The 125,788-nt window shown below is 42.8% G+C and overlaps 3 protein-coding genes and 1 long non-coding RNA gene across 7 annotated transcripts; 1 reads left to right on the top strand and 3 right to left on the bottom strand.

Annotated features, from left to right (window-relative positions):
- Nucleotides 1-13,396: 13,396 nt before the first annotated feature.
- GPNMB (glycoprotein nmb) lies at nucleotides 13,397-39,065 on the bottom strand. The gene is made up of 12 exons (XM_066629141.1): nucleotides 38,970-39,065; nucleotides 28,573-28,741; nucleotides 26,056-26,208; nucleotides 25,306-25,449; nucleotides 24,335-24,517; nucleotides 23,294-23,452; nucleotides 22,305-22,604; nucleotides 21,331-21,456; nucleotides 18,428-18,530; nucleotides 17,104-17,309; nucleotides 15,660-15,753; nucleotides 13,397-13,968 (listed from the first exon to the last, which is right to left on the bottom strand). Exons 1-12 carry the CDS (start codon nucleotides 39,063-39,065, stop codon nucleotides 13,815-13,817), a joined length of 1,887 nt encoding a protein of 628 aa, XP_066485238.1. The 3' UTR covers nucleotides 13,397-13,814.
- Nucleotides 39,066-45,549: 6,484 nt separating this feature from the next.
- On the bottom strand, nucleotides 45,550-59,325 carry NUP42 (nucleoporin 42). Its single transcript, XM_066628871.1, has 7 exons — nucleotides 59,175-59,325; nucleotides 57,630-57,855; nucleotides 55,388-55,482; nucleotides 53,665-53,741; nucleotides 53,367-53,453; nucleotides 50,207-50,291; nucleotides 45,550-49,968 (listed from the first exon to the last, which is right to left on the bottom strand). Exons 1-7 carry the CDS (start codon nucleotides 59,296-59,298, stop codon nucleotides 49,424-49,426), a joined length of 1,239 nt encoding a protein of 412 aa, XP_066484968.1. The 5' UTR covers nucleotides 59,299-59,325; the 3' UTR covers nucleotides 45,550-49,423.
- A 10,449-nt stretch (nucleotides 59,326-69,774) lies between these two features.
- Nucleotides 69,775-94,349, bottom strand: KLHL7 (kelch like family member 7). Of its 4 annotated transcripts, none has more exons than XM_066627336.1 (11): nucleotides 93,929-94,349; nucleotides 90,769-90,871; nucleotides 90,414-90,507; nucleotides 89,838-89,962; nucleotides 88,111-88,286; nucleotides 86,486-86,660; nucleotides 84,109-84,251; nucleotides 80,736-80,976; nucleotides 76,175-76,376; nucleotides 74,975-75,072; nucleotides 69,775-74,370 (listed from the first exon to the last, which is right to left on the bottom strand). In XM_066627336.1, exons 1-11 carry the CDS (start codon nucleotides 94,046-94,048, stop codon nucleotides 74,087-74,089), a joined length of 1,761 nt encoding a protein of 586 aa, XP_066483433.1. In that variant the 5' UTR covers nucleotides 94,049-94,349; the 3' UTR covers nucleotides 69,775-74,086. The 4 variants fall into 4 exon arrangements, with proteins under 4 accessions (XP_066483433.1, XP_066483434.1, XP_066483435.1 ...); XM_066627337.1 differs by having other exon boundaries at nucleotides 86,486-86,558; XM_066627338.1 differs by lacking the exon at nucleotides 93,929-94,349 and adding an exon at nucleotides 90,978-91,027.
- A 66-nt stretch (nucleotides 94,350-94,415) lies between these two features.
- On the top strand, nucleotides 94,416-121,120 carry LOC136651161 (uncharacterized). The gene is made up of 2 exons (XR_010794502.1): nucleotides 94,416-94,557; nucleotides 120,013-121,120. It is a non-coding gene; the product is annotated as an uncharacterized lncRNA (long non-coding RNA).
- The last annotated feature ends 4,668 nt before the right edge of the window (nucleotides 121,121-125,788 follow it).

Below are 125,788 nucleotides of genomic sequence, written 5' to 3'. Positions count from 1 at the left end.
AGAGGAGCTCTTTTCTTGGCCTTGCTCCTTGGGAGTGGTTTTCTATGTTTGGCCCTGATAGCCAAAGAGTGATCTTGGAAAAGATAAAGACATAGTGTAAGGATCTTAGGTTTTATGCTGGAGAGGGCAATATCCACTTGGTTCTTTGTTAAGAGGGGAAACCTGATAAAGAAGGGGAAAGCCTCTAAAGTATTATATGTGAGAATCAGTATGGGGACTTTGCCTCCACATGTCCCACAAAAAATTCTAGGAACAAGAACAAGGAAGTTATGGGAAGAGGCTGGGACTTGGGATTGCATTTCTGTTTCCTGTGTTTTATGCAACCCACATTCAGTTTGGGAGGGGCCTTTGGTTGGGGGCGAAGAAGCACATAACAAATTCTGAATTGAGTTGTATTCCTCTTTGCAGGTAAAGTTGAACTGCATAGTAAACTCAGAAGCTGAGCATTCCGTTCCGAAAAGAAAGGTAATTCATTCCTTTTTGTTTTCTTTCTCTGAATTTAAAACTTTATCATTCACACAGGGTGGGAGGAAAAGGTTAATGTGATGCCTAACCACCAGGGTCTCCAAACTTTTTGGCAGGAGGGCTGCATTGTATATCTGACATGGTGTTGAGGGCCAGAACATAAATAAATAATAAATACATGGATAACCGATGTGCTAAGGGTTTGACTACAATGAGTGGGTGGGGGTGGAAGGAGGAGGGAAATAGAGGGCAGAATTGACTTGTACAGGAAGAGGGAAATGAATTTTGGAAAAGGATTGTGGGGAGCAGAGGGTGAAATTGACTTGCATAGGAAGAGGGAGAATATTTTGAAAAAGAGTCAAACAACCTATGATACAAATCACAACCTTTTTGTCTCAGATTCTGCTCTATAATTTTAATGTATACATTAATTTTAATTTATATTTATATTCAGGTCTCCCAGCCACTAGAGGTGCTGAATAGAATGGAATGCAATGTAATGGAATAAGCACTTTTAGTAGCTGAATGAGGAATATTATTAACATACTGGGTGTTTGGTATACACCCAGTATATACCAAATTCACCCACTGGAAGTGCTGAATGTAATGGAACGATGTTATCAACACTGCTCTACCAGTCTGTTATGTCAAATCCAGCAGTGTGGCAAGAGGTTGTCTAGTTGATGTGGATGAGCGGTACAACCAAACTCAAAAATTAGGCTAAGAGTAACCACAAGACAGAGCTTTTTCAAAGAAGATAGTTTCTTAAAGAAATGTAGGTAACAAGTAAAGGACCAGTTTAATTTCAGGTCAGTTTCAGAGGAGAGAGATACTTGGAAATAGCTGTATTTGGGCAGCAGAAGTGAGTTGGAAAGGTGACTGAATCTTTTGGGGAAGAGAGAAAAAGAGAGAACTGCTATGAAGATCAAAAAGGGGAGGGGGAAGATAATCTATCCTAGTCTGCTGGTTATGGATTGAGTGCAACGTCCTTTTAAGCAAAAATGTCAGGGCTGCAAAACTTTCAAGTTCCAGAGGAGAAAAGAATAGCAAAAATGAAGGAGGTTTTCTTCTGGGAAAAGAAACCTCCAAGCAAGCAGGCACAGAACATTCCTTTGGGGGTCTAGGAGTGACAAAAAGTGGAGGAGAAACCTCAAACACACCTTGGGGGGGGGGGGGAAGAGAGAGAGCTGGCCCTGTTCAAAAATGGAAGTTTCTACTAGGAGAGAAACCTCAAGACTTCTTGCTAGAGAGAAAGCTAGCCCTCATCTGCTTGCAAGAGGAGGGGAAGTGTTAGACCTTTTTACCAAGGAATTTTTGGCTGCACAAAGGAATTTGGATCTTTTCTTTAGCTATTCAGCCTAAGCTTCCTGGCCCTGATCGGGATCTTCCAGGAGGACACAAAAAAGCTTGATGGCCCATCCAGGGGAGTTCCTGCTGAACATTATGTGTGGCAGGGTATGTGGCATCAGGCTCAAGTTAGGAGACTTTTTGGCCCAGAGTCTGAAAAAGAACTATCCAATTGTGCAATTGTAATTTAACATTCAGGCAGAATTTTATTCTTGCTACCTATCCTTTTGTCAGATCTCACACACCCAAGTTTAACTGATAATAGAGGAGCCTTTCCTTCCTGGGAGCCAGCATGACCTCTTCCCTTTTGCAAAGCAGGGCAGATGAAGTCAGTTTAAACTGCACCAGGCCCGTAGCCAGGATTCTAGAGGGGGGGGAACCATTTTTTCAGGGGGGCAATTATGTCAGGTATCTATATTGGTGTGCAAAATGAAGGATAAGTATGGAGAAACATCAAAGACCCATAACTAACCCAAATTTTATTAGGAGGAAATATTTTGGGTTGTGTTTTTTTTGTTTGAAAGATGCATTCATTATCTGCAAAGCAATCTAACAGTGATTTGCATAGAATAAATGCATCTCTGTATGCAATGTAAAATCTATTTGTCTACATAGAAATAACTTGCAACTTGTCCTTTCATTTTGGACACCAGTGCAATACACAGACTTGCAACACTGCAAAAGTAAAACATATCACTATGATACAGGTAGTATTTACTTGTATTGAATGCCTTTCATTTGCTGATGACAAAAGTAAATTTACTTTACCTAAAAGCAAGAGGAAAGATATTGAAGTAAAATATAGCAACGCCATGGAACATTAGTTTTTTACATTATTCATTACTTTTAAAAAGCAAGTTACAGAAGATTTGAAACTACCTAGTAGAGCTGAATTCTTTTATCTTTCTGAGAACTGAATCTTCTTAGAACCTTTTCCACACTTAAATTCTTGGTTCTCTTTAGCTCAAAAGCTAGGTATACTAAATTAGCCATTCTTGAGTGAGACATTGATAGTCTTTGAGGTCTGTTAATTCGTGTAAGCACTGAGGAGGTCGATTCACAAACTGCTGTGCTACATGCAAAAGTTCTTACTGCCACTAACATACTGTAACAATCTTCAAAGGCACTCCGGTGTTTGAATATTTCACTGAAGAAATTTCACTTTACATTTTTGTTCTTCTCAAGGAAATGTTTTACTACTTTCATTTCTTCTTTACTTGGAATGGTAATATTGAAATTTTTTAGATAATTAAGCCTACCATTTTCACCATCTAAATTTCAAAAAAGTCAGAAGCATGCTTACTGTGGGTGTCACTACATGATGCTCTGTTACCTGTTGTTTCAGACACCACATAATCATCAAGTAAGGAATTAAATTCCCTTTTCCTTGGCATTTTTACTTCTTCCTCTTTAGCCAGTTTTGATGTTTCCTGCAGAATTGATTTCAAAGTCTCGCTGTTTAAGTCTTCTAGTGAACTTTCTGTAGCTTAATTGAAGTTATAGGCCTGCTCCAAGGAAATGTCATGACTTTGGAGTTCCTTATCTACTGGAGAAAGAATTTCCAAAATATTTTAGATTACCACTAGATGAAATCTAAACTCTTGCTTCCACATTATAAAATGGAGACCAGTGCTAAGAACCACATCTTCCCCAGCAAATCTTTTTCCATTATTTATTGATATTAGTTCAAGAATTTCTGATATATGTTTAATTGTCCTACACATCTGAAGATGTCCTGACCATCTCTGTTCCAGCAGACGAGAAAGAACTTTGCCTTCATACTCAGCAGCTACTACCCCACGGGACAAAAAGTTGTATAATTCCCTCACCATTGGCACAACTTCAACTGCTTTAACTACAACTATATGCAGCCTATGGTTAAAACAATGGATGTATGGAATTTCTTTCTTCAGTTTTTTTTTTATTAATGCCGGGACACCACCTTTCTTGTCACTCATAACTGATGCTCCATCGTAACATCGGCTCAACAGATTGTTAGGATTTAAACTATACCTTCTGAACGTATCTAAAGTTGTGTTTGTAAAAGTCTCAGCATTCAAAGCAGTTGTTGTCTCTATGGATAGCATGGATTCGTAAATTTCACCATCTTTAACATATCTAGTAGCAATTGCTATATTTTCTCTTCGATTTTTGTCTTTTGTTCCATCCTCCAAGACAGAAAAAAATGGGACATCTGCATTCTTTATGTCATTGGAAACTTGAATGAGATCAGTCATTACTTTAACTATTTCATTTTGAATTTTTGGGGACTGGTAAGTGGCATTCTTTGGAATAATTTTATAAGATTCAGCTAGTTTTGGGTCCTTTTTGAGGGTATATTTGAAAAGGTTTTTAAATAAACTTTCCTCCACATGTTCTTCAGTGTTGTATATTCCCCTCATTAGAAGCGCATTAGCTACAAGAAACTGAATGATTTCAGTAATGCTTGAAATGTAATACCTATGTTTTTCAAGCACATTGTCATTAATTAGAATTGAAATAGATGTGTTTGAATCAGTTCTTTGGTTTCTTTCAGACCACATTAACATAGCCTACATGTGGGTCTCAGATGAAGCATGCTTGAAAAATCCTGATTTAGTTTTATCCAATGCAATCTTCCAATTGCTAAATCCCTTTTTTATGTAAGCTTGCTCTTTAGTAAATGGAATAAATTGTCGACACGGATAGCAAAATGCAGCATCTAGTTTTGAAGAATATTCCAACCACTTAAAATGTTGAAACCACTCTGATCTGAATGATCTGCCATCTTTGTTCTTTGGATATTTACCAAGTTTAATTTGTTTAATAGGCTCTCCTACTTGTGCTAAATCATCAGGAGTCTTCTCATTAATTGCCTTACTGGTGCTAGCAGAAGCAATGATATCTCTATCTCCACCTGTTGTTTCCAAAGTTTCTTGATTACACGAGCTTGAAGCTTGGTTTGTTCTGACAACAAAACGGTCCATGTTGAAAGATTTCAACACTAATTCTTTTGCACTCAGGTTCTTCAGAGTAAATGTCTATTTGGTGGTGTATGTATCCAATACCCATGAAAAAAAACTCTGAGATCTCTAGGAAATATTCAAAATCTTAGAGGCCAGACCCTTACTTTCTTCTCCCCCCCCCAAAGAGAAAGGCCCTACCAGACCCAAACAGCAAAAATGGTCCATCCAGAATCTCAGAGGCCAGAGCCATGCTTTTCTCTCCCCCCCCCCAAAGATAAAGGTCCTACCAGACCCAAACAGCAGAAATGGCCCATCCAAAATCTCCTGCCTGCTCACCACCAAATGATGCCAGAGTCACTCAGCAGCAGCCTCCAGGGTCCTGCAAAGTGCCTGCACAGCCACTCAGCTGCCAGGAAGGTGATTGAAAGCACTGAGCACATTCCCTCCAGGCTTTTTCATGCCCACCTCTCTGGTGTCCTGTGACTATCAGCAGGTCACTATGATTGGCCCCTAAGGTGAGTTACTAAGCATCAGCAGCCTGAGCTGATTGGAGGAGGCTGCCTGCAGGGAGGGGCTGAGCTCTCAAGGAACAGGAACTAAATTGGAGGACATTCAACCACATTTACATGACAAGTGTGGAAAAAATGCCGGGAGGGGGGGGAAACTGTTGGCTTGGGGGGGACCCCCCCTTGCCCCCCCAGCTACAGCCCTGAACTGCACACATTTGGGAAAGAGGGTGTAGGTAATGCCCCCCCCCCCCATGAGAGCGTTACCTGTAAAGGACTCCCATTATATCATAGCCTGGCCTTTCCAGATCCCATATTTGGTGTGCTTGGTTGCACATCCATCTGACCATTATAAGCTTAACAATCACAACTGTTACCTGAAAGGCCAAAATCACCACAACGGGGTGCAGAGCCACATTTAAGAGACTCTTAGCAGTTGGGCTCCAGCCAAGAAGTGTTTTCCATCAAGAATGATCACCAGCTGTTCTTACTGTGGCCAAAACTTTTATTAGAAACTGGTTTTTGTGCTTCATTACAAGGGTGGTGTTCTCACTTGAAGCTTTCAATTTTTGAAGAGCCTGTTAAAAATTGGGTGAAGATCAACTTGGGCTGGGCTTTGAGATTCTGCTTGATGGTTTCTGCCATCTGCCTAGCCTCCATGAGGATCTTGGGTTTCTTGTCAACTAGGGGGCACCTTATCTTGTAGGGTAAAATGCTCAGGAATTACTTGATAAGGTTGAGTAACTCCTCCCTTGTTTTCTATTCTTTTGGAAAACAGCATAGTCATTTCAGGTCATAGACTCCAGCTCGGCAGCCACACCTAAAGGCCCCAATAAGTTGGGGCTGGAGGAATTTCATGTAGTCCTCTTCAGCAATCTCATGGTCCTGACAGGGCTGCTCAAAGTTGGCCATGAAGGTTTCAGCGTCATCATCTGCGCAGTACATGGGAAATTGTCTTTGAGTCAGGAGCTATAACAGGCATGGATGCAGGAAAAGAGGGCCTGTGCTTAAGGCTCTCAATTTTGACCTCATGCTCCATGCACAGCTTGTCTTGTTCTATGGCCCTCTCAGGTGCCAGCTGATTTTTTTCAGTCACCTTTTCTCAGCAGCCATATGCCTCCTCCATCTCCAGCTTCTTCATCTTCAGCTGGAATTGCACCTGTCAGCTGTCATGAAGCTCTCCTCACCACTACCAGCTGACCAGGCTGGTAAGCTACCACCCTCACTAATGTTGGATGCTGTAGTAGTGCCTTTCCTAGTTTGAACTCTAGAGGGTGGTGGCACCTCTTGCATGATCTTGCCCTTACGCAAGAGCATGTAGAGCAGGGGTGCCCAAACCCTAGCCCTGGGGCCACTTGCGGCCCTCAAGGCTTCTCAATGCGGCACTCAGGGAGCCCCCAGCCTCCAATGAGCCTCTGGCCCTCCAGAGATTTGTTGGAGACCACACTGGCCCGATGCAACTGCTCTCAGCATGAGGGTGACTGTTTGACCACTCGCGTGAGCTGTGGGATGAGGGCTCCCTCCACTGCTTGCTGTTTCACGTCTGTGATGCAGTAGCAGCAGCAAAGGAAAGGCCAGCCGTGCTTTGTGCAAGGCCCTTTGTAGGCCTTGAGCTATTGCAAGGCCTTCATTCATTCATATAAGTTCATCTTTAATATATTCATTTATGTAAACTTATGTAAATTTATTCAAATTTTAAATGTAAATTCTTTTTTTTCCCCGGCCCCTGACACAGTGTCAGAGAGATGATGTGGCCCTCCTGCCAAAAACTTTGGACACCCCTGATGTAGAGTATAAAACCTATCTAACCTCACCAGGCAGTTGATCCCAAGAGATAGAAATAAACAAAAATGACTGCTTGTCTTCTCCCAACCTTTTACAAGCTCTTTGTGCCTTGTTATCCACTGGGATTCTGTTCCGGAACCCCCAGTGGATTAAAAAAATATCAATGGATAATAAATCAGTGGAAAGATAGCTGTAAAGACCCACTTCCAGGTTTCATGCTCCTCCATTTTCACTCCAGAATGCACTGGTGTGGATGCTATTCCCCTTCAGTCACTAGATGGTTGAATAATGGAATTTAATTATAATTATTTAACAGCACAATGGTGGGAAATTGGATTTTGGGGCTTTTTTCCTTGTTACAAGGCATCTAAAGGTGAACCTCAGTATCAGTGGTGAGTCAAAACAGTGGATACCAAACCAGTGGATACTGAAGTTTAACCCGTATAGCGATTCCTTCCAAAGCCAAAAATTGCCAAAATGTAAAAACGCCAAATCAAAAATACTCTGCCACATTCATCAGCAATTGTCAAGGTTCAGATCCCACCCCTGCCAACCATGTCATAAGGGGGGGGGACTTTTAACAACCATCCACTAAACCAGGGCAGTGATGCCTAGTACCAAACACTCATTCCCTTCCCATCCCCCACTCTTCCACTCAGTTGACCATGCAGCTTGGTGGGTCAAGACTTGGTAAATCTAGTCTGCTGCCACCAGCCTAAGAGGTCCAGTTCCCAGAGGGGTTCCCAGGGCAAAATCCATCCCCAAGAATGTTACTTAGGTTTGTAAAAATGCCCTCACTCTGACAGTAGTACCTGCAGAGAGGGAAGGCAAAATCCACTGATCCCAGAACATGGCAGAGGTTTTAAGCAAAAAGGTTTTATTAAGACATGAGGAAAAACAATGCAAACAGGCTTGGTTTCTCACAGGTTAATGTACCCTGAATGGTGCTGGCTCTGCAGGGAAGCTTCACATGTGCAGGACCTGCTGGACTAGGCTGAGAGCTTGGATCCCAACTCGGCTTAGCCTGAGCTGAGGGGATCAAGAGTTCCCAACATCTGGAGGGGGAGGACAGACAAACACAAACAGAACCCAACGCTCTATCTTGGCTGATACTTGGTCCCTGTCTATGTTCCTGGTGTTCTCCCCAGCAGACTTCCACTCTGATCCCCAGAGAGTGGGCTCTCCCTGTCTTGCCCTGTTAGAAGCACGCAGAAGAGAAAGATAAAATCTCAGGCCTGGTGATCTTTTCCTCTGGCCCTATTACCCCGGCTCTCATGGTGGCTAGTTCCTCTTGGAACCTGAAGCACCTCAGAATTGGAGGGAAAATCCTCCACAATAACCACAACTGTTTCATCACACCTTTAAGCCATTTCTGCCTAACACTGAATATACACAACAGGGATCAAATGTGTACACCTGTGGTGGCGGCAGAAATGGGTTAGAGCTACAATCCTTTATACACTTACCGGGGAGTAAGTCTCATTGAACTCATTTGGACTAATTTTGGAGCAGAGATGTATAGGATTATGCTGTAAATCTTACTGTTTTAATTGGGTGAAACCAATGTGGTGCAGTGGTTCAATCAGAGTGGTGTAGTGGTTCAAAAGTGTGACACTAAGACCTAGAATCAGATTCCAGACCAAATGAGAAGTGATCTATGAGCTCTGTAATGGGGTGGGGGGACAAAGCCCAACGGCTTTTTAAAAAGCCACCATGAGGAGATGATTTTAATCCAGGAGGGGTCTCTAACAGATGCTACAGACCCAATTCAAATTTCTCTAAAGCTGCTGCTAGCCAAGGAGAGGAAAAATTGCAAGCACAAAACTTGTCATGGAACTCATTGGATGACTACCGAGTGGGTCAGTTTTTTACTGTCTTTTAACCAACCCTGGAACTTAAGAAAGTTTAACTTTGACCTAGTAAGATTGTACTGTAGAATCACTAGCCACAGATGCTGGTGTTCTGGTGTGGTTTTGGCTCTTATTAAGATACTTCTAGAAGTCATATTTCTCTGGCAATGGTTGCTTTTGCAGGTAACTGCCAGATTGGTTTAACATGTGAGACCACTGCAAGGCAGATGCTAACTGTGCCAGTCCGTGTTGATCTCTGATCTCTGCTGATTCAAAAATACTAGCAGGAGCATTCTAGAAAGAACAGACATTATTGCACAGAACAAGCAACACAGTGGATGCTTTTGGCCTGGTTATGTAGTTCCCTCTGGTTTGCTTTGATATTTGGTGCTCTGGTCTTTGAGCATGCTGAGTTGCTTTCACTCATTAACAACTTACCTGTCCTATGACACACATTTTCTTAAGATTTTTTTAAAGTTATTCTTCAGATCCATGTGTGGGATTCATTGAAATTAATGTGCAGTCTCCAGAATGTAGATATCAAGGGTGGTTATTGCATAGGCATAAGAACATAAGAACAGCCCCACTGGATCAGGCCATAGGCCCATCTAGTCCAGCTTCCTGTATCTCACAGCGGCCCACCAAATGCCCCAGGGAGCACACCAGATAACAAGAGACCTCATTCTGTTGTCCTCCCTTGCATCTGGCATTCTGACATAACCAATTTCTAAAAGGCAGCATTTTGGGTTTGTTTTTTTCCTGTTTATCCATATGCTGGGACCATTAATTAATTAGTTTCACGGCATGCTGCAATGTCTTTTTCACTGCATCCCTTCCCCATCCCTGCCTCTCTTTCTCATGACATATAGCAAGGGATCAGACAGAATTTTTCTCATGGCAGGGACCCCTAAGAAGATTTGGCAAGACCTTGCATTGGTAAGAAATGTGAAGCATACATTCTTCTGGCACTCTTGGAAACTACAGTTTGTGAAAGGCAGGGTTATAGCATGGCAACATGTCTGCCTAGAACCCCAATACATTGTGCAGTAACTTCCAGATGCAGTAAAAACAGTACATAGTTTTTGCTTTTTCTCAGATTATTTCAGTGATTTTCAACCTTCTTCGTCTCATGGCACACTGACAAGGTACTAAAATTGTCAAGGCACACCATCAGTTTTTGGACAATTGGCAAGGCACACCTTGCTGTTGGTGGGGGGCTCATATCCCCAATGGTCCTTTTAATAAATGACCCTCCACCAAACTCCTGCAGCACACCAGGAGACCATTCGCAGCACACCAATGTGCCACGGCTCAGTGGTTGAAAATTATTGGCTGGATTATTTGGCTGCATCTTGACTTATCTCAACCATTGCTATAATGTCAGTATCTTTCATCCATGCCAATATAACCATTTATGTTACAATCCTATAACACTCATTGAACTCACTGGGACTTACTTCTGAGTAGACATGTATAGGATCTTGTCTGATCTCAGAAGCTAAGCAGGGTCAGGCCTGGTTAGTACTTGGATGGGAGACCGCCTGGGAATACCGGGTGCTGTAGGCTTATACCATAGTCTTTTGAGACTGAAGGTTGCCAACCATCAGAGCCCCTGCCCTGTCTGTATGGGCATATGAATGCATGCAAGCACAGTGATGGAGTCTAAATTGAGCAGGTTCAAGAATTCAAATACCTGGGATCGCTAGTACAGGATGAAAAGGAGGCATCCATCACCAAAGTCCATAGCAGGATTCACCAAACAGCATCAGCATTTGCCTCACTCAAATGGTGCCTTTGAGGCCAATATCTCCACCAAGTCCAAAACCTGCCTCTTTCGAACACTGATCCTGCCAGTTCTCCTACATGGATCAGAAACTGACTCTGCTCAGAGCAGACATGAACAAGCTTGAGGTCTTCCAAATGCAATGCTTGAGACAGATCCTGGCTGTCTCTCTTCGCGATTGCCATCGTAATGAGACACTTGGGATAAGGTGTGATAATCAACTATCAGCCAAAATACAAATCCAAAAACACAGACTGCAGTGGTTTGGCCATGTCTACAGAATGAACACCAGTCAGCTGCCACACAAGCTCCTCTGGATGGTTCAACCGGCAGCGCCAAAGAAAACATGGCTCAAACACATTGAGGAAGACCTAAGGAATCAGCGACTGACCATTGTCAAGGCTAGAGACATCGCCAACAATTGTAAAGAGTGGAAGCATGTCACAAATGGCACACAGATCCCAGCAGCACCTACAGCAGCATATTGGTTGAGAGGACAACCTGCTCCCCAAGGGCCGGTTAAGGAATAAAGAAGAAAGAAGTACACAGGAGTGTATGTATTTATATGGACCTGATGAGATGGACAGAAAAAGACAGGATGAACTAATTCACATTCCCAACCTTTTTAGATTAAAACTTCTTCAGTAATATTTGTAGACCCATCTTATTATATCAAATGTAGGATTTGGCATTTGCACTTCAGTGGGATTGCTTCTGTTTAAAATCAGTACTTTTGTCTCATAAAAAATTGTGGATTTTACACAGCTGTCTTTTCAGTACTGAAGGTTTAACAAACAACTTGCTGGAAAACATTTCATCCAACCTTCCAAGTCTGTGCTATAGCAACTTAGGAAACCCATTTCCCACTACTGAATATCAGTCTTTGCTATAGGTGTGCTATTTGTGATGTTAAAACAGGACATATGAAAGATGTAATCTTAAATCAATCAATCAATCTTGAATTGCTTGCAGGACTAGAACCTTAAAACACGGAATATCCTTGACTCCTTGACCTTTGTAATCATGCTCTCTGCTACAGAATTGTTGAATCTATAGGAGCACTGTCCTCCTTTGCATTGACACTATCCCTGCTCCTAACCCATGGATAGGAGCACTACTAGACAAGAGAACTGGATCCATTTCAAAACATAGCCAAACCTCCATAGGCACCACTGTCAGGATTAATTATGTGGGAATAGAATTGGTCCTGGTATGATAAGGCAGAGTGAGATGGTTGCCTCGGGGTTTGGGTGTAATTCCCACTTTTAACACTTCAGACATTTGCAAGAGAAGAGAGCGCAGAATGAATTGCTGTGGGGGAAAAGGAAATGGGCCAAAGATTTCCCTGGTCTTCCACCTCCTCTTTGCCCCCCATCACTGTTTGTAAACAAGAAGGGAAGGAAGGGGACAACAGAATTAAGAAAGTCCTTTGTTATCCTCTCCTCCTATGTCTATCATATTTCTACCCCAGCCAGGACTAGCTCCCAAAGCAGCTTTCAATTAAAATACACAAAAGGGTACAGTTATAGAAATTCATGTGCGACAGCGTCTTCTGATCCCTGGTAGCTGAAGACAATTCCCAAATCCCTCCTCTACTCACTTCTTTAACCCTGACATAGTCATTCAGGGGAGGGATTTGGAATCTCTTTGGCTCCAAAATGCCTATTGAAGTGGAAGAAGTTGAGTTCAGAAAAATAAAATATATGTCTTCAGTCATCCCTGTGTAAGCAAGCATAGAGAAAAGGAAGGAATTCGCAGGGAGCCAGCTCAGCAGTCGAACCAGGAATGACATAATTGCCCATTCAAAAAATGGTCAGGAAATAGAGTTAACAGTTAATCAAATCACCTTTACATATTTTTTGCTTAACAGAAAGGTGGGCTGATGTCTCATGGCTTTATTAAACCTGCTTTGATATAATTCTCTAAAGCTAAAAATGCAGGAAGCTACAGAAAGTTCCAGAGCAAATCATATAACCATATTTTGCTAACTTCCTTGCCAGTGTTTTCAACAACTATATTTGAACTGCCGGTATTTGTGCCATTGCTAAACTCAAATTATATTCAACCAGAAGGCTTGCTTATATCACCCCATGTACCGATTTTGAGGTTTACAGCTTGAAAGTTAACACCATATAGATAGTTATTGCAATAAGAAAGTAAATAGCTTAGGAAAAAATCATAGTTTTGTCCTTCAGATTTCAACTGAAATACTACTAACATACAACCATCCTTCTACAAGAGACCACTGGTATAAGAGCTTCTAACATTTTCAGTTCAGCACTTTGTGTTTGCACTGGAAGATAATAAAAAGTCCTCCAGAAATGCTAACTAGTTTAGAACTACTCCATGCTACCATCACACCTTTTTTTTTTTTTCCAAACAGAGGAGGACTATTATGGGCTGTAGATCCATGGTATGTGCACGAAAGGCATTGATGTGCTGTCTGGGCACATCTGATCTTTCTAAACAGTCCTACACAAAACATTCTGTAGGGTGCTGAGTCACAGATAGTTTACTGCACAACACCTACTTAGTACAGATAGGAAATTCTGTTCTCATGTATCCCTAGTGCAGAGTATACAGTAAGCAGGCAAAATAGACAGCAGCTCTTGATCTGCATGTTGTCTAACTAGCCAAGAGGCTATCCATATGAAGCCAACAGTGTAGGTAATATACAAAGTGGCTAAATGCTAGACATTTTTATAGGTCCTAATCTTAGACTAGCCAATTTGAAATTGAGTGATATGCACAGAGTATACCGAACTGGAGAAATTCTTTCTGGAGAAATTGCTTTCAATAGGACTTCCTCCCTAGGATTTCAGCCTATACCTTAACTTCTTTGAACAAAAATTATCTCCCAAACAGCACTTGCTGTGACTCATGAGTTAACTAATCTAGGGAACTGTAAATAATACCCAGTAAGTGATTTATTAGTTTATATATTATAAACATAAGTAAGCAAAATGTTCAATTTCTCCATGAAGTGTTATTTTATACTTCTATATGAACTAAACAGCTGCCACTCTTACTCCTCCTGTATTTATTGCTAGTTTACCATGTTATCCCAAGTATTTTAACCCTGAATGGCAGTTATCTCCACACATACATAGGTATTGAGAGGTTGTTTGAAGAGTTAGACAATTCCTGGCTTGTTTTTCAGCAAAGGATCTCTCTCATTGCTTGTTGGGAAGAGAACAGCCTTGAAATTGTTGAAGTACACACTTAGTCCCTCGCTGTTCACCACTTGTCCGGTATTTCTTTCAATAGGCTTGTATTCTTTGTATCTCCTGAAAACAATTTTCAATGTTAAATTACTGAAAGGACCTCCAGTCACAATGCATCATTCCACCATGAGTGAGAACAAACACACCCACCCCTGGCCACTTCATTCTCCCCTCCAAAATGACATTTTCTAGAAGTGAGCCTTCTGACCAATTCCATGAGAGCTGGAAGAGGTTATTAGCAGAGAGAATACAGCTCCAGGTTATGAACAAAAACATCTGATGTACCATAAAAACTATAGCCTATTTTATTTTCAGAAAGGCTTGCTGTATTTTCCCATTCCAAAGGATACAAAGATTGGCTGATATTGTTTAAAGGGAAAGTCGAAGAGGGAAGGTTAGTGCTGTGAATTTGACAGGCCTGCAAATGCAGGGTCAGAAAACCTTTTTTTTCATAATTTATGGTGGTTTTATATGAATTTGGAGTACCGATTCAAAAAATGGCATCGTTTTGCCCTATCATGTCTAGTTTGGGAGATACAGCATAGCCTCATTAGTAAATGGTTCAAGCATCTTCTGCGTAAGGAAGCCATGGCATAGGATTCCTCATGAGGAAGCTGCTTGAACGATTCACTAATGAGGCTATGCTGTATCTCTTAAAATAGATGTGATAGGACAAAACCAATGCAATTTTTAGAATCAGCACTCCAAATATACCCAGGAATAGGTCTAACTTAGTGTTTCTTAACCAGAGTACTGGTACCACTGGTGGTACTCGAGGTGATATCTGGTGGTATGTGTGGGACCCACACCCCCACCACCACCTGGCAGCAAGACCAGCAATACAACAAGCACCAGTAGGTGCTTTTCACACGCTCAAAAAGCCCTCCCATCCACCATGAACCTCTTACTGGAGTTTGTTGCATTTCGTTTGGCCTCCCAATCTGGAAGTAATAGTGATGGCATCACTGCCAGTTACTTCCCATAGGCTGACCATGCAAAGTAGTACAGTGGAGGACGAAAGTTGAGAAACTCTGGTGTAACTTAAGACAGCAAAATGTATGCTGGCCTGTATAATTAAATCCTGCTGGAGTAGGACCCAGGATCCTGACCCAGGAGATCCAGGTCAATAATCTCCACACAGCCATTAAACTTGCTGGCTGCCCTCGGTTATCTCTCAGCCTAATTAACCCTCACTGGGCAGTTGGGAAGATAAAATAGGGAGGATGCAACACCATGCATGCCACCTTGAGCTCCCTAGAGAAAGGGCAGAATAAAAAGGTAATATCATAAGGGTCTATTAAGAGGGTCTATCAGGACTCAGGGGATGCTATAGAAGCTCTGATTCTCAGAACTTTATACCCCAGCAGTCAGAAAGTGAAGAACCTCCCCGACTGCACCCTCTGAATTTTTACCTTCTGCCCACTACCCACAAGCTGTTTTTTCATCCTAGTTCAGCAATGGGCTCAGAGCAACTGAAATAAACATATTGGGCTTGCACAGGTACTTACTTGCCCTATGCCTGGATTGTTGGTCCTATCCCCAACATTTAAAATGAAACAAAAAAGATGTGTATACAACTGACAAGTCAGAGACATGTTTAAAGCTTTGCATAATCACTCGTGCAGAAGTCTTCTAAGACAACTAAGAATCAGAACTCTCATTTGTATTGTGACTATTTGCTGTGAACGTTTTGCAAATCATAACATCAACTGCTAGATTCCATTTTTTGTAATGAACTGTGACCAGCGACTTACTTATAGAGGAAGAGAGTCAGGATAGCAACAAACATCGCCAAGAAACCACACGCAATCAGAACTCCTTCTGCAGTTCTTGAAAATGACCCTGCAGCTGATAAACGTTAAAGACAGCAGCTTTAAGGAATGTCCAACCTATGTTTATTTTGGAGATCATACATATGTTTGACATTCTTGCTTCAGTTAACCCTTGCATATCAATATAGGAGATGGAAATGACAGTGGACACAATACCCTGTTGGCCTAGGACCACCAGGGAGCAATGCTGCCTGCCTTTTGAAGGACACTTCCTGAACATACAACTGTGTCTGTGCATGTAAGTGATTTACATAATCACTTGTAATTTTCAATGTAAATCACATTAACTTAATCACAACATATCTGTGTATGTAAGTGATTTACATAAGGAACTATCCTGAGTCAGATCTAAATCTAAACCTGTTAGCAACCCTCCAGGTTGGTGGGTCTCAGGCCTGCTTGAAGACAGTAGGGATCAAATCTTGAACATTTTGCATGCAAAGAATACACAACCTTCATTTATGGAAGTGCTCTAATTTGAGTAGGTTTCATAACAATGGTGAAAGTGGGCAGGAAACAAGGCAAGTAGAGGGTTGGCAAAATGGTTGGCTAACGTTCATCATTGAGCTTAAAGCTGTAAGGGCTTGGAGCTCCTGATGAAAAATGCAAATGCATGCAGTCTCTCAATCATGAAGGATACATTGCTGTTTTTTTCCTGTCTCCCTATTCATCTGCCTTGTCTATCATAGTAATGTCATTAGAATGTTAGTAGATAATCACTTCTTACATGGTTCTCTCCAGTATGGTTAGAGCTTAGGGACAGCAAACATGCTTTGCAGGTAGAAGGACTTGGTTCAATGCCTAGCATCCAAGTAGGGTTAGGAAAGACACCCCCTCAAACTGGAGATCCACTGCCAGTCAGTGTACAGAACGTTAAGCTAGACCAAAGTTTTGACTCTGGATAAAGAAATTACCCATCTAGCAAATGGGGTTTTCCAGTCTTATAGATCTAGCAGTACTGGCACCAGAAGAAAAATACAAAAGACAATAGGGAGGCAGCAAAGTGCCCTTTGCGGGGGGGGGGGGGGAATAAACTTTGTCCACACAATAGATTTCTGAAAGAAGAGTAATGGTGCATTTCACATTAATACTTCCATTCTAACACAACAAACCCATGGGTGTTCTTTGCGTGTACATCGAGTCTTTTATATGTTTTAACTGATGCTACTAAAGAAAAGCTCTCCAAGTATGTAACTAGTCTTTTTCCTTTTTCTTTTAAGTTACCTCAGAGACCAAGGAATGGGAGCACCAGGGTAAATTAGCTGTCTGTGGGACACTTGCCCACCCACTGCCAGTGAGACACAGCACTTCCTTGTGATCTAGTAATGTGAAACACTGACCACAAATGAATGCAGTGAGGACTCACCTCCATTGATGGACACCAGAGTACTTGTGAGAGCCAAGCTAGCTGCATCAGCCAGAGTGATATTTACACAGTAGGTTCCAGACTCATTGAAGCCTCTCCTTATGGTCAGCAAGCACTCGTCAGCAACATCAACTGGGTCACATGCCTCACTCTGCAAGACCTGGCATGTAGGGTCGGCAATTACTGTGCAAGCATCAGTAGGAAGACTGATAGGACAAGCACCACCAGGGAATGACAGGTGATTGGAACAAGGGTGAAAGGAGAGAAAGACAGAAACTGAATAGATTTAATGAAACAGCTACTTTGCCAAAAACAAGCAGGCCAAAATCTGGTCAGTGACTTCTACCATCAAGTTACATGAGGAAAGAAAGGCAGCATATAAACGTAATTAATAAGTACAATAAATCTCCAGAATTTCAGGCAAAGGTCATTCCTAGCCTACCCACCAGAGATCCTTTAACTGGAGATTGAACCTGGGACCTTTTGCCTGTACATCATGTACAGTACTAATGAACAGATACCTCTCCTGTAAGCAAGAGTGATTGTTCCCATTATAATGATTTGTCACAGAGGCATCCTTGGGGTGCACCCGGTGCAGAGCTTACCTGGATGAGTGCAGCATTCTGGAAATTTGGGGGGTGAAATAATCACACATTGGCCCCAACCTTCCATGCAATCTCATTGCTTTCAATGTGAAAAAGTCTGCCTCTGATCAGCAATCTTTGGCCTGCTCTGGGCCCAGTTGCTTTGTGTTCTCGGCACAAGTGGTGAAAACATGATCATGGGCAAGAATAAGAGGCAGCTGAGCTCAGTGCAGGCCAAAGATCACCAAATAGAGGCTTGGGAGGCATGATGTCACCCTTCCCGAGAGTGACAGCTGGTATGGTCCGCACCCACTGCACACCCCGAGTGTCGCCATGATTTCCAAACTGACTCTGACTCTCTCTGTGATGGATGGTCATGTGTGTATGAAGAAGAGGGTTTATACAGCCAACAATATCAGTACTGTAATGTTCAAGTGGACTAGTGTTATTTGTTTTCGATTCAGGGCCTGCATTTTACTTTTGGTTGGCTGAGATTAACACTGTACTTACTGCATAGCTAAGTAAGAACATATGAAGTTGCTTACACTGAGTCAGGTCATGGGTCCATTAGTTCAGTATTGTCTGTGCCTACCTGCAGCCCTACTTGGATTCAGTAGGGAATGAACCTGACATCTTCTGAATGCAAAATATGTGTCTTCCCCCAATCCCCATGACTATAATACTCCAGGGTCTGTAGTTTTAGGAGAGATCAAAATATGAAAATAAATGGAAATACTTGCCTTCCTTGACAGGTTACCACAAAATCAACCACAGAGTTTTCAGCTTCAGCAGCTGCCACCTGAACGCTTGTCATTTGGATAATACTGACCCCAAGAATTCCCTCTGTGCAAAAGACAATCAGCAAAATGTAAGCATTTCTGGGGCAAATGTCTTGACTGAAAATTTAAGCTGCAGTCCTATATACATTTACATCGGTGCAAGCCCCAGAGAATGTGGTGAGAATTACTTCTGACTAAACATACACAGGATTGTGCTGCTAGTGGTTTGTTAGGCTTGAATCTGTAAAGTGCAATTTCTTATACAGCAGAACTCATATATGGCTGACTGTTTCTCACAGCAATCTAGTAAATTGCATTCTTTTCCTGAAAGGGTACGCAAATGTACAGTAACCCCAAAGTCACAGGGTATGTTCTGAGGCACATGTTATACCCACCTTGCTGAAGCTAAGTAGCTTTCGGTCTGGTCAAAGTCTGGATGAATAACCACTTTGGAAATCCATATTATTTACAGACTAGATTATTGCTTCTGCTGAAATATAACAACTACTGAGTGCATTTTCTTAGGCTTACTGCATTCAATAGTTGTTTTTTTTAATTAGGCTGCAATCTTATACACTCTTCCAAGTAAGGCCCACTGAATCTTACTTCTGCTTTTAGATGTTTAAGGCTTCAGGCCTAAATAATTGGCTGACTTATTCTATAGGACTAGTGTGCCTAGAATGGTATTTAGAATGGTAGCTTAAGGTTGTAGCCTTAAGTATTCTCAAATTATGCAATATTCTATTGAAATAGATGGATCAAACAGGAGAATTTTCACAAAGAAGCACCAATATATGCTGGCAAATTTGCTTAGTAAAGTGTTTGGCAGCCATTGCTTTACAGCAATTCTGGTATGTGGCTTAGCTAGCAAAAAATAGATCAATGTGCCAACCTGGAAATACTTCCTTTTCTGAGGCTACAAAGTGGATGTGCTTCTAAAATGCCGTATGTCTCTCAGTGACAGACCTGCCCTCAAGGCGCCCCAGGGCAAAGGTCCACAATGCTGCCACCCACGCGATGCCACTCCCCCGCCGCCCCCACTACTACCGAGCATGATGGAGCCTTGCGCGACTCTAGGATCAACTGGGGAAGCGTTCTGAGGCTTCCCCATGGTCTTAAACTGTACTTCTGGAAAACCAGAAGTACAGTTTCAGATAGTGTCAGGAGTCTCAGTAAGGCTTCCTGCATGGTCCTAGAGTCACCCAGGCTCAGTGCCTGGGGCATTTCCCCTGTTTGTCCAGCACCAGGTCCGCTGCTGATGTCTCTTGCATTATAAGAAATAGCAGACAGACTCTGTGATAGTAACTTATTATGGTTAAACCTCATTGTGAAAAATAAGTTGATGTGACAAATGAATTTTCTTGAATCTGTGCTGAAATAGTATCCTTTCCTTACTGACAGTATCCTTTCATAGATGCATACCTGCATAGACACATAGATGCAGAGACACATACTTGCATATGCACAGATGCATAGAGGAACAAGCCTTACTGTGGGAGAATCAGCATGGCTTCTGTAAGGGTAAGTCTTGCCTCACAAATCTTTTAGAATTCTTTGAAAAGGTCAACAGGCATGTGGATGCAGGAGAACCCATGGACATTATATATCTGGACTTTCAGAAGGCGTTCGACACGGTCCCTAACCAAAGGCTGCTGAGAAAACTCCACAGTCAGGGAATTAGAGGGTAGGTCCTCTCCTGGATTGGGAACTGGTTGAAGACCAGGAAACAGAGAGTGGGTGTCAATGGACAATTTTCACAATGGAGAGAAGTGAAAAGCAGTGTGCCCCAAGGATCTGACCTGGGACCGGTGCTATTCAACTTGTTCATAAATGACCTGGAGACAGAGTTGAGCAGCAAGGTGGCTAACTTTGCAGACGACACCAAGCTTTTCCGAGTGGTGAAGACCAGAAGTGATTGTGAGGAGCTCCAGAAGGATCTCTCCAGACTGGCAGAATGGGCAGCAAAATGGCAGATGCGCTTCAATGTAAGTAAGTGTAAAGTCATGCACATTGGGGCAAAAAATCAAAACTTCACATATAGGCTAATGGGTTCTGAGCTGTCTGTGACAGATCAGGAGAGGGATCTTGGGGTGGTGGTGGACAGGTCGATGAAAGTGTCGACCCAATGTGCAGTGGCAGTGAAGAAGGCCAATGCTATGCTTGGGATCATTAGGTAATGAGAACAAAACGGCTAATATTATAATGCAATTGTACAAAACTATGGTAAGGCCACACCTGGAGTATTGTGTCCAGTTCTGGTCACCAAATCTCAAAAAGGACATAGTGGAAATGGAAAAGGTGCAAAAGAGAGTGACTAAAATGATTACTGGCTGGGGCACCTTTCTTATTAGGAAGGCTACAGAGTTTGGGCCTCCTCAGCCTAGAAAAGAGGCGCCTGAGGGGGGACATGATTGAGACATACAAAATCATGCAGAGTGGATAGAGAGACGCTCTTTACCCTCTCACGTAACACCAGAACCAGGGGACATCCACTAAAATTGAGTGTTGGGAGAGTTAGGACAGACAAAAGAAAATACTTATTTACTCAGTGCGTGGTTGGTCTGTGGAACTCCTTGACACAGCATGTGATGATGGCATCTGGCCTAGATGCCTTTAAAAGGGAATTGGACAAGTTTCTGGAGGAAAAATCCATTACAGGTTACAAGCCATAATGGATATGTTCAACCTCCTGATTTTAGAAATGGGCTACGTCAGAATGCCAGGTGCAAGGGAGGGCACCAGGATGCAGGTTTCTTGTTATCTTGTGTGCCCCCTGAGGCATTTGGTGGGCAACTGTGAGATACAGGAAGCTGGACTAGATAGGCCTATGGCCTGATCCAGCGGGGCTCTTCTTATGTTCTTACCTGCAATGAAAAGTGATGTGTTATAAGGTCCATATCGTGGAATATGGCATCCTACAGCAGGACCCTGTCCGGCTGAACTCTCAAAGGCAGAAGGAGTTGTCACATTGGCAGGCGGTTGGGTTGGTACTACAGAATCAAGGAAAAATGAAAGGAGTTGATGCAGTTACAGTTCTGTCAAAAATATGTTGAATGTAACAAGCAGAATCTACCAGAAACTTCTGGTCTTGCAAATGTCCCATAAATTCCCCAGGTCCCTCTACTTTTCTGGTTCAGTTCTTATCCCCATTTGATTGTTCCCCTCTCCCTGGAATTTGCTCTCCCTCCCCCCAGTATTGTCCTAAATTCTTATTTCTTCTCAAACTTTTCCACATTCGATTTTTCTGGGGCCCTGATTTAACATACCATTCCTTCTCCCTTTCAGTATTTATTTATTTTTACCGTTTTTATATCACCCTTCCTCCAAGAAGCTGATGACAGTGTATCTGGTTCCTTCCCACCTTGTGTCCTCACAATAACCCTGTGAGGTTGGTGAGGTTGTGAGATAGTTCACCCAGGAAGCTTTGTGAGTGAGAGGGAATGTCTAAGTCCGACAACAGAATCACTATAGCATCCTGTCCCTCCAGTGTCATTGTTCTTGAAGTTACAGGCAGGGATTTTCTTTATCTCATTTTGGTAAAGCAGCTATTATAAATCATGACACAGTGGAACAGGAAATGTCCCCCTTCAATATTTTTCCAACTATTTCTCCCACAGCACCGAATACCAAATGTCAACAAATATCTTCTTCTGATGGTATTGCAGGAAAGTTACTGGAGATCATACTATGTGAATCCGTTGCAGCAAGCAATTCTTTAAGTTTGCTGACCTGCTTATTTATTATTTTCACCAAATATTGTCTTGTTAACCGTTTACATAATTGACTCATTCATTTACTTTGGTGTTGCTCCACAGGCACTTACCAGGGATGCACTTACCAGGAAGTGGTGGAGTTGGCGTGACTGGCCCACAAGGTATAGGTATAATGGCTCGGACAAACATGTTCAAACTGAAATTTCCTGGAAGTGTGTATGTGTGCGTTGAAACAGAATTATTGGAAACAAATGAGCCGCTGCCATCTCCAAAATCCCAGTGATAGGAAATCTCCGAGCGGTTCAAGTAATAACTGGGATCATGAATCTGCACTTTAAATGTAATTGGAATGTCCTTGATGAAGATATGGTCTGTGGTGTTGCGATCGTTCTTTTGGGATATATTCACATAGAAGGGGATTTTATCTGCATAGAAAAAAGGAAATCAGAAGAAACAATGGAGTTATGACTGAACTGAAGTCAAGTCATTTCATGTCTTTCCAACTGAAAAGCTGTACATGTAAAGAAGCCAGAGCCATATCAAGCTTTAACATGTGACATTACATTGGGACACTCACCAGGTGGATGATGGTGGGGAAGCGGTAGTTGACCATCATCTTCTCCTGATACTACTGTATTATGGAATTCCTAGATGTCATCGTGTCCATCCATTCCCCTTACACAGGGACCAGGACATTGCAAAATGACCAACAATGCCCACTAATACAGGATTTCTGACCACTGTGGGTTTGGGTAAACTGGAACTTTTCCAAGGAGCAGGGTGGCAATATACCATTGTGGCTTATCCCCAGGTCACCCAAAAGCTGCAGTACCACCACTGAGTGAATGCAAGGTGTGGGGCATTTCTAGGGGAGAATGCCAACTGAACCCAGCTGAACCTGCTTCTGAGTAGACATGCTTAGGATCGTTCTGTAAATTGCCCAACCAGCAGAAGGGAGCAGATCACAAGGCTCTTTCTTGGACCTGGATAGGGGGCTCCAAACACCTGGGAGAATTTCTAAAGGGCACTCAGTAGCTGTTGTACCTATGTTAAACCACTACATGTAAAAAAAATTCAGCTTTTGCCAAGTCCTGATTTAACTTGGCTTACTCACCTGTTACAACATAAGTAACATTTGCTGTGGTTACTGGCTGATATGATTGATAATTTCTTCTGTAAACAGAGACTTCCATAATTTGGTTGCCCAGAGTGATATTTGTTGTGTTGATGGACACCATGGCAGAAGAGCTCCCTGTAGTTTGATAATACTGGCCTGTGAAGAGGAAAAATATGGAAAGGAGAAGGAAAAAAAATACAACAAACCATAAAAAAATTAATTTATTACATTTTTTTCTTACCTTTTCTATAAAGAGCTTGGGGTGTGTAAATGAGTCTTCCCCCTTCCCCAAATCTAGGCTTCAAACAATCCTGCAAGATTAATAGACTTAGGGCGCAATCCTAACCCCTTATGTCAGTGATTTTGAGTACTGACATAAGGGCAACACAGCTCTGAGGTAAGGGAACAAACATTCCCTTACTTTGAGAAGGCCTCTGTGAATGACACCCAACTGCAGGATGCAGCACACGTCCCATTGGCACCTCTATGCCAGTGCTGGAAAGCACTGACATAAGGGGTTAGAATTGCACCCTTAGGCTGCAATCCTAACTACACTTTCCCGAGAGTAAGCCCCATAGAACAAAATAGGACTTACTTCTGAGTAGACCTGGTTAGGCTTGTGCCCTGAGAGGTAGAAAGTGGCTAAAGGTTACCAGGTGAACTTCAAGTGCTTGTTTCAGACAACATTCCTCATTCGCATGCACACATTAAGTGGACGTACGAGGAGAGAGAAGGACTGCATTTACTAGCCTTACTGGCCGTACTCCTGGTGTTCAGTGTTTGTCTGCAAAGGGCTGAATGCATGGAGAGTTCCTCTATGCAATTTGGGGCCTTGATCAGAGTTCCAAAACTAGCTGCATAGCAAAGGGGTTGCAGGGGATTTTTCAAAACTCAGAGAATCAGCAAAATGGCTTCTGGACAACAAACTAACAATTCTTTCATCAACTCCTGCTTTCTTTGGAAAGCACTTTACACTTTAAAAAGTGCTTAATGAATGAACAGCAAGAAGCTACAGTTGAGTAGCATTTTAGGACTAACCTAGAGTGTGAAATATATAGACAAAGTTTTTTCTCCTCCAGTCATGATGATGGGGAAATGGTCTCCCATCTGGGAACACATTGTGGCTGCAATTCTGTGTGCAATTTTGCCAGCCAAAGTCATCTATCCAATTAGTCCAGTTGTAAACATACTGATCAGGAAGATCCGAATAGTCTGAAGAACCTAAAAAGCAATCAAGAAACTAAACAAAACTAAGCAAAACAAAATTATCTGACAGATCAAGACAGATCAAGAAAGTCAAACATCTATCTGGACCAGAACTACCAACTGTATTTACATTAACTTTGGAATGCCAGAGAATCCCCATGGAGCTTTGCAAAGTAAATATAGTAGGATGGGCATAATAAAATTGAGAAAATCTCAGTTATTAGTGGAACATCCCACTAAGTAGTCATACCCCCCAAAAGCGATAACCCAGGTATTTCATATATCATGAAACTGAGATGGAAATACATGCATTCAGAACACGAACTGTGAATTCCCCCCCCCCGCCCCACAGATTATATCCATGTTCCATTAATGGATAATCAATTGGGAATGATTCCTACAGAAACCCACATACAAATGTTGAAATTTGTGCAAGATTGATGGGCTGTTGAGTCTTTTTGGGACTGGGAACTGTGTTATTTTTTATTTACTTTGCTATCTAAACTGCTTTCTGAACATTGTGTTGAAAAGTGGTATATAAATATTCTTAATAATCATTGCCATAATAATCTGTATTTATTCACCCTTGCCCATCTCACAATATTTTTTCATTTCCAATTGCATATCCCTTCGTCTTCCCTTAATTATTTTTTCTTCAATTGTGCAATCACTCAAACCAAGGGAAAAAACATCACTACTAAACATACAGCACAAATCATCAGAGAAAAACACTCTTGCTCTGATCAAAATGGAGAAACATGAAACAGGAAGTGTATTAACATAGTCCTGAAGCCGTTACTTACCATTTATGCACTTTCTGTCGTATACTATGTTGCTGTCATTATCTTCTCTTTGGCATCTGGGAAACTTCAGAGCCACGTTAAAGGTCACGTTGGATCCTACCAGAGCTGGACTGTCACTGGTTAGATAGGCCACTACCCTCCCCCCTGAAAAAATGCAGATGTATTTAATTTAGATGTCCTGCTAAATATTTCACATTTTCAGCAACTTTCCAAGATGTCCCACACACATTGCTTTCATTATCACATTATCTGTATGAGAAGTGGAACTTCAATTAAATCTCTTTCTCTCGAACAAATCCAAAAAGAACAGCCTTCCAAAACATTCATAGCTGGTGCGTATAATTACAGTTCCACTGAAATATGGCACAAGCACTACCCCTCTATGTCTCTGAGAAGGAGATTTGGGTTCGCATGAACTGTTTGATGGCCACCTCTGTGCTTCTGCTTGCACAGCATATTGGGCCCTAATTTTTAAGAGCCAGCTATTCCTTTTTTGAATATTCCTTTATTGAATCCTATCATTTAATTCCTACACCTCATTTTCCACTGCTAAAAACTGACGTTCAGAATATGTTGTATCATAAATAAAAGCTATTTTTATTTTACCAAAGGGGAATAATATTTTCTAACCTGGCTCCCACTGGTGAGATATCAACATTATAATATAATTACATGCAGTTGTCTTGGCCTGTAACACTGATGTACATGGTCAAAATACCCAATTCCTACTCTCACACTACACCTAACTACCTTTCCAGCAGTTCTGCCATCTGGGATCTCCTTCTTCCCAGAAAGGGTAAAGCTTGTCATTCCAATGATTGTGATCAGGAGACCAGTTAGTTAGCCTTCTGTGGAACTTGGAATGAGAAGATCCTCTTCCACGAGTCATCACATCTCGAAATTCTAGACAGAAAAATGAACAAAGTTTAATATAAAAATGCAAGGAATCCTATAGCAACCTGAAGACTAGTTAACTATTTCAGCATAAACTTTCAAATGTATGAAGTGACGTCCTTACAGCCCAACCCTATCCCCAGTGGCGCCGCAAATTCAGCGGCACCAAAATGGCTATCACCTATCCAGCAGCATCGCCAGGGCCGCTGGAGGTCTCCTTGGAGAAGGGGGAATTTCATCCTCTTCTCCTGAGGAAAGCCCCAGTCTCCGCAATGGGGCATCTCAAGTCTACGCCAGCTATTTTGCCATTATTTTGTTGTATTTGCCATATTTTGTGCAGACATGAGAACCTCTGTGTTGGTGTCGTACACTTGGTCTCACTCCCAGGGTTTTGGGTGCTCAGAGTTGTTGGTTCTGAACCCTAGAGCCCTCAAAGATCCCTGTTCGGTAGTACTGCCACCACCCTGTAAGAGCCAGTGCCTCAGTCCAGGGAAACCAAGACCATCTAGGCTTAACTATATCCCCTGTAGGCACTGAGCACTTTCTTTACTTAAAATCTCAGTCCTCAAGTTTCTAGTCCACAATGAGGATTTTTTGGTAGCTTGCTGAATGGCTAGGCAGGATTCTGAACCTTTGTCCCCAACAGACAATGAACCAACATGGTAAAAAGATTTTTACTTTATTAAACACATAGGGTTACAAAAAGTTATAAAAGGCAGCAAATGCTAGAGGCATAAAAACTTATAGGAAATATATCAGCATAAAACAACAAAGCTAACTGGCTAACTCTATTATTTCCTAACCCTCACCTGGGTCAGCTTCTTTTGTAGATCCTCAGGCCAGTTACCTATGGCCACATGGTCCTGGTGGGGCAGGATGTGCACCCACCACCTTTCTCACCAAGGGACAAAGACCAAAGACCCTGTCCTCTGGAAGTGGGGCTGGAAGCTCGCCCTCTCAGCTCTTCCCTCCCCCCTGGAGATCTGCAGCTGCATTCCATCCTTGATGGGCGTCTTTCTGGCTGCCTAGGTGCTACATAATCACCTTCCATTGAGTTGTAAATTCCTAGCAGCTAGGAAATGCAAGTCACTTCTGTGTTACTGTTTTAGCTTGGTTCAGGCCTTGCAATGCTACTAGGCCTAAACTGTACATATTCATGACAGTTGGGCTTCGAATGAAATAGGTACAGCCTGTGACTACCATTGTGCAAATGTTTAATACGTTACCACAATCCCTTGAACTATTGCATAATTGTAGAGTGAATGCAACACCCTTTCTTTGTTACTCCAAAGAAAGCACATGCTCAAGCTATGATCTTTTGATATCTTCCTTTAGCCTCTGGCATGTTCAATTGCTACAAAAAGACTTTTGTCAAAGTAGAGGCACATGAATGAATACCCTTGGGCTTTCTGTTGCTTGTCTTTGCATTTCCAACACTTTAAAATGCTTTCTTTGGATTGGAAATGAACAACAGTTGTGAATCAGTTACAGATAGATTTTTGCACAGTGATATTATTGAATAATCCTTAGAATGCATTATTGCAACAGATCATGTCAGTGGTGTCACTAGCAGGGTGTGGCCTGCACTGGGTGACACCCTTGGGGGGGTGAAACCACTAGTGGCTAAAATTTTGGAAACCTAGAAAATCTATACTTATGAACAATAACATCATATTATATATCATTGGGAAGGTAATGTCATACAGAATGTAATGAAACAACCCATGTTGAATTATCTGTATTCTCTTAAATGTTCTACCATTTGAATGTTCTAATTCTACCAGTTAACCAGACAAAGAAAATACAACTACCTTATGTAACTAAAAGTGGATTTCTTAAGTTGCTGCAACCCCACAACTGAAGTTTTGTCCAGCCTTGGGGTTGTGACCTCAATGGGGTAAGAACACTGCAATATGTAATGAACTCCTCCAGCATCAGCTTCTTTACATCACTGTCCCAACACTTAACCTTCGGCTCTTCATTTCCCCCCCCCCCCCAATGAGTCAATAGGGAAAGCTTGATTACTTTCCCCCATAATGGTTTAGAAAAACAAAACAAAACATTTTTTATGGCAAAATACATAAACTTTACATTTACTGTTGATTTCTTTTTGTATTCACCAGCAACAAGGAACACTTCTTACAATGTTAATCACATCAACTGACCCTCTGGATTTGTGCCAAGAAAAAATTCCTCTAAATACTTTGCTTTTCAAATTGAAATGCAAGTTACAGTACTTCATAATGTGGCCACATGTTATGCCAGTCTTTGCAACAATCTTGTCTGTTAGAGAAGGATGCCTACAAGATTCTTCCAGTTATGAAACAGCAGAATTACAACAAACCCACACTCAAAGTAAGCATAGATTGCTACCAGATGGACAGACTTTGAGCATGAAAACATCCAGGACAGCAATAAGTTTTTCAGGAGTTTGATCCACTATTTTGCACTCCTCTGATGCCAGTACAACATACGGAAGATCACGCTGCTTTACGCTAAAATAATTTTTACCTGAAACAGTCACCAGCTTCCTGGTACTGCACTAGCAAGGAATAATGTGGTTTAGAATCCAAATTTCACTCTGTAGGCATGCATTTAATTGGCAGGAGGAAAAAAATAACATTTTTAAAATGCATGTATCAGCTTCTTTGTAACCAGCCTAACTATTGGTACAACAATTGATCATAAATAATCTTGAATTCACACTCATCAGCTGCAATCCTCTGCATACCTAAAGATAGGGGGAGAGGGGGCTTATACCTCCAAAGGCAGAGAGTTCCACATGGGGGGGGGGGGAAGAGGGCAAGCACAGGGAAAGCCTTGTCCAGTACGCATACAATGGGTAGTCTGTTGTTCATTAAGAACAAGCACTTTAAACTGGACCCAAAAATGGATGAAGGCAAGCAGAATTTCTACAAGATAGGAGTTATATGTTTCCCCCCATGAAATCCCCATCAGCAATCCAACAGTAACATTCCATACTAACTGCAGTTTCCTGATACTTTTTGAGAGCAGCCCTGTGTAAACCACACTGCAATCATCTAAGCAAGACATTTTCCTTACATTCTTATACTCACAAGTCTGTTCTGAAAATACAGGCCTTCTCAGGGGGAACAAAATGGTAAAATTAATATATATATAGCTGATGTAGAGAAAACTGACTGGATTGCTTATGGAAGACTGGCGGGGGAGTGTCGTAGAGCACCGGCTGATCCTGTTTTTGGAGGACCCAGAAGCAAAAGTCCTGCAAGAACGCCTGCACACAGACACACACACATGACAAGCTGTCTCATGTTTTGGAATGTGCATGTATGCATCAGCTTACTGCCCTCCCCCTCATGCCTGGAATCCAGATAGTCATTGCAATACTATGTAAATTAACTTGGATATCAGACCTATTGAATACAGTGGGCCTTACCTCTGAATAAACATGATAGACTAGTACTCTAATGGCACAATCCTTTTGTACCTCTGTGCTGGTGGAGCAGACGGCCTCAGCTAAAGCATGCTGTGAAGCATAGGAGTTAGCAGCACCAGTGGGAAGGCCTGAACTATCACACCAGTGCAGGGCCCAGTGCGCATAGGAGCAAGTAAGTTCTGCTCTATGCTGGGCAGCAGAGGGCTGGGGTGGGTGGGGAAGTGGCATAATGGGTGAAGGGACAGCAGGAAGGGGGTGAGGGATGGGCAGATCGGGTCCCAGGAGGGGGGCAGAACTAGCATGTGGCATATCTCCCTTCCCTGGTGAGAGCCGCTGATACAGATGCACTCAGACTTGTGCCAGCAGTTTAGCAGGCAGAGGTCCAAGCAGAACCATTGCTGCGGCTGCGACTTTCTCCAGGGCAAGGGGACAAATGTCCCCTAACTCAATAGACTTCAAGGCAGCAAAATTCCCCCATGGGATACAGTGCATGCTGTGCTGGCCCAGTGCAGGAGAATTTCAATAGGATTGGGTTGCTCTACACTTTTTATCAAATTATGTGCTATTTTAGGCACAGGAGCAGCCCAGGCTGTTCTTTTCTGGTCAACTGGCAACCCGTTGAAAGTACTGCTGAAAGCAGAGAAGCAGGGGTTCATTAAAATGTGCACATACACACGCACATGCATGGAAACACTTAAACAAAGATTCAGTTCTGCTATTTAAGTCTGAGGTTTTAACCTTTTTCCTAGTATGATCTGCGCAACAACAGAAATTTTAGCAAGTGAAGCATTTGTCAGGACTGCATGATAGCAAAGGAAAGGTGCAGCTGCTGAATTTTTGGTTGGCAAAAGGCTGTTCGACTTGCAGGAGCCCTGCCAGGAAAAAAGGTGGCAACATCGCTTTATGAGATGAGAGTAATCTCTGCAAGCAGCAGGTAGGGGGCTGTCAACAGTTGTCTCTGTCAATCTCTTTCCATGCAGTATTAATCCTGGAGGAGATGGGACAATCATACTGATTGGAAGTCTAGCTGTTTCCTAGTTCTGCAGCCACGCACATATCTAGCAATGCGAAGTTTGAAGGTGCCCAAAGAAAGCAGTAAAATTTAAGTAAAACTATTTTCGTGTCATGTGCAGAGCCCACACACCTCTATTCCTTGTTAATCAACTCATCAGCAGTCACTGCCCTGCCCTTCCTGCTTCCATTCTATACTCCAAATCACTTAATGCAAAAGAGAAACCTCACCATCTATAAACACCTTCTGGGGGGGGCGGGGGGAGAGAGAATTCAACATTTACCCATAACAACAAGATAACTCAGAAGGGTTGCAGCAAAAACAATAAAGTCTCTTGCACTACCTTAAAGATTAACCAATCTTTTTCAGTGAGAACTTTTGTGAACTCCAGTTCATCAGATGCAAGTATAAGATATACAGTGCTTACCAACTGAGGATGACACTTCATGTATCTGATAATGTGGCCTGGAGACCATGAACAATTATGCCAAAATAAAGTGGTTAATCTTTAAGGTGGTACAAGACTCTTGGTTGTTTATACTCCCTAGTGAGTATGGTTAAAAGGGCATGCATGCACCCCTCTAATCTGAATGATGTGATCTCAAATATGCACCCCAAATCTTGTAAGAACAAAGCCCATTTCAACAATATTCACATCCTGGTTTCTGCAAGTTAGCATTGCCAGCTTTTTGTTTTTACTGTGCCTTTAGCAAAAGCTTGCTCTGCATATATTAACTTATCTCCATCCCATGAAATGTATCACCTATTGATTTTGGCGCAGTTTTAAAGGCATAAGTGCAGGACAGTTTTTCTGGTCAGTTGGCAACCCTGCTGCAAATTATTTTTTCAGTGACAGGATAAAAGAGATAGGGGTCAGACACTCACCTTTAGCAGCTGATTGAACTCTGTCAGCTATTAGCAGCCATCCAAGGAGTAAAAGGAGCCAGGTATGCTTCATGACAATGCCTGTCAACTGGACCTCAGGACTTTCACAGGTTAACTTGCTGGTCCTCCAGCCCTCTTCGGAATGGAACTAGGACTGGTGCTTCCCTGCTGCCCTCCTCTCCCCTGATTAAAAAGGCCTTGGGGCTCATCATGTGATGGCATTAAGGAGAGATGCATGATTTTGTGTCTCAGCTCTCCTTTTCTTTTCTTTTTCTTTCCAGCTCATGTGCTTATGACTCATTTCTCTCACTTTCAACATCCACTGGGATTTTTAATAGCTTTGCTTAGGAGCTTGGGCCTCTTGCCTCTCAGGCATTGCCAGAGTTATTTTTTTACCATTCACAAGAGGGTGCAAATATTTATTATACAGTGAGATGGGAATTCATACAGCCGTTTAATGGTATTCTACATTCTCAGGCACAGCCCCATTCTACAGACAGTGGGGTGGGAAGGCAGAAGTGTTTTCTGAAGGCCTGTGGAGTTGGCATTACCACCTAGCGGTAAAGGGTATGCACTCCTGGAGCAAATGCACCACATGGAACTGAAGCATACAAACAGAAAAACACCATGAAAGTATGGGCTATGTTTACCTCTGTGCCTCAGCTTTCGCAAACAAATTTATTTGCCTTCCAAGTGAAACTGTGGGCTCATTTTTTAAAATGACTGTATTTAAAATGTAAGGTCACAGTAGATCTCATAATATTGCTTTATGAGGCAGATCCAGCCTCTGTCCACCAGCCAGATCCCATATTTCATCATGACTTGGTCTGTTAAGTCTTGTTTCTAAACAAGGATCCTCTGACATGCCCAGCAGAAACACAACTGGTGCAGCTTCTTCCATCCTAGCAATGCCTCCACTACTTTCTTTGCAATTCTGCCACACTACAACTCCCCTTGAAAGCTAAGCAGGGTTCCTATTAGGTGGCAAATCAATACAGTGTCTTGCTGAAAATAGGCACTATATATGGTGTATTGTGGACAGTATCATGCATACTGCAAGTTGTGGACATCCAAGCTGCCGTCCTAAATGGACTTCCTGGGAGAAAGTCAATTCTGTTTCATAAGATGTACTTCTGAGTCTGCGTGACTTCCTCTTTGCCGACGATGCAGCTGTCACTACCCACTCTGCCAAAGATCTCCAGCAGCTCATGGATCGTTTTAGCAAGGCCTGCCAAGATTTTGGACTGACAATCAGCCTGAAGAAAACACAGGTCATGGTTCAGGATGTGCAGCTCACCTCCCTGCATTACAATCTCTGCACATGCACTGGAGGTTGTCCATGACTTTGTGTACCTTGGCTCAACGATCTCCAACACTCTTTCTCTTGATACCGAGCTAAACAAGCGCATCGGTAAAGCAGCTACCACGTTTTCCAGACTCACAAAGAGAGTCTTGTCCAACAAGAAGCTGATGGAACATACCTAGATCCAGATCTACAGAGCTTGCGTCCTGAGTACACTTCTGTACTGCAGCGAGTCATGGACTCTTCGCTCACAACAGGAGAGGAAACTGAACGCTTTCCACATGCGCTGCCTCCGATGCAACCTCAGCATCACCTGGCAGGACAAAATTCTAAACAACACAGTCCTGGAACGTGCTGGAATCCCTAGCATGTATGCACTGCTGAAACAGAGACGCCTGCGTTGGCTCGGTCATGTCGTGAGAATGGATGATGGCCGGATCCCAAAGGATCTCCTCTATGGAGAACTTGTGCAAAGAAAGCGCCCTACAGGTAGACCACAGCTGCGATACAAGGACATCTGCAAGAGGGATCTGAAGGCCTTAGGAGTGGACCTCAAAAGGTGGGAAACCCTGAGCGGCCCGCTTGGAGGCAGGCTGTGCAGCATGGCCTTTCCCAGTTTGAAGAGACACTTGGCCAACAGACTGAGGCAAAGAGGCAAAGAAGGAAGGCCCACAGCCAGGGAGACAGACCAGGGACAGACTGCACTTGCTCCCGGTGTGGAAGGGATTGTCATTCCTGAATTGGCCTTTTCAGCCACACTAGACGCTGTTCCAGAACGACCATTCAGAGCACGATACCATAGTCTTTCGAGACTGAAGGTTGCCAACAACTTCTGAGTAGACCTGCATAGGCATGCACTGTCAGGCTGCAACACCACACACACACACACACACACACACAAGGACTGGGACTAAGCCCCATTGTCAACAATGAGACTGATTCTGAGTACATATGCATAGGATTGCACAGTGAGTGTCATATGTATGGAAGCACAATAATTACTGGTAGGCCCACGTGAATTGCCACTACATGTTATTTCCCTCAACACACTTGTTGCAATTTTTATGTAGTACATTTTGAAGTGGCCGTTCTAGGATTACTGGTCATTTGTTGTTACTGCCAGTAAAAAAAGAAATATGATTGGCTATCTCCCCCATCTATTTTACAGGGAGTAAGAGTGTTTGGCTCTATGCTTCATTAGCTTCTGTGTGCAAAATATTGATATCTCAACAGTACATCAGTGAAGCTTCAAGCAGCTCAACAACAAAAGATGGGGGGGGGGGAGATTATGTGCATGCCAGATTGTTTTGGGTGCTTAAACATGGAGATTTCTATCCCTGCAATTTAAAGACCTGTCACACAATAACTACCAAAGCAGCCATGTTAATCTGTTGTAGCAAAACCATGTGTGTTGTCTTCATGCTAAGCTGTCAACAAGAAGTTATGGCAAATATCCAAAGATCTATGAAATTAGTTCTGTTTTGCCAAAGGGGAATTTGGGTTTTTGTCAAAGAGCAGTCCTCATGTCCAATAAAAGACTGCTTTAGAAACTTTCAGAAGCAGTTGGGGATATGACATTGAGCAAAGCTGTACTGAAGGAAAAAAAAATTGCTCTTGGGCTAGCACAAACCCTTGGGTGAGACTACGGGCCTAATCCTATCCAACTTTCCAGCATCACAATGCAGCCCTGAGGTAAGGGAACAAATGTTCCCATACCTTGAGGAGGCCTCTGTGACTGCCTCCCCACCACAAGACGAAGTGCACGCCCCATTGGCACAGCTGCAACAGCTTAGGAACAGGGATCCCTAGAAGCTGTCACAGATGGGACATGTGGGGAGCATTGCCTGCAGGCATGGAGCCCAGGCAGACTTCTCCTTTGGTGTCTGGAGAGAGGGACAGGTAGATGGTCACAGGTGACTGGACAGTACACTGCCCTCCAGAATCCTGCATGCAGCATTGCATTCAAATTTCAACAGTACTGAGGATTCAGGGGTCAGTCCAGACAGATGAGCTCTCACATGGGCCCTGGCTAGTGCCTGACCAGACCAACCCCTTTTTCTCTGATACTCTACATGATTGATTGCCATTGGAAATAAGTAGAGGTGTTTGAAACCTGTTATTTATTTTACTCAGAAGTAAGCCCACTGCGTCCAGTAATACTTGGGCTGTAATCCTATCCTACTCACCAGAAACAAACACCTCTAGTAAGCTTGCAAAAGTAAACTCATGATGATGACATTGCATAAACTTTTGTTTTTTTGTTGTTAAAAGAACCTGTGTCCTCTCTCATGTGATAATCAAGACCAGCTGCTCACTGTGACAGTTAAAGTCACTTTTGCCTTCTATTCTGAAAATTTCTTCTGATAATTAATTGGTGCAGGCATAGAATTGTTCCAAAATGGAATCTGTTATATTAATGTGTTAAAAAAAATATAATACTGTTATTTGGAAAGCTCTGCACTGGATTTTGTGGCATTTGGCACTTTCCAAAAATTGGTCTCTCAGTTATTGCTATTGAGAACTGTCACTGTACTTACCTTATACACGTCATCCCTTGTTATCCAATCAGGTTCCATTCCATAATCTGTGTGTACCTGAAAATTGGCTGTTGAAATATTTGTCTTTTAACCACTAATCAGTTTAGGATACAATCCTAACCAACTTTCCAGCACCAAGATAAGGGCAATGCCATTCCAAGGTAAGGAAACAAACATTCCCTTACCTTGAAGAGGCCTCCATGATTGCCACCCAACTGCAGGCTGCAGCACATGCCCCATTGGCGATGGTATGTCAGTGCTGGAAAGTTGGTTAGGATTTGGGCCTTAAGGACATTTATATTACCAATGCCCTAAATGGAACCTTTATTTAACTCTTCTACCAATTAAAATTAAAGACTGCAGTTCTAATTTGAAAGACAGAAGCCTGGTCATTCATATTTCATCTCAAAAGCAAGCAAGCAAGGTGGCAAAGTGGCGGACTGAAGCGTGAGATTTGATATGGTGCCATGGTGCTACAGTACTTTGTTTTCACAGCTATTATGTGCTGTGAAAAGTGAATGAGTGATGGTCCATTCGTCAGTAAGTACAAATGAAAGCTGTGAAAGCAAGTTAGCTGCACAAATTGTAGCCATGTAATTAGGCATCTAATATTCAAGACTGGAAAACGGCTGAGTAGCCAAAGTTCAACTTTGCATTCTTGGATTTGACAGATGGACAAAGAGGAGCACAGAAAGGATATTGTGAGTGAATTGTCAGATATCATACAGACGTATGTTGTTTTTTTTAAGCCTTGTTGTTTCACTAAACAAACTCTCCCACCACCTTTATTTGTCTCTACAATGGTCTGCCCATGAAGAATACTTGGTGGTTTCACATGGCACTGAAGATTGTGCCTTATTGCCATAAGCATGGAGGGCAATGGTAACATGTAGGGCCAGCCTAAGATCTCCTGACACCTGAGATAGCATGCCAAATGCTGCTCCCTCAATGAATTGCCAGCCTCCGCTCCTCCCCCTCTCCAAGCTCAGCACTTTCCTCTGCTCCACATTTCCTCTTCCTCTCTGTTCTCCTCCTTCCTCTTCCAATCCAAAGAGTGGGAGGAAGAGCAGTAGCAGTAGAGGCAAGTATGGAGGACAGAAATGTGTGCCCCCCCTACCAATCTGCCACTTGAGGAGACTGATAAGGTGACAGGAAAGGAAGCCTGAATGAACAGAATCAAAGTTCTGCTCAGAAGAGGACCATGGTTCAGTGGTTTTCTGCAGAAGTCTACCTTAGAAATTCCTTTGTTGATGAATGGTGATTTTCAAATCAACCTCAGAGTGTCCTGGAATGTTTCTGAATGTTGCCATTTCTTTGGTCAGATTTGTGTCCGTTTATCCTTTTGCATATAAATCAACCTGATTGTCCTATGTAAACAGCAGAGCGGCATTGTTGGCAAACTATGGCATATATCAAATTGGAGAAGAGCAGGTTAATGAGCTCTTAACGCTGTGACTGATGTTGTTAGATCCTGTAATAAAGTTGGCTGAGCAGATCTGGAGACAGAGTTGGCATCTGGGTTTGTTGCAGGGATGGGTGAGTCAGGTGTGGCTTGACTCGAGTCAAGACTCTGCCCTCTGCAACTTGACTTAAAGACTCGAGTCTCAAGTCATTCCCTTTAAAAACACAGCCATGGGAAAAAATGGGGCTGCTGCTAGGGTGTGTGTGTGAGTTCTCTATATACACACCCTGCTGTCCCCATTCCATCTGCAAACAAGGCAGGAGGGGATGGGACGGGACAGACTCTATGAGAGCGGGGACAGAAGTGGCAAGAGGGAGGAGGGTCATGCACAGCAGCTGGGAAGCTTACCAGTATAACCAGTTTGCAAGTCTACTCAGAAGTAATCCCATTTGCACCAGTTGTTCAATGAGGCTTCCTCCTCCCCCCAAGTAACAACAGAGACAAAAAGAGCCATGAGTTTGGAAAGTATGATTGCTACGAACCACCTCATCCCCCTCCCTGGGCTTCTCCAGCCAATTTGAAGTCAAGAACCTCTTTGGACTCCTCCTTCTGCCTTACCTCAGCCAAATAAAAAAATCAGATTTCTCATCTTCCATCCAGTGATCATAGAAGGAAAAGAGAGCCTGTTCCTACCTCCTCCCACTGCTTGATGCAAAAGCAAAACATCAAGCCTTTCCTGCCTCCTGGCTGGCACTTCCATGCTACTTGCCCAGTCTGAATAATGGCCCCATGAGGTCTTTCACGCTGTGAAAAAAGTAAGCAAGCACACCCAGACATAAGCAGGCTCTAGTGTGCAGGTGTGGGGAATCAGTGCCGAGTCAAGCAGCAACAGACTCAAGTCAATGCCAGAGTCATTGGTGCAGGTGCCTTGAGTCTGCATGAGTTAGCAAAAAACGCTGATTTTCATGACTCAGACTCAAGGTTCTATCCCTGGTTTGTTGCAATGGTACTCAGGAATCAGGCTGCAATCCCCTTCACCCTTCCTTGGGAGTAAATCTCACTGAACACAGAGTAGAATGTAGTTCTCTGAGTAAACATATATAGGACTGTGCTGTTATTCATGTAGTAGTTCCTTGCCTTTAACAGTTCTATACTGGTTTATTAACTTTAAAAAAACCCAGAATTAATTACTACAATGTGTATCTGGGTAATAACTGATTATTTCTATTTATTTATTTATCTGTTTAAATCCTACCTTTCCCTCACAATTGTAGGCCTCCAAAGTGGTTAACAAGATAAAAATAAATAAATACTGTAAAACCACATATGAAAAAAATTAAAAGGTCCTCAACGCCTATAATAATTAAAAGCAGAGGCAAACGCATCATAAAACATAACCAGCACATTAGGTTTAAAGATAGATCTTCAGACAATTTGCTTATATGCAAAGCATCTTGATTTTAAACACTTTGAGAGTTATAAGCTACCAGCCTGAAAAATATATTATTGTTCAGCCCTTCTTCTTTTCTTTTTTTTTAAGGAGACATGATTTGGCACTTCCTAAAGTGGAGAGGAAAGTGTTTGCACCATGTACTCTCATTATGTCTGCATGGAGAAAGTTGTAAGACTTGCTGTCTGCTAAATTAGGGGAAATATAGTGTCAGCAGTTACTGCGGTAGATCAAGTTCTGGCAAGCAACCTGGGAGAAATTTTAACTCGTATAGTAAGCTTCATGCATACCACAGCAGGTGTTTAAAGCTTGCGTATGCTATGACTTGAAAGATAATTAAAAAACGAATTCCATCTTGTTGGTCCAGATTATCAGCCACAGATAATCCAATTTTTGAGAACTGTAACAGCACAATCCTAACTAACTTTCCATGCTGTGATGCAGCAGAGCTGAAACAGTCTGTGCTGTATCCAGAATGGGGAGAGAGGCAGCTGGAGGTCTCCCCAAAGTAAGAGGACATTTATCCCCTTGCCCAGGAGACTGCTCCAGCAGCTGCTATGGGGCTACTGAGGTTTGCACCAGCAAAATCTCTGGTGCAAATCCGAGCAGCCCTGTGTGGGGAAGTCAGGCCTGGGAAGGGGGATAGGTCACGGTGGTAGCCCCTGCTGCCATTCCTGCCCCTCCCAGGCCAGACCCTTCCTGCCCTGTCAACCCCTCCTCTATTCCATCTGCCCCCTGCCCCCATTGCCTGATGAGAGTTTACCTGCTCCATTGGGTGCTTCACTAGAATCTGGGGCCGGTAGGCCAGCACAGGTCTTAGCACCGGTGCAAAGAGCACCTGCACTGTCGCAACATGCATTTGCGACAGTTTTGCACATTTGCCATCCAGTTTTCTGCTGAACTAAGTACTTACAATTTGGTTTTTACTGACTTTCTGCCTAATGAAACACCTAAATTAGGGCCCAATCTTAACCAATTTTCCAGTGATGATGCAGTTGTGCCAGTCAGGTGTGTGCCTGTATCATGTGGTGGAGAGGCAATCACTGGGGCCTTCTCAAGGTATAGGAACATGTGTTCCCTTTACCACAGAGCTGCATTTTTGCTACACCGGAGCTGGAAAGTTGGATAGGATTGGGCCCTGAATCTCTAGCTTTGTTAATCTTTTTAAAGATATGGTGTGTTTCTCTGTAACTTCTGTTCCCTTCCCTACAAAGGGCTGTGCAAATACTAAAGCAGAATTAACTACAAGACTTCATATTTTCAAAAAATGAGGGGGACAGATATTATTATCTATTCCTCATCCCAGAAGTGCTGGTGGCAGCCTGAATTACTGTTTGTCTTTTAGCTAGCAAGTCTGATCTACATGAATCTGAATAAATCCTCCAGATGCCATCTTAAAACTTTAGAAATGTGGATCTTTGGGGGCCATTTCACCAGGCTCACCTCCCCCTCCCCCACTGCTCTTTGCTTTCCTTAACATCCCACGTCACAGAAGGTTCAAATTTCTAATGAATGCAAAAGTTTGCTGCTCAAGATTTTGTGACATTTTGGTTTGTCCTAATAAATGTATTATTAAAATGTGGCATTCAAATTTTTTGTTACTAACCAACGATTTTTATCATCCTTGTATTACTTATTTTGATTCTTTCCAGAATCCATCCTGAACTCTGGTGCCCAGAATTGAACTCCAAATGTGCTGAGTTGAAGAGTACTTTTACTTTGCCAGTCCAAGAAAAAACAATTCTGTTTATATACCTTAATATATTCCATTTTGTTCAATATAATCCTTCAGTCTTTCTCAAAAGTGCTGGAACCACATTTATATATTCTTATATTTGTGAATTTGCTTTCTCTCAACACCACAGATTGGTTGGCTTGTTGAGTATCTCCAAAGTGTTGGGTGCTAAGAGTATATTCATTATGCTAAGCTAAACAAGAATGAAAAAGACTGGGGCACCAGGATCACTCTGCAATTTAATTAGCTTGAACACATGATAAAGCATATGCTGGAACCACATTTCATGTGATTTGAAAGACTAAGGCAAAGAGGTTATATGGAGTGTGTGGTTAACAGGCTGACAGGAATTGAGGGAACTGAGGGATAGAAGTGCATGATGCACTATTTGTCATGCTTTTCTTTTGAAAGAAGACCTTGAGGGATGCAAACTGTAGTCTTCTCCGTTGTCTGTTTAGCTCAGTAGTTCCCAAATTGTGGGTCTTGGACGCACCAGTGGGTCATGACCCAATTCTTGTTGGCGTCTGAACAAACAGGACAGATTATGCTATGTGCATCAAGGGTTAAACAAGCAGCTATGTGGGGAGAGCACTGCTGCCCAATCACCTTTACAGCTGCACCCCTAGGCATTTATAAATCAGGCAGCAGCTTTTAGTGTCCCTAAAAATTTGGGAACCACTCACTGGCATTCCTAACCACTGTGGTATCCGGGAGCACACCTCCCGGTGTGCCACCCCTACCTGGAGGTGCTACCCCTGCTGCCTCCCTCCCATGAGGCATTCTGAGGGCTGGAGAGGCTGTACATGGCCTCCCTGGCCCTCAGAAGGCCTTCTAAAGCCTTCTAGATGCTGAAAAACATAACTTCAGAAGTGATGATTTTTTGGCCTCTGGAAGGCCTTAGAAGGCCTTCTGAGGAGGCCGTGAATGGCTTCTCTGGCCCTCAGAAGGCCTCTGGTGGAGGCAGTGGGCACAGGGGTGGTGAATGGCATCTCCTGCCCATCTGCTGCCTGGGACCACATGGTCCCCTGATCCCCTGCCAGGCATACCAACTGGAACCACTGCATGTGACTACAAGTGGAAAAGCAAGAACTGGTTGGCAATACAATGAACACATCTAGAAGTGCCCCCCCTGTTCATTGTTTGAATGGGAAATTTAAACCAGAATCTCCCCCCTCTAAAAATACTCTTCCTTTGGCATGCCATTATACTGCTCCATATAAGGACAGTGTGTCATAAAAGGGATCACTTGGGCCCACAATTGAGCTCATCCATTTCATTTTTAGAATTAGGCTAGAAAGAGGTAATGATGAAAGGGAATACCAAAAGCTAGTACTGAGGTATTCAATCTGTGCATCCCTAGGGAGGCGGGCCAGGCATCTCAGGGAGAGAGGCTGGGCTGCTCTGCTCTGCTCAGCTGCACGTGCTGCCTGCAGACTTGCTGCTTTTCTGCAGCTGTGAACAAGGACTACTTTTCCCAGTGTGCCCCTCGCCCTAGGTATCCTGGGATTGGTCAAGGCTGCTTGGGAAGGAAGGAGCCAGCCTGCTCCTAGTGGGGGGTGTCCAAATGCTCCAACCTGCATCCCTCCGTCTTGCCTGGGGGGAACAAGGGTGGCATCTGCATGTTGGGTGTATGTGTGTGAGCAGCCCCATCTACTTTGGGGTGAGTTGTAATCTTGCTGGGTGTGGCTGCAATCCTTTCCACATTTCCTGGGAGTAAGCCCCATTGACTCAAATGGGGCTTACTTCTGAGTAGACCTACATAGGCTTGGGGTCTGTGTCAGCTTAACCCAGGATCTTCACCTTTCTCCTTTTCCTCCCCCTTCAAAAAAGAAAAAAAGCCACTCTTGATGGCTTTGTCTCCAAAAATTGATTAAAAATAAAAAAATCCCCATTCCTTTTCAGCCATTCCCCTTTTTCCTCCTGCCTCCTTTGGGGGGGGGGGGTACTCTGTTGGCTGCTATTGTAAGACAAAAGGCACAATCCTAGCTAGGTCTACTCAGAAGCAAGTCCTATTGTGTTCAATGGGACTTACTCCCAGGAAAGTGGGATTAGAATTCCAGCCAAACAGTCTCTAGGTCTCAGTTTGCATCAGTTTGCAATTAGCAGATACACACAAAACAAAGTCTTCCCCTCCCCCAGCAGATTCATTACTTCCCCGCTCCCTTTCCCAAACCCTCCAGGTGTGCTGTTAACAAACTCAGGCAACAATCCTAACCAGGTCTACTCAGAGGTAAGTCCTATTTTGTTCAATGGGGCTTACTCTCAGGTAAGTGTGGTTAGGATTGCAGCCTCAGAGCCTTGTTTCTATTGTATAATTATAACACCTTCATCCCCATTTTGGGGGTAACTGAGGTGAGGTGTTGTAATGGGGAGCTGTGGCCAATGGCTACAAGGATCAGGGGAGGCACAAGCTGGGAAAAGTTCGAGAACCACTGAGCTAGTATATTGGTGGATCCGTAAAAAGCTTTAGAATCACTGTAGAAATGAGTTAATATTCCTCTATTTTTACAACACTTTGAGTCAGCCTCAATGTAAGTACTTTCTTGCCTCCATATATACAGGGTAGACCATGTCTGCAGATCCTGTTTACAGTTAACCACAGGTTCAGGTGGGCCCCCCACACCCTCTGGAGTAAGAGGAACTGCACCTCCCTTGCCTCCGAAGAGTCTTCTGAGCCCCGCAGAGGCTGTGTGCATCCACCTGTGGCCTCTGTGGGCCTCAGAATGACAGTTTAGGCCAGGGGTAGGCAACCTTAAACACTCAAAGAGCCATTTGGACCTGTTTTCCAGAGAAAAGAAAACCTCGGGAGCCACAAAACCCTTTTGACATCTAAAATAAAGATAACACTGCATATATAGTTGTTTTTTCTGAGTAGATATGCATAGGATTCTGCTCTCCTATCCACACTTTCCTGGGAGTAAGACCCATTGAACACAATAGGTCTTACTTCTGAGAAGACCTGCATAGGATTGTGCCCGTAATGACACATTCCTGCCTTTTTTTAACCTGAGGAATTTCAGCTGTGGGAGCACTGCCTCTATGAGTCTGATAGTGTATTATACAATCATTGTGTAACAACACATTGTATTGCAATGAAAAGATCCCAGGCACAAAGCTGCATTCCCAAACCCCAAGGATGAAAACCAACCCCATGGTGCAGTCCTGTGCTTGTGGGAAATAAGGGCACAATCCCTATGCCCGTCTACTCAGAAGTAAGTCCCATCATAGTCAATGGAGCTTACTGCAGCATGAGAGCCCAAGCCTATGCATGTCTACTCATTATAGAGTCTCATTATAGGCAAAGAGGTTTACTTGAAGGAAAGTGTGGCTAGGAGTGCAGCCTTTGAGAACAATCCTATGCATGTCTACTCAGGAGTAAGTCATTATAGCCAAAGGGGCTTACTCCCAGGAAAGTGTGGATAGCATTGCAGCCTAAGGTAAGATGAGTGCGGGACCCAAGGCAACAGTGAGTGCCCCCTGAGGCCACCTTGCTGGCAGGGGAGCTGTTGACTGAAGTGGGAGGGCTAGAAAGGCGGCCCTTCCAAGGCACGGAAGAGGTCCTGCCAGAAGGGAGCCGAGTGGGGCGCAGGCAGAGAGGAGGACGGCGCGCCTCAGGATGGTGAGGGGAGAGGAGGCAGCAGTGGCGGGGGTGCCCCTCACCTGAGTCCACACAGCACAGCTCGCTCCCCTTCCCAGCCAGGCTGAGAAAAGGCACAGAAAGGGGAAGCACCTCCCTCTCGTTTCATAAGCCTTAGGATGGGGAGAGCTGGGGCAGAGAGAGGTGCTCTGTCACCCCCTTTGCCACTTTCACCCGGACTCCGGAGCCGCAACAGACGGCTGAAAGAGCCACATGCGGCTCCGGAGCCGCGGGTTGCCGACCCCTGGTTTAGGCCAAAAAATGTCATTTCCGTTTTTTCCATAAAACTGGAAATGCCTTTAAAAGACATTAGGAGGGCTAGGGATCACACTGTACATGGTTCCTCCCCTCTTGTTGTCCTCACAACAGCACTGTGAGATAGGTGAGGCTGAGAGATAGTGACTGGCCCAGGGTTGCCCAGGAAGCTTTGTGACTGAGTAGGGATTTGAACCAGAATCTTCCATGTCTAACTCCTGAACCACTATGTGTATGTATGGATTAATGTTGAGGCATAACTAGAAGCCCCAGTACCCGTGGCAGTGACATCACAATGTCACGACAGTGTGATGTAACTTCAAGGTTCTCCCTGGAGGAGGAGGTGTGATGGCATCATCCCCCTGTACCTTCTTCTTCTGGAGTCTCACCTTTGAAGGGGCACCCCCTTCAAGGGGAAGCCTTCACAGGGGAAGGAACTAGGGGCACATAGCCGTCACCACCACCTCCTCCAGGGGAACCCTTAAGAGGCACCTCTGAGGGGCTGGTGGCTTTGCCCCCCCTTGATGTAGCACCCAGGGCAGTTGCCCCTCAGGTTCCACCCTAGTTATGCCTATGTATTAATGTAAGTTATGTGCCCATCACCCTGGGCTGAGTACATTAGAGTGGTCATTCTGAAATTCAATGCATTCCAATAGGCCCTTCAGAAGGAATTGTTGTATTTCACCAGTCAGTGCATTTCACACTGTCATTCATTGCTGTATTCCTTATCAACTGAACATATCCTTAAATGGCCTGTACTTTTCAGCTGAATGCATGTGTACTTGAAAGCTTTGGAAATCCCTAGTGATTGATACTGTAATTAATTAACCTCTTCTTCATCCTTTCAAGCTGTACTTAGTGGCTGTTCCCTCATGAACTACAAAGAACAGAGCAATTTATAAACAACATCCATTAATTGAGATATCAATAGACGCTCCAATGCTGATATCCAAAATGTTGCAATGCATGCTTTACTGCAAACAGATGAATCTAATTACTGTACTCCATTCCCTTCAGCCATAAAGTAATTGTCAATAAAAGCAATTAGATTTGCCTTGCAGAGTGTATTCTGCCTAGTATTTTTCAGTGTGTATGTGCATAATATAGCACTCAATAACTTTTCCAACTATCTGTGGAACAATAAACCTATCAGCTAGGTTATTTTACTGTACAACAGACTGATTAAAGGTGCTGTCAAAGCAACATGCACAGCTAGGTATTACTTCTTGTGCTGGCATACCATACTTCTTGTGCTGATGATGGCCCTAAACCAGCAGCTGGATCAAATACTATCACTGGCTACTCATTAGCAATGGGGCAAGTCCTGGTACTTGAGACAGCAGGCTTAATGCTGCCCCCCTTAACCTAGTGATGTGCCAGCCTCTGGTCCTCCCACTCCCTAGTTTGGAAAAGGAACAGGGGGATGAAGTGGATGAGGAAGCACGAAGTAGTAGAGGAGATGGGCTAGAGTGACACTATCATCTGCCACACTCCTCTCATCCACACTTCCTCCTCTTCACCTCTTCCTTTTTCAGTTCAGGGAGTGAGAACAGGAAGAGCAACAGTGGAGATGAGTGGACAGAGGGTGATGGGTTTCCACCACCAATCTGTTGTCTGTTTGGCAATGCCATGTTGGCAAAGTCCCCCAGCATTTGATGGGGAAAACTCAAGACAACATAAGCTGCACAGAGAGGGGCACTAATAAATAACAACAACAACAACAACAACAACAACTTTATTTCTATCCCGCCCTTCTCCCCAAAGGGACCCAGGGCAGCTAACAACATATAAAACAGATTAAAACATAATTTCACAAACAGATAAAAACACATTAAAAAACACATTAGCAGAACTCATAAAAACAGTAGTCAGATAAAAGTCAGAATAAAAGAGCATAAAACAGCAGTACTTAGAGGAATCAAGCCTGTAAAAAGCAACTAAAAGATGTATAAAAGATGTTAAAAAGGCCATGAAGTCAGAAGGCTTGATTAAACAACAAGGTCTTCAGGCCTCGCCGAAGTCTCCAGAGAGGGAGCCATTCTCAAGTCAAGGGGAAGGGAGTTCCACAACGTTGGTGCCACTACTGAGAAGGCCCTATTTCTTGCCGCCACCCCACGTACCTCCTTAGGCGGTGGCACTTGTAAAAAGGCCTTTTCTAATGACCTGAGAGGATGAGCCGGATTGTACGGGAGTAGGCGATCTCTAAGATAGCCTGGCCCAGAGCAGTATAGGGCTTTAAAGGTCAAAACCAGCACCTTGAATTGGGCCCGGAAATGAATGGGCAGCCAATGTAGCCCCCGGAGAAGCAGGCTGACAGAGTCAAACCGCCTAGCTCCAGTGACCACACAGGCCGCCGCATTCTGCACTAATTGTAGTTTCCGAACCGTCTTCAGGGGCAGCCCCACATAAAGCGCTACAATAATCTAACCTCAATGTCACCGTAGCATGGATCACCGTGGCCAGGTCTGCACGATCCAAGTACGGACGCAGCTGGCGCACCAGCCGAAGTTGAGCGAAAGCCCCCCTAGCCACAGCCACCACCTGGGAATCCAGGAGCAGCTGCGAGTCCAGGTGGACCCCAAGCTGCGGACCTGCTCCTTCAGAGGGAGTGCAACCCCATTCAGAGCAAGCCGGCTCTGAATGGCTCCTTTATACAACCTTTGGAGTCTATAAAAATCATGGCAGCTGATGTTAACCCTGCACCAAATTCCCACAACAGCATGTTGCTTGCTGAGAATTTCTTTAGCAGGTATAGTAAAGTCTTGCCTGACAAGTAAAGGGTGTTTTGTTAGGCATGGCAATGTATGGTTTGGCTCTACTGTAGTTACTGCACTGCCATAGCATCAGGCTAGCCAGATACTTAACAAAGCCTAATTTACATTCACAAGACTTGCCTCACATGTCACAAGGTTTCATTTACCAGCTCTGATTTCTTTCCTTCATGAACTTTATTAAAAGCCAACACAGAATGAATGTAATCTCAGACTGCATTTTTTATCATGCTCCTTTATGAGGCAGCTAAGAAATGCTATGGAAAAGGATAGTCTTTTAAGTGGTGAACTAATTTATACAGGGGGGCCTCCACAGTCACAAATCCCTTATCCATGGATTAAGTTATCTGTGGATTAGGATCTGCTCAGCAGAAATGGTTGTGCAGGGAACAAATGGACAGAAAAAAGGTTCAGTGTGCTCCAAGTATGTGCCCATGCACCATATTAAATATCTCTCAACATGCCTTATAACGCACCAGTTGTACTGCCCATACACTCAGTTATAACGGTCAGTTTGGCCCCAATTTTTTGTTTTTGGTCATTAAAATTGAGTTTCGAGTCTCTTAATTTTCTGTTCCAAGTTATAAACTCTCTTATGACTATTTAATAATTGCTCACATTCTATAGCCAGCTATTTCAACCTTAATGGTTGGGTACATCCAGCGGGAATTGTATTCACTATTCGTCAAATGTACATTAGAAAGTTACAGCTGAATACTAAGTCTCCCTCAGACTATTGTCAGTTATTAGAAATTCATGATTTGATAGTGATTTATTTAATAAACTTCAAAGCACTCTAATTTACACTAGGGGACATCAATGACACATACAGCATCAAGAAGTTACTTATAGCAATCACATGAAATTAAACTACGACGCAAAGGCACTTGGATTCTTTTCAGTACTTAAGTCTTTTTCAAACAGTTGAATGTGTTGCATTTGCTGCTGCAGTCTTACAAACATAGGAGCTTGCTGTCCTTCATATCACCTGGGTAATTCTTTGTTCAGTTTCGATATATACAAAATTATATAGCAGACAGGACCACCATACCCCCAAGTGTGCTTTATATGAATGTTGGTTCAGCTAAGTACTGACTGGTACCAGCTGTCCAAGCTGGGGTATTTTCTGCATACAAACATTATTCTCTATCACTGAGCTAGAGCCCCATCCTCCATTCTTTCTTAGGGCGCAATCCTAACCCCTTATGTCAGTGCTTTCCAATACTTTCCAGCACTGACATAAGGGCAATGCAGCTCTGAGGTAAGGGAACAAACATTCCTTTACTTTGAGGAGGCCTTCATGAGTGACACCCAACTGCAGGATGCAGCATGTCCCATTGGCACTGCTATGTCAGTGCTGGAAAGTACTGACATAAGGGGTTAGGACTGCATCCTTAATTATAAGGACTCATTTATTTACATAATACTTTTCAGGCTTGTCCAGTGTATTTTTTGTCCCTAAGTTACACTGACTCTGCCCCAAGGCTATATTGGTGCAGTGCAGAAGTAACAGGAAATGGAAGCTTTCAACTGCATGGCAAGGAAGATTCGAGAACCCAAGAGTTGAGCCTCATTGTTCTCAAACCAAGAAACAGATTTCCTGTTACATCTGAACCAGACACCTACACTCACATGGAAATGTAAAGCAAAGACAGATGTAGCTGACAATTTCCATGAACTCAGCAGCTCTTGCACATGACTAGCATGTGCTAATTTCATTACATTTGAAATTGTAAAAATTCCTATTTAAATAGGGATTTCGATAAAGCCTGCCTATGTAAACCGCCTTGAATAAAGTCTTGAATAAAGACCAAGAAAGGCGGTATTTATATATGCTATTATTATTATTATTATTATTATTATTATTATTATTATTATTAGCAGTGTTGTAAGAACTACCAGTTGGGTCAGACAAATAGTCCATCTAACTAAGGCACCAGAATGCAGGTCTCTTGCTGTCTTGTGTGCTCCCTGAGGCATTTGGTGGGCCACTGTGAGATACAGGAAGCTGGCCTGATCTTCTTATGTTCTTATGGCTGGAGTAGAACAACTCCCCTTAAATGTAGCAAGTTGTACACATCATAGGAACAAACATAGTGCATTCCTTAGGGTGTCCTCACAAGAACAGCGGGGCTATTCTTATGTTCTTAGTATCTTGTCCTCTATCAATAGTTAAACAGAGACCTCAGACAGATTCATAATTAAGGTAAGATGACAGTATTTGTTTGTTGTTAATGGACAGCATTTTATAGTTAAAACATATTGTCTCAAATCACAGAGGTCACATTTTGCCTGTTAGCCACAGAAGGACTTGAGTTGAAAAAATGTTAAATTTTTACTGCAGCAGGCACAGGTCCTCTCTCCAATTATAACTTCTTGAAATCAACCTTCTGCATCTTCTGAGACCAGAACATTTGATGGCACATAAGATTATTGCATAGAACATGTTTTTTCAGGCCAGGTGAGCCATGACAGGATGAAAACCTAACAGGATGAAAATTCATGCAAAGGTGGGATTTGTGGGAATCTAGAACACATTTCAGATTTGCAGCAAGACGTTGTGATAATGAGGAATGGGCACCAAACTCTACCAAAGAACAACTTTTTTTGGCTACAAGTTTTGTTCATTTTGAAACTTTATTGTGCCATGTTCTGAAATTATACATGTCCATTCTGGAGCTAATCTATCAAATAGATCTACCATTACTGAAAATTTCTAGTGACCATAGAAAACAATTTTTTTGAAGGAATAAAGCAAACCATGAATAATATTAGCATCTCAGTGAGAAAAAAAATCAATTAAATATTTTCAGAATACATTACACACTTAAAAGTTCAAGGGGTGGTGGCTTTAACGGAATTTTTCCTAGTGTGAACTTCTTTGCTTCAAACTGTTTCAGCTCTTCTGCTGACAATTCAGTCTTTGGTGTAAATAACTTTTCTGAAGTGATGCTGGTTGGGGTTACGGAAGATGCCAGTGCTACATTACTGCCAGAGGTATTTGCTGTCTGTCCAAACAGTGTGCCCCCTGAATTCAAAGCAGGGGCTGCAACTGCTCCACCAAACACTGAGGCAGATGTGATGCCTGAAGAATTTGGAGGAAGAGATTTTCCAAACCCTGAAAATCCAGAAGTTCCAAATCCACCAGAAGTTGTCTGACTTTGAAATGAAAAGGAAACTGCCGATGAAGCTGGTTGGTTCCCAAAGCCAGTAGTAGAGGATGATGCTGTACCCAGTAGTGGAAGATTCTGAACATTTGCAAAGGTCCCAAATGCAGGTGTGGTTCCAGAGGAGACACTGGCAAGATCAGAAGGGGTTTTAAAAGAGAAGACTTGAGCACTGCTTGGTTTATTCATGGGAAAGGCTGCATTATAGAAAGACAACAATGAAAAACCTATTGGTATGGAGGCAATAATAAGAGCAACAAAATGTCAGTAGAACTACACAGGCAGAATTTACTGTTATAGCCCTTTTGATTTTTAAAAATGGTTATAAATTGTACATTTGAAATCTTGAATTGTGAACTGCCTTGAGCATTTGCTCTGGCAAAGGAAAGGTGGGATACAAATCAAATAAATCTAGAATTAAGCGCAACCCCTTACTTGATGTTCCAAAAGTAGAGGCCTGCTGTCCTCCAAATCCAAAGGTGGGTTGTGATGAAACAGCCACATTGTTAAGTTCAGATACCTTAGCACAAAAAGGAAGAATTATATAGCTTGCACATAGGAGACGACCTAGACCAGGGGTCGGCAACCTTAAACACTCAAAGAGCCATTTGGACCCGTTTCCCGGAGCAAAGAAAACCTTGGGAGCCACAAAACCGTTTTGACATCTAAAATTAAGATAACACTGCATATATAGTTTTTTTTTACCTTTATGCTATGTATAAAAAAACTTTTAAGTTTTAAAATATTAATGAAAAAATATTAAATACAGTGGTGCCTCGCAAGGCGAAATCAATTCGTTCCGCGAGTCGTTTCGTCTTGCGAAGTGCGATTTAAAACAAACAAAAACAAAAAAGGCAAAAAAAATTCGTCTTGCGAAGCACGGCCATAGAAAATTTCATCTTGCGAGTCACCAAAAAAATCACAAAACGCTTTTGTCTTGCGAGTTTTTCGTTGTGCGAGGCATTCGTCTTTCGAGGCATCACTACCTGACAAACTGTTATTGAAGATATTTCCATAATGCTGTTTGATTGGTATCCTCATCTGCACTTGCATGTCCAGTAGGCCCCCCCTCCCAGTATTCCCATCAATTATCCAGACACCATGGGTGCACGTGGGACGGGGTCAGGACTGCTTGTGGGAAGGGGGGTCAGGGCTGCTTGTGGGTCAGGGCTGCTTGTGGGAAGGGGTCAGCGCTGCTTGTGGGTCAGGGCTGCTTGTGGGAGGGGGGGTCAGGGCTGCTTGGGGGTCACGGCTGCTTGTGGGAAGGGGTCAGGGCTGCTTGTGGGAAGGGGGTTCAGGGTTGCGTGTGGGTCAGGGCTGCTTGTGGGAAGGGGGTTCAGGGCTGCATGTGGGTCAGGGCTGCTTGTGGGAAGGGGGTCAGGGCTGCTTGGGGGTCAGGGCTGCTTGTGGGAAGTGGTCAGGGCTGCTTGGGGGTCAGGGCTGCTTAGGGGTCAGGGCTGCTTGTGGGAAGGGGGTCAGGGCTGCTTGTAGGAAGTGATCAGGGCTGCTTGTGGAATGGGGGTCAGGCTGCTTGTGGAATGGGGGTCAGGGTGTAAAACACTGCCACACGGGCAGGCGGCTGGCGCTGCGGCTCAGGCGGGAGGGGACACGCAGCGGCGAGGGGGCTCGCCCTCTGGGGCGGGGGGGCTCTTTGGGCGGGAGCTGCTCCAGCGCCCTCCTCTTCATCCCGCCCGTGCCGTCCCTCTCTGTAGACAGGCGGGGGGAGGGAGACGTTGAAAGGGGAAAGGCGGGGGAGGGGCGCATGCGAGACGTCTGAAGGCGAAGGGGAGACTGAGCCCCGCGCCAAAGCAAACGGTGGGGGGGAGGCTCCTGAAGGAGCCATTTTATGAGGAGCTGTCAAGCGTAGCGCTGCCAACACACAGCACGCAGCAGCCAATGCTGCAGCTCCCATCCAAGGCACGCTGGGGAGAGCTGTGGGGGGGAGCGAAAGAGGGAGGTCAGCCGGGGTGTGTGGGAAGGCGGCCATGGCAGTTCACGCAGCGCCATCTTCCCTCGCGCTGCCTTGTCGGGAGGCGTCCCCCTCTCCCAACTGCGGTGTGGAGGGGGCTTCAAAGGCTTTACTGTGCAGCACACGCCACGGGTGGGACACGACTCTGAGGGGAAAAGAGGTTGAGCAGCGTGTCCCATCCCTCTCGGCTGGGGAGGGGAGGCGAGGTGCGGGGTGGGCAGGAGGTGTCTGAGGTGCACGCGCGTGTGCTCGGGCTGGTAAGCGGCAGCCGCGTTGCGGGCGCTGGGCCAACCTGTCCCAGGGGGAAAGGGGGTTGCTCCCCGCGGGTGCTGAGGCTGCCGGGGCAGGTTGGCCCTGCACGGAGCCGCAGCAGAGGGGTGAAAGAGCCGCTTGCGGCTTCGGAGCCGCAGGTTGTCGACCCCCGACCTAGACAGATTCTACAGCTTGTGATTCTGTTATTTTGCAACATTAATTCTTGGCACCAGCTGCAGCTCTTCTGGAAGAAGGCAGACCTGGCTGCAGAAATCAATGCCTTAGTGAAATTACTGTTACAGCTGCTCTTGAAGATGCTTAAACTGGTACACAATGTGGCAGTCAGGATGCCATATGTATGAGGACCCAATGATCAGAAAACATTACACCTGTGCTTTGTGATCTGCATTTGGCTTCTACAATGCATCCAAGTCAAATTTAAGGTTCTGGCTATTACCTATAAAGTTGTACAACTTGGCTCCAGGATACTTGAAGGGTTGTCTCCTTCTGCATGAACTTGCTCATACTCTGTATTCATCATCAGATGCTCTGTTCTGCATTACAACAGATTTGTTTGGAGGAGGAGGAGGGACTCCAGAGAGGGTCTTTTTATTGGCACCTACCCTTCCTTTGAAATTCCTTCCCCTAGGAGGCCTGACTAGCCCCACCAATGACTGCTTTTGAGCAAGCAGTGAACACATTTCTGTTTTAACTTCCCCTACCTCCCTGAACTTCTCTGACAATTTGTTTTATCCATTTTCTAGTTTTCTGCCTTGTGTTTCATTGATTATCTTTATGTTGATGAAGTTTTATGGAGTTGCAGGGTTTTGGTTTTGAATCTATCAGGCACCACTTGGCATGAGCCAATGAATGGAACTACATGGTGGCACAGAAATCTTTTAAATAAGCAAATCCGCACTCAGTCATGCAGTTCATTGGGCAACTCTGAGCCAGCCACCGTCCCACAGCCTAATATACCCGATAGGGCTGTTTCAGGGATAAAATGGAAGAGGGGGAGGCAACAATGAATGCCACCCTGAGCTATTTGAAGGAAAAGCAGGATAGAACAAACAACTGATTGAATACTACACACATAATGGCATCCAGATGTGTCTTCTACTAAAGGAAATGATCTTGTGCAAACAGAAAGATGTTGCACAGGATTGTTAAGACTTCTGATGTGCAAGAAAATTTGTTCCAGAGTAGTTCTTACACTTGCAGAGACAATGTGTAACATGCTGCACTAAGTCCTGCAAAAGCTGAGAAAATCCTCTTCTGCTATTGGCTGTTCAACAGTGCATTGCATCATTGGTTTTGAAGATTTTCAGATGTCACTTTATGATGAAGATTTTACAAAATGTAAATGTGTCTTACCAATGCAACTTTAGTAGATGCATTTATATTCTTCAACTCAAGCAACCTACTTCTCCACTGGGCTACTAACTGTTGGACTGAATTGATCTGAAAGACAGGATTAGAACTTCTTAACGCCCCGCCAGTCAAGCAAAGGAGGAACAGAATTTGTGAACAGCGATTTAAGTATGATGTATAAGACTATTCCAATATAAGACAAATGCTTTATCATTACTTTTCCACTATTCAAACACATCTTTCTGAAAAATCTTCTCAACAAAACAATACTCATTAACGCCAGCAACATGTAGAGACTTACGTAATTCTGTATATTATTATTTGCTCTGCAATTATAGTATTCAAGACGCAATTCTTCTGGCAAAAAGGATGGAAACCCTGCAAGAAGAGGAACAAAATCCTGAGAGAGAGAGAAAGTATATTGCTCACATCCCAGCTATGAAGTCACAGTAAATAAGTCCTGCAGAAAGCAGTGCAATTCTCAAGTTTGTTGCCAAGAGATAGAACATCAGTGGCCAACGGAACATCACAAATGCAACCTATGAAGTCAAATTGTAATGGCCCCACAGAGTTAACTCTTAAAATTTTTCATAGTTTATAGCATATGAGAAACGGGTTCTATACTAAGAAAGGAATTGCAAGGTCCATTGAAATTAATGGGACTTAAGTTAGGTGCCATTAACTTGTCTCACTTGCAGTAAAATCCTATGCATGACTACTCAAAAGTAAGCTCCACTGTAGGGCTTCCTCCCAGTAGGAGTAGGTAGGGTTTACTCCCAGGAAAATGTGTATGGGATTACAGCCTGATTTTTATAGTGCATATTATGGCTTAACTTTCTTAGGATGTAACCCATTATTTTTAAATAAGTCTACATTCAAGTCTCTTTCGCAACAATAAAAGCTTGCCCATTTAGAGACGTGTCCTTTTGTTGCCTTCCTCCTAACAACATCTGTTGTGTTGGGCATTATAGTGTCATTCCATAATTTTCGTATCCATCATGGCGTTAGCTTTTATCTTTCATAATACTCTTATGCCCCAATCCTATTTAAAACTTATGGCAGCATATCTAGCAACCCACTGCTGCAGGTCCCCTTGGGGGATAAACATCGAGCTGCCATCGCATGCTATAGAGCTACTGGCAGAAACGGCCAGAGGCTTGCACCAGAACTGCCCAGGCGATCTGCCATTGCAGGTAAGGTGGCAGAGGGGGTAGTTTGTGGTGTGGAGTGGGCCAAACTAGGGGGTTTGGGACAGAAAGGGATTCTTAGCAGCAGTCATTCATGCTAGATTTCCCCTCTCAGCCCAGACCTTATACTTTCCTCTTCTCGGACTTATGCCAGCAAAACAGCCCATTAACAACTAGGAAGCATACCGGGAGATAAGTAAAAAATATTTTTACTTCTCCCTGGTAATCTGGTCACACTCTCACCACCACCATAGCATGCAGCAAGTGCTCTGTTAGCTGCACTGCATGCTAGGAACTGGTGGGGGATAGGTCTGGGCTATTGTTCTCTCAAAACATGGCATGTAACTTGCTTTGGAAGCTGTGCTTTTAAAATTTTCCTTGTTGAGAGTCAGCTAGCTTGTGAATTCATCATTTCTCACTCAGGGCTAAACTAGATGTTATCATGACAAATCCATGAGCTCAACTGCACATTTGCAACAGTGAAAGCAGGGCATATAGCAGTTACGGCTGGGTTAAATCCCCACAAGTAAACTGAGTGAGCAAGAAGGGCTTATTAGGCTTATCAAAGCATATGTGTGTGAGTTACCTACCTGCTAAAGCTAGATCCAAGCCTCACAGGTACATTCACTATAAATATTTGCATGGAAGGATATATCTGAACCAATGGCAAGTTTTAAAAGCACTGCCCACACCAAAGTCTCATTAAAAAGGAGAACTTTATGTTCACTTGCATAAAGAATGTTCCATTTTTTGAGATCTAATAACATACATATGAGATATGCCTGAGCATTTGGTGGCAAAATAAAAACAAAATCCCAACCCTAGGGAAGGTTCTACCTGAAATATTAGGCTTTTCTTTACTTGGTGAATAGCAAGAAAACATCCATTGTCCAGAAGATTCCCAAGTTTCCATGTCTTTCATTATTATTTCACTGGATAAATGATAATAAAAATGTGATAAACCAAATCAATCCAAAGCTAGATTGAATTTAAAGCTAGATCCTAGATTTAAATTTTTTTTGTTGATGTTGAGCAAAGTAATACCAACATTATCAAAATAATCTATAAACATACTATTTTTTGTCCCCTTCTCTGCAGTGTTGTCATTAATGTTATTTTTATGCCACCTTTCAACTTAAAAGCCCTCAAGGCAACTTACAAAAATAAAGTGACACATATTCAAATTACAACCTGATTTCTCCTTCTGCTGCAGCAGGTGGAATGGCTGCAAATACAGGTGGAGCCTATTTATCCGAATTAGTTCCATTCCGTGACTCAGCGCTATTAACAAAAAATGTGTTGTGCTAAATTCCATAGAGTTATGCAAATACACTGCAGCCTCACACTTCCAGATGGATGGAAACGAAGGCAGCTGTTATCAATCGCCTTGCCTCTGCACTCAGCTCTCCCTGTTGCCAGCTGCCCGGTTTCTTTCATATGGGATGCTGATCTTTTAAGAGTCCAGCCTATGCATTTCTACTCAGAAGTAAGCCCCATTGTAATCAATGGGGCTTACTCCTAGGAAAGTGTGGAGAGGATTGTAGACTAAATCTCATGCTTTGCTTGGTGGGAAGGCTTGCTTGTGTGATTGCCTGCACCATGGGGGTGGGGGTTATTTGTGTTGGTGATTGCCTGCACCATCTCAAAGGGGGGGGATTTGGCAAATAGTCCCTGGGTTTTTTAAATCCCCTCTGTTGCTACCACACCTGCCCCTGACAGAGAGAGAGAGAGAGAACACATGCTCCACCTTGCTGCACGTGTTCTGGCTACAGAGATTTTTGGCCTCCCCTTCCCCTCTTCAGCCTCTTTGCTGGCTCAGGGGCTCCAGGAGTGTTACTGTGCCTTTGCAAGGGGAACCTCTTCCAGGGCTATTTCCCTGCGTGGGTGAGGCAGAGCCTTTTTGCAGTGTTTTGGGCAGCCTGGAAATGGAATGAGATGCCAGTGCAGGGCAAAGGTGCGTGTGACTTTGGTTCCCCCACCCCATTTACTTTGAGACAAATCCGCAGATAAAAAATGGATGAATTTGGATAAATAGGCTGCACCTGTAAACCCAGTTCTAAAAAGGGAGGAGCCAGGTGACAATTGGTTTCAGCAAGGTGATAGAGGGGGCTTCTCCCTTTGCTGCAAATGGACAAAACTCTCTGACCTATATGACAATTGGTCTCAGCCAGGATGGTGAAGGGGGCCTGGATTTCTATCTTCATCGTTGCTAACACTTCCCCCTTCTCCAGCCCAAATAACATGAGCTTCTCCTTTCATGAATCAAGAAAAAACTACATCTTGATTGTTTATCATTGTACACACAGTTTTAAAATGTTTGTAGATACTGAAAACAAACAAACCACACCTTATTTTTTTTAGAGAAGACTACTAAAGCTGTTCAGTAGCCAGAAAATATTCTAGTCAACACAAACATACATCCACAATCCATTATGCTGTTGGAAAAACCTGCTGTCAATCATTGTTCCGACTACCTTATGCCCATTCTTCAATCTCTATACTACTCCCTGTCTGCTTCTGGATTCCACCCAAACTTCTCATTTTGAGCTTCAAAACCCTCCATGGCTTTGGCGCTGTTTATTTCTTCACTCCCATATCCTGACACATCCCGACATGTGACTTTTGCTTATCTAGTTCAATCATTCTAAGACATTCAAAGGTGTCCTACTCCTCGGTCATCTCTGTGCTTTCTTCCTTGGCACCTCCCCCAATGCTTTTATGATGTCACCTTTCTTATTTCCTTTACATCCCTCTTCAAACCTCAGCTTTTCCATGGCTTTGGTCCAGCTCCCTAGTCCCCATAATTCACTGTAACTCAGCCTAAGGAAGTGTACATGATAAATAACTGCATTAAGCTCTTGGGAGATAAGAACCCCAGTCAGTATTGTAAGTCATTACACGTCAAAGGCCATTAGGGAGAAAAAATTAAAAACAGTGGGTCTTCACACAATTATGCCATTTAACTCCACTTTTGCAGAAGTTAAGCAGCCTTTGCTTAAGCTACAGACTTTAGGAAAGCAATTTTTAAAAAGTCATTCAGGGTTAAAGATTGTAAAAACTTGAGAAAAGTGCAACTTACAGAGTTTTTGCTTCATCGTCTTTAATGCCATCATTGCTGACATTTTCAGTGGAACTTAATGCAGAAAACCTATTTTGAGAAAAGCCTAGGTCACCTTGGGGCTCAAAGAATCCTTTTCCATTATCTCTACTGCTACGCCAGTTAGACGACTTTGAGAAACTAGAAGTCTGGACAACATTACTGTATCTCTGGTTATGGCCACTCCACGCTCCTCTTCTGTTGGAGCCTTCAATTGAAAGATAAAAGATTGTGTTAAAGTAGATGCTATATTTATCCTCTCAAAATAAACTTTTCACTTCTGAAAAACCAGGAATAATAAAGTACAAAAATACAGATAGCACAGAATTATAACAATAAATATGAACTTGACTGTTACTAATACAGGTTGAGTACCCCTTACCTGGAATTCAGAAATACAAAATATTCCAAAATACATAACTTTTTTATTGACAACACGACTTTTTTTTTTTACATTTTTGCCTAAAGAAATAAAATCATAAATTCTGTTTCATGCACCAACCTTGTTTTATGTAGAAAATTATTTTAAAAATTATTTAAAATTACCTTCAAGCTATGTGCATAAGGTGTATATGAAACACTTGGGCCACATTTTCATGTATGTGCACATATTCTAAAAAATGGAAATCTGATATTCAAAACACTTCTGGTCCCAAGCATTTAGGATAGGGGATGGCCAAACTGTATTCTCAGAGGGGCAGCTGAGCTATTTATCTGATAATCCTATGCACACTTAACTGGGAGTAAGCAGCAATGAACTCAATGAGACTTACTTCTGAGTAGAGTGGGGTATAGAAGTGAAAAGCACCACCACCGTGTGAGGCACCCAAGCACCCATAACCTGCACATGGGTAGCAGATGAGACAGGGCTTTCCTAATGAAGTCCTTCAAAAAGTGCCACCACCATGTGAGGCACTCAAACGCCCAGAACCCATGCATAGTGGGCGGGGTGGCAGGTGAGGCAGGGCCTCCCCACTGGAGTCCTTTGAAAAGCACCACCGCCATGTGAGGTGCCCAAGAACCCACAACCCAAGCGCATGTGCGCGTGGGTTGTGGGCGCCTTACACCTTAGCGGCGCTTTTCAAAGGACTCCAGTGGGGAGGCCCTGCCTCACCTGCCACCCCACCCACTGCATGTCCCTGGTACCCTCCCTCAGCTACAACGTCTGAGTTGTGACAGCTTCAGGGCTTGAGGCAACTGCTCCTTCCACGGCCCTTTGGGGACCCACCAGTGGGTCCTGACCCACAGCCTGGGAACCACTGGTGACTGCATAGGACTGTAGACCCTCAAGAGGAGCTGCGCTGAACGGCCCAGGAGGTCAAGGGAGCGCCCGGGCGAAGAAGCGTGGGGGCTACCGGCTCGTGCTGCACACAGCTTGCTGACCCCGCAGGTGCCACGTTATTTTTCATGCTTTTGTCTGTTCAACAGCCCCCCCAGCGGGCGAGTCCCAGAGCTCGCGACGGGGGGGGGTAAGGAGGGAGGCGACCGTTAAACCGCCACCGAACACAGACGCGCGCGCGCTGTTACCCGCGTTCCGGCCTCCTCCCCCACCGCTGCAGCGCGGGTGCTCGTTCCAGCAGTTGTCCCCGAAGCGGCAGTTGCCCTGTAAGAAGTACTGGCAGACCCCGCCGCCGCCGCGACCGTAGGACATGACGCACACCACGCCGGCTCCGCACCAACGTTCCTTCCACTAGGGCTTCCCCAAATGAAACCGCCCTCGGCCAATCAGGAGACACTACGTCACCGCCTCTTAAGGCGTCACGTTGACCCTTGGGGGCCGCCCAACTGCGGGCGGAAGGGGAGAAGAGAGCGAGTGAAAGAGTCACGGTTTAAAGCCATGATGGCTTTTTTCTTCACGCGACTTCCGGTTCCCCATCGCGGTTCTGCTCAGAGTCCAGCCCACTCCCAACAGAGCTGAGAAACATGGATCTGGACTCGGATGTGCCATTCATTCAAACACAGGCCCGGAAAGTCATTCATAGTGAAGCTTCCCCAAGAGGGTAGTTGTGGCTCTGGCTCCCACTAGGTTAACGTTACACAGAATGTAGTTAGTCTGTGGGACTCCTTGCCACAGGATGTGGTGATGGCATCTGGATGCCTGGACTGGACTCTGGAGGAAAAGTCCATCACAGGTTCCAAGTCGTGATGGGTATGTGCATGCAGTTAGTCTCTGGAACTCCTTGCCACAGGATGGGGTGATGGCATCTGGCCTGGATGCCTTTAAAAGAGAATTTGATAGATTTCTGGAGGAAAAGTCCATCACAGGTCATAAGCTGTGATGGGCACATGCAATCTCCTGGTTTTAGAAATAGGCTACCTCAGAATGCCAGATGGAAGGAAGTAGCAATAGGATTCAGGTCTCCTGTTGTCTTCTGTGCTCCCTGAAGCATCTGGTGGGCCACTGTGAGATACAGGAAGCTGGACTAGATGGCTCTTTGGTCTGATCCAGCAGGGCTTTTCTTATGGCTTCCCTGCATGTAACTAGTTGATGGAACTCCATGCCACAGGATGCTGTCTGGCCTGGATACCTTTAAAAGGGGATTGGACAGATTTCTGGAAGAAAAGTCTATCACAGGTTACATGCCATGATAGGTATGTGCAGGTACATGCAACCTCCTGGTTTTAGAAGTAGGCTACCTCAGTAAACCACTAAGCCAACAAGCCTGTTGACAGCAAGATTGGCAGTTTGAATCCGCATGACGGGGTGAGCTCCCTTTGCTTGTCCCAGCTCCTGCCAACCTAGCAGTTTGAAAGAATGTAAACATGTGAGTAGGTAAATAGGTACCACCTCAGTGGGAAGTGCACGTGTGTATCTAGTCATGCCAGCCACATGACCACAGAAACTGTCTACAGACAAATGCTGGCTCTTTGGCTTAGAAACAAAGATGAGCACCACCCCTAGAGTCAGACACAACTAGTCTTAATGCCAGAGGGAACCTTTACCTTTACACTTCAGAATGCTAGATGCAAGGGAACAGCACTAGGATGGAGGTGTTGTTGTCTTGTGTTCTCCCTGAAGCATCTGGTGGGCCACTATGCAATAGAGGAAGCTGGACTAGATGGGCCTTTGGCCTGAGCCAGCAGTGCTCTTTTTGTGTTTTTAAACTTCGCTAATAATCAGATCTTTATGAATCAAGAAAAATAGGGGGGGGGGGAACTATCTACATCTATGACAGAGGACAATTTACTAGAACTAGGGCAGGATTCCATCTTGGGCAAGTTTAGATGATAGATAGTAAGTGTGCACTGAAGTTGGGGGTACCTCTCCCTATGCTTCTTTATTTTGGCAGTTTCAGGCAGATTTCCCATATAAACAAACAGGAGCTAGAGTCCTTTTGCCCTAAAGCCCCTAGGGGAGAAGCTTCAGTTTTTCATATAGGGCTTTATTCAGACGCTCATTCCCAACAAAACCATGAACAGAGGATGATTGGTGAAGGTTGCATGTTTATTGCAGAGCACTACAACAAAATGGGACCTCCTTCCTGTGTTAAGCCATTTCTGTCCAGTGTTGCATATATGCAACAGGGATTAAATGTATACACCTGTGGGCTAGGCAGAAATGGGTTAAAAAGTTTACATTGATACCAATGTACTGCTACTATGCTTACCTATATAAGGACACTCATCAGAATCACTGACCAGTAGTGAAGAGCAGAGGGTGCCTATGTCTTACTTTGCTTTTTCTCTGCTTGAAACTCAGAATGGTAGAGAAAAGGGCCAGAGAAAACATCTCTTTATCCACCCTCTCTACACCGTGCACAACTGTATACGTTTTAATCATGTCCTTTAATCATTTTTCCCCCTAAAAGGCTCAAACATCATAGCCATTCCTTGTAAAGATGCTCTGCAACATTACTATCTGCTTTAGTTTCTACCATCCTGAATAATGTGGCGGTCTGCAAAATTGGCCACCCCACTGTTTACTCTTTTTGTTGGCATCCTTCAGTCTTGGGAGACCACAGTATCGCGCTCTGACTGGTGGTTCTGGAACAGTGTCCTCTCCAGTGCGCGAAGCCTGGGTAAAGTAGATATGGAGGATAGACTGTTTCCTATGCAGCAAATCCCCTCTCCATGTCGCTGAAATGGTCCAATGGAAAGGCAGAGACCAATATGGTTGGGTCCAGCTGTGTCGCAGGAGTTGTCAGAACATGACTGTGTTCAGCCATGAACTGCCTCAGGGACTCCAGCTCCAGATTTTGCCTTGAGGTTGACTCCTGAAAGCCTTTTCCAAAACTGGATGTAGCCACAAGGCAGTGGAGGTTTGGGATCAGAGTTTTCCTTCTCTCAGATGAGCTGCCTTCCCAGGCTAAGGAGTCCCATCTAGCCGGGGGCTGTTTAGTCGCCTCTTACACAAGTACAGCCAAACTGAGGCCTATTCTTATCCCCAGCCCCCAGGGGAACTGTTTACTCTTAACGTAGATCATTTGTGAACAATTTGGAAGGCACAGGTCCTAAGCCGCATCCTTGGGAGTAACCCACTTCTTACTTCCTTTTATTCCTATTATCTGCTTCCTACTCTTTAACCAATTAGCCCTCTAATTTCATAAATGCTAGGTTTACATAAGAGCAGTCATGAAGGAATTGACAAGTTTTCTGAAAGTCCGTAAATACACAACATCAAATTAATAGCCCCTCTGCCTGAACATTCCATGAGCTTAGTGAGGCAGGACTCCCTTGCTGATTCTGCTTCAAAGCAAGGCTCAGTTGTCAATGCTTCATAATGTTGTCTTTAATTATGCTTTCCATCAGTTTACCTGGAGCAGATGTTCAGGTGGCTGACTAACCAAACTGTAGTTCCTGGGAGCTCTTATTAAAGTTCAGTGTTGTGTTTGCTACTTTCTATGCATTTAGCATGGATGCTGATTTAAGGGACAATTTACATATTTGTTAGATCTGCAGTTTTCCATTTGAATTCCTTAGGAGTTCTTAGGTGGATGTCATCTGGACCCACTGATTTGTTAAGATTTAGTTTATGTATGTGCTTTAGAATCTCATCCCTTGTCACTCCAACTGGACTCGGTTCTCTAAACTTCCTCTTAGTTCAAGCACATGTGTTCAAGCCTTTTGTAATGAGAACAGATGTAATGAATTCATTCAGCTTCTCTACCATCTTCATATTCTCGGCTTCCTTTTTATTCCCATTATCTAAAGGGCCAACTGGCTCCCTGGCAGGTTCCTAAAACATTGGCTGAAGGGACATTAAATGCATGATATTTGGTGATATTTAGTGACCAGAAATATGCTGTAGAAATGCAACCTGTGTTTACATATCAATTATCCTACAGTAAAATTAGTTTCATTACAAGTTGTTTTGCTTAAAGCTGCAGTTTGCAAGAACCCACTGACAACTTTGAGAACTTGCTGTATTTAGTAACAGTTGTGGAAGTCACCCAGCATTCCTGTGCACACATGCGACCACACACACATAATGTGTTTCTACTGCCTCTTGGGCAGGTCTCTTGCTCTTCAGTCAAAGCATATCAAGCTTACTCAAATTCTAGCAGAAGATAGACAGGCAGTATATTTGTTTAGGTCTAAAAGAACCAATGAGTTGCCACCTTAACACGCTAGCCGAACACACCAGTTGTGATTCCAGAGCTGCAGTATACTAGTAGACATGTAAGGACATCCTTCTCACTTTACATACCACTAATTGGCACCCTTGAAAATATTAGGCTTCGGGGGGGAGGAGCTACAGCCCAGGCAACAAGACACAGCTTTTAGAGCTCCGTCGGTCCTTCTGATTTGTAAACTCCTCCAAGGATTTGGGGGGGCTTTTTCTGGCTAGGAGAGGCCAGGAAAGTGCTTGAGACTGGAGGCCAGCTAACTCTTGGGGAAAGCAACCCTAGGAGCGGGGCAAAGCCTGTCTTCATAGCAACAAATCGAAGGAACTCTGTCAGCCATTTCTGGCAGAGGCAGCCTGGTTTCTCCCCTCTTTTTCCCCCTATCGCTGGGACTGCAGCTCCGAAGGAAGAGAAAAAACGTTTGGGGCCGTTTCTCAACTCTTCAGTCAAGGAGTGAGTAATCTCCCAGTTTGATGTCTTTGAAGACCGGGTTATTTAGAAGATACAGTTGCTTAATAGACTGAGGGAATTTGTCCTTGGTGGAGAGAGGAGGAGCTGAAGAGATGGCGTTCCCTCAGAAACCCGCATCAAAGACGCTGTGATTTACAATTTGAAAGACTAAAGATAAGACTAATTAAGGAAACAACAACTTTGGGAAATTCAGAGCGACCTGCTGAGATGGCATTGCTGCCTTTTTAAGCTGCAATCAATAAGTAAGGAAAAATAATCTACAGACTGTAAGGGACATTTCAAACACTGGATAAGGATACCATGAAGTAGAGAGACATCTAGTGGAAAAAAATATAACTGATTTGTGTGTGTATGTGTGTCTCCTTTAAGAAGACTCTGGATGAAGGAATGCTAAAAAGACTGTCTGTGTTGGAGATTAATGAGTGTTAATGCTGAGAAATCAATATTGTAAGCTTTAATGAGATTTTGATTTATGGAATTGACATGGTAGTTATTGGTATAAGAGCAATTGAAATTATTTTGTAGGGATATATTATTTTGGATGCCCTGTCTATTTTTTATTTATCTCAATGTACAATGGAATATTCTAGGAAACAGTCTTTAAAAGCTCAGAAAGCCTCACCAAATACCAGTACTTCCATTCAGACAATGTTAACCCTTGAGAAGAGTACAGAAAGAAAGAAAGAGGACCAAGCAGGAATTATGGATGTTCTCAGAGAGATCCGCGAAGAGTCCAGACAGATGAAAACACAGATCTCTAATCTAGATAAAAATTTGACTGAGAAACTAGACCAGTTATCATTTAAACTGAAGGAGATGGATGAGATGGCGAAGGAAACACGTAAAAAGGTCAATAGAAACCAGATAGAGATCAATAAGATGAAAGAACAAGCAAAAAAAGACCAGGTAAAGATTGAACAGCTCACTCAATGCGTGGAGGTTGCTGATCAGCGCAATTTAGTCCTGGAAAGAAGCATTATGTTACTGGAGCTTCAACAGGCAGGCTACATGCTCCGCGTTCAGAATTATCCAGAAGAAAAACAAGAAGATATCAGAGCAACAATGATTCATTGGTTGGGAGAACAAACGGAGTTTGAAACAGAACTTTTAGAAGGTGGATTACATGCAGTATATAGACTTAGATCTGTATATGCAAAAGCTCACAATCTACCAAGAGAAATAATGTTGAAGTTTACACAGAAAAGGGTGAGAGATATGGTTCAACAAGCACTGATGGAGAAAACATTAATGGTTGGAGGAAATCCTGTGAGAATTTTAAGGGAAATACCATGGAGCATAAGACAAAAGAGATTACAATATAGGACTCTTACATCATTTTTGAGAAGAGAGAATGTTAGATATAGATGGTTACTCCCAGAAGGATTAGTCTTTACATATCAACTGAAAAGATATAGTATAACAACAAAAATGAAAATGAGAAACTTCTTGGAGACGGTGCAAAGAGATCAAGAGGAACAAGAACTACCAAAAGATGCAAGAAAGGATAACTATGATCGAGGAAAAATTAAAGCGTTTCTAGAGGATACAACATCCTTAGAGAAAGAATCAGAAGTAGGATTGGACCACAGCATAGAAGATGAAGAAGCAGAAGGGGAAGAAGAAGATGAAGAGGAAGAGGAAGAGGAGCAGGATGATGAATCTGAAAAGAAAGAAACCATTAAAATTAAACAACAAAGATGTCAACCAAGAAGAGAAGTGAAAATAAAAAGGAAAAATATAGAATGATAGCTGCAGATACCCAACTTGAGATTTTATCCATAAATATTAATGGATTAAACGCACCACGAAAGAGAAAAAGGATTTTTCATCAGTTAGAAAAAGAGCATAAAGATCTAATAGCAATTCAAGAAACACATATATTGAAAAAAGATTGGAAATTTTTACAAAATAAGAAGTTAGGTGAACTATTTTATACAGCAGAAACAAAAAGGAAGAAAAAAGGCTTAGCCTTATATGTTAAACCTTGGTTGAGTCCAAAATTGATTTATGCAGATGAAGATGCCAGAATATTGATAGTAGAAATCACATATGCTGAAAGGAAATTATTGGTGGTAAATATATATGCTCCTAATGAATCTCGTGAAAAATTTTTTGAAAAATTACATAGAAAATTGGCTACTCTAAATGAATTTGACTTGATCTTGTCAGGTGATTTTAACTCAACGTTTGACATAAACCTAGACAGATCAGTTAAAAGGAAAAAAAAAGGAGGTAATCTACCCAAATCTTTCTTACAAATGGCAGAAGAATTTAATTTGATTGATGCATGGAGAGTCCAAAATCCAGAGAAAAGGCAATATACTTATTTTTCGACACGACATAAAGTATGGTCAAGAATAGATATGTGTTGGATTACAGCAACAACAGAAGCATTTGAAGCAGAAATATTACCAAATACCTTCGCGGATCATAATCCAATTAGTTTAAAATTTAATAGATCTCGGAGGAAAGGGCTCTGGAGATTGAATGTTATTGATATGAAAGATAAAGATTTTGTGAACTTAGCTAAAGAAGAAATGAGCTGGTTCTTTAAAATAAATAATCATCCAGAAATGAAACCACAAATTATTTGGGATACAAGTAAAGCGTACTTTAGAGGAATTATGATGAAATTTTCAGTAAGGAAAAAAAGGAAGGAAATCCAACTTATCAAAGAACTAACCTTAAAATTAAAGAAGAAAGAGCGGGAGTTCCAAGAAAATCCATCTAGAGAGGAATTAGTTGCGAATATACAGAAACTTCAACATGAGATCAGAATCATACAAACGGAAGAAATGGAGAGAAAATTAAGATTAATTAAACAGAATTATTTTGAAAACGCTAATAAACCTGGAAGATGGCTGGCACACAGACTGAAAAAAGAACGACAGAGGAACTTTATAAATAGTTTGATAGATGAAAATGGAATTGAGAAATACAAATCCTCAGAAGTTAAACTTATTATTGAAAATTTTTTTCAACAATTATACAAGAAATATAATGTAGATCCGGACCTGCAAATGGATTATTTATTAAAAAACAATATGCTAAAATTGACATCAGAACAGAAACTAATTTTAGATCAAAAAATTTCCATGCAAGAACTATTAGAAGCAATCAAAAGACAGAAAAATCAGAAATCTCCCGGACCAGATGCCATTCCAGCAGAATATTATAAATTATTTGAAGAGACGATACAATTACCATTTAAGAATCTGGTTAATGATATATGGGAAACAGGAAATATTCCAGATTCATGGACAGAAGCTTTAATTACGTTAATACATAAACAAGGAACAGAAAAGAAAGAAATTAGAAATTATAGGCCAATTTCTCTTTTGAATACAGACTACAAGGTTTTTGCATCAATATTGGCTGGAAGATTAAAGAGAGTTCTGCTGCAAATAATACACCAAGATCAAACGGGCTTCTTGCCAAAACGACACTTAAAAGATAATGTGAGAGTTATTATTAATATAATAGAATATTTTGAGGCACACTCAGAGAAAAAATTAGGATTAATTTTCGTAGATGCGCATAAAGCATTTGATAGAGTAAATTGGAACTTTATGATTCAACAAATGTACCAGATGAACTTTGGGCCAAAGTTTATAAGGGTTATAGAGAAGATATATACCAAACAAACGGCAAGAATAAAGATAAATGGTGACATAACAAGAATGATAGAAATCCAGCAGGGAACAAGACAAGGATGCCCTCTATCTCCATTACTGTTTATTATAACTCTGGAAATATTAAACAATATAGTAAGAAGAGATGAAAGAATTGTGGGAGTGAAGGTCCAAAATGAAGAATTTAAAATTCAAGCTTATGCAGACGATCTCACTTTTATCTTGGAGAATCCAACCCAGTCTTTAAAATATTTGATAGAGAATCTGACAGAATACGGTAAAATGGCAGGATTGAGGATAAATTATGATAAAACGAAAATATTAGTGAAAAATATGAGAAAACAAGAGAAACAGCAACTACAGGAATTTGGTATTAATATCACAAAGAAAGTTAAATATTTGGGAATTACTGTATCAGATAAATGTAGTGAGTTGATGGAAAATAATTATCTAAAGTTAATGATGGAGATTAAGAAAGACATAAAAAGATGGAATGGATTAAATTTATCATTGTTGGGTAGAATAGCAACAGTTAAGTCAAATGTGCTGCCAAGAATATTATTCTTATTTCAGACAATCCCAATTTTATTAAAAAAGGTGTTCTTTCAAGATTGGAATAAAATGATGGCTAATTTCATTTGGCAAGGGAAAAAAGCTAGAATAAAGATGAAATTATTACAAGATGTGAAAGAACGAGCTGGTTTCGGAATGCCAAATTGGGAAATTTATTACTATGCAGCGGCATTAAATTGGATAAAGGATTGGGCAGAAGCCGAAAAATCTAGAGAGTTAAAATTAGAACTACACGATTTGCAGGTTGGTCCACATGCCTTTTTGATTTATGATAAAGCCAAATATCATAGTTACTTTAAACAACATCTGATAAGAAGAGCATTGTTGTTTGTCTGGGAACAAATCAGATATAAAGTTTACGAGAAGATTCCAAGATGGGTGAAACCGTTAGAAATTGATACTAGGCCAATGTGGTTGCGAGGTTCACAGAATAGGAGATATGATGAATTATTAGATGAGAAAGCAGTTATGTACTCAAAAGAGGTATTGTGGGAGAAAGGGATTGAACTGGATTGGTTGACGGAGTTACAGATTAAAACAAGATGGTTGAAAGATAAAAAAGAAGGAATCTACCCAGAGGAGACGGAATTTGATAAAATATTTTTATCAAATGAGCAAAATTATATCAGAAGGATGTATCAATATTTGTTGAGTATGGAAATGGTAGACGAATCGGTAAAAGAGGTAATGATTATATGGGCAAAAAATATTGGACATAATATAACAATGAATAATTGGGACCAGCTTTGGAAGAGAAATATGAAGATAATTAAGGCAGTAACAATGAAAGAAAACATATACAAAATGTTTTATAGATGGTACCTGTCTCCAGATAGATTAGCAAAAATGTATCCCGGCACATGCGATAAATGTTGGAAATGCAAAGAGATGAAAGGTTTTTTTTATCATATGTGGTGGCTTTGCCCTAAGGCCAAAAATTTTTGGCAAAAAATATATAGAACTATTCAAATTATTTTTAATTGTGAAATACATTTCCAACCAGAACTGTTTCTCTTGAGTATTTTTCCTGAAAGTTATAACAATGATCTTAAACATATTTTGTTGTATGCAATTACTGCAGCGAGATTGGTGTATGCTAGATTGTGGAAGAACCCTGATACTCCCACTGTAGAGATGTGGATTGAGAAATTATATGAGATGGTTGAAATAGATGTATTGACGGAAAGATTGGGAGATGGCGAAATAGAGAGAATACAGAAATTGTGGAAACCATTGTATGAGTGGTTAGATAAACAATAAGTTATTCAAGGATGATAGGTAGGGAAACATAAGAGTATCGGCTACAGTTCTGCGATTTCCTGGTGTTTTTTCCCTTGTGTATTACCCTGTACATATATGTTTGTGATTTTTCCTGTACCCATGTCTTAAAGTAAGTAAATAAAAAAAAAAAAGGAAAAAAAAAGAAAAAAAAGAAAAAGAAAATATTAGGCTTCTAGTGATTGTGAATCTTTTCATTGCTCCCTTTCCCATACATTAACATGGATGTCTGCATAAAAGTAGCCCTCTTTATCAACTTCACATGGAGTGTGAAGTTGAGAAATTGAGACAGGACTATAGGTACTGGCAATAACACTACAGATGTTCTTTACAGAGTTGCTTGGATTCCTAAGATCATATATACGAAGAGAGCTAAACAGGAGAATAGTAGTAAAATTATGGAACATTAAATGAACATTTCACAGTGGTTGGCAACCTTCAGTCTCGAAAGACTATGGTATAAGCCTACAGCACCAGGTATTCGCAGACAGTCTCCCATCCAAGTACTAACCAGGCCTGACCCTGCTTAGCTTCCAAGATCAGACAAGATTGGGCATGTGCAGGGTAACAGTTGCTGCTATGAACATTTCACAACATTTCACAACAACCTTAAGAAAAGCAAATATTTAATTAACAAAGTTTACTGACTCATAAACCTCACTGAGGCATTTGCTTCACTTTGAAAATTTTTTGCAGATACTGAACAAGAGTATTCAGTAATCAAAGTTTATCATTATGTATTTATCAATACACAAAACAGTCAAAGAAAAATTCACTGCAGTGAGTAGTGTTCACATATTATGAACCAAAAATGAATCGGATTTGTCATTCAGTTTGTTCTAACACAATTGCTGTATTCCTAAGAAACCTCACATCATCAAAATCCACTTTATAAAAACTATTGTTTCAATGGGGAAAAAGGAGGTTACCAGCTAGAGAGTTTCAGACTCTCAAAAACAAAGTTGACTGATAATGTTTGAGATACCAGCATTTGTACTTATCTGTAAAAGCACATGGGGGTTAGGGATTGTAGCCAATCTTCCTTATCTCAGAAGAAGAGAATGTAGGTGAATATTTGTCTGACAAAGTGACCCTAATCACCTCAACTCAAAAATAGATCCAGCTGAATCAAACAGTTCCACCTGAGCAAAAGTGAGGGGTGTGTGTGTAAGAAGAGCAAGACTTATTTGCCAAGCAACATTACAAACTGAGCAGCATAGCATGAGGATTGCATCAGAGCCCATGCCTGTATCTGACACACTGGGGCAAGGTTTGGTTATGCCATGCCCAAGGTGGGGCTTGCCCTGCCTTCCTGGCAGAAAGGCTGCAAGAGAATGCCTCATTCTTGCCATACTGTAGCCAAGTGCTATGCCCATCCATCCTCTTCCCTTCTGGGGGGAAAACAGCAACCTCACACACTCTCCTTTTCTGCTGTTCTGGGCTGGCAGCATATCAATGGTAAGGATTAGTTGGTGACCCTGTGAGGAAAACATGCTTGGACAGGCTGTGAGGCAAAAGGAGCTCATTGGCATGGTGGGGAAGGAGTTGGCCTTAGAGGAGTGCTTTCCATTTCCTACTCTACTTGCAGCTGCACGGCAAAAGCAGATGGTAGCTCAAGAGTGCAGCAAGGGTGGCTGGAACAAAGAAAGCCAGCAGAACTCAGTCTCTGCCAGCTTCTTTCCAGCTCTGCAGCTGCCCCAGTTCTCCTGCTTCTCTCTTGAGACAGATAACTAAACAAGAACTACTGCTATTGCATTATAACCAATAGCGGATTGTGCTTTACAAATCACGTACTCTAATCAATCTTCTTATAGCCAATTTGCATTATGAAGACTCATGCTGTACAAGAAACGCCTGTACACTACCTAGATGCACAGCACAGAGAAGGTAAGAAGGAAAATGGAAAAACATTCGTAATAGATTGTCCATATTTGGACTACATTAAAATAAATAAGCCATGAAAAGGGAACCCCGCTTGTTAAAGGAACTTACATTTCTTTTAAAAAAGACAACTAGAACTAAATAAACTCCTTCTAGAATCTGCATTAATATACAAACATGAAGTTTCAATTTCTTCTTAACATTTAAAATTATTCCATTATTGGCAAGAAAAAAATAAATATTTTAAAACAGCAGTAGAAAAGCATGCTTCAGAATTAGTTTAAATATCCAACACTATTTAGAAGATGAACAGTCCATAAAAGGCTGAACTGGTATCCCTCTGTGCTGGCATATGCATCATTATTTAATATAGTTTCAAATGACAAGTTAAAGGATTTAATGGCTAGAAGACAGCATTAAACGCTTATACACAAATGTATATCTTATTTTGTATCTTGAACGACATAAGCTGGTTCAGCTAAGAAAAGATCTTGGGCATGGGAAATCAGTCTCAGCAGACTGTAAAGTATGGTGGATCAAAAATTAAAGGAAAAAATGTACTAAGCGGGGAGTCTCCAAACTGCAACCTGCGTGTGCCGGGGTAATAATCTCAGGTGCAGTGGTGGCAGAACTTTACAGTTCTGCACTATCTTCATGCCTGCATGACTTCTATCTTCTGACTGCAGAAACTCATGTCAGGCAGCTGCTTCCATTGTACACCACCTCAGCAGACTCTGTGCCCCAATTTCCCGGGGGAAGCAGCTGCCCAGCACGAGTTTCTGCAGAGACTGGGCATGAAGATAGGAGGCTGCAGAGTGGGATGGTAAGGCTTTGCCACTGGCATGCCCAAGATTATTATCCGGGTGCACTGGATCAGGCATATGGGCCAGAGTTTGAGGATCCATGGGCTAAGCAATTAATGTTCATTTTATGCTCAAGTATTGTCATTTACCTTCTCTCATGCAAGCCTGTGAGTAGATCTTTTTACTGCACAGGTAACAATTTTTGAAATAAAGAATATTGACCACTTCAAAACAGACTGGAAGGAATGGACATCCTAGACATAATCCATCTTTATAATCTTTGACATACTCTTAGTGCAACCAAGAAACAAAGCCAAGGCAAGGCTATGCAAATGACAGCACACTCAATATCCATTCATTTCTGCAAGAAAATGGGAAGCAATTAGTTATAATGTTGGGGAAAGGAAAAAGTGGTTTACCAATGAAACTGGGGTTCCTGGGGGTAGGTTTTGCTTTCAACTCAGTCAGTATCCTTGATTAGACAACTCTCTCTCAGATGCATTTCTCTGCATCTAGGCTCAAGTGCTTCCCTTACACATCTATCCTTGACACATCATGGGGACAAGGTAAGGTGCAATGGGCACTAACATCTGTACAGTGCTTCATTTAGGCACTCACAAAAAAAGCATTTAAATTCCTGCAGTGTGCACTTACTGGGACTTCCCATGTACAGGCATGCCCCTGTATCCATGGGGGTTCTGTTCCTAATGCCCTAAAATGCCCTCTGGGGCTTCCCCAGGTCTCCTTATGCCTTATAAGTCATTATAAACATCACTTCCAGTTTTACAGGAAAACTGGAAGTGACTTTGTTTTCATTGCTAAGCTCAGTCTGAACTTGGCAGAGGCCACAGGCAGATGTCCATGGCCTCTGCTGGGCTCAGAGGACCCTCCAGTGGCGAGGAATGCAGAGATTTCCTTGCCTCTGGAGGGGGTGCGTGCAGGGGGCCATGGACCCGATCTGCAGATACGGGGGCTCCTTTGTATACCGCTTACACAAGATTGTGGAAAAGTTACTAGAGGTTACATCACTTGTAAAGCTGGCATCCTAATCTAAGTTATGGGCCAAAAGAAAATTATCTAGGTATTGCCAGGCACCATTTCAGTTGTGTGATAAAGTGCCAACTAACAGTTCAATCCTGAGCTGCCCGGGGCACCTAGGCTCGGCAGCACTGAGAAGGGCTGCTGTTGGATCCTGTGCCTCCTGGGCTACCACGGGAGGCGCCTCAGGAGAAGGGGACATTTGTCCCCTTCCCCCGAGTAAGGTAAGCAGCCCTGCAATGGGGCTACTCACTTTACTGCAAGGTAAAGGCACTCGTGTAGGGCGTGGAGCCCTACAAGAGTGCCTTGGATCCTGCGGAGCAGAGCTCCGCAGACCCGCCTCCAGCCCGCACTCTCTCCACTCCCTGCAATGCCTACTCCCCACCTTGCCCCTGCCCCTACCTACCGTTCTGCAGCTCAGCGGTCTGGGAGACCGCCAAGCCACAGAAGCTGGGCAACCGCCCCACACTAGCCCAGCACCAGCCAGTGCTGGGTTAGCACGGGCGGGAGCCTGGTGGTGAGCGTCGCAAATGTGCCTTATGGCACGTTTGCAACAGTGCTCGCCGGCTTGGAACTGTGCTGCCAAGCATAGGATTTGGCTCTAAGGAGGCACGAAACTCATGTACAGTTATGCCCTTAATTATCTGAATCAACATTGTGCATGTAGAAGCTATGAAAGCAGTCGGTGTCTCCTGTATTTTATTCAACTTCTTCAAATGGATACTGAAGGACACAGCAAATGATGTTGTATGGGATTAATGCAATATCTCTCTCTGCAGAAAAACTGTCTGAACATGTTTGCACTGAATTATGACAGTTTCACTCATTTATGCTACCTGAAGAATTTCAGTATTTCAACTGAAAAATGAAGGTTAGTTAAAAGATACCCTCTTCATAATACACTTCAGGCAGGATTTTTTTTTGGCAACACCACAAATGAGTATCTTAAAGGAGACTAAAGAGACATGAAACAGAATCTACATTGGTAGTTTCTTGCAGAACTTCCAATTCTTAAGAGAAAATTAAGAAAAAAGTAAAACATGTACAAGAAAATCCACATTATGTACATAGTTGAGAGAAAACAAATGATTGCATCTCAATTCTCCATCGTATTCATTCCAACGGCGAAACTAAAATGCAGAGGCCTCCTGGGAATTGATCAACTCATTCAAGAGTACCTTACAATTACTAGTAAGTATTCATGTTTCTAATGTTTCCTCATTTGCTCCACAAGTATCCACTACACAGATTAAACAGCTGGTCACTGGGAAAGCACGGACTTTGGAGTTGGCTATCCACTTATCAGTTTCAGTATTATATTCAAGGATGTGACCCAATCGACCAACACCTTGAAAACCAGCTAAGACATACACCACAGAGCCTACAGCAGCACATTTCACTGTTACACCTTTCCATGGCATGGGGGATACCATCTTCCACTCATTCATTTTAATATCATAATATTCCACATTGTCCAAGCCACCTTTAAAAAAGAAAACACACAAATTAATATAAAGCACATGCTCTCAGATTTTAACAGTGATCTACCCAAGGTCAGTGCATCAAGCTTTGCTGAGTTTAACTGACACACAGAGAGATAAAGAGAATATGCTGTAATGTTCCCTCTATTACAGAAAGTTTAAATTAAAAGTGGAAAGTGAAAGATGTCACACACTTTAACTAATACAAAAAGTATGGTTACAACTATGAATTTGCATTGTGTTTGAGAATCTACAAATTAGCTCCAGATTTCAGAAGATGCTGTAGCTATTGTTCTAAATATCATGCTTAATCAAAAGATGCTCAAACCAAATGTTCACAAACTTGATTTTGAGTATTCTTTAAGCTTCATAATGCTTTACAAAGAATGAGAAGTTCAATCCTTGTCCCAAAGGACTTAAAGTCTAAATAACTTAGTACAGAATTGAATGTGTTCAAAATTTAGATCATAAAGAATGAGAATAGATCTGAAAGACCACAGTTGCATAGCTGGCACATTTTGGGAGGCTGTACTTGATGAAATGATTGATATATCTTTTCAGCACAGTATATCTTAGAATCAGGCAAAAGAAAGGATTAATACATACCTAAACCATTTTGTCCCCCCACAGCAAATATTTTGTCTTTCACAAAGACTAGTCCATGATTCTTTCGAGCTTCAAGCATTGGGCACAGCTCTGTCCACCTGAAAATATTAAACGTGTACATTTACCCAGTTTGTTACCACATATTTATCTTTCCATCAAATATGATTGTTATAAAGGAGAAATGTATTTTTATTCACTCCAGTTTTGCTTAGGTCCACTATTGCAAAAACCAGAGAAGCTGCTACTTTGCAACAAAACAGCAAATTGATGGACTCTAGCCCTTCACTACATGTCTTCCTGTGCGGGATATGACGACAGTGGTTTCTATTTTCCAGTTCTAGTAGATTATCCCTTATCCGGACATCCTGTTGACTGACTGTTGGCAAAACCTTCAGTCTTGAAAGACTATGGTATCGCACTCTGAATGGTGGTTCTGGAACAGCATCTAGTGTGGCTGAAAAGGCCAATTCAGGAATGACAATCCCTTCCACACTGGGAGCAAGTGCAGTCTGTCCCTGGTCTTTCTCCCTGGCTATGGGCCTTCCTTCTTTGCCTCTTTGCCTCAGTCAGTTGGCCAAGTGTCTCTTCAAACTGGGAAAGGCCATGCTGCACAGCCTGCCTCCAAGCGGGTTGCTCAGAGGCCAGGGTAATTCAGAATATTCCAAAATCCATTTTTTGTCCAACTTTTATTTAAAAGTGAAGAAATCGTGCAGAAAATGGAACAGAACAGGCAGCACATTGTAGACTGCAGAAGGAGCACCTGTGAAGTGTGAATGGAAGAATGTGAACACAGTATGAATAGAAGGAGCACTTGTGTAGTGTTTTCTATAGTGTGAACACAAGAAGATCTTGTGCTCATTCCCATGTACAGTGCAGGTACAGGCAGTAAGTTCTACTCTCTGCCCTGTGGTGTGTGCCTATGCAGACATTGCTAAAAAATGTCAAACAGGTCAGCAGATACCCATATGGGTAACAGTAAAAAGAACAAGCATTTCTCATTATATTTACACAATTATTCTGAAATTCAGACAAATCCGAAATCCACCTTCCCATCCCAAGCAGTCAGGATAAGGGATATTCAACCTGTATCTCTTTAGAAGTCAAGTTTCTCTCTTTTTACAGTTTAACCATGTGAAAAACCCAACACTCCACTCAGAAGAGAAACAGGAGTTAACAAGGAATAGTAGAATCATTACATACGTTTCGGTTGCTGGATCATAGACTTCACATGAATTCAAGACTCTTCCAGAAACGTTGTTTCCCAAACTTCCTCCACATACATATATCAGACCATTTGCTTCTACCATGCCATGACTGCAACGCTGAGTCAGCATACTGGGTTTTGTGTGCCAGCTTTCTGTTCTTGTATCATAGCATTCAAACAAATACAAAGCAGAATTTCCTTCAAAGAGACAAATTTATATGATATTTAGATGACTTACATGTTGTAACACACCCAAAACAATAGAGCTGTTGTTGTACTATGGGTCTTACCTTGCAGTAGACTACTATTCGTCAATATATTGGTATTACAAGAAATGGAAATTCTTACCATGAATTTCTATTCTCCAGGACTCTTAGAAGCTATTCTGGATTGTCAGTCCAGACTGTTTGGGTCTGACCCACTCTTTGGACAGCAGGCAGGGTCTCAAGTGCAAAGACTCTTCCCCAGAGGATGGGTGACCCTGTTCTCCCAGAAAGCCTAGAAAATCAGCAGAACAGCCTTCAACCTCAATGACAACTAGAACAGGAACCAACAACAATCTGGGAATAAACTGAATACCAGCAACAATAAGAACAACTTCCAAAAGTGCAAATGAAGCAAAAAAAATGGGGGGGGGGCTTTCTTCAGGAGTCCCTAGTTGCACCTCATCACATACAGTGAAGAGAGAAGCCTAAAATAAACTGTTCATCTGAGGTGAGTGAATGCCCTCAAGTGTTCTGGAGAATAAAAATTCATGACAAGAATTTCCATTTTCTCCTAGGACTCCCAGAGGGTATTCTAATCTTCATTCCAAACTCCTCAGAACATATATGGGCAGTGCTGCCCCTGAGCAGGTGAACCCTCAATTCAGCTTGCAGAATCCTCCTCCCAAATGCAGCTTCTGCAGAAGAACCTACATCTATGTTATAGTGCTTAATGAACATGTGAGCTCATGCCCATGTGGCCACCCTATAGACCTCTGGGGAAGAATGGCTCCAAAAGTGTGTTGCAGCCCCTCCAACTGAATGAGCAGTAATCCATGCTGGTGGAAGCTTCCTCAAAGTTTCACAGGTGAAAACAATACAATTATGAAGCTACCAAGACGTGATACCCTTGAGACACTTTATTTGCCAAGGAAAACTCCTGAAAAACAAGAACTCCAGTGTTCTAACTACAAGTAAACTATCCAGATAAAACCATAATACTGTGTAGACATCCAGTTTGTGCCACCACTTTACTTGCTGATGTATGGGTTTATGACAAAAGGACAGCAAATTCTTTCCCATGAAAAATAAGTTTGGAATAAACGTGAACTCGGGAAGCTTACAACCTTGTCCTCAAGAAACACTTATGGCAGCCATTTTCAACCACTGTGCCGTGGCAGATTGGTATGCTGCGAGTGGCCTCAGGTGTAACTGGAATTCAGGGGAAGGTCATTTATTAGTAGGGCCAATGGGGGTGTGAGCCTCCACTGACAGCACAGTGTGCCTTGTCAATTGTAAAAAACCTGACGGTGTGCCTTGACAATTTTAGTGGTCTTGTCAGTGTGCCATGAGGTGAAAAAGGTTGAAAATCACTGACCTATGGTGTAGACCAATAATTTACCCAATTCTAACACTCGTCAAAAATAATGATTAGTGCATAAGTAATGAACCCACCTTGACATATCCTGCATAGATTCTTGGTCTGGCAGATTATCTGTTGGGAGAAAATGTCTGCCAAGTCTTATTCATGCACACATCCCTTTTATTGCAGCAAATGCTTTTTTCTTATCCTTGATCTCTACAAAGAATGCCCCTAGAGATTCCTTCAAAAACTTTGCTCCTGTGCTGATTAGCTGGGGCCAAGAGCCAGGAATCATCTCCTAGTTTTGCAACCAGATATTTTACCTGGCTACCATATTAGCTGCCATAGCTCTAGATTAGTAATGAACAGCATCTACAAGTACGCCTGCTGCTGACAAAGAGATCCAGAGTCCATCCTTTGTTCCGATTCCACTGATGCCAACTCCTCTGCTCACTAGTAAGCCACTCTGGCAAACACTGAGTCAGTTGGAAACACAGAAGCTCAGAAACCTAAAGCAGAAGCCAGTGAGTTGTTGCATAGCACTGTTTCTACCCACTTGTTGTAGGGATTCCCCCTTAGCTGTGAGCTGGAATTACTGCAATGGACGTCAAGGCAGCTACAAGTGCATCAGTCGCTGAAATCTTGAGATGGCCCACAGTTCCACAGGAAGTTATAAATTTGTGAACTAGTTGACTAATTGGCCAGGGCATGAAAGTATTAGCATATTCAGCCTTCCACACATTCCCAAAGCACTCCGAAAAGGGTATGATTGAACTTTTGGAAGTATCACGAGGAAAAACTTCCTTAGCCCCTTTTAAGACAGGCATGGTGGAGCCCTCCTACCTGGTTCATCATCTGCAAGTTGCAGTGTGTGTGACATACGTTTGCCAGCAAGACAGGGAAGTCATCAAATGCGAAAAACTTGTTTGGATAACGAGTAGAATGGTCTGTATCTTCCTCTGACAGCTTCGCCACCAGCTATCTGATTTGTGATTCCTGCTATAGGAGATACTGAAGTCTGAGGAAGAGACTCTATTGCTTTAATTGCCAGAGATACTAATGATGGGAGATTTCTAATCCTCCTTGTGCTTATAACTGATTTCTGTTCCAAGAACTACAGTAAACATGTCACTTTTTGTTCTTATGGGACTTCTTGTGGAATGGTCTGGATTATGAGTGATGAGGTTTGACACTGAGTCCAAAGAGATAGTCTCTTGCACCTCTTGAGACATCACTGCAGCAACTGTGGATGTGCTTCATCCACAAATAATAGAGTTGGCTGGGGGGGGTTATGAGACTCAATCCTGATGCCACTAGAACCTCAAATGTGCTATAATGAAAGGGACAGCCTTCCCAAATGGCAACTGCCTCTCCTAAGGGCTCTGCATGGTCTGCATATTTCTTCTAATATTAGCGTGGGTAGGTGGGTGGGAGGGAGGAACATTCCCTGTCTACCTGAGGCAAAAGGAGGCAGTTGAAACTTGCACCAATGCTGATAGAAGTATCTTGTGCTGAGTCATTTGGCAAGAAGTGCCTGTCCAAATCTGGACCATTGTGGGAGAAAGAAGGCACTAAAATGCTACTCTCCTCTCCCTTTTTGATGCCTATGGTAATTCTCCATTGCCAGATCTTTGATGGATCACACTGCAAAGTCCTTTGCGCAAGCGGATATGCTGGCATGTCAGAGGCTCAGCACAGCCTGTTGGCAACTTCCTTGCTGCGGAGGCAAGGGCCACTAGGCCACTTGGAAGGATGCGCTGCAATGCTTAGTTTCTGCCCTTCCATTGGTATGGGGCCTGCTGCCCTATCTAAGCAGTGTCAGGCGAAGAGAAAGTAGAAAAGAAAGGAGTGAGAATTTTTTTTTTTTTTGAAGTTAAAGGCGCAAGCAAAAAAGAGTGTTGAGCTGAAAAATTCTAACAAGAAGCCTTTTCTCTGCCAGCAGGTAGGACACATCTGGGAGGTCAGAGATGTCATTGCAAAGTTGAGGTTCTGCCTAACATTCAAGGGGGGAGCAATTTTGAAGAGTCTGAAATGTGAATATAAAATACCCTCTGCAAGACTTGGGAAAATAGTACTTTTTCAAGTTGTAGCACTTTTCAAAGTTATTCTGGATGTAAAAGTTATCAGGAGTTAGGCTACACCACAAACAAACACAGATTTTCCTTGCACTTACAAATACCATAATAATACAAATAAACAAATACAATAATACAAATAGATAATACAAATAAACTCACCCGCTTTTTCCTGTGTCTGAGTTTATTTGTACTATGCTTTTGTAAATCACTGTGGACATTTCAATAATTGAGACTGCTGTGCTGAATAATGGATTTGCACTTTGAAGAACACCAGTTTTTGCTAATAGCCAGTTGGGCAATTTGTTAACCAACTAGGTTCATTCCTTCTCCTCTCCTAACATTTTCCTAGTCTTCCCTGATAGGAGAATGAGCACATCCTCCTCTCCCTTGTTTCTTCACCAAGCAAGTTTCAAAACCTGGGTAAGGACACCTACAGCAGGGATGAAAATTGTGTGAATTCCCAAAGCCACTTCCAGAAGGCTATTAGCGGTAACAGGCAATCCCCTTTTCTTCTTCATAGTTTGTTTAGTCTTAACAGAAAAAAAGATACAAAATACTGAAGAACTGCTCTTCCAACACACTCCTCCTTCCATATATTGACATGCAACACACTGTATACAGAATAATGCTATTTGGATAGCTTTTTTTCCACTTGCACAAAGAATTAGTGGCTAAATAAAATGGACACCAAGTGAACAATCACCCAGTCATTCTTAAATTACATTGGTATAATTTTTTTGCTATGGGCAAAAATCACATCTGATTTTTATCACATCTGCACTGATAAGAAATCAAAAACCGTTCAACCCAGTGTACCACTGACTTTTAAAAAAAATATCAGCATCAGTTAAGGCGCCAGGCACAACTTTTACTTCTGGATCCCACTACCAAACCCATAAACGCAATGTCTTACCTACTTCTGAACCACCAGATGTATAAATTTTACCCTCTGCTGCACAAGCTGCAAGGCTATCACGAGGTGTCGGAGGCCCCAGTTTGGAATACCAGCTATCTTTCACAACATTGTAGCAGTCCATTCGCTTTATAGGGAAAAGCTGGGAACCACCCAAAATATAAACTACATTGTCCCAGAACACACAAGCTGCATCTCTCCGCTTTTCAAAGGGGCACCGGATATCTGTCCAGCTGTAATCCTGTACAATATAAAAATAATAAAATATAAGGAACTCTAGATGCTTCATAGATGTTTTCTGGCCTAAAGTGCAGCACAAGCGAGATACAGGATGGATTTGGGGTTTAGGTTTTTATCAGTTTAGAACAATTTTCCCCAGTTTGAGCCAAGTCTTTGTTATTGCCTGTTACCATCTGGTTGGCAAAAGTCTTACATAACTAAGAACACTGCTCAGACAAAACAGAAGTCTTGAAAAATTTTCCTCACTGTGCTGTTAGCAAATTAATTTTATTAAGTTAGTTTTAACTCTTTCTTCAGTTTTATGCTTCAAGAAGGGGGGGGGAGAGACAAATGGAGTTGAATGAGAGTCTGTTAAACGATTCCTGGTCCCCATTTTATCACAAACCATGATGCACTCTTGTAGAAGTTGACCTCATTGGAAAATGAGATTAGATAAAAATAGGTAAGGAAGAACACACCTTAGAATGAAAAACTGGGTGGAAAAGAATACATGAGGAGGAGGGAGAGCAGAACTATAAGAATTATAATTAGGTAAAATAGAATGTGCAAGAACTTGTTGTCATGACAACCAAGAACTCATCTGCTAGATCACAAATTATATATCATCTACCAACCATGGCTAGTGCTAATAAAACAGAGCTGCCAGAAATACCTTCAGCGATAACTTCTCTGCTGACTTTTTAAATACTGCAACCAGCTGAATTCCAAGTAGTTGTGAGAACTGCCCAAGCAAGTTCAATTGAAATACAGGTGAATGATGCTTTGCAACATCTCAACCAGTAACGGGATGCATTTGCAACAGTCCCTTGCTGGTTACTGTTTTCCCCCTTCCCAAGCCGGGGGGAGTTGTGCTCCTCTCACCTCTGGGGGTTTTCTGAGCCCCACTGAAGCAGAGTGCATTCATATGCTGCCTCTGCAAGGCTCAGAATGGCCTTTTTGGCCGAAAAGATGCTACTTCCAGTTTCCTTGGGAAACCGGAAGTTACTTTTTTCACTTATAAGTCATTTGTATGTGCGCTGTGGGGCTCATAAAAGCCCCTGGGGCAAGGGAAGCACAGCTCCCCTCAGCTTCAGAGGTTTCATTTAGCATCAGACATCACTTGACAGCAAGGGTGCAGAAACACATCCCAGTTGTAAAGCAATGCATTTCTGTAAATGAAAGCTAAGCAAAATTCACCAAGCACTAGAACACTGGTGCAAAAGAAAAAGAATTAAAAATACAGCAACCTAGCAAAATAATAGAAATACACAATGAAATCACCAACACTCTCAACCCTGTTAAGGAGATCTCTTTGTACCTGTTGGGACTGGAACCACTGTTAAAAATCAGAAGCCCAACTCAACAGGATGCCATCTATCCACACTGCATTGCTTTCACTGCAATACAGAGGGGCCCCCATATTTGCAGATCCCATATCCACAGTTTCAATTATTTGCAGATGCGGCCCCCTCACCTCCCCCGCCACAACCTCCAGAGCTTCCCCAGCCCTCATAATACCTTTCAAAGGCATAAAAAAGGCACTTCCAGTTTTGCCAAAAAACCCGGTGACTTCTTTTGGCCTGGATGGCCATTCCAAGCCCCACAGAGGCTGCGGGCAGATGAACATGGCCTCTGCACACCTCAGACGAGCCTTCAGAGCGTCCATGGTGCACAGGGGGCATCTCTGATAACCATGGTTTTGGAATGGGACCCCCCACAGATACCAGAGCACACCTGTACACATCTTCACTTGCATTCTGGTGCAGTTAGTTACTAACTTTTAAAAATATGACTGCAGCTTATTGTTATATACAAAAAAGCACCCTTTTAAATAATCACTGCCAATATCTTAAATGTAATAAGTAAAAAACTTATATTTGATTACCCATTTGTGGTTTTACTGTTTATTTATTGTTATTTTCACTGTGTAGTGTTTCAATGGTTGTAAGCTGCCTTAGGTGCCCAAATGCAACACTTTGGATGCTAGCTTGTGGCAACTCTATCCAAAAGATATTGTTTTCTACAATAAAATATTTTAATATTCAGTTCAGTTAGACCTTTATTGGCATAAAATACAGAGAAAGAACAAAACAAAACAAAAATATACAAAGACAAACACAACACAGACATCAGTCTTTTCCTCACACACTGTCCAGAGTCCCAGAGCTCTGCCTGGCTATTACCCCAGATAAAAATGAAGCAACCTTATCAATGGTCTCAGAGTCAGGTGTGGAAAGGAGAGACTGAAGCATGACTGAGTCCTCCCAGCCCTGCATCCTAGCTAACAATAGGCCTAGATATTTCTTGTGTGAAACATCATGTAGCGGGCAGTAGAAAAAGGTATGTGTTATAGTCTCAATACAATCCCTACCACACTAATTTTAATATTACAATAAAATAAAAACAATGACTCTGCAGCACAGAACCACTTAGGGTGCAATCCTAACTTGCGCTGGAAGCAGGCAGGCCAGCGGGCCTGCGCTGCAACCAGCGCAAGTTTGGGGCCAAAAGCAGCACAGCCTGAGGCAAGGGGAAACATTTCCCCTTAGTCACACTGCAGCGGCCCCCAATGGGTCTACACAGATCTGCACCACCTGACACGGTGACTTAGAGAACATGCTTGCTCTCAGCTTCTTTCGTCTTCCCTGTGAGTTTTTATGGGGTCCCAACTGATTCCTTTAATAAGTCATCAGTATTTATGAATTTATATAAAAGAATATACAGTATACACATCAGTGACAAAAAAATCTATATGAAAGTAGAGTTACAGTTGCCAAAGAAACTTCAGAATAGCCCTGCACTCCAGAACATTTCCTAGTTGACATCTTTCATTAGCATTATTGCTTACTACCTGCCCCCACTCCCAGTTTAACAAAAAAAATCTTTATTTTTGCAAGAAATCACAAATGTTAAAATTATTGCTTATTTGCATATATAACTACCACCTGCTATTTCAATAAATGCCTGTTTTATTTATGGTTTGAGAGCCAATTCTGTCCAACGTCTAGCAAATCTCGGCGCAATAAAAAGATCAAAGTACTGAAAAGTAATGATAAACAGTAGTGCAAAAACTAGAGGTCAGTAGTGGATTAAAAAAAAACACCCTTTGGAAGACTAAATGCTATCTACTTGAATTCTGAAAAAACAGAATTACCTTTGGATTAAAATATCTACAAGACTGTGGCTGTGATCCTCCAAACAAGGCAATGCGGTAATCATGCTTTTTTCTTCGTAGGCGAGTACCATCCACGAGTTCTTCTCTGTCTTCTGGAGAAAGCAGATGGTATCTCATTCCACCTAAAAATCAAAGAAAGCAGACCGATCCCATGCAAGTAAAAGTGAAATCTCAGTTAATAGTATTAGCATGTACAATAGTTTCAAAAAGGAATGTTGGAAAAATTCTATTTTCTATCCATTAAAAAAAGAACAAACACACACAGTATCTAACAAATACAGGATTCCCTCTGTATCCATGGTTTCAGTTAACCACAGATGTGGGTGAGCCGCCCGAAGCCCTCCAGAGACAAGGAGAGCTGCACTCTTCCGAGGCTTCCCTGGCCCTCATAACAAAAGGCATAAAAAGTCACTTCCGGTTTTGCTGAAGAACCAGAAGTGACATTTTTTCACTTGTCATAGTTATTCTGTGACCCGCAGAGGCCACGGGCAGAAGTGTGTGGCCTGGAGAAGTCTCCAAAGACCCTCCAGAGGGTGGGGAGCATCCCCAGTATCTGTGGATTCAGGTATCTGTGGGAGGGGGTTCCACAATGGAACCCTGAAAACAGAACCCCTGTGGATATGGGAGCACGTCTGTACACTAATATCCAAAATTTAAAATATGCAGCTCTCTCAAAGAATTTGTTCCTACAAGAATAACGTACAAGCTGGTTGCCATGAAATAAACCTCTCAAATTTTCAAGATAAAAATGCATATCCACAAGCATGTTGGGAAAAACTTTAAAGATCCAATATGCTTAGAAATTAGATTGAAAAAAAACTAACAGCTTTAGCACCAAGTAGTGTTTCAATAAATTCAAATTTCAACATGAGATGCACAGTGAAACTTGCTTAATTGGCACTTTTTTAGCCAGGACACTCAGCTGAAGTGATGGACAAAGATGCCAATTAACCCATTTCCACCCTGCCTACAGGTGTATACATTTGATCCCTGTTGTGTATATGCAGCATTGGGCACAAGTGGTTTAACTGAGTTTGCAACTTAAAATGCTGGTAAAAAAACTGCCTGTCAGCCCTTTGCCTCACTTCCAGTGTGGTGGGATACCATGCTGCTTCTTCTGCCCACCAATGAAGTTTCTCTTCCTAGAATGCCCTTGAGAGGAAGCAAGCAGGGAGCCCTGTCCATTAAGTGACAGGTGTGGTGGTAGACAGGGCAGGCTTTGAAAACCACCATAAAAGTTTGTTAACCAATGTATTTTATTAACTGGCAACTTCCATTCCCCAGGAATGCTAACAAAACTTTTACTGTATTTAATCTTTTATTATTTTAATTTGTCACTACTATCCACTGAAATAGATGTAGCAGGGCATTCTCTACATATGTAATTTTTTTCCCAACAGGAAAAACAGTCTGAAGCTTTTATCTACTATCTGTTAATTAGCACATTCTAGATGTAGCTTTGATTGGCAATAAAATCACAGATGCTGGTGCGTAGGGGTTACTGTTCTTAAACAGCTGAAAAAATGTCATTATGGAGGCTATTTTGGCAAGGATATTAACATTTTTTGCACATTCTATTCTAAACCTGAGAAATATTTAACATATGCGCTAGTTTTAAAGGCATTATAATAATCTTTCCAATTTTGCTAAACATAAGCATGTGTAACTGAAATAACAGTATGCTTTTCCCTTTTTACCCCTGCCTCCATTTCCCTCCCCTCCTTCTTGGGGGCAGGAACCTGCTCACAAGTTCTCTTTAAAGCAGCATTTACATGGATAAAGTAATACCACAATCCTAAAAAGGATATCAAAATGTTATTTAGTAAATTAAGATGGTAGATTCTAGGTATACTATTCCCAGTATCTTAAACAGTAAGATTTTTGTCTGCAGGCTTCTAACTATAGAAGTAAAACTTTAATGTTAAGAGCTGTCTGGCATAAAGAGAATACAGGCTGAGTACCCCTTATCCAGAATTCTGAAATATGGAATATTCCAAAATATGGAATTTTTTTTGAGAGTCAACATGACTAACTTTTTGTCTAAAAAACAAAATCAAACTGTATTTTATACACAAACTTTGTTTTACATTCAAAATTATTAAAAATATTGTATACAATTATTTCAGACTATGTGTTTAAGGGGTATATGAAACATAAATGAATTTTGTGTATAGATTTGGGCCCCATCCCCAAGATTTCCCATGATATAGTCCAAAATATGGAAAAATCTGAAATCCAAAACAAACACTTCTGGTCCAAAGCTCTTCGGATAAGGGATGCCCAACCTGTACTAATGCTAATTTTCTTATATATTTATATGATTAAATACTTTGAAATGGAATAAGAAGTTACTTACTGATAACCATTTTGAGGCACTCAGGGTTGTCCTGGATAAGTGGCTCTGCTTGTACTGTTTTACTGAGGAAATTCTTTGAAATTAAAGGAAACCTAACTTTAGCAAGAATATCAACCATGTACGGCTGACGGTTTGGCTCATCATACTTCAGCCACCTGACTGCAGCATCATAAACCTGATGAGACACACAGCAACCATCCTTAGAAATGGAAAAGCAATTTTTTCTATAGTTAAATAAATCTAATTCAGAATCTTTAAAAAGAAATTTACAATTACTTGAAAAACCTTGCTCCTCTATTCTCATCCCTTTATCTGCCTACAGATGGGCTGAATAATTCCTTCTTCAAGAATGGCTTACAAAGAATTCCGGTTAGTATGTTTTCATAATATGAGGAGCAGTTCTATCTTACTACTCAAAATTAAGGACTTTAGCACTGAGATCTTTCAGAGGTGAGACTCAACAAGTAACAGCTGAACTATGACACCTTTTTTACAAATCTAAGCATTTTATGATGTTTGTTACTACTGCACTGATTTAGAATAACCCATTGGGCTGTTAAAACATTGAATATATACAATTTTACTTCAACCACTTTCGACATTTGAAAACAATCCAAATCTCCTGCATTAAAAAGGTACCAGATTATTTCTGTCATTCCCCCCTTTATAAACAATCCTCAACTTCTTTTCTGAATCAATTTATTTCATAAGGCGATAGATCCTGGACCTACCAATAGTTAGGAAGAACCCATGTCTTAACTGAGCTCTCCTTTCCCTTAGATCAATCTTCTCAATAAAAGACTGATTCACTTCATATTCAATAAATGAATAAACAATGCAATTTATTCAGTCAATGAATTCAATTTATTCAGTCAATAAAAGACTGAAAAGACTCACTTCATATTCAACAAGTTACATCATCATCGCCAAGAATGAGGGCCCAAACCTATCCCATTATAACACTGTGCTAATAGGGTGTGTGCTGCATCCTGTGATGGGCAGACAGTAATTTGTTCCTTTACCTTGGGGCTGCATCAACACTGGAAATTTAGATAGGATTGGGCCCTGAGCTTTATTCGGATATCATGCAGTAGGTTCTAGAATTCCTAACTGAGATCCAACGTTTCATGCACATGCCCAAGCACTTCTGCACATGCACTGAGGAGAGTTTGAGAGCCACTAAGTCTTTGCCTCAGAAGGCAGGGGGCGGGGGGGGGGGGAAGGCAGAGACACGATTGCCCAGCATTGCGCCTCAGATCAGAGCACTGTGCAGTTTTGTGCATAGTTTTGTGCACTGTGCAGTACAGGGCTCTACGTCGCGACGCCCCCAGTTTGAAAACCACTGTCCTAGGTCTTTCCCTTACAACTACAGCTCTCCATGCTGCTTTGGAGGCTGCTCCAAAGGCTTTCTTCACTTTGAGAGAGCATAAATGCTGCACTGGGATGAGGTAAACTCAAGTCCCAAAGTGCACTTAAAAGCTCCCCTGAAAGCACCAAAATTCAGCATGCAACTCTTTACATTTCAGCATCCATAAGCAATTTTTTCACACAAAGTTTAAACACTGCTTGCCAGCAATATACTTAATTGTTTAAACACAGCTATTGCAAACACACCAAGCCCTCACCTGATCTTCTGCTCTTACAGTCAAGGTATCTTGGTTCAAAAGATGTGTCACACGTTTAACATCTAGTTGCAGAAACTCATCTGTCTTGTAAACCTCTGTGAAATGCTGATGGATAAAGTCATCTGCAGTGGCCTTTAGCTCTGGACAGTCAAGACATTCTGCTAACACACTTATGCCTAGAATGAGATGGGGGAAAAAATTACATAAGGAATGCTTAAAAATGTGTGAAAGAATATAAGAAATGTAATATACATAGTTTGAAAATTATATACAGTAGCAAAATAAAGTACAGGTGTGCTCCTGTATCCGCATGGATTCTGTTCTGGAACCCCCTGCAGATACATAAATCTGTGGATATGGGGGGATGCCCCCACCCTCCCAAGGGTCTTCTGAGCTCAGCAGAGGCAGCATGCGTCTACCCATGGCCAGGGGAGGGTGGCCGTAGGGAGGTCAGGGGAAATCCTGGATACGGGGGGCCCTCCCGTATTAATGTACTGCTTTGTTTGCAGAGAATCATGGTCCATGGAAGCTTTCCTAAGGCAGGGCAGGGGTGTTCAAACTAGAGCAGAGATGTTCAAACTTTTTGACAGGAAGGCCACATCATCTCTCTGACAGTGTGTTAGGGGCCAGGAAAAAATAATTTACATTTAAAATTTAAATAAACTTACATAAATGAATGTATTAGAAATGAAACTTCTATGAATGAATGAAGGCCTCATGATAGCTCAAAGCCTGTAAAAGGCCTTGTGCGGAACAAGGCTGGCATTTCCTTTGCTGTCACTGCTGCTTCACAGACGTGAAACAGCAAGTGTAGGGAGCCCTCAGCCCACACAAGAGGTTGAGCAGTTGGCCCTCACACTGAATGCAGTCGTATCGGAGAGTGCAGGCTCTAGCAAGTCTCCGGTGGGCCAAAGGCTCATTGGAGACTGGGGGCTCCCCACAGGCCAGATTGGAGGTCCCTGAGGGCCGCAAATGGCCCCTGGGCCAGGGTTTGGGCACTCCTGCACTACAGAATGATGATAATGTAATTTCAAGCACACTACCCAATATTAATCCCAAGCACACTACCCAATATTAATCCCTAATGATTTAAGAAAAATTACTAAACAGTACAAGTACTAGGTTCTACAAAAAAATAGGTTACAGTTGGCCCTTGGTTTCCACAGGGGTTCCATTCTCAGAACCCCCATAGATGTTCAAATCCACAGATAATGGGATACACAAGTGGGCCTACAGAGGATTGCCAGACATAACTGGAGATGGCCTCCAGCCACATCCGAAGGTGTTCTGATGCACAGGGAGAATGTACGCAGCCTTCATACGTATCAGAAGGCCTCCAAGACACAATTCCAGTTTTTCAGAACTGGGACCCGTGTTGAGCTGAATCTGCAGGTTCCAAACAAGTGGATAATTAGGGTTGAACCATACTCATATTTAAACAAATTTCTATCTTGCATTTCTCACAAAGGCAGCAAAGTTTCAAAAGACTTTCTGAAAGTTAATTATAGCACATTAAAGTAGATAAGACAAATCATTACAGCATTTTAAAATGTTTGTGAAGCTAACTTGTTCCTAAATCTTTAAAAGTTTTTTGTAACAAAATTAGACCTGAAATTCATCATTACAGAGATTGTCCCAAAATGTAACAATAGCCAAAAACATTTACTGTGATGTTCTTGGCAAATGGATGTAAAACCATTTGTTATAAAAAGAATGAGGCACCTTACCAAGACAATTTGAAGCATCAACTTGCTCTTTTAAGAAGTCAACACACATTTTTTTCACAGGTTCAATTTGATACTGATTTGCTGCATCTAACAATGACTGGACATTGTTGCTGTTCACAGAAATTCTGAAAGATGCATGGGATAGCATTACTACAACTGAAACACTTAAACAAAACTGGACACAGAATCACACAGACACCTCTTATTTTATATCTGCTGCATCGTGAACAGGCCTGTATTAATTCATATTTTACAATTTATTTACTTTACCTGTCAAAAACTTTTTGAAAAAGTATATTTTGTAAATATAATTACAACTGAATTGCTGTATGAGAAAATAAATGTTTAGGATAAGAGATACTCAACCTCAAACAACATATTATGTGGCAGATAGATATACTGGTATTAACATCTGGAAATAGAATGCCAGGTTTTAAGAAATATGGTGAACAAGGAACTAACATAGCATCACCACACTTAAAGGCACAACTATTTTCTTGTTGGATTTGCAGTTTCCGGGCTTTACAGGAAGCTATGCGACAGTCACATATTTAGAAGTGTTATAAATAAATCTACCTTGCAGTATAAGCAAACTCCACAAGCTGCTCAATAATATCTGGTTCTGCATCTTTTAATTCCACTTCAAATGACTTTGATTCAAGCATATTTGCTGTAATTAGAGAAATAACACTGTAATCTAGCTTCAAAAAAGATTGTAAACATATATTCCTAGCAAGACCAGTAATATTCTATCTAGTCTCACAGAGAGGGAAAAAGATACCCTAATGATAATTGAGGGTGTTTAAGAGAATTGCAGTTCAAGAAGCTAATGGCAGACTAAGCTACACAATCTAGATTGGGATAGTCAATCCAGACTGGGTTCTGTGACATTTTAAGATGACTAAACAAAGCTGAATTGGAGAAGACTTACTGGTAAACATCAAGTTGAAGAAGTGACTGGCTGAAGCAAGTACAACACGATGAGCTGGGATCTTCCTTTCTTGGACCATGAGAATGACATCACAAAGTGTTTTCTGACAAAAAGAAACCACAATTATGGTAGCTACTCACAAGGATACTTCAAATGTATAAAAAATAAATTCCATCTCTTATTTTCTTTGCTAAACCCAGTGAGCTCACCGTGACAGGGTAATGCAGTGGTATTCAAGCAGGGGCGTTGCGATGCCCCAGTCTGTGGGTCCTGGCCTCTGGCCCCTTAAGGGGCAGGGGCAGCCAGGAGACAGGGAAGGCAGGGCTTCCCAGGTCAGGAAAAGCAAAAGCGGAGCAATCACGCCCCGCTCCGCAAAACAGGAAGTGGAGAACGATCACTCCGCTTTCCCTTCTGACGGGGCTGCAGGTACTGGGAGTGCACCCTCCAGTCCCTGCAGCAGCTTTTGCTGAGGCAGAGCAGATCGCTCCACTCTCCCTTTCCCTGACCTGAGGTGCCCTGCAGGCGCTCGCGCAGGGCTCCCCACACACAGGGATGGCTGCTGCCGGGACTGGCGAGTGCATCCCAGTCCCTGCAGCCCCCAGAGCGATGCAATCCTGGGGATCATGTCGCTGCCTTCCCCCTGGCCCTGCTGCCTCCTCCCCCGCCCCCGCAAAGACTTACTGTGGGTTTCAAACTCCCGGAGAGTTTGAAAACCACAGGGGTAATGTATTGCTAGCAATAAAAGACTAACGCTAGCTGTACTAGAGAAAATTCATCACAGTTAACTTCTTGATTTTTATAACGCTCTTTGGTAGTTAAAAGCTAATGAAGTCTCTGTTCACCACGCTTGTTGAAATATTATATTTGTGAATAATCATTTAATGATATTATGCTTAAAGCTAAATCAAGGCTCACAAATGTAAACATGCCCAAAGCATATTGCGAGGCATGTGCACGTAAGTACATTCTGAAACACAACAAAGTTATCATAGAGCTAAAAGGTATTCATATCTTGAACCAATTCTGTATAAATTGGTATTCATATCTTGAACCAATTCTGTATAAATTGGCAATTGTTGCCTTTGTGGGTTCAAGGGCAACAATCAATGACATTAATTACTCCTACAGTACAACCTGAAAATATGTAGTACGTAGGCATCATGAGAGTATGAACACCAGGGTAAAAGAACATGAGAGATACTCTTGGTTGCTACAGGTTGACAAATCAGTCAAATCAGCTGTGGTTGACAAATCAGCTGGGGCTGAACAAACAGCACAAGAAAGGCCATAGGATGGATTTCCAACATGCACAAGTATTGTCTATGACAATCCAATACCACACACAAATTTACAGGGAAGCAATCGAAACAAAAACACCATAACAATATGAACAGAAAGGAGGAGACTTTGAACATCAGCAATGCTCGACTACCAGCCCTTAGAAATGCTAGAAACAGTATTTGGAACAGGAAAAGAACTGGGCTGTGGACAGAAAGTACATAGTCCTTTAAGGAACACATGGTGAACATGATCGGTAGACAGTTACTGTCAATTGCTCAGGGATGAGACAAAAAGCCTGTGGTTCTCACTTCTAGTCCTTTGAAAATACCACCATAGTTGAGGGCAAAATATTAGGAAATAAAAATTTTCATAGACCATGGGCAATAAGCTTACTGCGACATTAATAATTAGAATGTTTGCAAGTAAACATCTAATCCAAATTTGAGGTTCAAAACACCCAATAATTCCAGTTTTACCCAGAAGAACTTTAACAAAAGTGGGAAAGAAGTGGTAGGGTAATCTATGTATTAATACTGCTTTATATAACTGAATTCGTATATCCATGTTCACTGAACAATTCACTCCCTCTTCATCCCCTTTACACAGTCAGTTGTTTTACATGAATCAAATTAGGTTTTGACATGGCCATCTGAGCAACCCAGGACCCTGTGCTGCCTGGGGCCAGAACCACAGAATGCCACCCCCCCCAACAAGTTAAATGCCCCGCACTGGGGGCCTTCTGTGGGTTGAAGGAGGCTACATGCGGCCTCTGGAGGGTCTTTAAAGCACACTTCCCATTTTCGGGTGAAAACTGGAAGTGGCAATTTAAGGTCCTTAAAAGTTAGTGGGTGAAAAATTACCTCCAATCCCTCTTTCTGCTATAGTAGTAGCAGTAGCAGCAGTAGTAGGAACTTTGTCATTGTGCTACAGCACAACAAAATTTATGCACCTTAGAGATACAAGCATAAATATATACTACAATTCCAACAATCACACTCTACACACCCAATTTAAAAAAGGCATGGTTATTTAGATCAGCCTTCTCAGTCTAGGTGTTTTAATATTGGGGTGTGTGTGAATTAAAATGCAGGTTAGGTATTTTTTATGGGTCTGACCCCTTTTTTGATTGCTGCTTGTTTTATTAGGTTTGTCCTTAATTGGGATATGTTAATGCTGCCTTGTTTTAAGTAGATTTTTAATGCTTATGGCTTTTATTGGGATTTTATGTTGTAAGCCACTTTTGAATACCCTTTGGGAAGATGAAAAGGGATCGAAGTTAAGTAAGTAAATAAAAGCAACCCTAAATCTGCCCTCTGGGAATTATTACTAGTTACTTATTATACTGGCCTGCCCTACAGGATTGTTGTAGTTACAGCAAAATACAACTGTAGTTACAGCTTTAGTAGCACTTTATGCATTACAATTACTACTCCTACTCTGGCTGCAATTTGCCTTTGAGGGATGTTGCTATGACATACAACAGGTAAAAGGCAAGAGTTGCCATCAAATGGTATCCACACTGACCTAGGAATAAGCCCCATTGACTACAATGGAACTTACCTCTGAGTAGACATGCATAGAACTGGGCTCACAGGCTGCCACCCTATCCACACTTACCTGGGAGTAAGCCCCTGCGACTGTACTGGGACTTACTTCTGAGCAGAAAAGCACAGGATTGGGCTTGAAGGCTCCAATCCTCTCCACACTTTCCTAGGAGTAAGCTCCACTGACTACAATGGGGACTTACTTCTGAGTAGCCATGCAAAGGCTTGGGCTCCGAGGCTGCTACCCTATCCACATCTACGCTTTCCTGCGAGAAAGCCCCATAGACTGGTGGGGCTCCCTTCTGAGCAGACAGGCGCAGGCGCCCCCGCCTTACCTGCTTCCTCATGGTGTTCATGACCCCCATGAAGCTGGCCAGCAGCTTGGCTTCTTCGCGGGCGGCGAGCTTCTTCTCCGTCTTCTTCTTGCTGTTCTTCTCCGACCCGGAGGCGGCCATGCTCCCCTCCTCCTCTCAAAGCCGCAGGGACCGGGGCTGCCCTTGCAGGACCGACGCAGGCTCAGACACCTCCCAGCGGGCACGGCGACCCGAGGCAGTTGCAGCCCAACGGTCGCAGCCAGGCCTCGCGAGCCGCCCCCCACCACAGCCCCCGTATCCAGTCAGGGCGCCGCACGCGGCATCGGCCAGCAGCACAACGCCGGCCGCGCGCCAGAACTCCCAGAGGTGGAAAGCCGGCGTGGGGGGAGGTAAACAAAGAACGAACCCGTGCGCGATGACGTCGCCCGGCGGCGCGTTACCTGCCCGAGACAAAGGCGGAGGAGGTGCCCCGCAGGCGTCAGGTGCGCATGCGTGGACTTGGCGAAGGGGCGGTGCACCTCAATGGGAAGCATTCCAGGTCCCTGGCACTGCATTGCTAATGTCTTCAGTCAGCCGGAGCCCACCAGCCCCACTCTGTGCATGTCTACTCGGAAGTATGTCCCATAATAGTCAATGGGGCTTACTCCCAGGTAAGTGTGGGTAGGATAGCAGCCTGACTTTGAGCCCAAGCCTATGCCTGTCTACTTAGAAGTAAGCCCCATGATAGTCAATGGGGCTTTACTCCCAGGTAGGTGTGGATAGGATGGCAGCCTGACTTTGAGCCCAAGCCTAGGCATGTCTACTCAGAAGTAAGCCCCATTATAAATGGAGCTTTACTCCCAGGTAGGTGTGGATAGGATTGTAGCCTGTTTACCACAAAGTAGGTCCCACTGATTTACAGCACAAGCACATTACTTAGAGGTAAACCCCATTTAATTCAATGGAACTTACTCCCACGTAAGCCTTTATATAAGATTGCAGCCTTAAACTGGACTCTTTCCAGGAAACATGCATAGGATTGTACTCATGCAGCCTCATGATATGTATCTTAACTAAGAAGTACCTCCCAGTGTGTTGCATAGACTGAGCATGCTGAGACTGAAGCCTAATCCTCCCCCCCCCCCCCAATACAGAGCAGGGTTGAACTGTAGTAAAGAATTGCCAGGAGCAATTGAACTTAAAGAGATCTTTTACAACAGGATGGGCAAACATTTTGGCAGGAAGGCCACATTATCTCTCTGACACTGTGTCGGAGGTCAGGAAAAAAGGATTTACATTATAAATTTGAATATATTTACATCAGTGCTTATGGAACTTATACAAGTGAATGAATTTTGCTGAGCTTATTTATAATACACATAAGAACTATAATACAGGCATTTAGAACCACATGAGAACTATGAGCTGTTTGCCACACAACTCTTACACAGTGAAAACATAGAAGACCAAGCCTAATACACATAGAGACATAAGTTGTTCAGAGGCAATGGGGGGGGGGAGTTAAAATAATGCCCAGGAAAACACACGAAGACTATAAAATGCCTTGCTCTAACTTGGCCCACAGCTTGCATCTAGTGGGCCAGCATGGGCTCCAACAGTCTCCCACAGCTCAGACTCATTGGGGGCTCCCTGCAGGCCAGATTGAGGGTCCCCAAGGGCCGCAATTGACCTGTGGGCCAGGGTTTGCCCACCTACAACACAGTACAAGATACATGGATTAAACACAGCCCCCTGCACTTACTAATGTGCAGAGCTTTGTGTGCAATTATCTTGTATGTATGTTGTATGTATACGTCCTGGATTAGTGGCTTCCCAAATAATGTAGCAGGATCAGTACTGGTACAAGGTTGCTGTGGACCCTCCCTACTGGCATTCTTATGGTATTTGACTCTCAGGAAGACCACACACCCCTCCCCACCCTTGGTACACTACTGTCTGGTAAGCCTTTCACTCAGCTCCCTCACCTGCCCCCTGCTATGGCATTTGGTGCTATTACTGCCTCTGCTTCTAAACCAGAATCCTCACCCAGTGTCCTACCCAGCAAACCTCATCCTTATCTCCAAGTAGATGTATGTATGTGATTTGGCTTTCTTGGGACTCTTAACTACCTGATCTGTTTTGCTTGTTGGGGCTTAACTCCCTCACCTTGCATGTTCACAATTATTAGAGGTCTTACCAGCTCCTTCCCCTCTGAGTTTGAGACCAAGCTGGGGTAATGACAGAAGTACATGTTCAATGTAATGTATGCTTTGGACTTTTGGTTGATATTCCATGAACCAATGGTGTTGCTATGGGGGTGCAGGGGGTGTGGACCACACCAGGGGATGTGCATGGGGAGTGGGGGTTTAAAATTTTTAAATCTTGTACTTTCAGGTACTACATATTCACCTGTCATCAATAGATAGTTTTTGAGAAGGGTTTTAACAGCCCAATCCTATCCACACTTTCCTAGGAGTAAGCCCCATTGACTTTAATGGGACTTACTTCTGAGTAGCCATGCATAGGATTGGGCTGTAAGTCCTGTCAGCTGCATTGACTGTACTCACTGCATTGACTGTACTCACAGTGCACTTTCCATCAGAATGCAATGTGCTCATTTGCTTATTTTGGGTATATCCATGCCTGCAGTTTTTTTTGCATAATTTATTGTTGTGATATTCACTATGGAGTTTCTAATTTGAAAACATGTACCACATTAAACAGTTTTTGTACTATCACTCTTCTTAACTCCCTCTTATTCTTTGCTATTGGAATCTCTTCTTTTTCTTTTTTTAATGAATGCCAAATTATGGTAAATGAGCAGCATTGTACCTATAAGCATACTGTACTTAACTCATCATTTTCACCTGTGTGCCTATTTACTAAACTGCTTTTAGCAAAACCCAATTTTGTCACTTCTCCTTCTATTTCAGGACTTACCACATTCTGTCTTGATGACATATTGTGGGGGGGCATAATATGAATATGACATGCAGATGCCATTGTGTACATCCAGAATTAGTGAAGGAAAATGAAAAACAACAGAAGTTTGCTTCTTTTTCTCTTCCAACTAGCAGCTGATTGTCCTCCAATACATAAGCCCTGTGTGAAGCTTTTCTTAGAGCCCCTTTCTATGTTATCTTCACTGTGTGGTAGCATTGCAACACAGGTGCTTCCTTCCTACTTCAGAAAGGAAGCATCAGTCAGAGTTCAGGTTGCATGGGGAGAGTCAATGCTGTAACTCCTCTACACGCTAGCAATTGCTCTACTTTCTGGAAGGAGTTATGTGTAGAGAGCACTGGAGGCATTTGATATTATTTTTGCAATGTTGGAAGAAGCTGTTGTCACAACTTTCACTCTAGAAAGAGGAGGAGCCTGTAGCCAGTGCTGCAGCTACAGTGCTACTGCCCAGTGCTGCAACAAGCTGAGCTTGATACTGAGTGTTTATATATCATTGGAAAGGTAATTTAATGCAGAATGCAATGAAGCAATGCTCCGCCAGATCCAGAGCTTCCGTGTTGGGCTCACTGCCTTACATGGAGGCTCTTGATTCACCTTTTCATTGGTGGTGAATTGAGGAGCCCCATTGCAGGGCTAATCTCTTTTCCTGGCGGAAGGGGACAAAGTCCCCTTCTCTCGAGGAGCCACTGGCAGCTGCCCAAAGTGCACAGGATGCGGTAGCAGCTATTTTTGACTCTGCCACAGCCATGTGCTCCAGGCTGTTAACTATGCCACTGACTGGGAGATGGCAGATCAAGTGGGTGGTGAGCTACTGAGGGAAGAGGCAGATTCCCCCCCCCCCCATTTTCACTTTTTAAAAAACCTGGCATGATGTTACTTTTGCTTGTGACATCACTTCTGGGGCATCATTTTGAGCTCCGCGCCAGGCAACACAATCATTAGCTAAGACCCTGCCTGTAGCCAAACTGACCTTTCATTTTCCTCCGAAATCTATAGTATCTGGCAATATTCTCTGACTGAACTTACACCCTCAGTAGCTGGAATACTAATGACCCAGGATTCCATTATATCAGCACAGCTCAGCCAGAGCTGTGGGAGAGGCATCAAAGCTGTTCAGGTGGCTTATAGGCACACAGCACGTAATGTTTAGCCTCATAAATAAGATATAATATCTTTCTTACAGCCCTATAAAAGGCCAGCCCTATTAGTAGCAGATACCCATCAAGTGGTGCAAAATTAAATATTTGTTTTACATATGTACAATCAAGTCAAGTTGAAATGTTTTGAAAGCATTTTACTATCTCTCAACATGTGTCATATTTCTTCAAATGGTTGCAACATAATTTGGGGGGGGGGATATAGCTAATTATTTGAGTAATGGGATGCCTCCCAATAAAAGCTGTATGACTCATTGACAACCAACAAAGGCACCTCCCTTGGAAATAAACCATGTGTCCTGAACTACAAAAACTAAGCACTGTATACAGCACCTGTGGATCTCTGAAGCAAATATGTTTTTCAAGCTGCTGTATACAGTGATTTTTGACCAGTCTGCCGTGGCATATAGGTGTGCCACTGGAGTTTGGGGAGAGTCATTTATCATTAGGGCCATTGAGGGATGTGAGCCTCCCTGTCAGCAACATGGTGTGCCTTGTCAGTTGTAAAAGAACTAATGGTGTGCCTTGACAATTTTAGTGCCTTTTCAGTGTGCTGTGTGATGGAAAAGGTTGAAAATTGCAGATATAGTGCAATCTGTTGCAATGAATATTTTAAAGTACAGTCAACATTTTCAAAATAGTATCAATATCTAGTGTTTATTTAATAAAAAATTAGAAGTCTCAAATATATTTTACAGTCTTGCTTCTGACTTGAAAATTCCTTAATTTAAGGGGCTGGACGAAGTTGCTTATTGGTATAGGAAAGACTCTCTGTTTGGAGTCCCAAAAATCCAGAGCTCAAACCTCTTCTACTTGTCACATCACGCATTCAGGAGTAGTATTTTGATAAATGAACTAGCTCCAGGATAATTGGAACAATATTCTTCTTATAGGAATTCATTATGTAGCACATTTCTTGAGAGTTTTTTGCCCCCCTTTGTTAATTTATAAAGCCTGTATTGCATAGTTGGCATTTTGATTCGATGCAGAGTTCCATGGCACTTGGAATTATGTATGCTATATTGACTCATACTTATTTTAGTGCTACTGTGGCCTTTTATTCCCTTTCTAATGAGGGCTGTAAGGAATAGATTATTATAAGTAAATCGATCCTGAACATTCTAAAGGGCAGGCTAGTCAAAAGTCAGCCATCGCCTAACCATAACTTTGTAGGTCCCAGGTAGGTTTTGATTATGGTGATGTTCTGGAGCAACTATAACAAAAAGTTGCTCCAGAACTGTAACGAAAAGCTTCCAGACATCTTGAGCATAAGAACATAAGAACAGCCCCACTGGATCAGGCCATAGGCCCATCTAGTCCAGCTTCCTGTATCTCACAGCGGCCCATCAAATGCCCCAGGGAGCACACCAGATAACAAGAGACCTCATCCTGGTGCCCTCCCATGCATCTGGCATTCTGACATAACCCATTTCTAAAATCAGAAGGTTGCACATACACATCATGGCTTGTACCTGGTAATGGATTTTTCCTCCAGAAACTTGTCCAATCCCCTTTTAAAGGCGTCCAGGCTAGACGCCATCACCACATCCTGTGGCAAGGAGTTCCACAGACCGACCACATGCTGAGTAAAGAAATATTTTCTCTTGTCTGTTCTAACTCTCCCAACACTCAATTTTAGTGGATGTCTAAAATTTTAGTGGAGCCTATGCTTTACTGCAGAGGTTCACAGAAGGCAGATCCAAATCTGCTGGCATATCTCTGGGCAATCTGCAATACTGTGCATCAACAAGTGATTTTGATTCCCAACTATTTAGCAGCAACAAAAAGACCCCCCTCCCCACCCCCTCACTTTTGGTACTGAAAAAAAATTTCTGAGCTGTAAATGTGCTCAGAGACCCTGTTCCATTTTAACAGTCTGTTGCCACTATAGTATTTTGCACCTTCCTGCAGCTGTTGGACCTTTAGGATTTTTGTAGAGAACCAATAGATCTTCTAGGCTAAAAGTCTGCCCATCCCTGTTTTACTGCTCCAAGGCATTTAACACCCAAATTTGCATGGACCTTAGGAATTCATCCCTATCAGTAGTGCTAGAGAGCCCCAGACAAGTAATTCATCCTTGTATCTCAGATGCACACATGCCATGAATGCACACACAAAGCATGGGCTCCCTTCCATTTGTGTTTGGGAAGGGAACATTCATATGAAGTGTACTGTACTGCTATTTCTTTTTTAGAATTCTAAAATGAGGAACAAAGCATCATCCCCCATGTGCTCTGTCCCTTCAATTCCTCCTTAATATTTTTATTCTAATGTCACTACTACTTATTTCATCTTCTGTACTATGGCATCTGCCATCTGCATTGATGATATTGTGCTAGCAAAGAATCTAATGGCCCAATCCTAAGCGGTCTTTATGCCAGTGGCGTAGCTAGCGAGGGGTGGGGGCAGTCTACCCCAGGTGCCAGCCTGGGGGGGTGACCCCACAAATGACCCAACATCGCTAACATTGCAGAAGTTATGAATAATCCCATCATGCTATTATACTGTTGGATGTGGAATTTCCAGCAGAATGCAATGGAAAAAACTGGAGTAAAATATCTCCTTTCCATCAAGAGTTATGGCCAAAAAACCAGAAACCAAGAAATGCATGGAGCCCTATGGAAAGTGAAACCGAGCCATATTGCATGTTTACTTGCGAGTAGGCGAACTTGCCTTAGTCCGTTGGAAAGGGCAGGCTGAGAGGAATCCAGTGACACCAGAATGGTTCCTATCCAATTAAAGCAGTCCACAAAAAACACCCAAGAAAGAAGTCCCTCCAAGCAGAAACCAAAAAATGCATTGAACCCCATGGAAAGCGAACCACACAGTTGCATTTACTTGTGAGTAAGCAAACGTGCCTTGGCTGCTGGTCTAAGTCAGGCAAAGGGGAATGCAAGGGTAGCTGCATTGTCCCAGTCTGAAAGTGGAGCTAAACAAATGCTCCAGAAGGCAGCACTCCCCCCTCCAAAGAATAAAAGAGAGGCTTCAGCTGGTAAGGTCAATTTTAATTTGTTTTTACACTTGTAAAGCCAGGTGGGTCCCAATAGTGATATGCTTAAAATATAAGAACTTACACTGAACTGGACATTGGGGAGGGCTGAAAATCTTACTGATATTTTTGTGGGATGGGTGTTATTGCAGGCAGGCTACAGAGAAAATTCACTTGGTGAAACGGCTGGCTTTCCCTTATTATTTTTTCTTTAATATAATTATTTATTTTATTTTGCTTGATGATGTCACTTCCAGCCATTACATCACCTCTGGGGGTCCCAGACAGATTGTCATTCTAAAAAGTGGATCCCAGTGTTAAAAGATTGAGACCACTGCCTTAACTCAAAACAGACCAATGAGACATCCGTTGGGGGGGGGGGTTACACCCTAGTAACCAAAATTCTGGAAATCATGGCTTTTAGGAATAATATCATGTTATATACCATTTGATGCAGAATTTCATCCATTGCTTGTGGCGAAGTATTCACTGCATTTATTTTCTGGTCATTATTATTATTATTCATTTCATGTCATGACTATTACTATCTCTCAGTCTTGCCTACCTCACAGGGTTGTTGTGAGGACAAAATAAAGGGAGGAACCATTTACACCACCCTTAGCTGCTTAGAGGAAGGGTGGAATAAAAATGTGAATGAATGAATAATTAGTATAATTAATTAATTATGTCGTATGGGGTGACAATTTATGGGCCCCGGATGTCAAATGATTTAGCTATGCCACTGCTTTATGCCAACAGCATTCCAGCAGCATAAACCCTTTTACGGCTGTAGAGCAGGTAAGCCCATGTAGGGGTCAGAAGGGAGGTGGGGAGGGGGTAGAACACGGCAAAGTGTTGGCGGAATGAGGAGGCAATGGGTGAGGAAGAGTCTGGATTGGGCCCAGAAAGGGGGCAAGTTTGGCAGCAGTGGTACCCATCAAATTATTTTATAATCCCCTTCCCAGGCCTGATCCAGCTTCTTGAATCAATGCAGACCTGCACCAGCTATAGAGCTGGCACAGGTCTGAGTTGACCCACGGCGGCTGCTGGGACTTACCCTGGGGCAAGGGGACAAATGTTCCCTTACCCAAGGAGACCTCCAGAGGTTAAAACTGCCATCCCCCCAGGATACAGTGTAGGCTGCATTGGCACTGCTGCATTACTGTGCTGGGAGTTAGGATTGGGCTGCTAGTCTCTTGCAAGAGAGCAGTGTAAAGGACTTGATGGATATGACACCATTCACAACCCCTAGCAAGGCATCTTAAGGATCAGAGAGATTGCCCCTTCTCCTTGGTGCCAGGGCACTTGTGCACCTGCATAAAGCTGTACTAATAATAGGGCTTAAAGGATGTTGATTTACCTGTTGCAGAAAATGGCACTGCATGCGTCACAGGAGCTAAGCTGAAAACAGCATTAGACTAATGGCTTCTTTCTATAAAATGTTTCACTGTAACCACCTAATTAGGAACTATATATTTTTAAAATTATAAATACAATATGCAGCTGTTATGCATATTGCATAAATACAATATGCAGCTCCACATCAGACCCTTTTGACATCCGAAGCGGAGTGAAGCAGGGCTGTGTTCTTGCACCAACCTTGTTTGGGATTTTCTTCGCTGTCCTGCTGAAGCAGGCCTTTGGAACTGCAACAGAAGGCATCTATCTCCGGACCAGATCAGACGGAAAGCTCTTCAACCTCTCCAGACTGAGAGCAAAATCCAAAGTCCAGCTGAAATGTCTGCGTGACTTCCTCTTTGCCGACGATGCAGCTGTCACTACCCACTCTGCCAAAGATCTCCAGCAGCTCATGGATCGTTTTAGCAAGGCCTGCCAAGATTTTGGACTGACAATCAGCCTGAAGAAAACACAGGTCATGGTTCAGGATGTGGACTCACCTCCCTGCATTACAATCTCTGAGCATGAACTGGAGGTTGTCCATGACTTTGTGTACCTTGGCTCAACGATCTCCGACACTCATTCTCTCGATGCCGAGCTAAACAGGCGCATCGGTAAAGCAGCTACCACGTTTTCCAGACTCACAAAGGGAGTCTGGTCCAACAAGAAGCTGACGGAACATACCAAGATCCAGGTCTACAGAGCTTGCGTCCTGAGTACACTTCTGTACTGCAGCGAGTCATGGACTCTTCGCCCACAACAGGAGAGGAAACTGAGCGCTTTCCACATGCGCTGCCTCCGACGCATCCTCGGCATCACCTGGCAGGACAAAGTTCCAAACAACACAGTCCTGGAACGTGCTGGAATCCCTAGCATGTATTCACTGCTGAAACAGAGACGCCTGCGTTGGCTTGGTCATGTCGTGAGAATGGATGATGGCCGGATCCCAAAGGATCTCCTCTATGGAGAACTCGTGCAAGGAAAGCGCCCTACAGGTAGACCACAGCTGCGATACAAGGACATCTGCAAGAGGGATCTGAAGGCCTTAGGGATGGACCTCAACAAGTGGGAAACCCTGGCCTCTGCGCGGCCCGCTTGGAGGCAGGCTGTGCAGCATGGCCTTTCCCAGTTTGAAGAGACACTTTGCCAACAGTCTGAGGCTAAGAGGCAAAGAAGGAAGGCCCATAGCCAGGGAGACAGACCAGGGACAGACTGCACTTGCTCCCGGTGTGGAAGGGATTGTCACTCCCGGATTGGCCTTTTCAGCCACACTAGACGCTGTGCCAGAACCACCTTTCAGAGCGCGATACCATAGTCTTTCGAGACTGAAGGTTGCCAATACAATGCAGCTGTTCCTCTATTGTTACAGAGATTCAGCTGGGGCTTCGTAAACAGTATACTGTACTGTATATGCATAATGTTTGTAGTAAAAAGGAGAATTTTTTTGTCTTCTGGGTTTTTTTTAGTCTAAACCTGTTTTCTCCACTAGATGTCATTGTAGCAATGGTAATAGCAATACAGTAGCAATCTAATTCAGACTGATACTAATTAGCCTAGTAAAAAGATACACCATGATTTTATATGTTCATAACCTTAAAAAAATAAAATAAAACTTTCAATACTTAATCCCTAGATAACACTTTGCATCCTCAAAAACTTTGAAAAAGATTAAGTGTGAAATCCTAACTAACATTCCAGCACCAAGATAAGGGCAATGCAATTCTGAGGTAAGGGAACAAACACCTTGAGGAGGCCTCCGTGACTGCCCCCCAACTGCAGGATGCAGCACATGCCACACTGGCACAGCTATGCCAGTGCTGGAAAGTTGGTTAGGATTGCTCCCTAAGTAATTATACAATCTCAGCTCAGGAAGCATAATTGCAGGGATCAGCAGGAGTATCAGTACACACACCTTTAAAGGATAGCTTTTAATAACTTGTGGCCGCTGTATTGCTTCACCATTGCACCTTCATGTTCTTCATAAGACTTGTTCTTTATAAGATAGTCACCTGATTAAAGAAGTCATAGAGCACAATCCTAATCCACTTTCCAGCACCGACATAAGGGTAATGCAGCTCTGAAGTAAGGGAACAAACATTCCCTTACTTTGAGGAGGTCTCCATGAGAGTCACCCAACTGCAGGATGCAGCACTGCTTGTTCCATTGGGACAGCTATGCCAGTGCTGGAAAGTTGGTTAGGATCTGGACCATAGTCAATTAATTGCATGGGGTTTAGGCCCAAATCCTAACCAACTTTCCAGCACTAGCATAATGGTGCCAAAGGGACATGTGCTGCACCCTGCAGTTGGGTGGCACTCACAGAGTCCTCCTCAAACTAAGGGAATGCTTGTTCCCTTACCTTGTAGCTGTATTGACCTTATGTCGGTGCTGAAAAGTGGGTTAGGGTTGTGCCCTGAATTTATGGGGTTTCATTAATGTATTGCATTTTATATATTTCATGGCTGCTCACCACCAATCCATTGTCGGGCAGCCTAATCCTAACTTGCACTGGAACAGGCATGCTGACTGGCTTGTGCTGTGTCCAGCGCAAGATTGGTGCTGACTAGAGTGCAACTTGCGGTAAGGGAATTCTTTACTTATGCCAAGCAAGGGATTTGCATCGAGCAAAATCAAAGATGTAAATCTGAGCAGCCTGTGTAAGGCTCATCAATCTGGGAGTAGGCCTAAAGTAGGCCACAGCTAATCCCACTTCCCTCCTAGGCCCCATCTACCTCCCAGTCTGTCCACCCTGCCCCCAAATGCCCCTCCCTGCCTCCTTTCCGCCCTCCTGCCACCCTCTCCAACCCCCTGCAACAGCCTGCCTTGGCCAGCACAAATTGACCCTTTCAGGGCCTGGATCCAGTGCAGGGAGGCCAGTGCACATCCTTGCACTAGCCTGGCCTGCTTCAGAGTAGTTGCAAATATGGTTTATGGCATGCTTGCGACACTCCTGGGCCAGTGCAAGAGACTTGTGCTGGTCAAATTTCACTTCAGGATTGCGCACTGAGGTGACTGCTTAAGTTGGTCTCATTTGATAGGTCCTGCCTCCCTTCTCTCCCCCCCCCCCCCCGCAAAGATCAACCCAAGGCCCTTGGTGTGAACGCTACAACACTACTGTAATAGTTCATAGAGGGATAGCTGGGTTAGGGCCCAATCCTATCCAACTTTCCAGTGCTGGTGCAGCCACAATGCAAGCCTGGGGAAAGGGAACAAACATTCCCTTACCTGGAGGAGTCCTCCATGACTGAATCCCTGCTGCAGGATGCAGCGCATGTACTGTTAGCATGGCTGCACCAGCACTGGAAAATTGGATAGGATTTGGCCCTTAGTCTGCTGCAGCAAAACCTGATTCTTGCTCTAGTTCACTAAAGCTTATGGTACAGCACATTTGTTTTTCTTCAAGCTACCACAGTAGTTTGTTTCTCTTTACTCTTTGAACCCTTGCATTTTATTTTTCCAACAAAAAGGGAGAATCCAGGACAGTTTCTTCTCCATTCAAGCTAGCACAAAGAAATCAACTTGGACAATCAGACTTTTGGCTGCAGTCATATGCACACTTTCATGGGAGTAAATTGCACTGAACACAATGGGATTTACTTCCAAGTAAATACAGCACTATATGCCACTACCACCACCCCCCCACATGTAAACCTTGTGTTGCTTTCCAAGACAACCTCCTACTTTCTGTCAAGTAAGTTTCTGTGGAAAACACTTTGGAAATCCTCCTACCTCTGCCTCTTCACAAACAACCTCCTACACTCTCTTATCTGATTTTTTGGCATGAGTCTTATTAACCAGATTGAGAATGGATTACCTTGATTATTAAATGTTTTGTACATTTGTGGCATCAAGAAAGTTTTTGGTAATAACTTTAATGCATTCCCAGGCGGTCTTCCATCCAAGTACTAACCAGGCCTGACCCTGGGGGGGAATTGGGAAACACTCCCTGGGTTTTTTAAAGCAGTCCCCTCAGTTGCTACCGCATCTGCCCCTGTGTGTGTGTGTGTGTGTGTGTGTGTGTGTGAGAGAGAGAGAGAGAGAGAGAGAGAGAGAGAGAGCGCGCGCGCGCTCCACTTTGCTGCACATGCTCTGGCTACAGAGGTTTTCTGCCCCCCTTCCCTTCTTCACCCTCTCTGCTGCCTCAGGGGCTCCAGGAGTCTTACTGTTCCTTCATAAGGGGAACCTCTTCCATGGCTCCAGGGCTATTTCCCTGCCTGGTCCAGCCTTTTTGCAGTGTTTTGGGCTGCCTTGAAAGGAGCAGACCATCGAAGGGCAAAGGAGGCAAAGTTGTATTTGACTTTCAGTTCCCCCACCCTATTTGCCTTGAGACAAATCCACTGATAAAAAAGTGGGTAAATAGGTTGCACCTGTAGTTCTTCTCCCCACTCTTCTTCTATCCATTACCAGTCAGCCTTAAAACACTTGCAAATGCTTTGGAGACAGCTAATGAGTCTCCTTTTCCTTGCCTGGACTTCTTGGCTGATATTTTAATCAGCCTTGTTGTCCAGTGGAATGATAGCAAATAGAAATCCTACCCTTGCTGGTAATTTGAAACAACTTTAGTGAGAAATGGGAATAGAAACTTCATAACAGCATAAGCCTCCCTCACTGACTTTTCACAAACTTGCCTTTGCAGTCTCTGTCTCTGACTTGTAGGCTATTGGCTGGTTCATGCCACAAGAGGTGGTTGGACACCCTTTATCTAATTCTGAGGCAGACCTGGGAATCTTAATTTTGCTGGATATCTGCACAGAAACATATGACTTAGATAGAGTTAGTTTAAAGTCTAGGTAAGAACATAAGAACAGCCCCACTGGATCAGGCCATAGGCCCATCTAGTCCAGTTTCCTGTATCTCACAGCGACCCACCAAATGCCCCAGGGAGCACACCAGATAACAAGAGACCTCATTCTGTTGCCCTCCCTTGCATCTGGCATTCTGACATAACCAATTTCTAAAATCAGGAGGTTGTACATACACATCATGGCTTGTAACCCGTAATGGATTTTTCCTCCAGAAACTTGTCCAATCCCCTTTTAAAGGCATCCAGGCCAGGCGCCATCACCACATCCTGTGGCAAGGAGTTCCACAGACCAACCACATGCTGAGTAAAGAAATATTTTCTTTTGTCCTAACTCTTCCAACACTCAATTTTAGCGGATGTCCCCTGGTTCTGGTGTTATGTGAGAGTGTAAAGAGCATCTCACTATCCACTCTGTCCTTCCCGTGCATAATTTTGTATCTCTCAATCATGTCCCCCCTCAGGCGCCTCTTTTCTAGGCTGAAGAGGCCCAAATGCCCTAGCCTTTCCTCATAAGGAAGGTGCCCCAGCCCAGTAATGATCTTAGTCGCTCTCTTTTGCACCTTTTCCATTTCCACTATGTCTTTTTTGTGGTGTGGCAACCAGAACTGGACACAGTACTCCAGGTGTGGCCTTACCATCGATTTGTACAACAGCATTATACTATTAGCCGTTTTGTTCTCAATACCTTTTCTAATGATCCCAAGCATAGAATTGGCCTTCTTTACTGCTGCCGCAGATTGGGTCAACACTTTCATTGACCTGTCCACCACCACCCCATGATCTCTCTCCTGATCTGTCACAGACAGCTCAGAACCCATTAGCCCAGGGGTGCTCACACTTTTTTGGCTCGAGAGCTACTTTGAAACCCAGCAGGGCCCGGAGATCTACCAGAGTTTTTTTTAACAATGTTCGCGCCATCATAACATATAACATTTATGTGTACAATGTATGTTGGTGTACCTTGAGCCCCACTGAGTATAACAGGACTTACTCCTGAGTAGACATGCCTAGGATTAGGCTGTGAGGCTGCAATCCTAGCCACACTTACCTGGGAGTAAGCCCCATTGAGTACAATGGGCCTTACTCCCGGCGTTTCCTCCCAGAGGCACCTGACGGGGGGGGGTCAGCACTCCACGATCTACTCATTTTGCCTCGCGATCTACCGGTAGATCGCGATCCACCTATTGAGCACCCCTGCATTAGCCTATATGCAAAGTTTTGATTTTTTGCCCCAATGTGCATGACCTTACTGACATTGAAGCGTATCTGCCATTTTGCTGCCCATTCTGCCAGTCTGGAGAGATCCTTCTGGAGCTCTTCACAATCACTTCTGGTCTTCACCACTCGGAAAAGTTTGGTGTCGTCTGCAAAGTTTGCCACCTCACTGCTCAACCCTGTCTCCAGGTCATTTATGAAGAGGTTGAAGAGCACCGGTCCCAGGACAGATCCTTGGGGCACACCGCTTTTCACTTCTCTCCATTGTGAAAATTGCCCATTGATACCCACTCTCTGTTTCCTGGCCTTCAACCAGTTCTCAATCCATGAGAATACCTGTCCTCTAATTCCCTGACTGTGGAGTTTTTCAGTAGCCTTTGGTGAGGGACCATGTCAAACGCCTTCTGATATATATATAATGTCCACGGGTTCTCCCACGTCCACATGCCTGTTGATCTTTTCAAAGAATTCTATAAGGTTCGTGAGGCAAGACTTACCCTTACAGAAGCCATACTGATTCTCCCTCAGGAAGGCCTCTTCGTCTATGTGTTTTGAGATTCTATCTTTGATGAGGCATTCCACCATCTTACCCGGTTTAGATGTTAGGCTGACCTTCCTATAGTTTCCCGGGTCCCCCCTCTTTCCCTTTTTAAAGATAGGCGTGACAATTGCTATCCTCCAGTCTTCTGCCACCGTGGCCGTTTTGAGGGACAAGTTGAATATTTTAGTCAAGAGATCAGCAACTTCATTCTTCAATTCCTTAATAACTCTTGGGTGGATGCCATCAGGGCCCGGTGACTTAATTGATCTTTAATTTATCAATGAGGTCTGAAACATCTTCTCTTTTAACCTCTATCTGATTTAATTCCTCGGTCAGGAGGGGCCGTTCGGGCAGCGGTATCTGCCCGAGGTCTTCTGCCGTGAAGACAGATGCAAAGAACTCATTTAATTTCTCTGCCGTCTCTAAGTCTCCTTTTATCACCCCTTTTCCTCCCTCACCATCCAGAGGGCCAACCGCTTCTCTGGCAGGTTTCCTGCTTCTAACATATTTGAAGAAGCTTTTATTATTCCCCTTAATGTTACTGGCCATGCTTTCCTCATAGTCTCGCTTGGCCTCCCGTATCACCTTCTTACATTTCTTTTGCCACAGTTTATGTTCCTTTTTATTCTCCTCATTAGGGCAAGACTTCCATTTACAGAAGGAAGCTTCCTTGCCCTTCACAGCCTCTCTAACTTGGCTCGTTAGCCATGCAGGCACCCTCCTGGATTTAGTGGAACCCTTCTTTCTTTGTGGTATACACCTCTGCTGGGCCTCTATTACTGTTGTTTTTAAGCAGCCTCCATTCACTCTGGAGAGATTGGACTCTTTTAACCTTCCCTTTCAACCTCCTTCTAACCAGCCTCCTCATCTGAGGGAAGTCCGCCAGTCGGAATTCAAGGGTTTTTGTGAGAGATTTGCCCGGTATTGTTCCCCCAACATGCACGTTGAAACGGATCACAGCATGATCACTGTTCCCTAATGGCTCCATAACATTGACATCTCTAACCAGGTCCTGAGTACTGCACAATATTAAATCCAGAGTCACCTGTCCTCTGGTGGGCTCCATGACTAGCTGCTCTAAGCCACAGTCATTTAGCATGTCACGGAATCCGGTCTCCTTTTCGTGACCGGAACACAAATTGACCAAGTCTATTTGAGGATAATTGAAGTCCCCCATGATTACAACCCTGTCCCTCCTTGTCACCTCTCTGATCTGTTTCCTCATTTCAAGGTCCCCTTCTGGTTTCTGGTCTGGAGGACGATAGTACCCCCCAGTATTACATCGCTGCACAGGCCTGGTAATTTAACCCGGTGGAGATTCTGTGGTGGAGTTGGACCCACCTTCAATCTCTACTTTGCTGGATTCTATCCCTTCCTTAACATAAATGGCCACGCCACCTCCAACACGCCCCTCCCTGTCCCTCCTATAGAGTTTATAGCCCGGGATTGCGGTATCCCACTGATTCTCTGCATTCCACCAGGTTTCCGTTATGCCCACTATGTCAATGTTTTCCCTTGTCACCAGACATTCCAGTTCTCCCATCTTTGCTTGGAGACTTCGGGCACTTGCATAAAAGCATTTGTACATCCAATGCCCCAGGATGGGCTGCTTATTAGCTCCTTTGTCCCCGCATCCTCTCACTGTGCCAAACCGTCTATCACATCCCATCATGCTACCATTCCCAATTTCTTCTCCTACTCTGCCTTTGTCTTGTTGATCTCTAACCTCCCCATCCTCGTCCCATAGGGATAAGGAGTCCCGAACCGGATGCCCCTCGGCTCCTGTCGGCCTTTCCCCAGGGATCAGTTTAAAAGCTGCTCTGCCATCTTTTTAACGTTAAGCGCCAGCAGTCTGGTTCCATTCTGGTTCAAGTGAAGCCCTTGAACCTCTTGTACAGACCCGGCTTATCCCAAAACATTCCCCAGTGCCTAATGATAATAAACCCCTCCTCCCTACACCACCGTCTCATCCATGAATTAAGACCCCTGATCTCCGCCTGCCTAGCTGGCCCTGTGCGTGGAACAGGTAACACTTCAGAGAACGCTACCTTTGAGGTCCTGGCTTTCAGCTTCCTACCTAATAGCCTAAATTTGGCCTCCAGGACCTCCCGACTGCACTTGCCCACATCGTTGGTGCCGACATGCACCACAACCGCTACCTCTCCCCCAGCACTGTCTACCAGCCTGTCTAGATGAGAAGTGATGTCCGCAACCTTTGCACCAGGCAGGCAAGTTGCCATGCGGTTCTCACATCCGCCGTAAACCCCCCTCTCTATGTTTCTAATAATCAAATCCCCCACTACAAGAAGCCCCCAACCCCGCTCCCGCCAAGAAGTATCCTGAGTGCTTTCAGATACGGGCCCGTCCCCTGGAGAAGGGGTCCCCCCTAGGGGATTGTTTCCCTCCTCTCCAGGATGACGTCCTCCAGCCCCGAGACTTCCCACCCGGGCAGCTGAGGAGCTGCACGCCTGAAGTTGGGACGAAGCCTGATCATCCCCGGAAGTTTCCCCACGGTCCTTCTCTGCCTGCCTCTGCTTCTCCAGGTCAGCCACCAAGGCTTCAAGGGAGCGGACGCATTCCCTGAGACCCTGGAGCTCCTTGCACCGAGGACACACCCATGACTTATGCCCCAGAGGCATATAGTCATACATGTGGCACTGTATGATGCAGAACACTGGATAGCCCCTACCCTGCTGCTGGCTGTCTGATTGCATAGCTTTTATTTTTTTTTTTTAATTTAGGGGTATCTAAAAACCCTACACTGGTTAGCAGCCCTCTTCTCAAGGGAAGAGAAGGGCGGTGTCTGGGGCCCTGGCTTCCTCACCCTTCTGTTAAACTCGCCCAGATGCTAAACTCACGGTGCCTTACCTGGCACTTAGTTCCCAGAGGCACTTGGGGTCCCAGAGGCCACGCGCTCCTGCAGGGACTAGGTAGCTGAATCCATGTTGATAAGTCTGAAATGTCAACTAAGGACCTCTTTAGAATATTTATGTGAGTATTGCTCCCTGCTTCATAATCCCATTTTAACCAAGCAGTGAGGAAGATATCTGCCTAAATAACACGTAGGTGACACCCTGCTATATGTACATCTCCTCCAGCAGAGGAAGCTGTGGAATTTTGAACAGATACTTGGAGTCTGTGAAGGATTAGTGGGAAGTGAACAACTGAAATTAAATTCAGACAGGACAGAGGTTCTTGAGATCTGGAGATCTACAAATTTAGCAACAGTATTTCAGCCTGGACATGATGGGCTTGAGCTTCTTTTGAAGGACAGGTTCACAGTTTCGGGGTACATCTGGATCCAACTGCTTCTGAATGTCCAGATTATGGCTATGGCCTGGTGTGTCTTGGCCCAGCTTCACATTGTGCACCCGCTGTGCCTGTTTCTGTCTCAGGCAGACCTGGCCATGGTGAGCAATGCTTTTAGTCACCTCACAATTGGATTACTGCAACATACTATACATGGGGCTGCTCTTGAAGACCCTTTGGAAGTTTTATCTTTCCAAAATGCAACTGCCCAGGTCTTGACTAGGTGGAGGCTTGTCTTCTCTCTATGATTTCAACTGCATTGATTACCAATCTGGTTCCAGGTGCAATTTAAATGGCTGCTTCTTACTTTTAAAGTCCTTTAGAACTTAGGACCAGTATACCTAAAGAATCACTTCTTACAGATGAATCAACATGTGCATTACCATCTGAAAGTTTCCTTTGTGGCCATCTGAGACTAGACTGGTGATGGCATATGGGAGGGCAATCTCAGTGGTGGTTCCCACCCGCTAGAGGTCTCTGTCAGTTAATGTGTGCCTGGCCTTCTTCCTGTCAGTTTTTCATCATATTTTAAAGATCTGCCTTTTCAAGCAGGCATTTCCTGTGCTCTCTTCATTTGACTTGCTGCCTCCTCTGTTTCTGTTTGTTTTGGATGTACTTTTTTTTTTTGCTGCTGTTTTCTATTGCATAACTTGTATGCTGCTGTTTTCATTTTCTTCTTGTAACCCACTCTGAGTCCCTTAGTGGGAGACAACATTGGCGGTAATAAATTTTGAATAAATAAATTACCCCATGTTTTATGCTTTTAATTTCAAATGATTTGATTTCCTAATCATATGCCTATTTTTTAAGACTCTGCATGAATATGCCTGTGATTTAAATGATTTGGACCTATTTATGCTTAAAATGGTACATTGTATTTGATGTTCCTGGTAAACGAATATTTTGGTTTTATGTGAGAAATTGAAACCAAAAGCCCAGAAGACCAAAAAGAACAGTAAATGATATTGTATTAATTACGGAGCAACCATTTGGGGCAATTATTGTGTGTGTGTGTGTGTGTGTGTGTGTGTGTGTGTGTATTACTATATATATTACTATATATTATATATATATAGTAATCCATTAGTGGGGCACAGAAGCATTGAGAGTATATTGTAAATAACCAGCAGTGGGAATACTATACTCAGAAAGAATTAGAAATCCCAGGTGCAATTCTGCTAAAGTAAAGCATTACTAACTCTTTCTGATTTCAATGAGATGGTTAAATATGTGCTTTGTTCACACTGAAGTTAATGGGATATGGAAACAGTTACATTTGGTTGGATTGTGACTACCTAGAGATAGCGATGGTTCCCAACCTTTCCTTGAAGGTTGGGGAACCATTAAGTACTTGCAAGCAGTGATGGGGAATGGCAGCTCGGCGGTATTGGCACTTCCTGGATCATTCCACCATGAAAAAGGGTTTTGTCAGATACTTGGGGTAGCACCAGCTCCCTGGAGGGTACAGGGGCCCCATAGTCCCTTCCATGGGCCTCCCCGTGCCTCAGAATAGTTCCTTAATGCAGTGTTTCTCAAACTGTGGGTTGGAACCCACTAGGTGGGTTGCGAGCCCATTTCAGGTGGATCCCCATTCATTTCAATATTTTATTTTTAGTAATGTGACAAACCAGAAGTGGGTCACAATTGCATTAGGGAGCCATTCTGAAGTGTGGGGAGGCTCGCAGAGGGAGCCTGCACCCTCTGGAGAGCCAGCACTACTTCCCTGTATGTGACAAAACCCATTTTGTTCTGCAGTGGTGGTGCAATCTAGGAAGTACCTCGCACCATCCCATTGTCCACCCCCATCACCTGTCCCCTTAAGGGGGAAGGCAGTGTTTCTGGAGGATCATGAGCTTAAGCTTGGGAAACACTGACTAAAAGTAACCAGCATTCAGCTGACCTAGTTGCAGGCTAACATTGTGAGGCACTCAGCAAGAGGCAACTTGTTCCATGATTTGGCTTATAAGTCACTGTCTATATACAAATAAAAATTAACAATCATTATTGAAATAAAGTAATTTTTTTGCATGCTTTCTGACTTTTTGATCTCCTTTCCCCATTTTTAAGGACCAAAACAGACATGCTGCAGGAGATCTGTGATCCAGTCCCACGACTTCCTTTTCTATTGCTGTGAACCTAAATAGCAGCTTGAGGGGCAATTTAGATCATGGAAATGGTGTAGAAGGAAAGGATTCAACCCCCTGTGACTGCTTTAAAGTAAATAAAACCCCACACATGAGGTTATCTGATCACAGATCTCCCACGTTCTGTTTCTGCTCAAGCTGCACACTCTGAGCTGGATTCTTCTGTCATTTGCAAGGCTGTTGATTAGCAGTGGTCTGTTGCTTAACTAAAGAAAAGAGTGACAGGAGGATTAAACCCACTCGGTCTGTTCCAAAATTATCTTTTTCCTAATTTAGTTTCATTAAATATAACTTGGTTCTCTTTGACCTTGGCTGTTTCTAAAATTATTCTCTGCAAAAGACTTTATTTATTTTGCCACAGAGAGACATGGAAGTTTTTTGTATCCTGTGCTGAAAAGCCTCATGAATGGAAGCTTAAATAAGCAAAACCACATCATATAATTGTGATACTAACCTATACACCAACACTGATTTGTGTAAAAACCTTTATGGCCAAATGGACTATGAAATGCACTTTATTGCCTCAGTTACACATAAATTTATGAATGCTTGTACTTCTAGTTATTAAAATTCCATAGTTGAAAATGAGTGATGATGAACAACTGTGAACATACAATTTTGAAAAAAGCAAACTACAAGTGGGGCCTTGGTATCTGCAGGGGATCCATTCTTGGACACCCCCCCCCCCCCACACACACACAGATAACAAAAACCATAGATAAGCAATTCTGTGGTTTCAGCCCCAAGGGAAACCGAAAGTAATATTTACAGCCTGAAATGGCCATTCTGAAGCCTGCATAGGCCGTGGGCAGATGCGTGCAGCTTCTGCAGGCTTCAGAAAGCCCTCTAGACTGCAGAAAGCCTTCAGCTTGGGCCAAGTCTAGCTTAATGCAGGTCTGGGGGATGTGCGTTGAGCCAGATCTGCAGAAAGAAAATCTGCAGATATCAAGGCTCACACCTGTATAGATTTCTCTGATAAGCTATTTAGGTAATCAGTGCAAATGAGAGTGTATATGAGCCTTTGCAAATATACATATTGCATGGAGACTCCTTCTTTTAGTACAGAGGATTCATATGAACACCAATTTAAGAGTCAGACTTGGGACATCAGGCATGCTTTCTGAGAAAATCTCTACTGATAAGGGAGTTTGACAAGGTTGCCTATTGGCTCCTTTTCTTTTTAATTTTTATATAAACGATATTGTTCATGCTCTCCAAGGTCCAGAGTTTTTTCCTCCGGTGATAGGGGATACTAAACTTCCAATTCTTTTGTATGCCAACGACATAGCACTTTTTTCTATCACATCTATTTGGCTGCGTAGGTTATTGTCTAGATTGAGCTCCTTTTGTGTACAGGAAAAACTGTCTATAAACCACAACAAGACCAAAGTGGTTCTTTTTGGAAAACAAAAAAAGAAGCACAAATGGAGGCTTGATGGTAATTTCATAGAACAACTTAGAGCCTTTAAATATTTAGGTGTTACCTTTAACGCCCAACTTGCCTGGTCTCCCCATTTAAATACGGCCAAGTTTAAAGTAGCTCATACAACTCAATCCTTATTACACTTTATGAGAACTAAAGGAGGTAATCTTGTGACTCCTAAGGTAGAGGTTTTTGCTAAGAAAATTATCCCCCAAATGGTTTTTGGAGCAGAAATCTGGGGGTATTCAAAAACCTCTACATTAGAATCAGCCCAAAATGCTTTTATATGCTCATTATTAAATGTCCCTCGGCAAACTTTATCCCCTATTCTCAGAGCGGAAGTGGGTTTAATTTCGATAGAAGCCCACTGCCATACTGCGCTGGCTCTGTACTGGTATAAATTAGCAGCAATGGATGATTCCCGTCTCCCCAAGATGTGTTTCAGAGAACAGCTTTTTAAGTCTGCTCGGTTGTCCTGGGCTAATTTAGTAAAACAGATCTTGGAGAAATATGAAATAGTCACGGACACTTTGCCTTCTTATTTATCTAAAAACGTTAAGGCTATGGTAAAAGATAGAATTCATCTTTACCATATGAGACGTGACTTGTGTGATATTTCCAGCTCACCTTACTCATCTTTGCTCCCATTGTATAAGTTATCATTTGTTTTAGAAAATTATTTAACTTATCTAACAGTGCCAGCATTGCACAAAGCTTTTACTGCCCTGCACTTTCAGTGTATGCAGACTTCGGTCCTTGAAGGCAGATATAAAAATACTCCCTATCATCTTAGGACTTGCATTTGCAACTCTGGTGAAATAGAGGATATTTCTCACTATTTATTAAAGTGCCCCTTATATGAGCTTCCTAGATCAAAATATTTATTTAATATTATTGCTCGGTTCCATGGGAGATCTACCTAAGCTTTGATTTGCGGGCTTCTTGCTGACTCTGACCCTGACGTCACCTATAAAGTGGCTATCTTTGCCCTTGTGGCAAAGAAAATATGAGCCAATTTTTTGTTGTCTTAAATTTAAAATTTTTTTGTCCTCTTTACTAGTTGGTAAGATCCTGGAAATGATTGAAGCTTTTCTCACTTTTGAATTACAGTGGTGCCTCGCAAGACGAATGCCTCGCACACCGAAAAACTCGCAAGACGAAAGCGTTTTTGCGATTTTTTTCTGGTGATTCACAAGACGAATTTTTCTATGCCGTGCTTTGCAAGACGAATTTTTTCTATGGCCGTGCTTCGCAAGACGAATTTTTAAAATTAAAAAGTTGAAGTTTTGTGCTTGAAATTTTTGAAATCCTCTGTACAGTATGTATGCCTTTAAAGAGCACTTAATAAACACTTTGTAAACCAAATTTGACTTTGTTCTGACTTTTTTTGCCCATAGGAACGCATTAATTAAATTTCAATGCATTCCTATGGGAAACCGCGCTTTGCAAGACTAAATTTTCGCAATACGAAACGACTTGCGGAACGAATTAATTTCGTTTTGCGAGGCACCACTGTATTTTAATATTTTATGATTCTGACCTATGCTGAGTACCAATATTTTTTGTCCTATTTTATGTGTTTGGAAGGCTGAAATGCTACTGCCTGTTTTATATGTGCATATTGTAGTATGTGCTTTTATACATTGTAATGACCAATGGTTACATAATAAATTCCTAAATTTCAAATTTCACACATTGCATGTAATCTGTGCAAACAAATAAATTATTTCACTTAACATTTATGTGTTTATGGACTCTGTGTGTGTGTCTGTGTGAGACAGTTAGGGTTGGTGCTGGGGAAATGAGTCCCAACTCAAAAGTGATGTCTTAAGATGAAGACACCCAGATGTGATTTGTTGGCAAGCTGCAATTTTTCTGCCTGTGTATTATACATTAACCCAGTGTTATTCAAACTGTGAGTCGTGGCTCTTTAGGGAGGCGCCAGGAACTCAAAGGGGAGGCGCAGGATGTCCTCTTGAAGCAATACAGTCACACCCCTGGGCAGAATAGGAGCCCCTCTTCTGCCCATCGTCTGCGCTTTTTTTTTTTTAAAGCAGAAGAAACACCCCATCCTCTTTTCCCTCCACTCCGAGGCGGCTACCTTCTGTGTTCCCTTCATGTTGTTTCCAAAGCTCTTGGACTCCAACCCCCATCTGGCAAGTACCGAGCATGCTCAGCTTGCAGTCCTTAACCCTCCCTGATTCTTGTCTGGTTGGTTCCTAGTTCCCAGCCTGGGATCGCTTCTCATCAAAGTGAAATCTCTCTTTTCAACCCCCTCCCACTTCCCCCTTTCGATCTCCAAACCTTCCCACTTTCCTCCCCCTCCTCAAATAAAACACTTCCTATTTTACCAGTCATCAGGACTCTTAAAGTTGCTTCCATGCAGTTGGCAAAGGGGGGAGACGGGAGACAAGCACACACTTTACTTGGCCAGGAGCAGAAAAAGGGTAGTGTTTTTAAAGTGATTTATTAATCTTGTTGTTTGACTGAAGAGGAGAGTCTGTATTTTTAAAGTGATGAATCTTGCTATTTGAAGGGAATACTTATCAGCCATTGATGAAGTGATTGCCAGCCCAATACTATCCACACTTACCTGGGAGTAAGCCCCATTGACTCTCATGTGACTTACTTCTGAGTAGACATGCATAGGCTTGAGCTGTGCATCTCCTAGTATAGGAGACAAATCAGCTTCCTAACCAAACCCCTATCAGCTTTGATATATTTTCATGGTTTATTTTTGTTTTCCCCACCAGCTGCTGGAAAAATTTAATTTAATTTAATTAATAAAGGGTTCAATCCTATCCAAGGAGAATGGGAGAAATGACTAGTTGGATTGGGGTCCACAGGGGTGGGTGTGTGTAATGTTGGTCAGGTTGTTCACAAAGTTCATTTGATAAAACAATTCTATTGGTATACTTACAAAGTTTTAAAAAATTAGTCCTCCTGGACCAGACAAAATTTACCTACTCCAGCATCCTGTCTCCAACAGTGATCAGCAGCTGATCATTTATAAAGCATGTATATTGCTGTGTATTAATATATTTTTAAGATCTGTATTTAATTAATATGATTAATATAATCATTATTAATATAGTTAATATATATTTAATATTTATTATAATAAATATAATATTATAAAAGTATATTTAATATAGTTAATATTTGTGGCCACTTCCTGTTTAATGATGTCACTTCCAGCCCTCAGGAACATGATGGGTAGTCATGGCCAACAGCCACAGGGTCAAGGGAGCCACTGGCCGGAAAAGTTTGAGTACCACTGCATTAACCTGAACAAATAATGACTGATCTAACCCTTTAGTAATTCTCAAAAGTGCAACATCGGTATATACAGAAGATTAACACAATTGTTGTGATGGCACCTGGCCTAGATGTTTTAAAAGGGAATTGGACAACTTTTTGGAGGAAATGTTAATCACAGATTAAAAGCCACAATTACTATATGCAACCTGTGCGTTTCAGAGGTAGCTACCATCACTGAATGCCAGATGCAAGGGAGGGGCAACAGGATACAGGTATTTTGTTGTTTTGAGTACTCCCTGAGGAATTGGGTGGGCCACTGTGAGATATAGGAAGCTGGACTAGATGGGCCCCTGGTCTGATCCAGCAGAGTTCTTATGTTTTTATGTTCTGTTAAATCTTCAAAGCAATTTTTGTGTAAGATAAATTATATAAAACACTTCTAATTTATATAAAATTGTATCCATATTGTAATGTACATTTTTTGAAAGATAATACTATTTTTTTAGAAATTAATATTTAGTTCAATTTTTTTTAAAGCTTCTCCATCTTCCTTGTATAAAAATGCAAAATCACTATAATTATGTGTTAAAGAAATGCATGAAATCTATGACAAGAATGCCAGATGGTTTCTCTTAATGATTGATGGAGTAAACGTCTCCCCACTAAAACATTTTTTTTCATTTCCAGAGATCTTAAGAATTTTTTTTATATACAACTGGGAACAAACTCTTTACTAGTCAGAACTAAAGATTCAGAAAGATGAAGGAAAAGATAAATAATTTCAAGTGTGATGAAAATTCCTGATTTCCCTGTTTTCTGCCTATTTTCACCTGTTTTGGATCTTTCTGATCACAGGGACTTCTGTGATGCCTTAGTATCCCAAAAGAGTGGCAATGATTGTTATTCTTTTGCTCTTGTTTATAGTTTCAGCATTTTCTTCTTCCACAACTGACTGGAAAACAAAGGGCTTGGATTTGACCCAGCTCACTGGGCTGCCATACCCACCTGATTTCAAGGAGCAGGAACATCAAGAGCTCAGGTTGACCACCTCATCATGTCCCAGTCCACAGTTGAAGGAGGGATGTCCACAGGTTATATAAAGTAACACACCCATTCTGTCTTTGTGCATTTGCCCAGGCCTGACAACAGAAGTATCTGATGCTTCATTGGGGACTTGCCTGCTTACCTTGCCGCCGGTGTGGGTGCCAGGACCAGAACTTTGGAATTGCCAAAGTAGGAAAGGAATTGTGCTCAGTAAGACACATCAGACTTTGATGGCTTTTACCTGTGTAGGAAAATGCACAGAACATTAAGCTTTTAGAGACATGGCAACAAGTGCAGGCACACCTGCGTTGGCATCTGGGCACATCTAGAAGCCTCTGCCTTGTTCTAGTTAAGTAGAAGCCGCAGACTTCTGACTCATTGCTTAGTATGTAAACAAGATAAGAGAATGGAAAACTGCAGCCTGATGTGTATTGTTTGAGAGGGAATAAAAGCCAGAGAAGGCTGAATCCCAGCGGCCTTCCTTCTGCATCTCGCTTCTATACATGTCTGTTGTTTTATTCTTTGCTAGGAAGCTAGCTGGGAGAACGGACTTCTCTCTCAATCTCATACTGTCCTACTTCCGGCTCAGCTCTCCCTGCATCAACCCTCTGAATGTCTGCTGTGTCTCATTCATTGCTCTGACTCCTTGCTGCTCTACTTCTAACTTTCAAACACTCAGAGTGCTTCTGCTTTTAGCACTCTCCCATCAGGCACCAAGGTTCTAAGCCCTAGGTGCTTCCCAAGTAGCGTTGTGTTGCTACAACCTGCATTTTAACATCTTTGGCAGCCTTTGCCATCTCCCCTCTCTTTTTATGGTCTCTTTTTTGAAAGATCACCCTTGTCTTGTTTTACAGTTACAATTTGTTTCATCCTTCCACTGTTCTACTTTTTGAATAAACTCCTTGACTTTTTATGGTTTCACCATAACATCTTAACAAGATGATCCTGAGGGTGCATGGCAATTAAAAATAAATCTGAATCTGTTCTATTTCCATTTGATTTCTAAGAAACTATTTGTTCTGAAAGTGATAACAGACACACACACACACACACACACACACCTGTGTACTGTATATATGTTTGGGTTGGGCTAGGAAGTGAAGCTTTCTTGGAGTGACATATTCTGTTTGGTTGGTACTTGGACCTCATAGGAGCACATCATGCTTGGATGTGGGAGAAGGGAAGATGCTCAGATAAGAAAGAACTCAGAGCATCAGCTCCTGTAGAGACCTGCATTGGCTTGAGGAGTAGCGTAGCTAGAGGGAGGGCAAAACAGTAAGTACTGCAAGTGCCACAATGTGCTGTGTAAGTGGCCCCTCCTACTCACTCTCAGAGCCATTCAGGGCAGCAACAGCAATGTGCAGGAAACACCATTTGGCTCAGCTAGTGTCTATATGTTGCCATTGCTGCCTGGAATTGCTCTGATGGTGAGTAGGAGGGGATACTTATACAGTGTGTTGCAGCACATGCAGTACTTACAGTTTTGCCCCCCTCTAGCTATGCTACTTGGCTTGAGTGGATTGTTGGAGCAGCCTCCCACACCTTCTCAGGTCTGCTTAAAACCTATGTGCCTTGAGGGGAATGAAGAAGAGAGGTTCAGACCAGAGGGAGCTACAACAGCATTTCCTACAGAGGTCCACACAGGCCTGAGATGACTACTACTGTATTGTACTTTTAAAATTGTAAGTCACCTTGGGAGGATAGGATATAAATGAAATAGTAAAAATAATCAATATTATCCTGAGGCATGTTTTTCAGTCCCTTTCCAGTCTGTCTTTTCCCAAATTAGGAAGAATAAGTGTTGCCAGCTGAATTCCTCTTCTTGCTTTTTTTTAAAGAGACTAACAGCACAATCCTATGCATGTTTACTCAGAAGTCCTATTGTGTTCAATGGGGCTTACCACCAGGAAAGTGAACATAAGATTGCAGCCAATATACAGTTTGTTATGATAGCCCAGTGCCATGTGTAGTGTGTATATGCTAAAATGTAACATGTGAAGCTGGGTAATCTCAAAGACACATTTGTTGTTTTTCTTAACTAGACATAGCATGCACTTCCTGTGTTAGAATTGTGTAAGCTTCTGTGCAGATAATTGGTTTATATGTGCATACTATTTATGCAGTGTTAAATGCGGAGGTTTTCTCTCAACAATGTGTTTCTGTTTACACGTCTGTGTCAATTTTATTGTTTAACAAAGTTATCACAATGCTTAGGTAAAGTACAAGATACTATAATGTTTCTCCTAATAATCCAGAACAGAAACCCAACCTTACTACATACAGGTATCTGAATAATTGATTGAATGTGCTCCACAAAGTCTCATCTAAGTTTCTGGGCAGCCTGTACAAACCTTGCAGTTCTGTATTCTGTGATATTGCAGTCAGTGAGCTATAGGCTGTATCAGGGGAAAATATATCCATCACCCTGCCACCACACACTGCTAGCAAGGCGATTGCTCTTGGGAGTGCTGCCTGGAATGTGGTTATGCTACTGTTTTAGGCATCTAATTGAATTATGCCTGTGATTGACAGCAGCAAGCTAAAATGTATAGATTCCCCAACCCACTGCAGCTAGTCCTCAGATTCTGTCTTGAGCCTTTTACTTGCCTGCTGCCCAGGTGAAATGAATAAGGGACGTTTAAGTACTTTCTTTTTTTAAGTCCATATTCAGTTTCTGTGGGAAGAATCCTCTGTGGTAGACTGAGTGATTCTCTTTTCATATCAAACTCTTTTTTTTAATTGAGGGACTGTGTAAAGATAACTCTCCTTTAGATACCTGGATTAGGGGTTGCTTTGAATTGGGACTTACAAAAAACTGTCCTGTAAAGGCTGGAATGTGATAAAAATATGCCTCACATTGATTGTCTGGATAAGCTCTAAGAAATACCAGTAAGCTATTTTTGTTTGTTATAATGGCCAGGTATATCATTTATTCTAATGCCTTTGGAATGGTCTGTATAGTGTGATACTGCACATCTCTCTCATTTCTACCATAGACAATCTGAGAACTATGATTGTATATTATACAGTAATGAGGCATATATGACAAATCAATGTGAGATTCACAGTTGTAATAATACTAATTAATGTATTAATAATTGAAAATTACTTCAACTGGATCTCTTATCCCTTCCACAGGACCTTTTTTGCATTTGATTCTGTATTTGCATTTGATTCTGTATGGAACCCTCCTAATAATATTTAGTACTTGATGTGAGCAGGCACCCTTGTCTTAGATGGCAAGCCCCTACCTATGTATGCTATGATGCTGTCTTAGCTGGGTCAGCCTGTAGCCTTCACCATGCTGGCAGTACTTTGTTGCAGATACTAAAGGAAGGCTTCAACTGAGATATGTAGTGAGAGTACCTGTCTGCCTGGGATTATCTGAGGAAGCTGCTTGGCCAAAGCCCATTTGACTCTCTTCAGAGGTCGGCTCTCATTGGTCTAACTCAGGGGTGTCCAAAGTTTTTGGCAGGAGGGCCACATCATCTCTCTGATGCTGTGTCGGGGCCGGGGGGGGGGGGGAAAGAATTAATTTACATTTAAAATTTGAATAAATTTACATAGATTTACATAAATGAATATATTAAAGATGAACTTATATGATTGAATGAAGGTCTTGCAATAGCTCAAGGCCTATAAAAGTCCTTACACAAAGCAAGGCTGGCCTTTCCTTTGCTGCCGCTACTGCATCACAAACATGAAACAACAAGCAGTGGAGGGAACCCTCAACCCACAGCTCACACGAGAGGTCAAACAGTCGCTCTCACGCTGAGAGCAGTTGCGTTGGGCCAGTGTGAGCTTCAACAAATCTCTGGAGGGCCAGAGGCTCATTGGAGACTGGGGGCTCCCTGAGGGCCACATTGAGAGGCCTTGAGGGCTGCAAGTGGCCCCAGGGCCAGGGTTTGGACACCCCTGGTCTAACTCAACCCTCCTGACTTTCCAGATGAGTAACTTGGGGGCCTGTTAAGTTTAAACTGCCAAATCAGCACTTGGGGTGCAGTGCTCCCCCCAAAAAGAGGCAAAAAGTTGAAAGTTTGAATAGTTTGAAACTTTCAAAGATTCCTACTAGGCTAGGGGAAGGATGGTGCCATCCAGGACAGGGTGTCATAGGTTTAGAATTCTTAAGAGAAAATTAAGGAAAAGGTGTATGGGAAGGTCAGTTTCACAGGGTGTGTGCCTTGCTCCTTTCCAGCACCACTGCAAGGCAGAGAAATATCTTCCAAATCTACCCACTTGTATAGTACTTTCTGAGTATGCAAACTGTTTCATGTGTAACATCTTGATGGAATCTGTACAACAGCACTGCAAGCTAAATGCATATTATCTCCACATTACATCTAGAGAGCTGAAGCAAAGAGGGAGTGGCTTGCTTAAGGACACTTACAGCACAAACTTATGCAGGTCTACTCAGAGGAAAGTCCAATTGATTAGTGGAGCTTTCTAAAGGGGATTAATCCCAGGATCAGTGCATATAGGATTGCAGCCCTTGTGGCCTTAAATCTTAGGGAAATTCAAATTCAAAGCTCAAAGACTTAACCGCTGCACGATGCCATTCTCATACATTTAATGAATTGAACTGTGATCACAATAAATGTTTTTAGTCTTTGAGAAGCCACAGGATTTTGGGATATTTTTTAGCATTAATAGAACAGAACTGCTTTTCAATTAACAACCATTATTTTTGCTGCAGTTTTATAATGGTTTTAGCATTTGTATTGTAAGGTGTTTTTTTTTTTGTTTTATAGCACATTTTATTGTACCAGTGCAGTTTTATTGTACTGTTAAGATTGGCAAGCCTTTCTTGTGTGTCCTGCTGATATCCAGTGGAACCAAGAATTCTGGCAGCAATGCCCAGAATTTGCAAGTCCTTCCCAAGGTTTGGTCTCATCCCTGTTGGCATTCCATCAGACAGTTAAGCATTTGACAGGCTGTACAGTTGCAATCCTATACTGTACAGACTTTCTTGGGAGTAAGGCTACAATCCTATGCACACTTATCTGGGTGTAAGCCCAATTGACTATAATGTGACTTACTTCTGAGTAGACATGCATAGGATTGGACTTTTGAGTTGCACTGCACAACTTCTGAGTAGAATAGCCTAGGGTTGCAGTGTTATAATCTATGGCTGGTGACTTTTGTTTGTTATGCACCTTTTATATGCTGTTTTATTGCTTTTAATGTTATCTTGTTTTGTTTTTATATGATTTTAACTGCAGTGAGTCACACTATGCATTGTTTTTTAATGAAAAGGTAAGATTACACATTTCTGAAATAATATAACACAATTCTCTGCTTCTCCTTATTTCTGGTTGCCACAGAAGCCTAACATAGCAGTGACTGCCTGGAATTAAACATCATGTATAAATGAGTGTTGTAATTCCAATGGTTGGGAGTCGTCTATTGATTTAAAGCACAATCCTAGCCATTACTCAGAATTAAGTTCCACTGTGTTCAGTAGGGCTTACTCCTACATAAGTGTGGATAGTGTGTGCATGCCTATCCATGCTTTCCTTGGAGTAAGCCCCACTGACTATAATGGGATTTACTTCTGAGTAGGCATGTATAGGCTTGGGCTGTTAGTGAAAAACTGGGGCTCGTGACTGCTGCAGACGCGCCCAGAGCCAAAGGAACAGGCGGCCTTCAGGACGGAGAC

This window comes from Tiliqua scincoides, chromosome 5 (genome assembly GCF_035046505.1).
Source record: "Tiliqua scincoides isolate rTilSci1 chromosome 5, rTilSci1.hap2, whole genome shotgun sequence".
NCBI classification, from domain to species: domain Eukaryota; kingdom Metazoa; phylum Chordata; class Lepidosauria; order Squamata; family Scincidae; genus Tiliqua; species Tiliqua scincoides.
The sequence above is the reverse complement of the archived record's forward strand: the minus strand, read 5'-3'. Positions and strand labels throughout refer to the sequence as shown.

What these genes read in the sequence shown, in the direction of transcription:
- GPNMB (XM_066629141.1), bottom strand. Translation starts at nt 39,065, where the DNA reads ATGCATGTTGCGACAGTGCAGGTGCTCTTTGCACCGGTGCTAAGACCT. An exon ending in TGAAGCACCCAATGGAGCAG is followed by an intron (nt 28,742 to 38,969) that starts GTAAACTCTCAT and finishes ATTCCTTGCTAG; the next exon opens with TGCAGTACCAGGAAGCTGGT. An exon ending in CTGACTCTCTTCCTCTATAA is followed by an intron (nt 13,969 to 15,659) that starts GTAAGTCGCTGG and finishes AATTGTTTTCAG; the next exon opens with GAGATACAAAGAATACAAGC.
- NUP42 (XM_066628871.1), bottom strand. Translation starts at nt 59,298, where the DNA reads ATGTCCTACGGTCGCGGCGGCGGCGGGGTCTGCCAGTACTTCTTACAG. An exon ending in ATAATAATATACAGAATTAC is followed by an intron (nt 53,454 to 53,664) that starts GTAAGTCTCTAC and finishes CCTGTCTTTCAG; the next exon opens with ATCAATTCAGTCCAACAGTT. An exon ending in CTCTACTTTTGGAACATCAA is followed by an intron (nt 49,969 to 50,206) that starts GTAAGGGGTTGC and finishes TCTATAATGCAG; the next exon opens with CCTTTCCCATGAATAAACCA.
- KLHL7 (XM_066627336.1), bottom strand. Translation starts at nt 94,048, where the DNA reads ATGGCCGCCTCCGGGTCGGAGAAGAACAGCAAGAAGAAGACGGAGAAG. An exon ending in GAGTTTGCTTATACTGCAAG is followed by an intron (nt 89,963 to 90,413) that starts GTAGATTTATTT and finishes TGCATCTTTCAG; the next exon opens with AATTTCTGTGAACAGCAACA. An exon ending in GTGCCTCAAAATGGTTATCA is followed by an intron (nt 84,252 to 86,485) that starts GTAAGTAACTTC and finishes TTTGATTTTTAG; the next exon opens with GTGGAATGAGATACCATCTG.